Source organism: Anser cygnoides, chromosome 1 (genome assembly GCF_040182565.1).
Source record: "Anser cygnoides isolate HZ-2024a breed goose chromosome 1, Taihu_goose_T2T_genome, whole genome shotgun sequence".
Taxonomy (NCBI): Eukaryota; Metazoa; Chordata; class Aves; order Anseriformes; family Anatidae; genus Anser; species Anser cygnoides.
Window position 1 is genome coordinate 93,488,487 of NC_089873.1, and position 144,179 is coordinate 93,632,665.

General features: G+C 39.3%; 1 long non-coding RNA gene across 1 annotated transcript; it reads right to left on the bottom strand.

Moving 5' to 3' along the window:
* Positions 1-47,984: 47,984 nt before the first annotated feature.
* LOC136791487 (uncharacterized) lies at positions 47,985-116,009 on the bottom strand. Its single transcript, XR_010833733.1, has 3 exons — positions 115,582-116,009; positions 49,117-49,243; positions 47,985-48,414 (listed from the first exon to the last, which is right to left on the bottom strand). It is a non-coding gene; the product is annotated as an uncharacterized lncRNA (long non-coding RNA).
* Between the last annotated feature and the right edge of the window lie 28,170 nt (positions 116,010-144,179).

The window sequence follows — 144,179 nt, forward strand, 5'->3', positions numbered from 1 at the left end:
AGGTGCTTCATGGAAAACAGAACATTTCCGTTCCATTTCAAGGCTACTGTCCTAAAAGCACTTGTAGAAAGGTGATTCAGGTTGCACCCAGTTCTTTAATGATCTGTTTTTTTACTGTTGGAAGGGCAAATCTTTCAGTTTATGCTTTGTTCTGTTAGTTTTCTGAAGAGTGGCTCAAAGTATTAAGACTGTTCCTCAAATATTTAAAAAAGAAAATCAGATGGTCTCTTTTTACAGATTGATATAAATCCAAGTGTATGAGATACTCCAGGACACAGTGTCATGGTAGCCTTTTAATGTTGTTTTTCTCCATAATAGCTTAAAAATCTGTTGGAGGATTCTTCCTGCCTGGCAATTCAATGTGAACTTATCAGGTTGGGTATTTCCATGCTCATTCTTGCACAGGCCTTTGAGAAGTGAAATTACACTTTGCAGTCTGGCTGCAACCATAGCTCAACACAGCAAGATGGGGTGCAGAGGAGAAGGGGGAAGCCTGAGGTGAGGAATAGGGCCACCGGTGTGGCTTCTGCAACTGGTGGCCCAGGTGGTGCCCCAGGGATGAAGCTACTCAACACGGTGGAAAGGAGCTCATCATCAACCTGACTGTCCTCGGGGAAGCCATGGTGTGAGTCACTTCTCAGAAAGGACTCAGGTAGCATGCAAAATAACAACATCGTTTAGGTGTGCTAATGACCCTGTCCCTGCCAGCTCTGTCCTGAATACGTTTAGCTAGCTACCTTTCGGAAATGGTGCAATAATACTAGAGCACCAGGAACCTTATTAAATATCCACAGTCCAGCTGAGCATGTTTTAGCTGAGTTTTTATTGCAAACCACTGTATGTCCTTGTCATTAAACAGGCTGCTAATTCATTATTTTGGACATTAACAGAATGCAGAAAGTATCTTAAAATAACATCTTAATTTATATTTTTAACATCTTGGCACCTCTAATCTTTATTTTATAAGCTCCATTAATGCTTAATGTCTGCTGCTGCATGGCAGCACAGCTACACTGACAGCTATTGCTTCAAGTCTTTCATCTTTGATCCTTCCAATTGGTCAAACAATTAATTTAGTACAATTTCTTTGAGTCAGAGATATTCTTACTCTTATTGTTCCTTCTGTGATAGGGGAAGTTTTCTTTATAATGTTCCATCTGAAGCATAAACCAACATACTTCTTTTAATACATATGTGAAACAGTTTTCTCCACATGGCAAAATTTTAGAGGACAATCTGTCCTCTCCCAGGATACCAGTATTTCATATGTGTAAATGCAGGTGCGGCAAAACAATTATTTTTAACATTACCAAATTATTACTCAGCTGATAATACATTTGAAGTTTGGATGAAAACCAACCAAACAATCAGAAAAAAAAAATCCCCACAACCCTCCAAAGAAATAAAAATAAACTGTTTAGAGTGAAAAGGAAGAATAATCTATTCTGACCCTTCATCAGTTACCTTACTCTACTGCTCAAAACAATGTTACTCATGATTTATACACACATCATATTTTTCTGTGCTGAAGGAGTTTTGAAAAATGGACATCCCCTGTAAGGTCTCAAATACAGTCACCATACAGTAGGCTTGCAATCTTCTCACAGCTTAATGGAAACGTATGGGACATTGTAAATAACTGCACATGTATAGGAATTTTTAAGCTTTAAAATCCATTAAAGAGTTTCTAAACCCAGTTTTAATTGTAAACCAGACTGTAAACATTTTTAATGAGTCGAGCTGAGCCTAATTACTATATCTGAATCTGAACTTTCTTTTTCTTCCACAAGCCTCTTGTTCTGTAACACAACTTGATCTGCCAGCATCAAGTATTTTCTGTCTTATATGTGGCCTTCATTAGGATTCACTCCCAGGTCTCCAGAAAGGTAAAAAGGAAGGAACTTGAGGAAATGCCATGTGTTACATTACTGAAGCTAGAAACACGTATACCTTAACAACTATCCTCTGCACTCAGGCAGTGTGGATTCCCACTGGTGAACTTTCATTAAACACTAGACTCCTTACGTCTGCAAGGCAGCAAGACAGTTTCCTTAGCAGCCAAGGAATTTTCTACCAAAATAAACCAATGATCCATATATTGTATTATCCTCCCTTTATACCAGTTAATGTTAAACGGTTCAGAGGAAAGTATAAACAATGATCTCAATTTAGCAAAATAACACGTGCTTTGCCTTAAACATGCTTAAGACCCCCTTGGCTTCAGCCTTCATTATAAGAAAATCACAACTTCAGTAGCAGTTAAAACTTCTGTTTAACACAGCAATTCTTGGTTACACTTCAGCCTATTTTTACCCTGCATGCAAAATGTTTCAAAAGGACTGAACCCTATGCCTAAAGCTAAGTAGGAATTTAAGTGCTTCCCTGGTTAGGCATAAATAAGACCACATAATTAAGTGCATTGGTCAATCAGGTTGTGTTGATACTGCCAAATAAAAGGCCAAGAACTCATCTTGGGCCCCAAGACCAGAGAGTGCCCTTTCTGTGACAGGTTTGCTTTGGAAACAAATAGTTGGAATAGTTCAAAGCAGAGCCAAGGACAGCTTGTTCACAATGCAGTGGGGACAACGGGGAGAGGGGGGGCTCTCCCTGCCCACAAGCAGAGTATAGATGCAGCATTGTAGATAGAGCCTCAGGATCCCATATCACTGCTGTCTTATCTATTTTCTATTCAGGTAACTCCATAGATTTCACTTCAGTTATTTCTTCCTGCACCACTGCACATCCCTTGAAGGCACCAGTGATTTTCTTATTTATGCAATCCTAAATCACAGGGAGAGATTTTTTAGGGGTGGGGGGCAAAACACTAACGTTGATTGCATATCTTGGGAATGTAAGGCTTCTTTACTGCTGATGTGTCCATATCTGTTAATCCACCTCTTCCATCAGCATCTAGGACTACTGAGTTCTACTTGACATATATTATGGAAATGCCAGTCATATAATTCGATTTGTTCTGAGATGATGAAAACAGACTTATGCAAAACTTTCCTTGGGAACAAGAGCAAATCAGAACACTTTTAACTGGACCTTCATAAAAGTATGATATGCTACTTCCAGTTATCTCACTGATTTGATCAATCCAATTCACCTCAAGGGGCAATCACTACCCAAAAGGTCACAGACTTCGTATACCATTTTGAAGCTCCAGAAATATTTCCTCCACTAATGATTTTTCTTTTGGCACAGCCGGAATGCTGCTGTAAAAAGCCTGGCTATAAACTGCTGGATATTAAAGCAAACATCAGCATTCTTTAAGCCAGGCTCCAACTGTTTGAGCTTGGCAGGTTTGTCTCTAAAATTTTTTTATTTACTTTAACATTTCTGGCTGCTGCAACCAGTAGATGAAACAACAGCTAGAAAAACAGAAGCAGTGGTGAAAAGTAGCACTTTTTGTATCTCTAAGTACCATGTTTATTTTCTCCACATACATTTCTAGTTTATAGATTGAAGAATCATGAGTTGATTTGTTTCCATCAGGTGGTATGAGTATTTCAAATAATGCAGCTTCATCAACATCCTTTTACTTGATATTTCATAAAAGACATCAGATCTCAAATGCAAAAGAAGAAAAGTAAAAGGAAACATAATAGCAGGCTATTCAAAAGTACAGCAGGAACATTGCAAAAAAGTTGTTTTCATTCTGCTTGTAAATATAAATCAGGAAGTGACCCCGTTCCCAAAATTAGGGAACATGCAGATCCTTTTTATATAGCAGCGGGTTAATCAGCATTTTTTAATCAATATTTTTACTGCTTTTGCTGAATGAGAGAAACACAAGGCTGAGCTATGGAATAAAGCATAATTTACAATTTATCATTTAAACATTCAAATGTCTATGGGAAAAAGACTGGAACATGTGGGAGAAAGAAGGTTTAATTATATATTACATTTCAGAAGTCCTTTCAGCCCATACCTCAACAGTTCCTCGCTACTCAGTCAGTCACTTATTTTTAGATCTAAATTTCTCTCTATCACACATGAACCTGCTATCTAATTTATAAGGCACTCCATCAAAACTTCCAATTCTTAACCAAGAGGTAACAGAAAGCATCAAACATGTTAACCAAAGGACCTGCCAGAAAATTTTAAGGTCCTTTGTTTCTAGTATTCTGCCTACTTATTCTGCTCCCTTCTCTTTGCATCTTTACAATAATCTTGCTTCTGTCATGGGACAGAGTCTGAGCAACGCATCTAACCAACTTTCATTTAAGATTAAACAGGAAAAAAAAAAAGGGGGGGGGAAGAATGAATACTCATGACTCCATGTGAGACAGCATGGGGTGCAGAAGTCACCTGGCAGCAGCAGCCCCTTTACCCAGATCTGCTCAGCAGAAACCACCTTGGACACTTCAGCATATGTGGAAAAGAGCAAGAAGCACTGCACAGCCAGCATTTGGCCAGGAACTGGCCAAAAAGCATTGCTGCTGCTGGGGACAGCCCCAGTATTCAGCATCACCTCCATTCCGGGCAGCTGCCAAACCCACCATTCTCTTCACCGGGAACAGCTCCCACCTGCTGCTGCTTTTTTGGGGCACCCTTTGGGAAGGGTGAAGGGCTCTTGCAAGAGTCCCTCGCCCCTTTTATGCCACCATAGCTGCTTTGCAGCTAGTGCAGAAAATGGCAAACACGCAGTCCTTCCTCATGCTAAAAAAATTATCCGGAGATTTTACTTTCCTGCATACTGCAGTTGCCACTAAGATGTCACCAGACTGGAATCTGCTCTAGTAAAACATGCCTCTCTGGTGCACCCCCTGGAGAAGTTTTAAAGCCCTTGGACGAGCGCCAGTTCTCTGACAGAAGACAATCTCGCCTTTGCTTTACATGAACTGAGAACAATATACTAGGTGGTGTGATCCAGAGTTGATAATTATGGTCTTAAATCTAATGCTATGGCCAGTATGCACGTAGAATATTTAATGCCTTTAACAAAAATAGAAAGGCAAATGCTTCTCTCCAAAGTCAAGGCATGTGCGTCCTATTTCGCAATTCTAATAACTTTCCCCAACAGATCTGTTTTCATCCCTTAAAGCTCTTTAAAATAACACAGGAATACCCATTACAATATTGTAAATAGTATTGCTCAACTGGCTTTTTCAGCACAGGGAATAAAAGATCCCACCTTGTAAAAATGGTGCTTCTTATCACTGTATTTCCTTTGTCACTTTTCACTCATTAATTATCTTTAAACATAGAAAAAGGGTGTTCGCTCTTGTAAAATCAGTGAAGCGTTTAAGCAATGCCGTCATCTTCTACTTCCTTTACACGCCCTGTAAAAAATATGCAAGCTTTCCTTGCTTGCTTCAGGTGGTAGACCCTGACCTGGCCCTTCACGCTTAACTAGAGTAACGTAGCTGCAAGCTAAAAGGATTTACAAAGCAGCCTTTTATGAAGGAATTCTCCCCCTTATGCAACAAAATAACTTTCAGGCTAGTCAGTAACTCTAAGAGATGCAGTGTAGGGAATAACTTTTATTTATTCATTCCCTGGGCAAACTGAGAAGTCACCACAAGCTTCATTTTTTACGGTGAATTAAAAAACTAATGTCACAAGGAGAAAATACCACTTATACGTGACCAGAAACAAACAAAAATAGTTCACTTTATATTTTCATTTTTTTATTTTATTTTATTTTTCCAAGTCCTGTTTCCTGGAAATTTTCTCAGTTAAAGTAAAACTCAAATGTGAAGTGTGAGCTGAAAATGCAACCTTTTTGATTCCTTATTTATTTTCCTCCTTCCCCAAGGACTGTTTTGCCCAGCTGTACCCAGCAGCACCAGCATCTCCCCCTGATCTCTGCAATCTGAACCTGCAGCACAACAATCTCCCCCTTGGCGTTACATGGGACCAGCACATTGCGTCTCCTCCGTGCTGGCAGGGACAACTGGTATAAACCAGAGCAACGCTCCTTGAGCACAAAAGTTTCCATGCAATCCCTTTTCAAGGGGCTCCACCTCCAGTCTAATGACTGCCACCGGGGTCTCAGCAAACACAGCAGCTGGGACAGCACTGGCCCTGCATGTTTGGGGAAATGAAAGGGCGCACCTCACCCCAGGTGCAGGCTGCTTCTGATTTCTGTGTGAGATGGGATGTGGAGGTGGAAGAAAGGGCAAAGGAGGGAGGGGGAGGGAGAGGAAGTTCTATGATTTTTACCATTGTAATTAACTTCAGGGACTTTTTACTACCTAAAATGAGAGCATGTCATGCTTCTAGCATAGCTGTCAGTTCCTCTTAGTTGGTTTTTGTTTAGGAGGAAACTCAGCATCAGCAGATGTTCTTTGAACCAGCATCAGCTGATGTACTTTCTGTTTGAGTTTGCATCCTGCACTAAACAGCAGAAATGAGCTCATGGGTTTCCTATGCCTCTCTCCACTTACCAGCTTTTATTATAAGGAGGGAGGAATCAACTTTTAACATTCTCCTGTACTACTTCCCAAAGTAGCAATGCTGAATTGGTGGAAAATCCTTAGAAATGGCAGGCAGGAAGGCTGAGAGATGCAAACAGAGGTCTGGCTCACAAGCTTTCTGCACCAGAGATGTTTCAGCATCAGCACCAGGCTAGTCCCCATGGGGAAGCGGCTCTTCCCAAAGGGCAAAAATGAGCCCCTCCACAGGTTCCAGGGCACAACAGCTTCACAAGGACATCAACAGCACCCGCAGCCTTTATACTGACAAAAGGGAAGCAGTGGAAAGGCCTCCCAGGCACAGAAACTCCAGCAGGAGCCACGATGCTCAGCAGCAGTAGCACTGCTCCTTCCCTGGAACTCCAACCACCTGCTATTAACTGGGGCTTCAACAGGCGCATTTTCCTCCAGAGGGCTGTATCTATTTAGTCATCTTCATCACTGAAGAACAGGTGCTGACCCTGGCCTCACCAGCCAGCCACCCCTGCGCAGCATTCCTCAGCAATGCTTGTCCACAGAGTGAATAAATCGTTCCGACTGAAAGCTGGTGACTACACCATCACATGCTCCTTCTTCTGCACTAAGGACCTGGTGTGGGTGGTGTGAACAGCAGGTTGCTCTTTTCCCCCATCTTGGGAGGGCTGTAATTCCCTTGGTGACTAAAATGGATACCTAGTGGTCTTTTTGCATTTTACTTATGCACCACTTAAATTCCTTCAAAATCCAATATGTTAATTTGGGCACATGAACAAGCAGATAAGTTCATCAAGCAGACGACAGTGACATTTTCCACGTGGAGGACTGAGCAACAATAACAAGCAAAGGTACCTATACTGCTGTAAGTCAAAATCTTAAAAGCAGCTTCCAATGCCACCATCTCTTGGTACCCAATAAACAGTTCATGAGAATGTCATTGAAGCTATCAAAAGGGGTTTTAAAACTAGAGTGGCTCACAGGAGTCAAACACACAGCTTGCACTCAAAGCACCTCTCCCATCTCACAGATGGATAAGATGCACAAGGCAGCTGGGGACACAGACGAACAGAAAAGGTACGTGAGAGGTACCAAGCATGCCTGGGAGAGAAGCAATGGAAGAAGGGATGGTTTTGGGTGTTACAAAGCACTGGCAAGGCAGCAGCTCTGCAGTTGATGGCAGTGTTCCCGCTCTGCTCCCCTTAAATAAGTGACTCCCTGCTCTGCTGAAGAACCCTTTCCACCAGGCACCACTTTGGTATGTGAAATGTCCTCTCTATGAGCTCTCTTAGAAGCACTGCCAATGTGATGTTCCCTTACCAAGAGCAGAAACCTCCAGCAGGTAGCAGGGCTCCTCTGCCCATTTGCGAAGTATCTCCATCCCTAACTTTCCAGTTAGATGCAGGATCTAACTGGGATCTTTCCAGGGAGATGCAGGATCATCCCATGGGAGGCACAGAGAGCAAAGCCTGCTTCATCCCTCAGAGTTTTGCACTTGTGCATCGACAGAGACCTGCTAGCAGGAAAAGAGCTATACCACTGTAAGATGATGGTATGATTAATTTTATTGACGTGTGGGTTAGCAGAAATGAATTGGTGCTAAGTGCTTTTGAGACAAAACACTACAATGTGTTTGAAAAGGGAACCTGGGAAAATAAACTTTACAAAACAACAGGCGAGGTTAATATGAATTGGGAGTTGGAAGCTGAAGACAGCACTCAGTGCTTTGGTATTTGAATCAAGCCCTAACTTTGATCATCACATCGATCAGCTGATTAAAACTAGTCACCTGAAACCTAGTATTATGTGCTGTGCAGAATGCGAGGAGATATCGTTTAAGCCAAGCAGCATAAAAGGTTATTGCACCTCAAATCTTCATCCCATGCTTAAGCTGTGGTGATGCCATTTATAAAGATAGCAGGAATGCCATATTTGAACAGAGCAAGTGTTACGTATGACTGCAAATGTTGTTGACTTATTCTGGGTCATTGGAGATTAACATTTTGGAAACTGCAGACGTGTAGAAGATACAGTGTATGTTATACAGAGTCAGAGAACAAGCCTGTTCTTGCAAGATTTCAAACTCAATTATGCAGACACAAGAAGTTTAGATAAACTTTCCAGATTATATCAAATGAACTTTTGGTTGCTTATCTGAACTGACCCTCCAAAGACACTTGGGATTATTCTGAATGCTGTTGTTGTTGCTGGAAATAACAGCAGGTTAAGAATTTAGTTCTAACTTCTGCATTTCTCAAGCCTGGTGTGTAAGGAAGGGGAGAGCTTCCAAAGTCTGCCTATTTTCACAAACATTTCAGTATATCTTGCTGACCACAGTGAATAGTTGCTCTCAATGCAAACAAATTTCAATATGACCCTAGAGTTACATCAGAAGTTTTGTGAATATAACTATAAAAGACTTGGCTTGCTTTTTCATGAAAATATATTAAGAAAAGAAACACCCAGCTCCCCACACCTTCCTTTCAGGTAGTTATAGTGAGCACTAAGGTCTCCCCTGAGCCTCCTCTTCTCCAGACTAAACAATCCCAGCTCCCTCAACCGCTCCTCACAGGACTTCTGTTCCAGGCCCTTCACCAGCTTCGTAGCTCTTCTCTGGGGATGTTCCAGGGCCTCGATGTCCTTCCTGTAGTGAGGGGCCCAAAGCTGAACACAGCACTCGAGGTGCAGGCTCACCAGAGCAGAGTACAGGGGGACGATCACCTCCCTGGTCCTGCTGGCTGCACTCTTCCTGACACAAGCCATGATGCTGTTGGCCTTCTTGGCCACCTGGGCACACTGCCGGCTCATGTTCAGGCAAGTGTCAACCAACACCCCCAGATCCTTTTCCTCTGCGCAGCTTTCTAGGCACTCTGCCCCAAGCCTGTCGCGCTGCATGGGGTTGTTGTGGCCAAAGTGCAGGACCCATCACTCAGCCGTGTTGAACCTCATCCCATTGGCCTCTGCCCATCGACCCACCCTGTCCAGGTCCCTCTGCAGGGCCTTCCTGCCTGCCAGCAGATCGACACTTCCCCCCAACTCAGTGTTGTCTGCAAACTTACTGAGGGTGCACTCAATTCACTATGCACTATAAGTGAATAGCATCTGTTCACTAAAGGAAAGCATCAAGTAAAGATGGACTTTCCATTCAGAAACTCCACCTCCTAACGCAGATCCACCACTGTAAGGTTACTCTCTGCTTACTGAACCACATGTAGAGGTGGGGCTTTTTGTGAGAGTGGGGAAGGTTGCTGGATTTCCTCTTTCTCCAGGACACTTCCCCTTCTCCGTGCTTCCAGCCTTGCATGAGTGGGAGGGCACTGTGGGGCTGGGGACAACAGCGACACTGGGCACCCCTCAGCGCGACGCTGAGGGCCTCTGAGGCGAGCTGCAAGCTCAGGGCTGCAGGGAGAGCAGGGAGCACCAAAGAGGAGGGTGAGAGCAATAGGGAATGGGCAGGGTGAGGGAGGGCTGCCACAGAAAGGCATAGGAAAGCTGCTGAGACAGCAGAGCAAGCTGAGGCCACTCCCTGGAAAGTGGAGGTTTGCGCACAGTAAAGTAGGGGGCCACCTTCTTATTCAACTGATGGCTTTTGTTCAGGCTACTGGGAAGGACCACACATACACAGCTAACAGGCACACATCCTTTTTGTCTGTTTTGAGAAATACAGTACTTTTGGGACCAGTACTGTGCTGCTATGGCTATGCTGTACTCAAGCACAGGGTCTCGATATGGTATTGCCCTGCAGCTCCTGTGGAGCTTAGTGGTCTGGATGGAAACTTGCTTTCTGAAGAGCTCAGGCTACATTTTACAGCTACTTGTTAGCTGGTAAAAAGAAGGCCCTACCATCAGAAGCTTGATCCTGAAGCAATTCTTAGTACTTAAATAGTCAGGGATTTATAGCCTTACACCATAGAGGATCTTTCTCAGCTTCACCCCTCAACAAGATTCACTACAGCCCTTTCTCACTTGGATGGCTGGGCTGTTTGTTCTCCTGCTGAATGGTAAAGAACAGCTGCTCAACTGTACTGAAGTTTTCCAAAAGAGGGAAGGAAGTACTGCCTGGCACTGAGATCATACCTCAAAAAAGAAAAAAAAAATCTCTCTAGCAAAGGAAGTTACAGGGCACCAATAAGTAAATGACTGAATTATACAGGTACTGTACAATACAGTAAGCTGTAAGCTACATAACAGAACATATGGCTGAATTTACCACATCAGTGCTAAATACCCATTCAAACGACAAAACCTCTCCAATGTTGAGATTCAAACAAGTAACCAAATTTCTTGGGGAGGCCTATGTGTAATACACATACTAACACACACTTATGTGATGACTTTCTATGGGGTGGTAACTAACCATCAGCATGACTGCTGTTCATTTGGCTGTCTCAATAACAACTTAGTATGGCTTAGTTATTGTGCTTGAAATATAGATTGGAAATGCAGAAAAGCTCAGCCTTGGGAAGGTCACAATTATCTAAAACCTCCTATTTAACCACAGGAACAGTCTTTCGGCCTCCAGAAGCCAACACATGTAGAAATCTGCTTGCCGTTCATTTCAGAAAAGGTCTCAGGAAATAAATATTTGCATTTTAGCACCTAAAAATTTGAGTAGAGGCATGCAACATTTAGAAATGTCTGTACTCTTAACACTCTGCAGTGTGCAAATGCCACCTTGTTCATAGTGTTCACAGATTGAGGTGTCAGCAACTAAACCTAAACCTTACATATGATACTGTGTTATTTACAGTAACCAGTGCTGCACCAAAAATCTTGGCCCACAGCTGCAATTACACCTGTCACTCATTTGAATAAAAATTACATCTTGTCATTACTACCTGACAAAACGAAAATTTAGAAAAAGAAAAAAAAGAAGAAAAGTAAAACATGTTTTTCTTAAGAGAAAGGAAAAACAAAAAAGTAGTCTCACAGCAGAATACAGTTTATTTCTGTGGGCTTGGTTCCTGAAGTTTAACAAGTTCTCATGTTAGCTGTTGATTTCTGTGTGCCTGTGCAGTTTGTGCCAGGTAGCCCTCCTTCAGAAGGAGAAACTTCCCAGCACAGCAGGGCAGCATTGTAGTAAAGTGCTGTAGACAACACTGGACACAGGGGGTAGGAGGCTGCTGGTAAAAGAGGATCTCCACAGGCAGCTACCACTTGTATTTCTCTAATATCGATACATGCAGGGTGCAGGGTTGGCTAATATCAGTACATTTAAGAATGTAAATTCTCCCCCTGACTTGTGACTGTAAAGAGGAATTCCCATCAGTACCTCAAGCTGAGAATCATTCATTTGTGAACAGCCAGTAAATCACTGCGCAGACAAGTAAAATAAACCAGGATGTTTCCCAGAAATCTGCAGAAATTGTATTTGTTTTTATGGTAAAACACACAAAATCAAATTAATTCCGACTAACATGTTTGTCCTTCTCTGTAAAAATCCTGATATTGTTGAAAACTCAGAAATGGAAACATATCAAGACTGTCATTGCCTTTCAAAGAAAAGAAGCAGGGGCTGACACAAAGATTACCAGATTGGCTAGTAACAAGGAGAAGTGAATATATGGGTCTTGTCCCCTCAGCCCCCTTGAGTGCCTGGGATATCCTGAAAACAGTGAGAAACTTCCCCTTCATTTAACTGGACAGAAGAGATCTTTGGAGGTTGCAAAGCATGTGTCACAGGGACATAGTGGAAGCATTTTGGATGGCTGAAGGATATTTTGCTCTCCTAATCCTCTTGCAGTGTGGTTGCCTCTCTGTGTTGACCTCTGACAGGGACAGCTAAAGTAACTGTACAAACTGTCCTCCTTCTATCCCCTCCCTTCTTCCTGATTGCAGAAGAGAAAAGCGTGTGGGAAACAAAGGCTGGGGAGCGTGCCTCTGCTCTCCTTCCACCAGCAAACACTGGGGAGGTGGTGGAGCCCATTGCTTTCAACCCATATATAGAGGAGCAATGAAAATTACCTCTCCTTCTCTTTGGGAAGCCTTATACCTGAAGACACCTTTGCCTCTTTTACTGGCTTCAGGTGCAGATGTTTGCAACCCTCAGTGAGAGCATCTCGCAGCCAGAAGTTTTATTTTTATCAAATCCTGCTGAAGCCCACTGGAACTACCTGGAGCTTTGTGAAAAGACTCCTGTCACAAGGTGCAGGACACTCACAACAGCAGCTGCCCGACACCAAAGTTGGGTTTTCAGGGCAGCAACTATGGGATGACCTAAAGCATTCAGCCTGACCTCAGTGTGTAACCAACAACTGAGAATAACCTTGCAGGCTTAAGAAACCACCTTGTTGTGGTCTAGCTTAACCTAGGTGGTAAGGTCTGGCTTACCCAACTAAAGTGGTGCCTCAGCTAGGCAGCTAAGCTACTGGCTCCTCTTTACTATGCTGTAGCTACTGTTCCATGCAATTTCAAGCAGTACACAGCCTTAAAGCCCAACTGGAGCTGAAATGGCAGGGAACTCTGCAAGCCGGGGTACCCGCTGACTTAGGAGACCAGCCAAAAGAAAGAATGCCAGGAAGTGCCTTAATTTCTGACAATAGCAGGTTCTGAAGCACTTAGAGTTCTTAAGAGATTCCAATTAACTCAGGGGTAGCTGACAGTGAAACTATAATGCAGGAATTTTAGGCACTTTGCATGAAAGTGAACATGGTAAGGTTGAAAATAAGCAGATACGAGGGGAAAGGGGAGAGACCAAAGAGCTCAAAACTGTCCTAAGGATGAAGAGCTCAGGGTTGCTAGCATGACTGGCAACCTTTCTGAGCACTGCTTGCTGTGTTGGGCCTAAGGGCCCAAACCATCCTCTTGTGTCGCTCTTGGGACTACGAGCCAGTTCACAGGCAGAGGTGAGGGCTGGCTTGGATGGGAAGGACTCCTGCATGCAGTATCCCCATACAAAGGCTGATTTTATAGCCCGGAATTGACTTTCAGCATCTTCCTGTCCAGAAAGACGATCTAATATGGCCTGAGGCCAGTGAACAACACCGTGACATTACCAAGTATCCCATACTAAAGATAAGGAGTGAGCAGCAGCAAATGTGCAAAATTAAAGGCAGATTCCACAATAAACAGAACACGAATTTGCAGACTCTATGGCAAACAGCAACAGCCATATCTGTGCTCAGGATTTAGAAGACGAAATAAGACAAAGATGTAAAGCAAATCAAGTGAAAACGATCTGTCTGGTGGTTAAGCAAAACTGTCCTCTGGATCAAACCAGGCAGAGCTTTACTTGTTCTGGTGGAGGCACCTGCCCCTTGCTGTTATTTTCATTGTGAAGAGAAAACATTACTTGAAGATGCTGAGACAAAAACAGAGATTGAGAATACCTATGTTCTCCAGATGTCATATCCTCAATGTAGTAATAGCCAATGATATGCCTACATTTAATAAATACATATTTTTAACAGTAAAAAGAAAAATAAAAGTCTCAATATCAGCCATCTAAGTGATTGGTAGAAAACAATGTCAAGCAATGCTGAACACCGCATTGGACTCATATGCATTTGATGTTGCTGTGGAACAACACTGATAAAGGCAGCTTGTCATCTCTTTTGCTCAGTGAAAAGCAGAAAGCTAAACTGGCTACACTGTTGGAGCTGGTGTCAGAGTAACTGGGGGGACACAGATAAATAGAGACAGGCAGAACAAAACCAATTAATGTGAGAGTCAGCACTGACCACGCCAAATGAGGCAGTTTCCCTCTATTTGGAAATAAACAGACGTGAACAGCGATACTGCCAGGAGATTAGAGGAGGCTCCCCCTCCCCATCAGACACAGAGAACATCTGTATCCCTGCAAGTTATTTCACCTCAAATAGCTTGGACAGGTTAAACCATAGCAAATTTAGATATCTGGGCCCTACAACATGATGATAGGCTCAAATTCAGTAGGTATGAATTTGAGCAGTGAAGTATAAGTTCAGATGCTCATATCCAGAACTAATCCACTTATCTCTACCTGACCATAGTGATGCTGATACCTGGGGGGACTCAATAAATTACAGGCACTTAGGGATTATTTGAGCATTGCTGCTTACACGTATTTGAAGTGGAATTTTATGATATGCTCAGGCTGATGGGCTGTTCTTATTTCTGACTGTACCTTTAAAAAGTTGTCTCTCCGAACAAACTGAGCCTGTTTACTGTATTACACAGAAATTCATATTGCACTGACACAATTGGTTATAATCCAGGCACAGAAAGAAACCAGTCTCTTAACCAGAGCTGCTGCTGAACTGCGTGCACGCCGACCTTGTAACCGCATGCTAGTCTGGCGTGGAAGGCGGTAGCACTGCTGATGACCCCGCTCCCCACCACAGCACAGCCCTTTTAGGCTGCAGGGGGGCCCGCTGCACCCTGCAACCCCCAACAGTTCCACGCCTGAAGCCGTGCCTACCCCTGCCAACGCAGCTGGTGTTTCTGCAGCTGCAGTCTGGTTCTGGGTGGGGAGGAGAAGGAAGAGATAGCGAGAAATAATCTCAGTGATTATATGAGACAGAGAATACATTCCCTTAAATAACCTCCTCCGCCTGCTGAAGTTATCAGAGCATGCCTTTCTAATGCTGGCTAATGCCAGGTTAAGTTCAGTAGTTCACAGCTGCGTATTTTGTTTGAGATTTGTCCCTAATTGAACAGCAAGCTCAGGGACTGCAGCTACACGTAATATCTGCTAGGAAAACACATCCATCTCAAGTGACATTTTTCAAAGAGGCACATGCAATCTTGTTAAAAGTATGAGCCCTAATGGCCATTTGCTCCATCATACAGCAGTAGCAGGTACGGCAGGAAAGGGAACAGCTGCTTGGTTGCTTCTGTGATCTATTTTGTCTAGATGTTTGCATGTTTGGGAGAGTGGTCTGGCCCTTTGCTGTTCTCAGATGAATCACTCTGCTAATGGACTAGCAAGTGCATGGATAACATTATCAGCGATGCAGACCATGGTTCCTATATTGCCTTAATATGCCTCCAAACCAATCTGGTAAATTACTTCCATTATAGGATTTAGATAGTATCCCATTACAGATCAAGCTTTTGGTTAAACGTCATTTCTTTGAAAGACATATTCGGTGTCAAGGTCCACTTGGTAGTTTCAGAAGAGAATGAGCAGAGCCCCAGATTTCCTTATTTACTACTAGGAGCAGCCCCTCTAAGAAACACTCCACGGGTGGAGCCAGGACAGCCAGGAGACTTGGAGAGAACTCCTTTCGTCGACAGAGGAAGGCAAGCTAGATAGTTTTCCACTAAGGTCTGTCCTCAGAGTACGGTAAGCATGCAAGTCTCCTGGTCACATACTGAAAATTGTTTCTAGGCTGTGTTGGGTCATTTAAAGTCGAAGGGACTATATACCGTTAAATTACTACACTAGAAAAATACATCCCATATATATGGGCTGCTGTTGAAGAAACTGGCTTTCCCCTCCCTTTCCAGTGGTATACTCATGACCCTTCAGTGAAACTACAGAGCCCATCCTAGCTGTCAACGTGCAGCCAGTCTTTGGTGCATTTATTATTGCACAGTTCCATTCCTTGCTCTGAAAGCAGTTCTAAATAAAATAATTTTCCAGTTGCACTTGAAAAAAAAAAACCACCCTAGATAAAACAAGTCATGAAAATGCTTCTATTTGTTTCAGAAAATATAAATGTTCTTTCTCTGTTTTAAACAAAATGAAAACATTTGTGTCCAGCCTATGCTTCATTCCAGCATTTCTATTAAATATTTTTACTTTATAGTTAATAAAAAAAGGCATTTAATTTTAGCAGAGTCCTGGCTTATTAAAACTAAACTGATGTGGCATATTAGAGGGACTTGCCAGTATTAAATATCTTTACATGATAATTTATTCCATATTTAGTGTTCAATGTTTGCAGTATTTAATACAGCTAAAGCATATGGTGCTGTTTTATTCAAATGGTAAACTATGTGATCATTAAAAATATATGGAAATGTAAACATCATGGCAGAGTTCAGTGTATCAGAAAGGAGCTGTTAATCCTTGCAAACAGTTTCATTATAATAAGAAGCCCAATCAATTACTGATTTTGTTTCCTTATGTATTTACTTGGTATTACGTATCAATTTAGGGTAATTAATTTTATTATATTCTAAGTTTATATGTATATTTACATTTCTATATTATTATAAAGGAAAGTGTCATTTTTATTTTGATTTGATAAGAAACAAAGACTGGCAAAATCTGTTTAACCACTAAGCTGGGAGCTGAGATCAATCTCCATTTCACTTGAGGTTTGAAAGCAAAAAAGCTTCTGGCTCTACAGCAGCTTTGTCAGCCTTGGCAATTTGCATTATGTTACCCATGATAGTATGCACAAGGATCCATTGCCACGAATGCAATTTAAGAAAACACTTTCAGTTCTTTTTACTCCTCAGTATTTTCAGGCAGCTGGAGTGCCTTTCTTTTTTCTTCCTTGCTGTAGAGAGATTACTTATTACCTGTATTTAACTGAATAATAAAAAACAAAAACAACATCTTGAAAGGTAATAAATAAGTTAAGTTCCTCAGAGAAACTTTTCAGGGCTTTTCACACCCAGGCAGAAAGCAAGAGGGATTTTGATAGATGGTGGTAGACGCACCGTTTTGGAGACAGAGCCTCTGCTGAGCAGAGGAACAGGGAAAGCTGGGGGGAGTGCTGTGGGAGCACTTCACACAGCGCCCTGCATGCTCCTTCCTGCCAGCCTGCCGCTGCTGCACCTCCTCTAAGTACAGCCTGGCTACTGAGGCTCTGTAATTTTTCAGTTACGAATCTTGCAGGCAGATATAGACATTTGGTGCTGGTTGTTGTACTTGTTAGCATACACGGCTGGGTATTTTTCACTCTTAGGCAAAAAAGTGTCTCTGACTTTACTGAGGTTAGGGTTTCATCCACAGAGCCTGACAGTTCACTACAAGACAAGCACAAGACCTAGGCAACGCTCAGCGTGGCTGTCTCCCCACTAACCAAGCACTGCTCTTGATACAGGACCTTTTAACTCTTTCATCAGAATGACTCACTCTTTAATGCTTGCAGGTATCTCCCTCTAAATCTGACTTTCATTTCCTTACTGCCTGCGTGCCCATATAGTTCCTGCAACTCAGCCTGACCGCTGGCCGCAAAGGCAAAATGCTCTAAATACTGCTGCTGTGTAGACAGGGAGCAACTGAGGAGAACAGACAAGCCTTATCTATCGTCTTTAGGCAGAAGGACACCAATAGTGGTACACGCAGGGTTTTTCTCCAAGGCATAAAGAGAACCACGAATTAACTCGCAACATAGCCAGTGCTTGCAAAGCTATCTCGCATTTCAACATCGCTCTGCTCTCCACACACAGACAAGAGAGTCACACTCCCTAAAAAGTCCATGCTCAAAGGAGTTGGTGGAACTGGTGGTCTTTATAGGAAGGCACAGACATTCTGCTTTGATCCAAACAGAAAACATAACACTGGGGTGACTAGGTGACTGTCTAAACCTGAAGAGAAGTTACAACCAACTTATAAGTCATGACTGTGTTACCTGCTTGAAAGGGTGAAAGCACGTTCAACAAGTCAGGCACAGCGATTTAACAATCTTCCAACTTTAAAATGTCTGACACCGGGGATGTGATGGCCTATTTTGTTGTCAATTGTTTGTCCTCAAGACTATGCAAATTCAGCTTGAAAATTTCTTTCTTACAGCCATTTAATTTACACCATCCATTACCCCTGCCTGCATGATTGACATTTACCATATGATGTCTGGTTAGTAGCACTGGCAGCTGGGAGCCAGGAGACCTGGTATCTATATCTGATGTTACTATCTTTGGTAAGTCGCTTCATCTCTTCTATTGCATTCAGTTAATCACGGTCATCATCTGCAATTGAGCAGTTTGAAGGGACTCTATTATTACAGCTGTTACACCCAATACAACAAGGCTTGAATTATGTTCAGGGGACACAGCAGTACAAGACTGAATTATTAGGTAGTGAGTCTAACCTAAAGCATCAGGCAAATACAGTCACAGAGTTGAATGTCACAGTCCAGGCCTTTTTTTTTGTTTGTTTTGTTTCATTTTTCCCCACTCAGTCAACAGTCTAGATAAGCAAAACATTTGTTACCTATACAAAAAAAAAAAAAAAAGTGCCTCACCCACCTTGCTGCAGAAATGGAGGTGATTCATTTTGCCCCTTCTTTGATCATTATCCAGAGTATGGCATTTTCATGGGCCTGATCCAAAGTCTGGTGAGGCTATCTGGGGGCTTTTCCTTCTTGTGGATTCCTTTCCATGTAGCAAAGCATTCTTTGCATTCTTCTAGGGTTCTCCCAGCTCACTGTTGAAGCTGTTGGAAAACAAGTAGCAAAGTTATAAGGTAAATATCCTGGACCATCATTTTCCCTCTTGATACCTCCAAAAGGTATCCAGCGATACCTATGGTGTTCCTAAGAAAAATTAAGATGCTGATTTAATAAGGATAAAGAAACTAATTCAGGAAACATGAAAAGTATCCCATGCAGTTTCTCTTGTGTGGAATAGCCAGAACTTTATTACAGCATGAAATGGTTAAACAGAAGTTTTACATCCTTCAGCCATTAGCACAAAAAGTCCTAAGAGAAACTATAGGAAATCTTACAGGATTGTTTGTATCAGAGGCATCAGATATGTTTCTAGCTCTCTTTTTACTGTTCAAGTTTTAGAGATGTTTTGGATAGTAACATCCTAACATTTGAAACTGAAATGAAACTTGATGTATTCGTGGCATCACTGAATTTATTTGAGAGGGGCAGAGGAGAGAAAAAATAAGGTAGAAAAATATTCCAGGTCCTCTAAATCCTTGTGCATTTTGGTTGCTAATCCAAATGCACTGTTCCTCCATTGCCCTGGTCCCAGGATTACTGATGTGCAAGTGGTCTCTAAAGTCTCTGTCTCATGTGTGTAAATACACTGCCCAAAGTGACGAGCCATCACGGTGAGGAGATGCTGGGCTACCCCACCTCCCTGGACCAAGGACGCTCTCACCTCACCCTGGCTTTTAGCAGTCCTGAAGCAAATGCACTCTGCAGTCCCTCATTTGCCTTCCAGTTCTCAAAGCACAGTGCGCTTTCAGAGAACTTGGTGTTGCAGAAGGTGGGTATACATCACTGAAAGGAACCTCATTTCACAGCTATTTTCTTGCAACCTTAATGCTAAATTCTCAGACGATTTTGGCCTGTTGTATTTCTGTAGCAAGCATAACTTAATTATTTGGCCAATTACAGTATCAGGGAGTGTAACAACCATTACATGAATGGGTGTTGAATCAGCACATTTTCCACTCCACAGTAATCAACAGGAAAGAGAGGGGAAAATGTATTAACTGAGAAAAATCTAATAAACATAATGCTACCTACAGATATGTGCTATTTAATCCCATGAATGGATTTTAGGATTCTGCTCACGTGGTAATATCAGATACCATCTTACTGAGGGAAACAGTGACTTCAATGTGCGAGTCCAACATCAGGAAAATATTTAATGTCTGTATGCAAACAAAATGTCGTCCTTGGTGATTCTCAAATGCTGAGCAAAATAATATTCAGGCACTGACACATTTTAGGCTAGATCCAAGAGGAAAATGCTGCTATTGACTTCAGTGTGAGCTTTCCAGCCAAGTCTGTGAGCAGGACACAACACATCATCTGTCTGTAGAGACCTCCCTCAGGAGGGGCTAGATCTGGAGTAGGATGCTAGCCACGAAGAGAATAAGGATCTCATTTCATGAGTTTAATTAAAACGTATCTGCCACACTTATTCTGCTTGACAAGTCCAAGGGCTGATAATGTGCCAAATAAATACATACATACATAAATAAAAAATCACATGTTTCAGTTCAGAGAAGCATGAATAATGAATTAGTCAGGAACTGTGCTGGAACACAAGAGGAGGTAAAATAACATGGCAGGTTTGATTTTCCTCCATATGCCTCACTTTTTTTCTGGGTAGGGACAGACCAGGGGATACTTAAGCTTTTAGAAAATAAATTAATAAACTAAAAAAATAAAAATAAAAAAAGTCAAAACCACTAAGCTTCTGTTCAAGTGGCAAATATTTGTACTGAATCTGAAGGAATAGTGCTCCACAAGTGTTAAATGTCTTTCCATTATTATCAGTTGTTACAGCTACATGCGATATTGATTATGTTAATAATCAGGATAACATTTTGAAGAGGAAGTATTAGATTTTCTAATAGTGATTAGTACATTGACTTTGATTGGCTATATAATTACAAGTTAAGGTGGTATTTGATTCTTTAACATGGCATTTTATAAGTCAATGACCACTTAGGAAATCGTCTGGCCCAAGTTTGAACATTCACACTTGTAAAGTACACATTTTTGAAACACAAAATTCTGTTATTAACATTTATGAAATAGGATCCTCAAGAAGAACGTTTCTGCACACCTGTTATTGGAACCGAGGGCCACAGCATGCATTCAAGTCTAAACACTTCTTAAAACGATAACCACATTTATTGTGACCTCCTCTAACATCTGAATACATATTTAAGCTGAATTTATTATTATTGTGCCTTCAATACGGGAAAAGATACCTTAAGAGCCATGTATCATGTAGTCCTTATCCAGAGCCTACTGAAGTAAGTGGAAAGAGTCCTTTTATTCAGGTACTTAATGCAAATCCTAAATTGAACACTTTGAAAAGTTAAATTTTAAATCATTTTGGGTTAGCTCCTCATCTTAACATCAGCAATTCAAAATAAGAGCTGACTAGAGTATTAATCAGAGATTTTTACTGCTGCTGGAAGTATCCACCTGTACAAGATAACATTAGATATAGTCGGGCTATAAATTCTGACATTTTTGTGAACTACACCTGGATTGCACACTTGTTTTTCTCATGAAAAATGGCTGACGCAAGTAAGATTTCAAGATATATCAACTTCAGGAATTTATATTTAGCACTGATAAACCAGTGGAGCCCTGTTTTTGGTGTTTATAAAAGACAAGAAAAATAAAGATCAGCTGTCACAATGCATGCACCACCTATTTCACATACCTGCAGCTAGCTCTGTAGGGGCAGGTTGAACAAGATTTTTGTCTCTTTTATACATAGATACATCAGACATCCCAGGAAGTATAAGACGACTTAAAAAAAAAAAATCTAACCATATTTTCAAAACAATAACTGTATGACGCTAACTCACTGAGACTCCTCATTATAAACTAAAAGATGGCTATGCCGAATGCATCTCACTTTTTCACAATGCACTGTTGTGTTCTACCTGCAGTTACTCCATCCTCTCAACCCCATTTAGCAGGAAGACAACTGTTTTCATAGCCCAGATTCACACCATGAAGTTTTAACAACTGGTGTAGGGGCCCCAACAGACAAATTTAAGGGAATGGTAAAATTTCTCTTCTCAACCTGATTATATCTCCTTCCTTTAACAGCACAAGGCCTGAGGAAGCACACGGTTATCAATACAACACTGTGTAGATGCTGTACTCTGTCCTAGGAGCCCTCTACAAAGAGTCACATGGAGCATTTGTATCCATGACGGTGACAAAGCCAAACAGGATTTTTAACTCCTCGATTCCAGTGACTCAGACTACAGACACCCACACACATTTCCTGAGTCTTTTGGAAATGCCTCCTGCTTTGGTGGTGGCTAATTATCCACAGAGACCAACTCTTCAGCTCTATGCTCTTGGATAAATGCAAGGTCTATGTGGACAAGAGGCTGTTTCAGCTCCCCTTCCAAGGCCATCCAGGGGAGCAAGGACATCATTTCTGGTGTTGTAAGGAGCATAGACACCAGCAGCTATGAGGGAGAGGAAGGTGGGACCTTGGTGAAATGGAACTACACAACTTCTGGAGACCATCAATAACCACCCTGATTTGGGAGCGGTTCCTCCTCTTTGGTGTCATCTCCCCCTTCATGCTGAGTAGCATTACAAATGTGGGAGTAGGATGGAAGAGTCTCTGGTGAACAGGAAGCAAAGAGGAAACTGAAATACACTGGGCTGAAACTTGCCAGCAAATGAGGACGGGGAAGGCACTTAGGTAAAATCCTACACTTTTAACATCTTTTCCCATATACGACATATAAATTTGTCCTCTCTCATATCCTCTTTAAAAACAGCACTCCTTTGTGCAGTTGAGAAATAAAGGCAAGAAGATTGGAGTACATATTTTATTTGAAAAACTTATACTGCTAGAGCCTGAGCAAGACATCTAGAGCTTTCACTGTTGTAAAACAGTAATATACAAGGAATGTTTTTTATAAATTAATAAAATAATGATCTAGGTCCCTGAGCAGAACAAAATAAATGATAGAAGGACATAAAGGTATATATTTCTTGAAAAACTCACTAGTGACTTTAGCCTGAGATCTTGCTTTCTACTTTTTTTTTTTTTGAAAGTCCCCAGTACTCATGTCTGAAAAACACAAAACTAAGTTCAAGACTAACAACCCACATCCCTCCTCCAAACAGACCACACTGTTGCAGAGGATATTAAGGGGAATGCTTATGAGATAAACTTATTTCATAAAGAATTACTTTTGTCTGATATGCTTTCTTAGCAAAAAAAGAAGAACCTTCTCTCCTTGTACAGCATTTCTGGATCACTGCAACATCATCTCTTTCTAAGCTGGTCTTAACAGGGTTTGCCAGGAGATACTCATCAGTCTTTAGCTGCTCCATTGCACGTCAATAAAAACATAACCATGACCACATGTAAACAAACTGGCTCAGCGGGCAGCTTGCACTTCTCCAGTGGTGCAAGAGCAGCTAATGGGCAACTCTCAAACCCATAGATTCTCTTCTTTGCTAGGATTGACTTTTTTTTTAAAGATTTTTTTTTCACATGTTAAAAATGTGTGATAAAGTTCAGCATAAACGCATGAGAACCAGTAGATATTTTGTACCACCTTTTTCCTTCCTTTTGACATGACCAACACCATCCTAAATATTTGAGGTATGTACGCAATACAAGTACTAAAAATAAGCAGCAGTCAAGCACATGTTAAGGCAGAGTAGTAAAGTGATATTTTCCTCAGCTTCAGCACTCCTCAGTGACTCTGCTTGGTGCTTTCCTGTTGAAAACCAACAGATGACTCTTTGTTTCACTCTCCCATCACCTTAGTTACACCAAATACTCTGTAATACATGGCAAGAAGTAATACCACGAGAACTGCTGGCCTCAGAGAGGACCAGACAAGTCAATCTGCTGACAGTGTACAGGAACAATCCCGGGCTTCAGACAGCCCTATTGCTCTGCGAGGAGCCCCAGGCTCACAGCAGGGCAGCTGGCTCCTGCTTCAGGGGGACAGCGTGGACATGGAGCACACCAAGCCTGGCTTTCCCTGCTCAGCACTGGCCTACAGAGGCTCTTGAGCCCTCTCTCTCACACCCTGCTGTCACCAAATACTCACTGCTGGCCTTCCTCTGTAACAACCACCACGCTGAAACACAGTCCTCTCACTACAACATGTACCTCACAGTGGAAGACATAAGAGAAAAAGAACTAAATTATGCCTCAAGACTGCAGAAGTACCACACAGCAGCGGCCTGCTCTGGAGGGCTGGGGAAAACTCCCTACTGTCCATCCTCCTGGTTGCTGCCAGGTCTTCCACATGGTTTTGGTTTACATCACAGTGTGCTTTCACACTTTATTTATCAGACTTAGAGGTGCTGCTTTGTGCTAGAGGGCTTGTCAGGGAGCTGGCTCCATCACCTCTACCACCCATAAGATGCTCTCATGCAACATCTACTTTCTCTTCTGGAAAAATCCCATCAGGTCCACTGCAACAGAATTAGTGATTAAATTACTCTAGCTCCAGGAAAATTATGTAGCATAGTTATAAACAGACCCCAGACATGAGAAGTATCTGCTACGTGCTGGAGTTTTTAAGTAGCAATGGAAACAAAATGCAGAAAGCTGTTCCCACCAACCCATGCTGTTCTCTGGTGCCTCACAGTAAAACCACAGAAAAGCACGTCCTGCAGGACACAATGCAGGGGAGAAGTTTGGGGAACGCTTGTGCTGTAGGACCACAGCTCACCAACTAGCCAGGTGACTGCACGAAGTAAGACAGCGCATCAGTTCAAGCTGCAAAATTTGTGTTTTCTGAGCACATGGCGGAGTCAGCTGTTGCACACTGATAAAATTTGCAAGAGCAATCTTTCTAGTGTAAACATAACCTCACTCACACTCATGTAATCGGTCCCACAGCCCTCCTCTCTGCTGGATGGAAAAGCCATCACTGTGAAGTGGGAAAACATGACAAGAGTCAGACAAAATGTGTGAGCATTTACTAATAAAATGATAGAGGAATTGGATAACTCATAAGCATGGTAACCCATTTACTCAGTTTGGCCGAAGCCCTGCTAATGTTTGGGATTTTATCTCACAAAAATGTATACAACTCATATCAAGAATTTCCCTCCCAGACCTCTTTTGACTAAACAGGGTTTTTCAAAAGCATTTTCTGGCACTGCACTAAGCTCTACTTCCATCAGAACCACTGGAACACTGATATGAGGAAAGCTGGGCCAAAATACCACCCACAAAGTTTTATTTACTAAGTGCAGGGTGCTAACACTGGTATCCGCAGCCCTGTGAAATCGCAGCTCCTGTGGTGTGTCCCTGGAACAGCGAACTCAGGACTTTCCAGCATTACAGAGCCTCAGATAGGAAGGAGTCTGTTCCAACTCAGCACAAATTCTCTTTATACGAATGACTTCTCATCAAATCCTACAACTAAATGCTTAGGTAAGGGTATCAATATTACACTAATGCATTAGGGAACCAAAAGTAAAGGAATCAGAGAAATCAAACACCAGCAAAAAAAATAAAATAAAAGAACAATAAAGCCTGGACATGCTTCGCATTCTTTTCTGAATATGAAGCATTTTCTGTTCCAGCAGCAGCCAGCTCTGCAGCTCAGCGTGCAAGTCCTCTTTGTGAAATCTCGGTGAGACAGGACTATCAGAATCAAGGAGGAGAGATAACACATAAAAATGGAATTCAGCAAACAAATAAAAACCTAAAGGACTAAACTTAGTTCAGCCCAGCAGACCTTACTAACGAGGCACATCTTATCTCTATAGTATTAATAAAAGCACAGAAAGACAACTTATTCCTTTGCAGCACACGCTGAAATCACTCAAAATGAACTGTGGTTTGGTAGGAGATAGATCTATTGTGGGCCATAATTACACACGAAGAAAATGGATATATCTAACATGAAAGCTTTCTACACTGAACTAAAATGCAATAGCAAAGATAATTACTTTGATCCTTAAGTCTTCTCCACAAAGACAAAATCTTGCCAAGCTGGAAGTTGATTCTGCAATTTTTAAGGTCTTAAGATAGCTTATTTTCTTCTGCTACCCCCCACCAGCAGATTGAGACAAAATATGTCCCAGATTTTTAAAACAAATTACTTAAGGGTAGATGTCCATTCAAAAATAACACTTTATTTTATTTTTCTCTTTTCCTTTTCTCTCTTCTTCACTGCTGATGTTACAAGTAACACTTGTTAGATAGAATTGGAAAATAGTAGAGGAGAAAAACACAACAACACATTTCTGTGTTCCCCCAAGTTATGTTTACCTTTGTTAAGATCTTGTACAATTAATTGCCAGAGGTTTTTCATCATGGGCATTTTAATATGATTGAAATTGAATAAAATAATAAAAACAGTAATAGTCTTTTTCTTTGTTTCCTATACTGAAATCAATTAGTTATTTTCTTCTGTTGGATATAGGAAGCTCTGGTGCTGCAGCAAAGGAAAAGAGTTTTTTATTTAATTTAGTGGTCAACAAGGGCTGATTTTGAATAGTGCACATGGGGCCAGCCCAGGTCTGGGAACCAAGGCATTTTCTGAGCGCCCTGAAGCTCTGAAGAGACAGTGCTTACCAGTTCTTCACCCACACCAAGTCACATACTAGGTGATTAGATGCATTTCCTGAAATGTACAGCCAGGAAGCAACTCACGCTTGAGAACACAGGCATAAATTACTCCAGGTAAGCCACACACAGTATGTCAGCAACTCCACAGGGTTTCCCTTCACGCATCTTCCACCCTGCCACAACCCACGGCAAAGGTTCATTTATCCTTTTGTCCCTGCAATTTATGAAGCACATATGCTTCAAGGGCTGTCCCTGGAATGACATCCACAGACCTGGCAGAAATATTGTCATGCATAACGTCCTTTCTCCTCAATATTATGGGCTTTCACATAGGACTTACTTTCTTAGCACTCACCTAATACAGGCTTTTATTGTCAGGAATTAATGCATTGGCAGGGAAGAGAAGAATAACTTCAGCTCTATATGTTTCTTTATTTACATCCATTTCTTTAGCAAGAACACAATATTCCCATTTGAAAGCAACAAGAAAGAAGGTTTTGAGGTAATGACTTCTTCAAGTATAATATTTTGAAAGCATTGCAGAAGTACCCAGCAGTTCTAAGGAGATATGAGTAATATTCTGACTGTCCTACACTCACATGTTTCATTAGTGAGCTGCTGCAGCATGATCATGACAAACAAAGGCTTCTGCCCCATTTTATGGACAGATAAGCAAAGACAAAGCAAAGAACAGGATGCAGGTCTTCAAATTCAAGTTTGCACTTCAATGCTAAAAGTGAAGCGTGCTTTCCTTTAATGACACACAGCAATAAAACGTGGCTCTTAATTGCAGGCGTGTTGTCCCAGACCCAAAGACTTTGACTGTTAAAGATTATGTTAAAATCATACATAACAACTTCAAGGGAATCATCTCTCTGATATTTCTTCTGCTTAGGGAACGCCTAGAGATAAAGAAGTCTCAAAAGTTTTGCTCTTTTATTATACCAAAGTTGCAACCAACTCAGTGTTTAACACCAATTTTATGGTTCTAAATCGCTGGTTTACATTTCTCAAATAAAGTGAGATTCCATTTTATATTTCTGCAGATGAGTCAAGAATCAGTCCCAGACAATATTTTTGAGCATCTGAAATAGTTATGTTGAGAGCTGGTCAAACGTTTTTTGTTTGTTCGTTTGTTTGTTTTTTTCTTCTTCTTATTTTTTAGGGTTTTTTTGTAAGTTTTCCATTGCTTGTTTTAATAAGATGATTTTTTTTTAACTATTTCTTTCTTTATGTGCCTAAAAAGGGTATTTTTTTTTTCCACAAAGAATCTGTTTTTATCTACTTTTAATTGCTGTCCTGTTAGAAACATACATTTGTTTGCAAGAAATGCAAACTTCTTCAGCTTATGGAATATATACAGAGGCAGTTCCTACCATGATAGAGTCCTGAAGTCAACTGGATTATACTTTAATAGAAACAATGAAAAACAGCACTGCCACAACAGTCAAATCTCAGCCTAAGAGGGACAGACACTGTAAGTTTTTATTGCCTTTTTCTTGTTATTCCATCCATTTCATTCAGACTACGTTACTGAGTCCAGTCATAACAAGTAAATGATGGAGGTCTTTTGTAGGATTTTTTTACTTTTTCCCTAGCTGCTGGCCTCACAGGACCCTGTGATGCCCTTTTTTTTTTTTTTTTTTGGCTTTTCCCCTGTAACACCATGTATCCTGTCACTTTTGATTCAAACTGGCCTATAGTAATAGCATTAGTTCAAACATAGGTTGCTTGGCACGAGTCAATGCTTTACATCATCTTGCACAGAAATTTCATTGCAAGTGCAATGCAACATTCATTGCTACAGAAACAAACAAATAACAATGTTTAATCACCAGGGCAAGTCACTTAACAGCAGGGACTTTCGGAAGAACAGGAGTGTTTTGTGAACTGGAAGTGGCCGTGCAGAAATGGCATTAGCAGAGCGAAGTTTAATGGGAAATATGGCAGCTCAGGATTAAAGGGCGGGCAAAGGTGAAACTACTTCAGCATGAGCTTCTGCTTTTTGCTCAGCAGATTTGACTAGGCAAGCCTGAACTGTTTGCAAATACCTGTTGTCCTGCATCCAGCAAAACAGATTAATTTTATTTCCCAATATTTTATTTTGCCCACAAATACATCACTTCTTCCTGTACCCCTGGAGTCTAAAATGAAACCCCCCAGCAGCTGTCTGGGGACTGCTGCTCTCCACCTTCACCAGGGGTTATGACATTGCCTTTAAAAAAAAAACACACCAACATATTGATTATTTCAGCATTGGCACAGTGAAGGGTGCTCCTGCAAATTTTAAGTAACTAATTAACACTCAAGGGAAAAGGAATATAGGGTGACAAGGAACAGAAGTCTATGAGCATGCTTCTTACTGAATGGGAAGTTTTAATCAGCCATTTTCTCCCCATGGTCCACATTCGGTACAGACATTCACAAATCCCCACTTCCACCTGTCTGCTGGCTAGTTCCTCTTTGTTGAGCTTCAACGTTTATGTTCCCACAGTGCTACAGAAATGGATGTTCCTCCATCCAGCTCTAGATCTCTGTCTGCCTCTCAAGCTTTCTTCTGAAAAAACAAACCACCGCTCCTCATATTGTGAAGTCAGATAGGCTGAAGAGGATGAAACACGTCTAGCAGTCCTATTCTGATCCTTTCTGCTTGCCAGAAAATAAATAAATAAATAAAATAATAACAGTTTCACTGGGGAATATTTGACCATATGCTACTTAACTGCGAGCTGCTACTAGAGCACCATAATGGGCCCAAAGACTGAAGCAATCTTCCTGCTCTCATTATAGTTTCTGCACATGGTTAGGGACACACGAGGAACCTGGGAGAGGAAAGCAAAGGCGCCACTCTCCAGGGATGTCAATCAGCTCTTAAATTTGAAATTGCAAAACATTCCTTTGAGCCAGACAGTAATAACGCTTACCCCACACTCAAAATTGCAGACAAACCTGTCCATAATCAGATAACATAAAGACTCTGGCAGATGGCTGGTGACGTCTGTACCTGTCTCCTTCCCCCGTACGTGGCCAATTCATTGTGGTTTACAAGTGTCTGGGAAGGCAGCCCCCGGGAAGCAGATCTGCTTGGCACCCCCGGGCCAGCTGTACACCTTGCAGCAGCAAGCAAGACCCACGGGGTAAAGCGCAGAAGCGATTATTGGAAGAGCCAGGATGCTGCTCCTTGCCACACAGATCACTCACGTGCACTGCACAACTTGACAGGTGCTGGTTGTGTAAGTTAATACTTCAGGGATTTTTTTTTTTTTTTAATCTTACTGAAAACCTTGTATTTTTAACTTTTCTTTTTCCCTGGGTTGGTGAATAAAGAAGGTTCTGCAATGGAAATAACTCTGACAACCTTGCTGCAATTATACTGAAATTACTGAAACAAATAAAACCTCTGCAAATCTTTTCTCACTTTCAAAGGCCAGAAAACATACTGATATTTATAGGTGTTGTCAAGGAACTACAATTCGTGCCGGTACACTGAACACGAATAAAACCCGATGTTAACAAGCAGCGTCTGTCCATCTGATTTGTTCTAGTGGCCACGTTAAAGCAGCAGTGCATTTGAGCTGGTGAGGTTATTAATTGGAAATGAGTAGAAATACACAGCTTAAAACACTTTTGACTAATACAAACCTGGATAAATCTGAGTTGGCACATTTATTAATGCCCAGAATCATACTATGACTCAAAGAATGATTACCCAGGGCCTTTGACAGGTCGAAGACAGATGAGCTGATATGGCAGCCTATTGCTGCATCTGTCGAGAGATAACTTCAGTTTGGCGGGTGTTTGTTTAATGCTTGTGTAAATTTCCAGACTGATAGCCCTGAAATATGAAGCTTCATCTTCAAAACTGGGCACAGCTTGGGTCCATTTTCACAACATGCCTTAAACAAGTCTCAGGGCTTAGCGCTAAGAACAGGACAGGGAAGTGTCTCACTACTTATTCAGTCATCTGTCTACTGAGTTATTTCTTTGCAATGTAAAAGGTAGAAAAATACCCAGGACATGCTTCACATGTTATATTTGCTGTGTTTATGTTATATTCAATACACAAAACTGGTAACTTAGAAAGTATCTTACAACCTTTACAAGCAGCACACCTGTATTTGGTTTACATTGTACTTGGCCCTGAAGAATTAAGTACCCCTAGAGGGATATCTCAGTGAAAATTTTCAGGAGAAAGGGCAAAAAGCAAACTCTCCAAAAAAGAGAGAAGTGGTTGTTTCTCCCCCTTCTTTCTTCCCTCCTTGCAAAGGGAATTAGTGTGCAACTAGCTTCAAATTGAAGTAAGCTTTGCAAATTCACATTTGAGCACTAGCCTGATCCAGGAAAGTCTAAATTAACTGATTAAGCCTATTTTTTGAACTAGAGCAAACCAGATCTGGACACTTTTATATCCCTTCGTCTTTTTAAGACTATCATTTCTCCCTCATCTTCTATATAATCCTAATCTTATTTTTTTATTCAGCCAGAGAGCATACTTGTCTTGTTCAAACTGCATCTGCAGGAGAAGCTCCCTTGGTTCATTGGGGAACAACTCATCATGAAACACCACCATTTTCAGACGACCTGAAAACTCTTTCTATGCCCAAGAGATGAGTCTTTAAAATGTAATAGCAAGCTATGAGTATTGACGTGTCAAAAAAGGCCACAAAGGAATGAACCCTGCAGACCTCCATGCTGCAGAGAACTTTCTCCTTTGCCCATTCTCAGCACAGCTTGGAGTGGCGGATCAATTAAATCAACCAGACAGCCAAACAGCGACCTGTGTGCTGAGCAAGAGCTACGTTACTGACTTTTAACAACTCTCTGCCTGCCAGGGCTCCTTTCTGTTCACAGCAGTGAGAACTGGCTCAGGGCTGCGCTGATCGAGCCGCCACTTGCTGCATTTTTACTGAAGGGAAGGAATCAGAGCATCCTGAGGGAAGGGAAATTTGGCTTTTTGTAGAAACAGAGAGTAAAAGAGGAAAAAGGAAAAAGCTATATGACAAAAGGGCCTTGAAAATTCCAGCCAGCATCTGAATTTTGCATACCATCCTCCAGCTTAAGAAGCATGTGTGACTCAACCATAAGTAAGAGAACTGCAGCTGAGCTCTTGACAGAGCCGTAATAGAAAGAGAAACATAGCACGGACAGGGGGCATTAATGAATATGTTCTTATATTATTCACTGCTTTCTTGAATTCTTATTAGGAAATTAATAAACACATATGGTTTGCAGAACAAATCCAGGCACTAGGAACTTTCCAGAGTACTTTTATTTTTTATGTGTATATATATATATATATATTATTTATTACTAATGGTAATTATGCCTACAGGTGAAGTAACAGCTGAGTGACTCAAGTTACCCTGCTGTTTAATTTAATCAAAAGAGTCGTGAATTCTGTGAATTCTTTAACAAGGTCTTTTAGAAAAAGGACTAAGATAATTTCCCCTATTATTGGGATACAAAGAACACAATGAATTCATTTCATAACACTTAATATATAGCAAGAGTTTTTGAGGAGAAAAAGAGTAAAGGAGAGGGAATGAATAAAGCCACTTGAAGGTATGTTGATTTTCTGTCTGGAAATCTGTGGCATGTTCTCAAATCAGTGCCACAATCTACAGGGCTTATAGATGTTACAAATTAGTCAAAACAATTGTGATTGAATTTAACAGAAAAAAAAAAACCACACTTGATTGCTACTTGTTTCTAAAGCACAGAATAAACATCAGGAGGGGTCAAAACCACAGCTACCAACATGAAATCATAAGAAGCTAGGCTCAGATTACATTATTTTTGCTGTTCCAAAGCCTGAGGCTTGCGGAACACATATTTGCAAAACGTGGGAATCAGAAGAAGCAGGGAGATCTATCGATCTTTAGTGTATTCTCTGTCTTCTCTGATTTCCCAAAGTATGGGAAATTTGAGACTAGATAATGATTTGAGAGCTTAGACCAAACCTGGTATTTAATAAACTCTGGCAGCTTTCAAGCACCTTACTTCTTGAGCAATGATGTGCCTAAAGATAATGGTCTAGAATAATCCATGTTTAATCGATTAAACAACTCAATGCTACTACCAGGTTCTTTGATTTATGAAAATATTGAGAGTTAACATACCAGATCCACTCTCAGACCAGGAGTAGCAACCCCTCCTGACCATAACGAATCTCTTCACTGTTTGTTTTCTCATCATCCACTGCTCAGGACTTAAGGTTAATGGAGAAAATATAAGGAAAGAGACAAACAAAAACAGTCTTCAGCCTGTCTCCTGCAGTGAGCAGCACAAAGCAATAATCTTCGCAACCCACAGAAACGCTCTCGGATGATTGATGACTCTCTCTATTATAGAGGAGCCTGGGGGAATCCCCAGTTTCTGGCAGCACTGTACATAGGAGCATGGCCTATCTCTCACTCAGCATGAGCGCAGCCACTCCTCCTGATGCTGGCTATTTTAGACATGGTGGAGAAGTCAGCATCTATGCATAACCTACAAAATAACCCCTCTGCCTTGGTACTTGGTTGCACAACAGCTCAAATGCATGCTATATGGCTCTGGTTCCCTCACTGCCCAAACCTGAGCTGTTCAGGGATCCTGCCCTACATTCAGCTGCGTTCTTGGAGAGAGGCACGACAGAAAGGCAAAGACTACCTGCCTACAGTCACACAGCAGGTCAGTAGCACACATTAAAAATAGAATCATTGTATACACGAGACCTTTCCTTCAGAGTCAAGCCCAACCTAGAAAATTAAAGAATTAACATGTGTGAGACCTTTTGACTCAAGAGATCACATTTGGAAATTTGTTACGTTAAGGGCTAATTAAGGTCAATCGCACAATACCCTGTGTACAGAGGTCCATTAAGTCATTCACCCTCAGAAGGCGCGGGGTTGGTTCCCACAGGACACTTGCCAGTATTTTGTCCAAAGCACTTTCAGAAGTCACAAGCAATATGAAGGTTTTAGCAGTTCCTTTGCAGATGCTTCAGGTTCTTTCCACCTGAAAACTTTTTTTTTTTTAATCTAAACCTATTTCCATTTAAGTTTCATCTGCCCATGCCTTTTGAACATGCTTGGGTGCACTGAACTAAATTTCTTTCATTCTTACATTTGCACACAGCAAACATTTATAGTCCATTGCAATGTCTTTTCTCCTTAGTCATTAAATAATCTAATGTATCACCAGGCAGTCATTCTACTGTTTTCTCTGATTTCTTTCCTTCCAGTCCCAATATTTGCTGCTTCCTACTGAAATCCCTCCCACCATTTGTTTCTCTCTTTGGTAACACAATGACCTAAATGAATTCAAAAGGCAAAATTCAGTACTCAGTGTGAAACGCACTATTACTTTTTCCTTTCCCTCCTTCTCCCCATTTTTACACCCTTCTGAAAGATCAGCTCACTTTTAGGCATCTTAGTAAAATAACAAGGTGTGTTTAGCATCCAGTCTAACCCTTAACACTTACACAAGATTGAAAGGGCTGAGTTCCCAGGAAAAAATAAAGAAATCTGGCCCTTCATTTATGCACCTGAGGATAAAGTTGGGCTCTTTTGAAAAACCTGAACCACCACCATGGGACCTGGGCAGTGGGCAGCACAGCGCCAGTGGAAGCAATCTGAGGTCCAGCATCCATTGTCACCTTTGTTCTGAGCAGTAACAGGGGTTATGTTGCTGCAAGGAACCCACAAGCTATTGGGGTGCAAGGAAGCTAGATGTACTGCTTTTTCCATTATCAGGTGAAACTAAAATGACAACGTTGGCCAGAACGTGCCAGGGGTGTTGGGAGCATCATCCCTTCCTCCTTCCTTTCCACTCAAGGAAAGCTTCTGCAACTCAACCTGCTGCTGGTTGATGTGCTAATGGTGCCAGCTACTGCCTGCCCCTTTTCAGATGGGACATGAAGTGGGGTTTCAGCAGGGGGACCTCACTCCCTCCTGGCACAAAGCACAGTTTGTAGGCCACGCACGCTAAACACGCAGGAGTATAGCATCTGCTATATTTCTGCAGACAGGAAATATATACTTCGGGAATCAAAGTATCAAGACAGCATTTACAAAAAAGCTATTAAACAAAAGCTCAGGGTCTGCTGATTCCCCCATGCTCCTGCTAGACAAAAAGCAACATCCTCCACAAGGCAGAACCCATTGGGGGTCCCTTGGTCCTGCAAAAACAACAGCTACTCAGAGGCACGTCTGCAAGCCTCACCCGTGGGAAGGACCCGAGGGAGCTTCTCTTCCAAAACCAATGTTAAGGGGGGGGGGGGGGGGGGGGTGAAACTCTCTTTCAAGTGTCATGGTGTTAATTTTGCTCTTTTGAGTATGGAGACGGGTCTGTCTGGTTCTGTCTTCAGGAGTGTCTGAAATGAAGCTTGACATAACTGCTCACTGCATCTTGCATCTGTATAACCTTGTTTTAAAATACCAGTACTTTCCAAAGGAAAGGAAAACATCCTTTGCTGCTTGGAATTTTCCATGGTTACACTTTGCCCAGAGGTGATATGTCCCTCGGAAGAAACTTTCATCATTATATAATACTTTCAAATTCTGTTGTTTGTATCTACCAAGGCAGACAAATAAATGGAGAGACAAATAAATGAAAGAATAGCCTGAGATTTTTATCAGTGTGTACAGCCAGGATGACTCAATGATCAAGACAACTGCTCTGGAAAGTTTTAGACTTCTGTTAATTGAGCATTGCTGAAATTCCAGGATGACTGGGGGGTCATCCTCAAATCTTTCTCACTAAGGAAAAATCTAATTTTATTAAGAGGGTGTGAATGGAAATACCTATAGGGAATGTCATGTCTAAATTTATATCCTGTCAAATTGTGCTTTCCAAAAGAGCTAAGTGTTTGAATAACCTCTTGAGAATATGATTTCTGTCAACATTAAAAAATATGCACAAATATTAGTAGTTTAAAATCCACGACTTTGAATCACACTGTTAATCTTTAAATACAATACAATGTAGTTGTAAACCACTGTTATCCAGATTGCCACTTCACTGAATACTTGAATCCCTAAGACCCACGCACCTTTTTTTGAAAGTATGCTTACTCATCCCAGAAGCAGCTCGAAACTCAGTCTCCTCACTGCTATAAAATCTTGGACATCAAGTGTTTTTAGTGTTATTGCATAATTCCTGCATACATGGATATAATAGCATAATTTATGATACAAACAAGAACTCGTATCTGCACTGAACCTACATGTACACATAGCCTTTAAAGAGTTGGGGGTCTGGTTCATCAAGATTAACAAGACAGTCTTGTCATAAACGTATTTTTATTGTGAGGCAGTTTGTGTGTAGACTAATTAATTATTGGCTTAAGCAATAAAATTCCCACAACAGTAAAGACTGGCCCAACCAACCCATTTGTCACTTGATTAACCTGCTGAAACTCAAGACACCTGTTCCAAACTAACAGACTTTTAAAGAATAAGTATCAGAGGACTTGACACCGTGCCACCATCTTGGCATCATATTTCACTTAAGACAACCTTCCCCCCTTCCCCTCCACCCCCCCCCCCAAAAATGCCTTTCATTTTGTGTGACAGATATATTTGCCTGAAGCTGTTAACAAGAAGAATGTAGAACACCTTTTCAGAAGGCAAAATTTCTACTAAAGATATGATCTCAGGAAAAAGAAAAAATGTAGAAAGTGTACTGATTATCCATATCCAGAGGCTAAGAGGATAAATCCCTTTGTTATTGATCTGCTTAGGTTAGGAATTCAGGAATTGCACGTGTGCCTTTGCATGTCTGTGCTTTGCTAGTTTATATTGAGCTTCTTTTGTGACACAGATGAAAAGGTAAGTTTTAAGGGTCTGTCTTAAATTTATTTTTTTAATCTTACTGTTGCAGATGCCCAAGAGTTGTGACAACTGAGGTGTCAACAGTCTGCAAGCATCTTCCAAAGCATGACTGTTAGTTTTGGTTTTGTAGTTTCAAAAATAATATTATAAGCCTGTGTCACAGGATTTAGAGCATTACCCATCTGCTCTGGTGGTTCAGCTTGCTTATCTACTGAGATCAAATTCTTAACTGAGGAAATTTCAAATAAAATTAACCTTCTCATTCTCTGGTATACCAGTTAGCAATCACTTTTCTCCCCACCAGCTTGGGAGAACTTGTGATGTGTTGTTATCATACAGGGCTTGCTCCGCGCTGCCTACAAAGTAGAAATTGTAGGAAGAAAAATGCAGGAAGACATCTGCACAAGCCCTTCAGCAGCAGTGTTCTAGCAGATCTGCTGCAAGTAAAGAGACATTCTGAATTACAAAGGAGCAATGCTTTATGCTACTACATTAATAATTCTACGTAAATTATGTAATAAAAATCCTTGTTTATACACCAACGGATGATCATCTCTGAGCCTGGTAGCAGCAGGTACAGCTTAAAAGTAATCCTGAAGAGCTCACACCAAAAGGGAACACAAAACAACTGGCTCCAAGACTAGGCACTCTGCACTGCACTCCTCCACAGGTAGATATCCCAACATCACTCACTGATTTCTTACTTCTGGCATGCAGTGTTTGCACCTGACTTTTCCTCAAAGGAAATTCAGCTTTCATGACAGCATGTTGACAGGCAGTGAGATGAAACTCCTCTGTTTAGCCATGCAGAGGTGCATCATGGATAACCCCACACATGGTTACATACATCATCCCAACTTCAAGGAAATACCTACCAGGCTGCAAAGATAACTGCCTCCAACATTCAGCCCCTTGTTTACCTGTAAGCACTGAGTAAAACCTCACTGAAGCCAACATCTCCCACAGTGTGAGAGCCTGGTAGCACAACTGCCGGTGATGGTATTGCTTATCTTCTAAACTGGGCTGGCCACAAGTAGGCTTAGAACCAAAAATCACATTTTCACTGTGCCTAACCTTGGACTTTTTCAGGTATTGAAATGCCATCACGAATTATAATTCCCACCTGACACTACTACACAATTCACATTTTCAAGAACAAATCTGTCCTTTGGTTACAAAATTCTCTTTAAGCAAAGAGAATGTTCCAACATGATCCCGTGTCTGGCACTGGTGCAAGTAAACCAAACCCAGCATCCAAGATGCTAAAATGTTCAGCTGTCCATCGCTGCTATGCCGAAGTACCCAGTCCCTCCAGGTGTAAAGCACAATTAACACTGTGTGTGAATGAGTCATTGAATGATTTCAGCTCTCCGAAGGAATCACTATTTCCTGCATTTTCCTTCAGATGTTCCACATCCCTCAGAGACACCTAAGGTTACAGTATGTATTATGTCTTGTTCCTAAGGGTCAGTATATCATATCAACAGAAGAAATACAGCTTGTTAACTTTCTGCACGCATCATTTGCAATTCCATTCCATGGGCACTTGCTGACTGAAGTAATCTCAATAATAAAGGTAAAAATATGTATTCCTAGAAGACTATTATATGGAATGACATAGGATGTAATGCCCTGTAGTCACAGAGAAAGGATGATTTTAAATGAATGAAACCAATGCTGCTTATGTGGTGGTAGGAAGATACTGCCTTTTTAAAAATATATATAACTGCGATGAAAGCTAAGCTGTTATTATGTGTAAAGCAGCTGCAGAGAAAGCGATAGCGTTAAAGGCATTAGAACAAAGATTATCTGTTCTCTGTAATTAAATCCTTTCCCTGCTTTATACCAGATGACTCCTCAGGTCACATGAGTCCAGTTCAAGCATCACCCTTGAAACTATCCTGAAGAGGTTGCAGCCAGACACTGGAAACCCCCCAGCCCACAGGGATTTAATTGTTCTGTGGTTTCCGTCCTGCCTTCTCTCCACAGGAGTGGAGAGCTGTGACACCCACTGCAAACAGTATCCAGGAACAGGCCGGTCTCTGCACAGCTTCCCCTTTCCGCATACCTTTTGCTAGTGACCTCTCGTAGGTTTGGCATGGCAACACATAAACATCACTTCCATGCCAGAGCAGACAGATTATTCATATCCTTATTCTAATGGCAGTATGATATAAAAATACAGAGTACTTCCATTTCAGAGACGAGGAGAGTGTATCCGGCTCCCAGAGAGTGAGCCTGGTGCCAGGCCATTCTCTGCATGGGTGGGGGACAGAGGATGGCGTCAGCACATCGTGGAAACACAGACACTCCTCAATGGCCTTTTATCAGCCTGTCAGTCTGGCCAGCCTATGGAATTAGCTCCATTGTCTCCCATACAGCTTTCCGCCTCATCTGACACCACCTCACCTATTGCTTTTCTGCTGGAAGCAGTTACACAGGTTTAAAAACAAATAAAGGTTTTGCACGATCCATGAAAAGGGGCAGAGGGACTGCTGCTAGTTCAAACTCTGATCCACATCACTGACGATGAAAGAAAGGAAGAAAAGTCACTGCTGTTTGGTGAGTTGCCGGTCTCAATCCAGTTATGAGGGGAATATCTATCCACACGGATGCCCTCAGACTGGTGAGAGATGCTCAACAGCTGGAGGGCAGGACGCCTGAACTTACTTTTCCTCCACCTAGGGTCACTCTGGGCCAGAAGTAAAAAGAAGACAATGACAGAGTCAGGCCTGAATCATAATGCATCCCTTTACAGCCTGAAAATCAAAGGCTGACCCAGGCAAGTGTCCTTCCACTCCAACCATCCTCTTGGACAATGTAGCTTCATTGTGGTGCAGTTTCAAGGAAAGCAAGCTCTAACATTTACAACCTGTTTCCCTTTATAATGACACTTATTTTTTCAGCTTGCAAGGCAAGGTTCTGCCTTCTTAAACAACATACAAAGAAGAAAGAAAACTGGAGAAAGCTTTTTTTTTTTTTGAATTAAAAAAGTATGAATAAAATAATAATAAAATATGAATAAACTTCTTACTTTACGGATACTGGTCCATTTAACCCCTGTTAAAGTAGACGTTTAAATCCAGACAAGGAAGTTATCTCAGTTAGACACACAGAAGAAGCCGTTTTACATTTTCTACAGCAAACTACTTCCAATAGTATTTAACTGTTTTGTTTCTTACCCTGATAGGTTTCTAGTGGAGTGCATTTTTCTCTGCTTTTCTCGCCAGCTTACCTACTGCCCTCTGATCTCCTGCTCGATGCCTTCTGGTTTTCCATGTGATAGATGTTTCTACCCTATAATACCTATATACATTGTCTCTAACCCCCACTCACAGTATTGTGCTCTATCTTCATTAGTATCCTACTTTCTCTTCCTAATAATCTTCCTCTTCGTTTCTCATTGACATTTTCCTTTTCCTTTATCAACTTTTTCCCCCTTACATATATACATTTTATTTCCTTTCTATTCTGATTAAAATTTCATTTGAATACAAATTTTATAGCAAAATATTGCTACACCCAGATGCTACATGCACACTCATACTTGTACAAGACCATGACAATTCTCATCCCTTACCTTCTGTTCTAGGTTTTCCCAGTTGCTGTGATAGTTTCTTTCTCCAGATTAGTCTCTCTTTTCTATTTTGATGCTGTGTTTGCTAATATCACAACTGCTTTTTCTCTGGAGGTAGATTAAACACTATTTTCTTTACTAATACAATTTGAATGATGTTGACCTTCTTTTCCCACCATTTTCCTTGAGTGCCTTTATTTCATCAACATTTTTAAGAATAGTCCTCAGAGCTAACGCTAGAGGCTGCTCCTCTCACAAGGCCATATAGTATTATCTCCTTCATTAGTGCAAACACCAAAACCAGTAATAGTGCACACCTGCAAGATAGATTACATAAGTTTTTGTTTCTTTGTTTTACTGGAGGCACTTCTAGGGTCTGTGCTGTCACTAATTTGAATCTTAATTATGCAAAAGAACAGATAAGCAGGTTTAATTAATTGCAATTTAGGGCCACTTAGCAGTGTGAATCCAGAGATCTGCCTTCCTTTTCCCTCAGCCATTCCCCAAATGAGGCTAAGTAGAATGCTACAAGTCCCCTTTCTAATGGAGTCTACAGCCCTGTAGTCAATTCATTGAAAAATTACGTCGGTGACCTTTCATTCTGGCATGAACAGCCACCAAACTCCATTTTCCATGAAGTATTGTCAAACAACGATGTTTTATCGACTTAACTTTGAAAACTGAAAATTAGAAGCACTGGAATTTAAATAACACCCTGATAAATTTTGAGATTGGTAAAATGATAGTTTTGCTTATTCAACCACAAGCTGGGACCAGATCTTGCATATGCAGAAATATGTGATTAGCTCTGGGAAGCAAGTGAAGTTAAAAGACCTACAAAAAGTTGTTTCTATAGAATAAAGAGGGTATGGAAGATTTAAACTAATAGTTCTGCTCTTGATAGTAATTGCTTCAGGCCTAGCAATTCCTCACAGACAATTCAATTAAATGCTGACAGAAACACAAATAGAGCTCACACGGTCTTCTAGTTCTTGCAGCATTGCACTGATGTCATCTTGTCTGGAAGTTACTGCAAAAGTCTTTCCTTACTTAACACATAACTACTAAATAACATAGAGGTGTCTGAAGCAATTAGAAAAACAATATCCCTATGTTTCAAAACTCAAGTTTCCCATTTTCCAGAACTGACCTTATTGTACCTGGGAATTTCAAATTGGATGACGAATAGTCTTAGGTTCCAAACACTTGATGGGTTTTGTATTTCTCCTTTTGGTTTTATGTTTGCATTCCTGAAGAGTCTCTGGTGGTAACTGAGGTAGTATTCACTTGTTATTGTACTGAGACTAGCAGCAATGAATCAGCTGCATTGGATTTTTTTTCAGAGTATAAGTAGTTTACTTTTTCTAATCTCCTGTTACTGCACAGATATTTGCCTTTCTTTATTTAATCTTGACAATGAATATCATTCAGTTACCACTTGTCTTTACTGACTTAATGATAGAGTAGGGTATTATATATACACATATAAATAAAATATCAATCACAGTTTTGAAATATCAATGCTTTTGGTAGCAATTGTTTGCAAAAACAAGGCAGAACAGCACTGTAGAGACAAAAAAATAGTCAAATAAAAAGATCAAGTTAATTTATAATGAATTGACACAGCATGAAATTTGGGCTAGTTTTAAGTTTGTGATAAAGAATTCCAAAGCAAGTATACCTATGATTAATTTTCAAATAAGACAGACTGAAAACTTACAAACTACACTAGGATGGAGGAAAATTTTAAAGTATTTATAGCAATATTAATAGCAAGCAACTTACTTCAATCATATCAGAATGGAGCCTTATAAAATGAGGTTAAGCTTAAAAAAATCTCAAAAGCTGTTAACATATGGAAGTGCCCATTTAAGCCTCTCAAACAGCTTTAATTCTGACTGCCAGTGATATCGTTGCAGAACAGTATTCAATAACCTTCTGACACACTTAATGCATGTTTGTATTTTTCATCTCAGACTAGGAAAATGTGGCTTTCACATACCCATTAGAAATATACACACATGCATAGTGTCACCACACAGAAAAATGTGTATGTGGGTACAGCTCTTGTTCATTGCCCAGTTGCACTCAATGAGTATTTATGATGTAAAATAATGGGCAGCAATACCTGAGGCTGGTTAAGCATTTAGACGTAAAGCAGTTTAAATGTTTTAAAACGTAAGAAATCCATGCCCACATCTTCTTAAGTTCCGGGGCCAAGCTGCTTACTACCTATGACGTATTTGTGACTGATTCAGATACCAGTTATTAATGCATGGCCAATAAGTACAGAAATAGGCAAACTGCTGCCTATCACAACTGACTTTTTGTCTTGAATCAAAAATTTTCATATGCATAACCCCATTGAAGCTTTACCATCAGATTCTGCAGTATCACAAAAATATTTAATGAACTAAACTCCAGCAAGTGCTGGCCATAAAAACAGCTCACATCCAGTTTATTCCAACCTTACTTATATTGAATAATATCCACAAGTCAAACAAGCAAAATAAGTGGTATTATAATAGTGGTAATATAATAATCTGCCTATAAGTTTCACTAAAATTTCTTGATATACTTGTAGTCCAGCCATTTCTTGGAGTTCTTTCATAAGAATGCTGTCCTCAGATCACCGCCTTGTCATTACCTGATGCTTTTTACACTCTTCCTTTCATAACTAAGACCATATCTAGCGATGCTTACTCTTCCCAGTGTTTCACTTGCTTAAAAAGAAAGAAAGAAAAAAAAACAGCAATCCAAGCTGGTTTTATTTTTGTATCTCTCAGCAAGTTCTAATAAAGTAAATTGAGCAATATTCTCAGTTTATTGTATTGATAAACAGACTGTAAAGTGTTTTATGATATGGTACTTCCCGTATGAAAGACACTAGACTAACATAAATTGCAATTGTAACTGTAAAGTACTAAAATATATTTTCCCTCTAGGGCTCTCTAGTATATTTGGCTGAAAAAAATAAAATAAAATAAAATAAAATAGACTTGTTTATTGTATATATTTTTTGTAGTGTAATTAAATGTCTCTATGGTTTCCACTCAGAAACAAAGTCGTCTTTCCCAACTCAAAGCAGTCTAAAGGCACACAAATAACTGTACAGAGCTGTCTTGTTCCATACTGGGGGTGAATAAGCACTTTCTTTTTCTCCTTCTCCAAACTGTCACCAGAGGAACAGACCTTTCAGCACACACAGCCCTATCACTTCCAGGCCATGCAAAAAGTCTTTAGACTCCGAGTCAATCTTTAGTACTGTCCCAGCAACACTGGCCTTCTGTGATCTGTACCAATGCAAAATTTTCCATTCTCCACCCAAACCAGAGTTAGGGGGATTTCTTGTGGTGATTACTTTGGATCTCATCCAAAGTGAGTTCCACGTAAGAAGGTATCTTCCCTAGGATTAGGAGTTGTCAATGTGACAGCTCCTGTACCCCAGAGGATGTAAAACAGGCAGAGGGGCTCTGCCCCCCTACTGGTGATTGCCAGAGGCAGCCGTCTGGACCAGTGAAGGCACAGAGGAGCACTGCATCTCTGGTGAGGTCCTGCAGCCCAGGCACAGGTCCTGTGGTCCTGGCTCACACGAACATAATTGCAGCTCTGCAACATCCACAGTGAAACTGAAGACAGACTTGGTCCTCAATGGTTTTGTTTCACTAGAGATAAAACAGAAACTTGCAGGGATATGGTAATGTAGCTACACAGTCCAGAGAGGCTTCACTTTGCACACAACAGCTATATTTTGAAGCCCAGCTCTTCAAAGACACTTGGACCAACTGTGAGCCCTCTCACAATGCTTACCAGCAGTAAAACTACTGAAGTCTCAGGAACTGTTGAAGGGTGGGGAGAGGGAACAGTGGGAATCGGAGCAATATCCAGACCCAAGGGTCTTTGTTCAGTAAATACGATCCCTCCAGTTTCATACAACCTTGCTTTAACAGCACTTCCCACCCAGACTTCCCATTAAGAAAGAAGTGCTAATGGAGCTGTTGCAATCCTTCTTCAAACAAAAGACAGCAGTTGAAATAATGGCTAACTGGGGAAAGAATACTCACAGAAAAGTCAGAAGATAGGTAATGTATCTTTGAAATAAAGGTGGAGGTGAGATACTTAGAAAATTAACCTCCTCTTCTCTTTTGGTCTTCCTTTAATAAAATGGTAATAAATCCATTATCTGTTTTAAGGTTCAGAGCAGCTGCATAATGAATCTGCCGGAATACACAGGAAAGTGCAAATTCGCCATTACACTTCAATAGTTTGTGTTCCACTCTGAATGAGATGGAGGATTATACAAGCACAAAAACACTCCCTGGAGTAGTTGAACAGAGCTGGTAGACTAAAGGCTGAAACAGACACAATTAACTCCCCATACATGTTTAAGGACAAAATGTTAAGCTTTTCTTTTGACACAGACTTTCATAAACCCTGGCTATCCTTAGAGAAAAAATCAGATGGGGCTTCTTTGGCAACTCAACAGCACACCTAAAAAAGTAAACAAAATAACAAAACAACAACAAAACAACCCACCCTCCTAGTCACAAATGAAGGGTCTTCCCCATTGCTCTTTCTGGATCCTAAAACTCTCACAATTCAGGATTCATTTTGATGCTTGGAGAAGTAGTCTTTCCTAAATCTCTAGTGAGCAACAGTCTATCTTGGATTTGAACCTGCTATTTTAATTTGAAAACATTTTGGTATCGTATGTGTTCTCCACTTCTTACTCTCGCCTAAGCCTTCATTAACTGTTTTTCAACCATTTATTTTTCTAATTCTGTGAATATTTTATAACAGGTAGAAACCTCAGTGTTCAAAGATAGACAACACAAAATACTCATCCTATGCTCTTTGATTCATTCTTCAACCAGAGAACCATTGATAATGGCTTGGGCATCCATGAGGCAGAATATGTTGTGAACCCATATCTCTTTGTACCCATCTTTACACTATAATGTCTCAAAATAGCCAACCTATTCTGTCCTGGACTCTCTGAAAAGGTCATGTCTTATGATAAAGCGAAGTATGAGAAGAACACAGAATATGAGATTTGTAAAACTGGGTCTACACTTCTGTGACAAAGCTGGAATAGCAGCACTAATGTTAGCAGTAGTGAATACTTTTCTCCCCGCAAACTCTGGGGAATGTCTGAAAAAGAGGAAAACAAACAAACAAAACCAAGGAAACACATGTAACAGGAATTTACAAAATCGCAGACAATGAAAAATTTCAGTCTTAATTAATTCGTATATAACTAGTCCAAGTCATAAGTTGGACCCGAGCAGCAGAGCCCCCCTTGGTCAGGAGAGTGTGCCAACTCTACTGAGGTTGCTTTTAGGTGACAGCCAGCTTTTGACAAGTAACATTTTCACCACTACCCTGAAGGAAGGAGGAACAGGCACTTGAGTTGACACATTTCCTCAACATCTTAGCAGTAGCTGGTGCATGCACCAGGTTTTGCACTTTGCAGGATCCCAGTGAAAGAAAACAGGGGAAAATGAAGGCAGGTCTCCAGACAACTCCACTTCTCTTTCTCCTCACATCAGACATTTAAGGGAGAATGACTGGAGGAAAGATACCCTATCACAGTATGTTTTGTGATAGCATGAAGCAATCAGAATTCATCCGCATTCCTACTGACTTAAGACCATTTTATATAATGGACTCTGTCAAAGAACTCTTTTTTAGAAAGAGTGTTTTTCTTTAAGGTTTCTTGATAAATCTGTTGACTAATACACACAAAATCCATCTGTTCCCTGAAGATTGCCTCCAGAGCACAGAGAACTGCCTTTAATAATGCACATCCTTCTTGTTGTGTGTTTTCCTCTTTTCTTTGGATGTGTACTGAGTGGTTTTGATGTTTCTTCTCTATAATCATGATGAAGGATGCATCAACCTTTAAAGTAAACATGTTGCAGGTGGGAAACAAGCATCCCCCCAAAAGAGACCTTAGGTACACTTTTTGATGTTTGAACACCCTCCTCCTATCACCATTTCATCATCTGTAGAATGCTACATTCCAAAAGCAAGCTGATAGCTAGTCTACAACGAGCTGAAAAAACAAGTGGTTCCTCTGTACACAGCAGAACTAATGATGCCTGGTTTGCTCTCTGTGCAGATTTCCAGGTTTCTAATAAAGAATCAGCTTTTGAGTTGGATCCTCAGTGCGAGACCTTAATAGGACCTCTCTTCTCTACGCAGCCACGTACTTGCATAGAATTTACAGAATACTAACAGCTCCAAGGTAATTCCTTTTCTATGAAACTGAATTGAAATTGGTCACTGGGTTTGCAGATTACTTGGAGGGGAGAAGAAGAGGACTAAAGTGCAATCGAGTATGCTCATTCCCATAGAAGACCAGGCTAAAAATCCCATTTAACTGGGGAGAGGTAGAGGAAGGGTTATATACAAGGGGTGAGAAACATCAACAAAAATGAAGGAAAAACAGCATCAAGACAAAGTAAAGAGAGGAACCAAAAGGACAGTAAAGCACACTGAGCAAATCTTTGCTGAGAAACCTTTTATTCCTTTATTTCCAAATTCTACTTTGCAAGGCTCACTTGAATAACCAACGTTTCTCCGGGTTGGCATGAAAATGCAAATGTTGTCTTTTTTATCATAATATAAATAATATTTTCATGTCATAGGAAACAATTCTTTATCAGTAAATAAGTGCCTTCATTTAGTGGCTATTAATACTTTGCTAAGAAAGAATCATTCTGATTTTTTTCCCCAATGGCTATAATTTTATGACAAGTCTGTCATATCCTACTAGTATCTAGGGACTGAATCTGTCCTGTTGGTGCCTTCTCCTTCCACCCTTTCCTATTGAAAGTAAAACAGCTGTTCAGTCAGGAAACATTTCAACAAAAGGCCTGCAGGTTTTTCTGATGTCTACTCATAGTCCAACAGAGGTTGTGCATTGCTACTTCTGCTGTAGCTTCCGGGGAAATGGTGTGGAAAGAAAGAGGGTGAATATTTGCAGAAAAAGGAAGGAGGATCTCATATAGATCTGCTATAGGTCACAGCCTACTATATTGTCCTACATCTGTAGTATCTGGACTCCCGATTAACAAGCTCTTTAGATATGCTCTTATTCTAGTACCTTCAGTAGGAAACTAGTTTCTAGCTGGAATTTTAGGAATGTGCCTGTATCTATAGAGACCTACTTATTTGATGTGGGATGGATTATGAAAATGTTATGTTATGTTAATGTTATGTTAATGTTAATATAAAGATCTCTATGCAGAAATGCTTTACTTCTTGCTACATCTGGAAGCATCTGTTAGGGATGATCAGAATGCAAATGTGTTGAACCACTATGAGTTACTGAACTACAGATCAAGTCGGGAAGGTAGGATACTTCACAGGAAAGAAGGGTCAGAACAGAGAAAGATTTGGGTTTAGTCCTTTTTATTTTAATACTTCTCACCCAGTACATATGAGTTCTCTTTGTTAAAAGTTCCCTCTAGTCTAGTCCCTCTAGTTCCCCCTTCTCTGTCCCAAATCTCAAATTAAACAGGCTCTGCAGAAATTATGAAACTGCTTTAGCAAATTGTTGATTGTATATGAAGCCTGCATCAGCGGTGACATTATCTTCTCTCTTTTCTTTTTTTTTTCCAACATTGCTGTTAACTGAACAAATAAAAGTAATAAAGCACCAGTAGAATATGGTGAATACAAATGTTACTTGGATTGATTCAAAACATCTGTATGTTTAAAAGGTGAATTGCAAAGCTTAGATAAAAATGGTATGGCTAGTGTTATCTAACAATTACCTTCACTAACCAGACTCTGTATAGCATTACTTTTATTTAACTTTAACCTGTGTTTAATTTAATATTGAACGAAATAATAATAAAGTATTACTTGAAGCAGAAAATCTACTGAAGTACTCTCAATTTCCAGATTGCTTAATGAATCTAATCTTCTGTGTAAAATTCTAAGAAGGATTTTTTTATTATTATTATTTTTTTGTCCTGCAGAGCATTTTGATAATGAAATTATCATTGCAATATTCTAAGGAAAGCTTGCTTGCTGTTAGTGTAATGATCAAGTAAATGAAACCAACAATTCCATCGACATAAGGGGATACTAGAAGGATTATATGGGGGGTATATATTCTAATAACCTTACTGCTTCAGGACTGGACACTGGGAAAACAGAATGTGGGTAGGCTCATGTTCTGTCCCTAAATAACATCATCTTTTTCCCACGCTGTGAGACACAGGGGATTGGCAAGAGATTGCCAGGGACTGGCAAGACAGACCACTGGTCTGATCTAATAGGTTCTTTCTTACATTCTTATCTTTATATATGTACATATTGCCATTCTTACTCTGTATGCAGTCATGAAGATATCCTCACTTTCTTTCAGATGCATACTCCATTTCAAAGCTTTGTTCTCACACCTTCTGTACATACATGACTATTGTATTAGGAGTACAAGTGTTGTCAGAGAATGACATGTTTGAAGTATGTTAATAAAATGTGAAGCATCATAGGACTTCACCAGAGAAAAAAGGAAGCATTCTTAGCATTGATTTAGGAAAGCTTGCACCACCTAACAGTTCCAAAATGCTATGCATAGCTGAAAAGACATTTGGATAATCATGCTTTACTAACAGAATGAGACTTGCATGTAGACTGGAAAAATAAAACTCGTCATCCAGGTTCAAGGCAACAATGGAGAAGTTAAGAATCAGAGCCAAAATGTTCACTGGAATGTTGGCTCTCCCTGGAAATAGAAGAAACCCACATTTTGCATTTAAAGGGGAGAAAAGACAGGGGATATAAATCTAGTTTGGCTTCTTTTACTGTTATTATTTATTTTCTGCAATGAAAAACACCTCAAATAGCTCTATTTTCGATTTCATGCCACCAATATTACAACAGGAAAACTGTTAGCCAGGTCACCTGTTTATTCCAGTGTAATAATAACAATATTAAATGTTTTCTCTTATTATAAAAGGTCACATATTTAGCATGATTCATTGGTGTGTTTTCAGCCTTAGCTACCGTAAAGACGAGGATAAAATGCAACTGAATAGCTCTGAACAGCTTCTGAAATAGGTACTTCCACCTAGCATGTGTTTACCTGGTGTCTCCTATTATTTTCTCAAATTTAAGTAGAACAGAGCAAGTTCATTAACAACATTCTCCAAAACGGGCAGGGTCTATATGTAGAAAGTAGAGCATTTTCTGAAATACTACCAACCCTCCATAACACTCTTACCCTTCTCCCTAGCATTGCGTATGTTACTACCCATGGTGACTGTGTTAATCTAATCCTCACTCTACCTTCCATTCTGTTTTTGTTGTTGTTTTATTTTTCCCCCTCCTTATCTTTCTCTTTGGTTTGCTTGAAAAGTTGCAGGTGAGTGGGACAGTCAGGTGAACTCTCTATTAATGTACAAGGCAACTTGCTGTGCATATTTACCCTCTGCCTCTTGTGATCCTGTTGCAAAGCTCCTTGTAGATTTGTCCGAAGATGCACACTCCCTGCCTGCCTGCCTCTTTGTCCCTTGAGGTTAGAGTACGTTGCAAAGGAAAGAGCTGAGGAAGGCCTAAGACAAGAAAAAAAAGAGTAGAAAAAAATATAGGAAGGACACAATGATGCGCCCAGCTATTCCCTCTCTCGCTCTGTTTCTCAAGGGCTTCTGTGGATTGGCTTCCTGCTGAGCAGTCAAAAGGAGAAACTGGGCTAAGGTAAATCTAAGGTAAATGTGCTCTTGGAGGAACGCTGTCAGTTCTCTTTTTTTAGTGTAAATCAACGCCTCACTCCTCTTGCCAGTACACCAGGCCTCTGCTACGTAGTTGGTACCTGACTCCCAATATCTCCCTGCAGTTCTGTTAAGCACAGTCTCCTTCACTTTCTCAAACAATTGGTGTACAAATGAGAAGCCAAATTTTCTTTTCAGCAGTTTTGGGTCATTAGGCCTTCTATACTACTTACCTGTCTAATCATCCAATCCTTCATCTCTGGGGAGTTTAAAATAATGCCCAAATCACAAGAAATGAAAATGAGCTTCCTTCCTAATCTAACACCTTGTCTGCAATCCTTCACAACATATAATGCTGTCCTTATGATCCTGATGAGAAATAAAAGCTGGTTCTCCCAACCTTATCTTCTTTCCCTTGGTTATCTCTACATCAAGCTGAAAAGATGGAATTTAGGACTGTAAAAAAGGTACAGTTAGCGTAGGATAAAACTACATATAACTTAAATAAACATATAACTTAAATTTGTGATCATTCCCCTTAAGCATGAGAGTTATCATGTAATGTAAAAACAAATACTGCACATTTTATGTATTGACTTCAATCCTAACCACGTTTGGAAAACAATATTGGGTCTGGGTACTAAGCATATACTGGCCACATAAACAGTGGTGTAGAAATAAGAAGTGGGATCTTCCATACATCAGAGCAATGTGAGTAAGGTTATAAAAATGGCAGAGAGGAAAAACTTCCTAAAATTCCAAGGAATCAGGGTACTTCATTTTAGGTAGTTACCTATTTGGAGGAAGGAATGATTCTTCAAAAACTCGCTGTCTTCAACTACCATGATAACTCTCAGTGAACCTTTCCACCAAGAAAAGTGCTACCAGATGTGAAACATCCTGTCTGGTCAATTTTTATATTCTCTGCCCCAACCTCAGAATCAAGACAAAACACAGCCCACACTATGCCTTATTGGGAATGGAAACTACTATTCCTCCATACTTCCTTGCACAGAGGGTCTGTCAAGGCTCAGATAAACCATGACGTCAGCTCAAATCACCTATGACAACAAATACTGAAGCAATCCTTATGTCTCAGAACAGTAGTGAAACAGGTGTTTAATTTAACATCTGCTTAAGGCTAATATTTTTATTCCAGTTCAGATTAAAATATGTTTTACTGAGGTCTATCTCCTTCAAAGTTGCCTTTCCACTTTAGGCTGCAAGTACTGATATGAGATTTTGGAACTGGAATGGCTGACTCTCCCACTTTTGGAGCCAAGGTCAAACACTACCCCATGATCAAAAATCAAACCTCAGTCTTCTTTGTACGAGTCATATATATATATATATACATATGTATATATATATACATATGTATATGTATATATATATATATACATATGTATATATATATATTTTTTTAACAGCAGAACAACTTTGAATATACAAACCAAAGAGAGGGAAGACACCAAACACCTGTACATGATGGGGGCCACCCAGCTGGAAAGCAACTCTGCAAAAAAAGGACCTAGAAGTCCTGGTAGACACCAAGTTGAACACAAATCAGCAATGTGCCATTGCTGCTGTGAAGGCTAATGGTATTCTTCATTGCATAAGGCAAAGTGTCACCAGCAAGTCAAGAGAGGTGAGCCTTCCCCTCTACTCAGTGTTGGTGAGGCTGCACCTGGAGTACTGTGCCCATTTCTGGGTCCCCCAGTACAAGAGAGACATGGACATGCTGGATAGAGTCCAGTGGAGGGATATGAAGATGATCAAGGGACCGGAGCACCTCTCCTATGAGGAGAGGCTGAGAGAGTCATGACTGTTTAGCCTGGAGAAGAGGATGCTCGGGGGGATCTCATCAATGTGCATAAATACCTGAAGGGAAGGTTCAAAGAGGACAGAGCTCAGCTCTTTTCAGTGGTGCCCAGTGCCAGCCAGGACAAGAAGCAATGGGAACAAATTGGAACACAGAGATTCTGTCGAAACATCAGGAAGTACTTCTTCACTATACAGTTGATGGAACACTGGAACAGGTTGCCAGAGAAGTTGTGGAGTCTCCCTTCTTGGAAATATTCAACAGCCACCTGGACATGGGCCTGGGCAACCTGCTCTAGGGGTCCCTGCTTGGGCAGTGTGTTGGACCAGACGACTTCCAGAGGACCCTGCCAACCTCAAGCATTCTGTGATTCTGTGAAGATCCATTAGCAACCGAGAAAGCCTATTCATTCGGAATTCCCAAAATCTATTGTTATTTCAACAACAAAATAAAGGCTGTATATCTACAAAATCAGTCTTTAATTTTTAAAATTCTAGGCTTAAAAAACCTAAACAGACAAATGATGCTCTATGCCAAACCAATGGAAAAGCATATTCTTAATTTATTTTTTACAGACTTAGGTGAGATACATTCTCTTTTCAAGTGGCTGTATTTTCTGCTAACTGGCCCAATATGTTATAATCTCTTCATTTCAACATTGTATAAGTTTGCCAAATGATAAACACTGTTTACAACTGAGCAGAAAATAATATATACAATATCATTAACGCTTTAATGCTCCACAAGATTATGGAACTTAGGGATCTGGGCTTCTTATTTACTGTTCTAAACTTGACAGGGGCACTCACTTTCAAACTTCTGTCACAACTCCATATTTAGGAATGCCAGCACTTTTAGCTCAGGACTGAAAGGTTTTCACTCTCTTTCTCTACGCGCCTATTTCCACAGGACCTGCAACACTTTTTGCATGAAATGACAAGAGGAATCAAGATAAGGGAAAATGTCAGCAGAATATTATCTCTCTCTACATATACTTGCACTTTCTGACTGACAATAGGAAGCCCCATTATACCTTGCTTTTTTCTACTGTGTTATGCCTACCATTTGAATGCAATAAGAATGGAGAAGGATAGCATTGCTTGATGCCTTTTCATAATTACGAAGTCTTTAAAGTCATTTCTTTCAGATAAATATAGGTAGACAATGACTAGCATTCAGTGAAATTGATGAATACTACATTGAATGCAAAATGTATATAGAGTAACAAAGAGAAAAATGTGATGTTTCACACTGAAACCTTCATACGTCTTCAGGGCTTTGTATGACTTTGTCTTCATCACTGAATCTACATAACTTTCCAAAGAAAAGGTAAATTCAAAAAAACGCCAAAAAGGTAATTCACATTTTTATAAAAGAAGAGAAAAAAATGTTTAATTCTAGCGTTAAATGTATTCACCTCCACCCCTAGCACTCAACCTTTTCTTTACGTAAATGATTTTTTGGGAATGTATATTTTGATTTGAACTGCCAAATTTTGCTTGGTTTGAGTCAAAACTAATTACTAAGGTTGCTAGCCACGTGTGGAAACAGAGGGGAAAAGACCTGAATATAACCATACCATTACACCTGTTAAGGTTTTATCTCACTGAATTTGACAGGAAAGATCTCTGTAGTTACTATTATTATATTTTTTTATTATCCGATACCAGAACTTTAATTGCACCCATAACTTCTCTTATCAGCACATCTGTATCCAATTGTGCTAACACTTTGCTCACCTTCAACTTTTTTTTTGTTTGTTTTAGGAACATTTATTCGTGGTTCTAAACAACATAAATTTGGTTTCCTCATCAAGAAGCTCATTTAGCTACAGCTTGATTGCAAGTAATTTGCCCTAACTGTTTCTGTCTTTTAATTGTTTGTGCCTTTTTCTAATCTATAAACTGTAACTTCAGGCAGGCCATTTTTGTCTTACCATTTCCTCTTTGGAAAGGCATATCTAATAACCCACCTCATATCCTGTGGCTTTAGGCATCTGAAATCATATGAACAGAAGGGATAGACCATCGATTCAACTCCAAGTTCATTTAAAAAAAAATACTTCCATAAAATCTCCTTTTTAAGAAATAGGAAAATAAAACTTCATCCATGAAATTCAGTTTGGTGGAAAATAAATATGCATCACCATTGGTACAGAACTGACTCCCTCTTCTGTTTCCACAGTATTTCCTTATGACCTCCAAGAGACATGAAATTCTAAGTGCCAATTTGGGTACTGCTACAATGCTAGAGTTAATCAGAGTCCAATGAATTTTATTCCCACAGTTCTGAATTGGCACCATTTACCCTACTGGAGACAGAATACATGATCTCATTAGAGTCTCTGGACTTAGTCAAGCCTATACACAAAGCAGACTTATTTTTTCTTTTTTTTTTGTAATCTCATTCGAAGTTCTACCAAATATGGTATCCATATCAAATCTCTTTAATTCCTCCCACATAATCTCCTTTGCCCCCAAAATGTAATGTAACTGTATTAGTCAGATTAGCAGCACACTCAGGAGTAATCTCTTCCAAAACAAGAGAACTATATGCGTTTTTTTTTTCTGATCCCCAAATTTTTGTTTGTGTTAATTATTCTAAAGCTAGCTGACAGCATGAATAACGCTCTTCCCTCCCTCCATCTGAATAACAATTAAAGATTTTGCATTTGTTTCTTCTTTTTGTTAGGACGTAAGATCTTTCCTCCACATTTTTTGTTCTGAGTGAGCGCCTGCTCTGACTTGGGCTGAAGTCTTTGGCCAAGCTCCCAAGTGAATATTTTCAGCTGTGTCTTATTTTATGGCACCTGCATAAAGCACAAAATACACACAGGAGTACAGCAGCCTTGGGTGAAAGATTGGTGAAAGAATGCCAAGCACAGTAGGATTTCTTTATCTTAAAGAATGAAGATTCTTTAAGATAAGGTATTTTCTCACAAGACCTCAAGACCGTGGTTAGCTATCACACTTGCCTGATGGGGAGCAGAAATTCCACCCAGAGGAGTATTTCTAGAAAATAAGAATGAAAAGCATTTTCTGTCTGCGGTAATAAAAGTTTAGAAAGCTTTAACCCTGCCTTGAGAAATTTTCCTTTTCCAGTATTTAAACTACTGAAAATATTGAGACTACATTATGAAACGAAGACCACCTTCATGTAGCTGATCTTCAAACAAATGTCAATCAAAAACTTTTTAACCAATAGATTCTGGAAGCTTTATGTGAGGCAAGGAGAAGTGTGCATGTAGACTCTGAGAAACATGCACTGGACATGCACATATGTATTGTCTCTTCAGAGCTTTCTTGTCCATGTAACATATTTTCTCGATGGATAAATAAAATGAAGCAATGTGACTAGACAGCCTGCACAGTTTATTGGCAATGCCAATAAAAAGCTATTTTGAGAAAAAGATGCATTGGCTGAGAAGTTCTATTTTATAAGTTAAGTAGCTCATGTCTGCTCGTATAAGCCTGCAAATTACTGAAGTGCTTCTGAAGCTCTTCTGGTTTTCTTAAAAGACCTTTGAAATCATACTGGTAGCCTTATGAGTTGATTATACTGTAGGATCTCACATGTAGAGTCTGGGGAGCCTTCTGTCAGGCAAAGACAGACTGGCATGAAAAAACATCAGGACCCCTCAAAAATAATATAATGAATTACTTAAAGATAATATTAAAAAGAAGGTATGAAAATACTTTACATTATGAAAAATAAATCAATTTTGTGTGAAAGCTCTGATTTCCCCTTCCTTTCCCCCAACACATACTTTAAACAAGGCAGCAATTGCTAATTTCTAGATTCCAGTCAGGCAAAGAATCTTCAGCTCATTTATGGACACAAACTGCTGTTGCCTAAAAGATTCAGTATGCGAAGTCCCATTTCCAAATGTGATATAAGTTCTTGGAAACCTAAAGAACACAGGAGTTAACACAACTGAACTGCTAAAACACTTCTGAAAATGAACTGTTAGCATAATGTTTCTGAAAGTCCCTTGGGGCCAAAGTATCACACACAGTATCACAGTATCACAGATTTCTAGGTTGGAAGAGACCTCAAGATCATCAAGTTCAACCTCCGACCTAACACTAAGTACTCCACTAAACCGTATCACTAAGCTCTACATCTAAACGTCTTTTAAAGACCTCCAGGGATGGTGACTCCACCACCTCCCTGGGCAGCCCGTTCCAATGCTTAATAACCCTTTCGGTAAAGAAGTACTTCCTAACATCCAACCTAAAACTCCCCTGTCGCAACTTTCGCCCATTCCCCCTCGTCCTGTCACCAGGCACGTGGGAGAACAGACCAACCCCCACCTCTCTACAGCCTCCATTAAGGTACCTGTAGAGAGCGATAAGGTCGCCCCTGAGCCTCCTCTTCTCCAGGCTGAACAAGCCCAGCTCCCTCAGCCGCTCCTCGTAAGACTTGTTCTCCAGACCCCTCACCAGCTTGGTCGCCCTTCTCTGGACTCTCTCGAGCACCTCCACGTCCTTCCTGTAGCGAGGGGCCCAAAACTGAACACAGTACTCGAGGTGCGGCCTCACCAGAGCCGAGTACAGGGGCACAATCGCTTCCCTAGACCTGCTGGCCACACTGCTTCTTATACAGGCCAGGATGCTGTTGGCCTTCTTGGCCACCTGGGCACACTGCTGGCTCATATTCAGCCGACTATCAACCAATACTCCCAGGTCCTTTTCTGCCAGGCAGCTTTCCAGCCACTCATCTCCCAGCCTGTAGCTCTGCTTGGGGTTGTTGCGCCCCAGGTGCAGGACCCGGCACTTGGCCTTGTTGAACTTCATGCAGTTGACCTCAGCCCATCGCTCCAGCCTATCCAGATCCTCCTGCAGAGCCTTCCTGCCCTCGAGCAGATCGACACACGCACTTAGCTTGGTGTCATCTGCAAACTTACTGAGGGTGCACTGGACGCCCTCATCCAGATCATCGATAAAGATATTAAAGAGGACCGGCCCCAGTACCGAGCCCTGGGGGACACCACTAGTAACCGGCCTCCAACCGGATTTGACTCCATTCACCACAACTCTCTGGGCCCGGCCATCCAGCCAGTTTCTAACCCAGCGAAGCGTACGCCAGTCCAAGCCCCGAGCAGCCAGTTTCTTGAGGAGAATGTTGTGGGGAACGGTGTCAAAAGCCTTACTGAGGTCAAGGTAAACCACATCCACAGCCTTTAAGTAGTGTAACTCCCACTTGGAAACATTATGATAGACTCCCAGATCTCATTTGCAGAGGGTCCCGGGCTCTCCCATCAAGTGAAAATTCTGTATCACTTACAAAAACTCCTCTGGGCTCCTTTATTCCCTATTCCCATGTCAGGTAGTGAAAGACTGGGCAGAATGAGACTAAGAATGTCGAGTAATTTATTTAGGACGCTAAAAAAATTAATTCTACAAGTATTGAGTCTTCGGCTGAATGAAGCAGATATGGGTAATAACAGGAGACACCAACAAAATGCCACTAGCATGCTGAGTGGGAATAATATAATACACCATGACCATATGGATTCAAGAGAGTAATTACATATGAGTAACCCATCTGATCTTTCATGTTGCCAGGCTTTTATCTCAGATAGTCATTTTTCTCTGCTATTACCAGCCTTTTGTTCTAATGAAGAACATCCTCCCCTTTCACCATCCTTATTATATCTAAGTAATCATTATACACTGATATAGAAGAAGGTGAATTCCTCTAAGCAGATGCATGCCGAGAAACGGTAAAAATTCCTTTCCACAAGGCCAGAACTAGCTATATACGCTCATTTGGTACCAGCCAATAATTCAAATTTAACTGGTTTTAGTGGGCATTCCCACAGATTTGAACACAATTCACACAGCGAAGAGATCACAGTTTAAGGAAGAAAAAGAATAGGGAAAAGGAGGGAAAAGAAAGAAAGAAAGAAAAAAAGTTTTTTTTTTTTCTTCTAGAGTGGCATCTTCTATTAAAACAATACAGAAATATTATATCCCAGAGTGAAGTAATAATATATTGGACTTCTCCACAAGCATGAATTCTTCTGTCTTTACACCTGCATTGAAAAACTAAAAAAATTGCTTTCCATGTGAAATGAATGCATAGCCCTTAAACAGATTTTCCACAAGAGGCAGAGGCAAGAACAGAATAGTAGAGCTATGATCTTAAACACATAATTGGGATTGGAGAGTAAGAAAGTAGATTAAGTTTTCCAGGAGAAAATGACAGAACTTTACTTTTTCCAGCTTTATTGAAACTCATAAAAATGCCCGTACAGTAATTCTAGCTAACGTTAGTTTCTGGCAGTCCCTTTGTTCATGCTGTTTTAGAAGGGGTGAGGGAGAAAGGGCCAGGTAAAAATGGGGGGACATTTAAATAAGTGAACAGATACACTTCTTCATCTCCAATGGGGACAAACCAGGAATAATTCTAGATAGATCTGAATCAGAAATTTCCCTTCTACAGAAAGGGATTAGAAACAGTTGTCACTACAGTCTATAATAGCTCTCTTTCAGTTAGCTTATTTTTTAACATGCAGGGGAGCTATTCAGACCCACCAAAGCCCTTTCTAATGGGTGCTGCAGAAACTTGAAGGATTACGCTTTCATACCACTTGCAATACCAAAACATACCTTCCTGAGAGACTTCACAACCTAAAAGAAACTCAAGCTGTGTATGATAAAGAATTCAACACACCTCGAAGTAGCATATGGTTCTGTTGGTTACTGGCTGTAGATGTAGAACATAAGAGCTCACAGGAATGTATTTCATGCCAATTTATAAGCTCATTACACCATGCTGACACCAAAACGCTTAAGACAATTTGTTCAATCCCTGTAAGGCAATGATTTTACTCACTTTCTCGTGGCTGATTGTGAATGTTTTCTTAACCCATATGCAGAGATCATTTGGACATAGTAAATCTGATCAAAAGAAATTTTCACTAAAATACTAGCAAGGGAGATCCAGCTGTCCAGCCAGATCTCTGACAAGCTCCTCTCTGTGGCTCCGAGAAGAGATATTTGCTTAGGTTCAAGGCAAAATGGGCAAAATTCCACAGTGTGGCCCAAAGCATATTTTTTCACAAATTTGCATGAGATGAAAGTTCTCTATGCTTTTAGGGAAGGAAAAAATGTCAATGGTTTGACTAAAAAATGAGCTCTTTGCAGCAAGTGTTCATTCCTTTATTTTATTTTTTTTCCCTATATAGGAAAATTCCTTTCCTCTATACAGAAGAAAGGGCATTAAGAAAATGCATTTTTTTTCTTCCTCTGAAGTTGTGAATTCCCCACTGATGACAGTTTTTCCCTCTAGATTTTTGAAGGCTTGGAAGTTTTTTTTCCCCTCCATTTGGCAGCATGTAGTCACATTAACCCCATTAAAATCTCTTGTTCAGCTCTGAATTGACACTGGAATATCTCTGACCAACAAAGACTAGTGCATGCACCTGAGGATTTGTTCCATTTACCCGGTGCAGCAGCAAAATCTCTTGTTTTCTTGGGAAGGTTTGAGACAATCTTCTGATGTGTTATAAAGTTATTAATGCTGCTTGATATTTGCTTTGACATCTGCTCTGTATCCTCTTTAATCATCTTCATCATGGTTCACAGCTCTTTTTCCCCTTCATTTCGTTTTTGCCTATGCTTCTGAGGGAGAATGGTGCAACACACAAGTTGATAAACCTTTCAGCCTTTCACGTATTTCCCCCCTTTATCTTTACTTCCAAAGTTTCACTATTTGGCTTTTTTTCCTGCTGCTCAATAAGGGAACATAAATGTTCCAGATGCAAATGCCATTGGAGAATAGTATTTCTAAAATATTCAGACTCTCATGGGAGAAAATTAGTTTGCAGCACACATCCATTCAACATGTAATTTGGTTATGCATTAAAAGGGCTCCTTTGGTACTTGAGAAAACTTTTAAAAATCACATTATGAGCATTAGCTGCCTGCCTTTATTATATTTGGATGCCTTCCCTTTGAAGTTATTGATAATGCTTAGAGGAGCTACTTCTGCTACATAAGAGCTTTCTGCTCTCGTGACGTTTTTTTGGAATGACATCATATTTTGTCACCTGCCTTCCATTTCCTGGCACAAACTGTTCCCTGTGAAGCTATGTTCTTCTTGTCTGCTGTCAGGCAGGCTCCTGTATCTGCCCAACAGCACGCAATGCAGGAGCACACATTCTGTAAGCAATACCACTGTCATCCACACTCCCCCAACAGTCTTATTCCATCGGTTGTCCTAAGAGCAGGATACTGCCTGGCTTGGTCCCACACACTCCAGGATTAAGATTTTAGGTCAGATCAGTTCACCAATAGGGAATGGCAAATATTTTAGGATATGGGCTTGCTCCCTGCAATATACAAATTCCACAAAGTGGTCAGCAACTGGTAGTTGGGGATGTGAGAGGACTGCAATCCTGCAAGTGAAAAAGGAGCGATTCTCAACCAACTAAAATGGTGGGGAAGCCTCACAGAGGACCACCTCTTCAGTCTGCCTGCAGTATGCAGCTGCAGAGACAGTCCACAAAATTCATTATTTCGAAGCTGTCTTCCAGGCCTGATAACCTACTTCTCATGTCACAGAACAGTGTCTGTACTCCATGAGGGTCCCTGTTGAGTCAAATTCCTACATTTACACATTCTTGTGCAGTTCTACAGACAGATTTGCAAAACCTAGCAATACTGACTCTGGTTGGTATTGCGAGAAGATTAATGAACAGCCAAGCTTTGACCTCTTTGGCCATAGTGCAGTTCAGAGATTGAGGAAGCCTGCACTGCTCTGGGGGATACAAGCAAACAAACAAAAACACTAGAAACAAAACCTAAAACAATTCAAAAAGGGAAAGAAATTCTCTGATCACCTGTCAGGCACATGAAAAACACTGTTGTACCTCAAGTTTCACAAACAGGAGCCCTGACTTCAAATTCTTGGGATCAAACTTCTGTTTCTCTCAATCATATTAAATGCATTCTTTTCATGTCAGTAGATTGCATACATCACAGAAAAGAAATGGCTCTTGATATCTGCCAGTTTCAGAGTCAGCTGATTATGATCAAAGTTTAGCATCTCAGTGCCTTACAGGGAAAATCCATTTAGAAATATGATGGGGGAAGCAAGAGCAGAGCTACTCCACTTTGATTTTTAGCCAGGGTGTATCTAGGAACTGAAAACACAAAGGTATGATCTTTTCCTTGTTCTTTGTGCACTGTGGTATTCATAACAATGTCTCAGGGTGGCTGCTTCCCCCTTACACATACCTTTTATGTCTTAGCTCACAGGAAAAAACATTTAGCAGGGTGGAAATCCAGAGCTTTTATAAGGTGACTTTCTCCCTTTCAGAAAAATCTTTATGTCCAGCTATACCCAGCCACACAAGACAACAGTCTCCAGCTCAGCTGCTGCAACATCAAAACCCACCTGAAACACCGCAGTCCTCCTAAACATCACTCCATATCACAGCATCTGACTCTTTCTAATTAATTTCCTTTGTTGTGCAGAGAGCATCCAGGAGCTAATTGTTCTGATGAGACAGATAAAACATCAAAGGATGTTCTAAAATGTGTTTAAAAATGTGGCACTTTTACAGCACTGCGGTCTGAAGCCCACCAGCATCCAACCAGCTGCCGCTGGTCCTGAGGGCCTCATCGGGGTGCTGGAGCACTGCTGTGACAGCCCACCTTTGCAGCAGAGAGGAGTTTGGCCTATTCGGCCTCTGTATTTTTGCTTCCTGAGCTGGGGTTGCTAGCAAGGATGGCATTCTTGGTCGTAGGGGAAGGTGCTGCATGTGACAGAAGACGATCTGCTCTTTTACCTCCCCCCTTGTAAAGCCCCTCCATCCCTCCCACACTCGCCCCCACCAATTTCAAGTAAGCCCTGAGAGGCCATCAGACAGTAATGAGTTTTTGCAGTTGACGAACTGGATGGATTTGAACTAATGAACCAAGAATTAAAATGCTCCATTATCCGTGCATTCAGCAATTTGTCTGTGTCTCACTAAGAGCACAGCAAATAGTTTGGATTTCTGACCAGATCCTTCCACATGTCACACAAATAAAAGTACCTCAGCTGGAAACGGCATGCTCTCAAGTCCCATCACTACTTGATGTATGAGGTTCTACATTAACAGACCAAAAGAGCAATGTAAACATCTGTTAGCCCAATTCTAGGCACTGTAACAAGTTTTCCCCTTAACAAGATTGTTCACATAATGAACAATAAATGTTAAGGGAAAAAAAGAAAAAAGGAAAAACTAAGGACAACTTGAGATAAAGACCCTGATACAGTAAATAGGCACACACTCACCTGGCTTTGTGGGTTTAATGTGCATGCACAAGCAGTTATGAACAGGACTGCCTCTCTGAAATAAGGCTTTGGAAAAGAGGGAAGCGGAGACAATAAAGAAAATATGGGAGTCCTTTAAACTAACTGAAAGGGAATCAGAGAAGAGGAAAAATGGCTGAAAGAAACAATGCAAACAAGGAACAAATAAGCCATGCTCAGGATGTTCCAAAAGAAAAAAACAAGGTCCACAGCATGAGGGGCACCGCACGGGGAACATCAAGCTATACAGGCTATATAAGGGGGGGTGGGAACCACACCACAGGTGAGACAGAGCAGCCTGGCAGAAAGCAGGAGCCCTCACTCTGCAAAATGGCACATCCCTTTCCCTTCTCCTGGGCTCCTAACACTGAGGGACTCATTCCAGCTCTCAACAGCGTTGCAGGAAGGAGGGGTGGAAAAAAAAGTATAAAAATGCTTCTGGACCCTGCTGAATTGACAGCAAAGATCAGGACAAAATTCTCGCCTGTCCCTGGGCTGTCAGCAATTTTTCAGGATGGAGGTTGGTGGTACTGTTTTGATAACAAAGCTTGTTGATACGGGTACAAAGGAGGCTCTCTGAGGTCAAACAGCACCCTTGGAAATGGAGTGACGAGTTTAACAGACTTGCTATGATGTTTTTTGGTATTTGACCTTAAACAACACATGAAGCTTGCAGGATAAAAGAAAAACAAAGCTATAAACATAAACTGAAACAAGTTTTTCAGAGTTCTACTTAAAACACAAACAATAAAAGGAAACAGAGAGAAAATAATCACATATGAATAGAAAAAATAACAAAGCCAAAAAGCTGCTATTTGAACTGCAAGGGGAGAAGTATTCAGAGCAGATAAATCTCCTGTCACTTGGTATTTTTATGATTCAGGCAGAGTAACTGAAAGGAGCAGCCAGTCCAATCCAACTATTTTCCTGTGTCAGATCTCAGGCTTTGTTTTAGGTTATTTTCAGTGTTGCTGATGGAATGAGATGAAAAGATTAAGTTTCGCCTACACCGCACTAAGGAGATGTGAACAGAATTTATCTTTGGACAAACCCGAGCACGGGCCCAGGCCCTCAGGTGCTGCGGCGCAGGGCACAGTGCCCTCGGTGGCGGTCCCAAGGGCTTGAGGCGTGCTCAGCACCTCTCAGCATCCGACCTAATGTGCAGAGCTTCAAAAATAACTTTTGGCTGGCTGGTTCTCTCCCAAGGACAGATAGTGTTGCACCAAAAACAATGCCACACAACGTGTGGCATTACACTCCTAACATGTTCTGTTATCCTGTTTTCTTTTTCAGACATCTCTGCAGTGAAACAAACACCACATGCCGGAAATATAAAGACCTAAGAGAGACAGACTGAGAACCATTATGGGGGGAAGAAAGGATATCTGAGGAGTTTTTGAGAACAAGATTTTCTGACCTGAGATCTGATTATATTTTTTCCTTTTTATACAAGAACAGAAAGTCAGTATTTTCCTTTGAAAACTTTCCAATCCAACGTCGGCTCAGTAATAGTTATTTTCAATATAAAATTTCAAAGTGCATCTCAGAAGTGAAAAGCCATTGTGAAGTAAAGCTTCAAGTTTCTCATTTGTAAAAACATCTTCAAACAATAAGAAATAACATAACTTTACTACCTTTAGGTTATTCAAAATGTAAAGCTATTCTTGAAGAAAGTTTTGCAGCTGACCATAACATTCATGGTAATTTTGACATAACGAAACCCACCAACACTGATCATGCAACCTTAGCCTGGTAACAACACAGGACATCCATCAGGATTTCCTCTCCAGCAGGGAAATGGAGCTGCTAAAAGCCAGGTTTAGGATTATCATCTCCATCTTACCACAGGGTGAGGGGGTTTGGCCAAGGACAAGGAGGCAGCCAGAGCTGCAGGTGGGCTTTGACCTACATTGTGACTGCTAATTGTGCATTCAGACCATGGTTTGCCTTTATGGGGAGCAGTGGGAAGAGAAGGAACCATCAGTTCATACAACTCAGAAGGAACTTGAAAGTCTCATTACAAGGGTGGCAGTTTCACAAGGGGCATATTTCACAAAACTGGCACGCAGCCTGGCTGCGATTGGGATAAATTCCCTGTGCAGGAGCCCTCTGCAGCTGGGTATACAGGCACACTAAATGGTGGAATTAAACTTAGGACCATGAGACTGGAAGGAAGAACCAGGACGAAAAACAGGACTAATTGCTGACCTGTTTTTAATCGTTTTCCTGTGGTTGACACAAATTATATATCACCATCCTAATGGTTAAAAAGGATGTAAGTACTATTTAGTTCTTTCCCCTGCACCCTTCTTCAAACTGGGAAATGTATTTCATGGCTATGTCCTCACAACCCTACTCTGTAGTCTTCTGTTTATATCATAATGGTGAAATATTGCCTTTTTCACAAGCTGGAAGCCAGATTTCTCTTCCATTCATCCATTATAGAGTGAGAAAAAGAAAATGAATACTCTTATATCCATTATATATATCAAGAGACTGAATCTACCTTTTTTATTCCAAGAGCTAGAGATGACTGCATAGCTCATGAATTACAAAGCAATTTTGAGACACAACAGTGGCAGAAAAAGTAGTAGCATTTGGCACAATGTACCACACAGATGCGGTACCCAGAGATTGAAAAGTAAAGGGAATTTCTATCTATTTATCCATCCGTCTCGTTACTGTGTGGCTTTTACATCCAATGTGGGAAAATAAAATCTTTTTTTACATACCATTTTCTCCATGCATGCTCAACTTAAACGCTGTTGATTTATGCAGCCTATATCAGTGGCATAAAATATAACTATGTCACAGAATTTGGAGAGGTATGTTGAGACAAATATGCTAGAATACCTGAATCTGAGAATTAAGATGCACAGTATAAAAATAATAAATATATTGTTACCATAAATTAAAGCTGTAAAGATTTTTTTTCCTTACTTGTTGGCAAAAGTAACGATCTCTCCAGTGTCAGGATTGAACTGCAGGGCACTAATAAAACATGACACAAATAACAAATAAATTTCCTCTGTATTGAATGGTTTGAGATTTATTGAGGTCTCTTATACCAAGATCTATTGGGAGTTGTATAATCTAATGTATAAAATTTATAACTAGGAGATAAAATGTGGATAAAATAACCATTACCTTAGAATATTATTTCAACTCTTGCATCTAATTTGAATATTGTTTAATACAAAACATGCAGCTTCAGTGGAGAAAGGCATTTACACCGAGGAAAAGTCATGACAGTATTTTGAAACTGAATTACGAAAAGTAGAGAGAGGGCATTTAGTTTTCCTGAAGTTTTGCAAGTACATAGATTTACATATAAAACAGTGAACAACACTCTTTAAGCTACATAAGGTTTCCAGTTATTTGTGCATATATATATATATATTATTTTTTTTTCCTTTCCCCCCTTCCTCCCCTTAGTTCTCAATAGATTTCTACCCATTTTAGAAAATAGTTTAGGTATCTTAATTTCGCTAATCTAAACTTCCTGGGCCAGCTCAGCTCAGCTGGAGACACAGCACAGAGATACACAGATTTACACCATCATAAAATCTGGCCAAGTTCAACTCTGCAAATAAATACCAACTAACCAGACTGTATGGGTATTGTAGAGATAGTGGAAGTGGGTACAGACTGTAGTGCTGATTCTGTTTTCATTCCTGGTAGTGTCAGTTCAAATATAAAAGAAAGACTTCCATGTCAATTTGAATGTAAGCCAGCATGAGAATAAACAATTGTGGTTTTGGACCTAATTTCAACTCTGCTTGATTCTATGCTGGTGAAACTGCACTGACATAAAAGTGTGATCACTCCCTATTTATACCAGTTTGCACAGAAACAGAAATGACTTCATATTTTATTTTTGTTCAATCTGCAGATCTTGCCAGGGCAAACACATTATATTTTTCAAAACTTCATTATCCTTTGATATTGTGAATTTAACTGAAAAAATAAACAAGTCCTTGTTGAATAAGCAAAACTTAATCTCTCAAAAAATTTCCCATATGGAAAATTTGGATACAGAAGACTTATACCTGCAAATCTGAGTAATTTATAATGAAAGACGTTCAAGAAAGCCTGAGACAGAACAGTTCCTGCAAACAGTTCCTGGTGGGTCACCCCATTTTCTGATTTTCAACTACCCTTTTTTAAAGAGGTCCTGAAAAACAGTGTCACACAGTGAGGAGATCAATCCACTCTTTTCTGTGACATACAAGCTTTTTGAAAAGAATTCCATATTCAAGTAAGGTACTCTGGAAATCCATGTCTTCCCTGGAGTTTGGATATTTGCAGTGATGGGGCAATGCCCCTCTTTACTATTGGATCACCACTCCATCACAGTGTTCTCACCTTCTGGAAACCAATGCTGAAACAAATTCATAAATTTCACAAGTTCCCTGTCTTTTCTGCCCAGATGATCAGTTACGGTTAATAGCATTAAACAGGGTTTAAGGAGATGTTTATTTACCAGAAAGTTGACATCTACTCAAGATAGCTTGTTTAACAAAGATCTACCAGCAGTTGTTAGAGGTAATGGTGTGTTTAGTGTTTATCTTAAAGCCAGATGCAATCACTGACCTTGAGGTGAAAGGACAGTAACCTCTTCCTAGTCCTTTTAGCCCTTCTTATTTTGGAGTTCAGGTAAGAAATATCCTGCTGGGCTTCTTTATAGAAACTGCTCCAAAGATTTAGCTTTTAATGCTTTCTCTGACTGTTTTCACTTATCTAACCCTACTCTGAAAGGCCCAGGGAGCCCTCTGCTCCGTTGTCCTGAGTGCTACTAATTAGTATAAAATCTCCCTTCTCTTAAGTTCAGGCACCTACTTTTAGTTTGTGAGTTAGTCTGTTGCTCAGCAGAGACATGATCCTATACCTACCGAAATAGCGGATTGAGCTGTTTCTCCTGCTTTTTCTGCCCCAAAACCTTGCCTGGCATTCAGGCTGTTCTAGCCCAGCTACATACAACAAATTTACCCCCAAAGTCTGGGGAGGTCAGAAGAACACGGTCTCTTTGGCCCAAAGATTGCACATTAGGGCTTTGGTAATGATCTAATGTAATACTTTAGCGTTTATGTTCCTGCCAAAGACTGCCGTTTGTAACTATTTGGTGCCTGCTCTCATCTGCTTGGTATTTGACAGCCCCATGCTCAGAATGGTGCAGGGACACTTTGACAAATAACCTACCCCAAAACCAAGCCTCAGCTTGTGGATGACGTGGTTTGCTCATTGTGGGAGAGCCTAAACAGACCGCCACATGCCAGGAGTAAGCTTTTGGACTTGCAGGGCAACAGTTTGGGCTGTGACACAATAGAGACCATAATGGCTAATGAAAGTTAATGGTTTGGGCAACAGGGGTGCCTCCTGTCATTCTGATATTGCATTTTGCTGTCTCCGTTTTGTTTTACCTTTTATTTTTTGTGTATGTGAAGAGGGCTTGGTACTTATGCTTACCTGTCTGTAAGGAGCAGTGTTTAGAGCTAATGAATACAAGTTTTTTGAACTCCCTGGATGAAAGAAACTGTGTAAGTGCAAATTATCCTCTTGTCTATCCTCTCTGAAGTCTAACCCACTTTGATGTGATTGTGATCTATGTCAGTTATAGTGTGTATTTTAGGAAGGATTCTCACAGCAATGAATGTAAGTAAACCTTTGAGTAACGCAAAGTAACCGATGAATGTGGAAGTTCAAACACAGGATGGAAATTACTATTTTAGGCAAAGTTCCAGGATTTGGTTAAAGTATCTTTAGTTTTTAAATTACTTGCTCTCCATTTTTTGATATATGCTAGCTTTCATATCCTCCTTGAATCATTAGAGGCCAGCCCCTCAGGCTGGTATAAATTGTCAGTACTTTACTGATACCAGTAGATCTGTCCTGGTTTGTACTTAGCTGAGCACCGGTCCAGTGAGGCGTATTCAGAAAATGCAGTCAGAACATTGCAATGGTCAGTAAAAGTAAGTAAAAAAGTAAAATTAATGCGAATAAAGACTGCCAAATAGGAAAGCTGAAAATACTTATATTTTACGGTCTCACTATAGAGTAACTACATAGGTTAAGTAAACCATCTCTAGATTCAACCCACCTTTGATTTTAGACCTAAGAATGCTATATGGAACTGTTAACAATTCCTTAAAAATATATTAATATAAATATCAATATTAATCTCTGTTTCTCTGCTGTAAGCCCAAGAAGGGCTGAGAATTAATTTGAGAAGTAATTCCTATTGCCTTGTCTTTGCAGGTGACCCAATCTGAGTTAGTCATGCAAGCAGGTGAGCAGGGTTGCTCACACAGGGCTGTGTGGATTCCCTTGCTGCACTCTGTCTGTTCAGTTAGCACCGGAACACCACATTGCTATGGGCTCCTCTCTGCAGGAATAATATTGATTTCTGCTGAAGGTTTTCTCCTAGGAGAAAATAAATGTAAAGCTTCCATTTTTCTAGTCGTACAGTGAAAAGTTAATGAAGAACAGAGTTTATAGCAGGGGAAAAAGAAGGAAAAAAAAAGAGAGGAAAGAATTGAAGAGGGAGAGAAAAATGGAGAAAATTTAAAGGATGCATGGGGAGAAGGATGGATGTCAAAAGGTTATATGTCAGAAAAAGTTTCTCAGTTCTGTCTCTCCTGAAAAGTTCACTGGCTTGGAAAAGCTGAGGTCCCAGAAAACTACTACCACAGAGCTTTCCCAGGTAATATGCAGGATTTCCATTTATTTATTTATTATCAAATCTCTCTAAACTCAATTCAACCTCCACAAACTTCTTCACGAGCACATAGTATTCCTACAGACAATATTTTACATGCACTTTCCCGCAAGGTCAATACTACAGATGTGAGAACAGAGGAAGCAAGAGGAGGAGAATGGCAGCTGGAACTAGAAGACCAAAGACAATCCAGCAACTGAGCTGGTTTCTGTGCAGTGTCTCATTCACTACAACAGTTCTGCCCAATGCTGTCTTTCTGTAATTATTTTTTCAAAAAAGTTTCTCAAAGAGCTTTCCCTTGATGGAAATCACAGGGAAGCAAAATATGCCTACAGATTCAGGCATTTGCCCTATTTACTTCTCTTCCTTTTCACCTACCTTTTTTCCACATTTATTGTAAATAAAAGGGACTTACACTTTATCCAGGTAACCTATGGAGTAGTAAACCATAACTGGCTTCAAAAGGAACAAAGGCTTCCAATCATAACAGAATCCTGATGATACTTAATATTTTATTAAACGTGTATTTTTTCCACCCCAGGAAGCAGCACCCCCCAGCCTTTTATTGTTCCACCGCATTACTAATATTATCTGTTTAATCTGCAATTAAACAGTCTTAAACATGTAACTTCTCTCCCTTGACGATATATCTACTTTTAAGACTGATTCTTTTCACTACTAAAACATTTTAATGAAAAAAAAAATCATTGGCATCATCATTACATTTAGCTTAAGCTTGTACAAAAAGCACAGCAGCATCTCCTTCCAAAATCTGCTTTTAAGGAAAATAAGACTCAGCCAATAATAACAATGATTTTTTTTTTTTCTTCAAAGCATTTCACAAGGGGAGGAGGGGTAATTTTCCAGCATGCTCTCAATTCTGATTACCAGAAGATGCATTTGAATTGTTCGTTCAGCCCTTCGGTCTCAATGCATGCTCTAATGGGGCATTTAGGTGCAGACCCTGAAATATCAAGCTTATGAAATGAAAAAATAATGTCCTGGCATGTAGAAGCACTCCAAATGAGAAGTAAAAGAATCTGAAGCCTGGCTAACACCAGTTCCGCCTTCACTGATACCCATTCCCTGGATGTGTAAGTGGAGGCTGGGTAGGATCATAATAGGTAACAAGCACGAGGCTGTTCTGCAGGAGGCATCATTCTGTGAGTGCTTTGTTCATACACTACTCCATTCCTGGCCCTTTTTAGGGACAGAACCCAGCTGGGCTATCAGGACCTTTAGTCTAATTCATATACTCCTTAGAGCCATCTCACAGCAAGAAAATAGCAGTGATACAAAGTTGCCTTGTGCGGGGAATTGAGAGTGTTTGATGCTTCTAAAAATCATGCCACTTGTTCACATACTGATAAAGACCAAAGAAGCAGTTAAAGTCTGGATGTGTAAGACCCTGTCTGCTCCACATTGCTTCATTACCTTCTGCAATGCGGATACAGGGTGCAGTTAAAGTCCCAAAGTTTCCAGAAGAAAAAGGTGAGTGTACTTGACGGGCCTAAGCCCCCTCTTGCTGAAATGATACCACTGACTTCATTAGACAGCAGGATTAGGCTTGCATTGCTCTGCATGGGCACATTTCAAATCTGTGCTAGCCAGCAGAGTTCTCAGACAAGCGATTAATAGCACTAACCATTTTGGTTAATATCAGGGCAAAGAGACACTCCTTTTGATATGCCATTTAGGTTAAATACATTCTCCTTCTGTTCAACTTGCCTGATACTGCAATGTTAAGCCAAGAACTTATCTAAGTAAAAAGATTAAACGTATCTCTGAGGAATGCACAACATCATTACAGTTGAATCATGAGGTTAAAGTGTTGCACTGAGGTTGCAAAATATCAGATAGAGAAGTGAGACTGAAAGGATAAATCCTTACTCATTTAGCATAGTTGCCCTATTCCACCTGCTAATGAAATCAGTATGTAAAGTGCATTGGAAAGGGGATCTGCACATTGGACGTTTCACTACAAGTTACACTGCAGCCTGCTATGGAAAATGATGGCTTATTGTAATCATTTTTTAGGCTTGTTTTTCACTGGGGATCAGAGGAATGTAATTCAAACATAAAGAGAGTTGCCAATAATTCATTCTTGAAGAGCCCTATAAAGATATGTGGCCAATACTGTGGCCTCTTTCAGGAAAAATAATGGTCAGACATTTTGCATGAAATTATCATTTCATTAATGTACCGATCGTTCCAAATGCTTTCAGACTTAAGTATGAATTAAACAATATCATATTCATCTTAGAGCTGTAGATACAAGCCTCATCAACTGCCATAGCATTATATTTTACTCGCCTCTGGAAGCAGACTTGTGTTTATATATTTGATCATTAAAAAACCCAATGTAGGAAAGCACTTCACCACATGCTTAAGCAGTTTAGTGGAACAGGGTCTAGGGTGGGTGCTAACCCTCTTCACTGGTAAGCATTTCAAAATCAAGCAGATTAATTTTAAAACAATTAAGAAGACATCGTAAGGTGAGACTGCATCATAGTAATTAGAGTGCACTGTAACTGGATATTATTAGGGACCCGGGGATATTTTCCAGACCTTCCCATCAAAATACACACATAATCTAAATGTAATATTCCTTTAAAGCACCACATTTTGCAGATGGGAAATAAAGCCCAACATTGCTTTACACATTTTTTCGATTGTTAGGAAATTAGGGTTTCTGCTACATTTTGTGTTATGCAAGCTGAATATACCAATACTTATGTTTTAAGCTGCTAGAGGCATCCCAAAGTGGGTGTTTAGCCAGCAGTCAGACCAAAGGTGTACTGGAAACGTATCACCAAAATAATCTAATATGGGCATTAAGTACATGATTTAAGTGCTGTCCAAACAAAATTCTCATGTCCTTATGTTGTGGCCTTTCCTTCTCTTAGGAGAGGATGAAGATTTCAGTGAAAGAGTTGATAGCTGTCTCAGAAAACTGACTATAAGACATAGGACATAAGGACTACATTTTCCATGAAGGCTGAGCTTCTGATCTCATGCTACTCTACTGGGATTGTGATTCCCAGGTTCATTTGCCTTAAACAGGCTCTAAACACAGCCAAGAGAGGCAGTAGCCTAAATTCTTCCAGCAGTTAGTCCTTTTTCTGCCAATCCCTGAAAAACAAGTAGTTTCCTACACACCAAGATTAATGAGCCTCATTTCCTGTAAATTTATGGGTCATAGCTAATTGGCTTTGTCTTTTGGGAAGGTAAAAGAACCACCTTAAGTTTTCCTTGCAGTTGTAGCTCCTACATGGGCTTTTTTTTTTTTCTTCTCTGAGCAGATGTCTAATAAGGATTCAACTCTTCCTGTTTCCTCTTCCTCATTTTTCAAGGCATTTTGTGCGCTCATCCACATATTATTTTCATGTAATTTTTAGCAATGCTGTTCTTATATTCTACCCCACAAATTGATTGAATTGTACGAGATGACAGTATATCAGCAGTGTGAGTACAGATGATGCAAGAACAGAAGTTTTGTTTCCACAAACAAACAAACAAGCAAACAAAACACAACAGATTTTGGAGAGCATTCTAGGTCTGCAGATCAAACTGAATCTCCTGCTCCAGAAAGGAGGAGTCAGGAGTTCAGAAAACATGAAAGTGAAGATTAGGCACCACAAAAAGAGCTAAGAACTGGAACCCACATCTGCAGTATAACTAAAGATACTGGAACGTGGATTTCTGCCTGAAAAGATAACATTTTCTCAACATCCATAACCAGCAGTCTTCAAAAACATTTAGTTTACGGTGCATTCTTATAATGCTGTTTATTACCTAGAGAATGTGTTTGATTAAACAGAAATCACCAGTAGCACCTGGAAACCAGAAGAGTGGCAAGAGACCATCATCATCACCTTGTACCACTCAGGGATCTTCAGAGAGCTGCTGGTGTGATCTTCCATTCCCCTCTCATCCTCTAGCCCTCCAAAACTTATGCTTCTCAAGTCAGCTCCTGAGCCACCTCCTCCTCCCCCCTTTGCCCCCTGTGAATTATTTAACCTTCCCATGTCTTAGGTTCCTCTTCTGCACAATGAAGTCAGTGTTATGCTAACGCAAACACCACCTGCAGCTATCTTGATGGATACTCGAAAACTCTGGGGTGTGTTATTAGCTGTAGTTTATAGATGGAAAAATCAAGATTGAGAGAATTTAAGTGCCTTGGCCTGACAGGAATCATGGTCCATTGACTTCACATCAGCCTTACACGACAGCACACACCAAAATACAAGGGTTTATGTAACTGGGTTATAGAAAAGCAACAGCGACTTCTGTTGGTAGGGCTGTCACTTGCTCAACAGGCTAGTCTAATTCTGAAATAACCTCCCTATTTCAATTCCTTCAGCAACCTGTTTACTGTGATCTGGCAAGTCCAACAGCTTACTGCTAGTTTGCAGAATGCTTTGGGAGTGTGGTTTAAGCTTTAAGATTGCTGACAGTCTTCTAAGGGCTTTTATGTGCCTTGATGGATGAGGAAAGAGGCAGCAGAGAAAAAGAGAAGAACATGAGATCCTTCTAAAAAATGGCTTTGGAATTTTCAGAGTACAGAGAAGAAAGGTTTGAAGATTTCCAAAGGTTTTTCCCACAAAGAAAACTGGAGGTAAATCAAACATATCCCTTCAGTCATTTTTAAGGAAGAAAGCTACCATGCAGAAACATCCATGAAAAGGAACAAATGAATAAATGCAAGCAAAGAGTTCCTAAGCCAGAGCAACTCCTGAAATATCTGTTTAATATGCTCCATATCTGAAATATTTACATGCATTCAGCCTCAGCTGAAATTTTACAGTGGTTGTCTTATGTAACCACAAGGTTGCACTAACAAGTCTGAAGGTGACAAAAGCATGAATGAATGTGGTAAGCTCTTTATGCATGAAAGAAACAAGGCCAACAAAGACCTAAAAAAAATAGCTTCAGTTTGTTTTTCAGGCACCTAAGGCAATGGACTACCTAATAGCATTTTTTTTTTTTTTTTTTTTTGGTGCTGGGTTTGCATTACTGCAAACCTTTACAGCCTTATATTGAATTCTAAAAGTGAATCAGAGACTTGCCTCTTTGCGTTTTGCAGACATAATTCAAGAGGCAGAGAAAGAATTATTTAACAGAGAAAATGAAAATATTATTTTATTAGGATTATAGTTACAAGCTATAACATGGGAAACAAAGCAATTAAAGTAGGAAATATGGATATTTTGTAGAAAATAAAACACATCAAAGATGATAGAAGCCACAGCAACTTAATGCGGACCACCTATATGCTTAATAATTTAAGTATGGGTATAAGTTTATAAACAAACACAAACTGGAGGGGTGTAAGTATATAGAGACACACTGATTTAAACAGATTTGTACAACTTTTCTTGTTTCGTTATTATTAGTTGTTAATGGTTTGGGGGAGAGAGGATCCTGCTTAACACACTTTCTTGTTTATACTCTTCATAACATTAAGAGACAGAGGAAAGTTTAGCCAAAGCTGAAATGAATGCAACAATTTCTTTGAGGGCATTTACAATTAGTGAGTTTAGCTTAAACAGGACTAGAGGACCCAGGACTAGAAAACATGCTGCAAGTTCCTGAGGCCAGTCTCCCCTCCACTGCATTCAGCCATGTCATGTAATCCCATTCATGACATCTACTGAAATTTCCCACATGCGGATTCAGCCCTTGTCTTGCAATACTCTCATTCCTGTGCTGGATGGAAACCTGATTTTTAGTCTAAACTGTGATTCATGGCCAAATTACGCCACTTCATCTTTTATCAACATAGTCTTTTCACTTTTACAGCTTGCACTTTCCTTCATGATTATGAAGAGCAACCAGATCCTTCTCAGATTCTCTTCTGCTAGGCTAAGCACACCAAGCTTTTTCAGCCTCCTTGTGAGGCAACTCTTCAGTCTTTCAGTAATCTAAACTATTTTTTTTTCCCTTTTACATAGCCCATCTTCAGTTCTTCTTCTTGAATAAGACACTTACTACATAAGAGGCATTTGCTTTGTCAGTGACCTGTTCCTTGAACAATGGCTCTGACACATTCCCTGCCACTTCCACTGCTAACATCCTCCCAACGCACCTGTGCATCAATCAGGCCTGCCTTCCTCATGGTTGGAAAGCATGAGGTTATCATCACCATCTGTGGGTCAGTTGCTGCATATAGATCTTCCCCTTTTTTCCAAGTGCTAATACCACGGATGATGGCACCTATATCATCATTTACTACAATACGGTGTCTCAGCCCATGTCTTGTGGGTCAACAATGGCAGGCAGAAAAGCACCACACATCCACTCGCACACTCCCTGCCAGTGGAATGGGGGAGAGAATCAGAAACATAAAAAGTGAGAAAACTCGCAGGTTGAGATAAAGACAGATAAAGCAAAAGCTGTGCACACAAGCAAAGCAAAACAAGGCATTCACTACTTCCCGTTGGCAGGCAGGTGTTCAGCCACTTCCAGGAGGGCAGGGCTCATCATGCGTAACGGTTTCTTGGGAGGACAAATGTTCTAACTCCGAATATCCCCCTTCCTTCTTCTTTTCCCAAGGTTTTATTACTGGGCACGACATCATGAGGTATGGAAATCCCTTTGCTCAATGGGGTCAGCTGTTCTGTGTCCCCTCCCAGCATCTGGTGCACCCTCAGCCTCCTTGTGACAGGGCAGCACAAGAAGCAGAAAAGACCTTGTCTCTCCGTAACCACTGCTCTGCAACAACTAAAACACTGATGTGATATCAACATTGTTTTGGTCACGAATCTAAAACACAAGACCATAGTAGCTACTATGGAGCAGATTATCTCAGCCAAAACCAGTGCACCACAATACTCGGATACAGAGAAATAGAGGGAAAATTACTATCTACTATTCACACTGTAATATGAAATATTCAACTCATCATGCCCATGAGTTATTAAAGGAAGTACGAATAGGCAGCTTTGGATATAAAATTGGTCTCCAATTAGCATTTTCTCTTCTATTTTTTTTCACATCAGGGACCAGCAGGAAACCAATGAATGGCAGCTAAACAATAAGAGAAATAAAAGTATTTGAAAGTAAAAATCATCAAGTCAATAATAATACCATTCCTATTATTGAGGGAAAACATAAGTGTTGTACAAATAAGCCTTGTGGTTTTGTATGCCAATCCATAAATATGTAGTTCTGCAGACAGAAATCAAAACTAACTGATTCATTGCAACAGATATAATTAGAGAACAAGTCTGGAAATAATTTGTTACTCCCTCCTTGACAAAAATTTTCTCCTTTATACGTAAGTGATTCTTGTCACATCAGAGAACTTTCAGAGGGGCAAATACGAATCCTTGGAGTTACAACAATGAAATACGCAAAAAGGAGAAGAAGAACAGAAGATGACTTCACAATGTTGATCATACTAATTCTTTCTGAACCTAAAAGCAGGAGTGGAAATAATTCAACGTGTAATTATCAAGTTAGAAATTGATGTACACCTCTTAGGAGCTTGGGAAAAGAGGGAGAACAGGAGTAAAAAAAATCAAAGGATACCCAAGAGACTACCTAATACATAAGAACAGCATGCATTTAAATATGAAATGGATCAGCTTCCTTTTCATGCAAAATTGGAAAATGTCTCCTGAATATCTTGGAAAAAAAAAAAACCACAACTAACAGCACACCACTAATATTCACCAGTGAACACTAGACTTTCAGGAGAAAAATCATACCTAATATATGCAAACAATCTATGCACACACATGCCTTGCTCTAAGGCTCACTAAAGCTGCTACTGGGATATTCTGTATCAACTTGGAAGGACTTTGGATAGGTCGCAGTATGTATGTAAGGTAAGGCAGACTTGCAAAAAATATCAACAGTTCAAGCATATGCATCTTTCCAAGAATGTTAGCTAAGATGGGGATTCAGATACTAAAGATGCAGGAAATTCAATACTGAGGTCATTGTTTTTCAAAAGACACTTAAGACATTTATCCCCTTTTCTGGTAAAAGTTTGAAAATATCTGCAACAAAACAATCATCTCCCCACTAGCCAAAGGCATGACTGAAGTTCTAGAGAATTACTTGTATTTTCTTCCCTCTAATACCTTTTATCAGATGGGTAAATCTCACTACTGCAAGGCAGATTCACAGGGTGTCCTCTAAACACGGGTGGAAAGGATGAAAGCTCCACAACATGTAGGAAGGTTAGTGGCCTCCTCACACATTTTGGGCTATTCCATGGACTGAGTTCTTGCTATCTAAAAAGAGCTTAACAGCCCTTTAAGTTTTTATGTTGCATTTTTTTTCCATTCTTCCATTTCAACTAAAAAGTCTCTATAGCAACAGTTTTGCATCCTGATGCATCTGAAAAATGGGGACAAAAGTGATGCAGTTTATTTCAAGAGATGCTTTCATTTCACTTCTTAAACAGCATGTACACAAGGTACGTATATACTTTGTATGTACTAGAACATCCAGAATTCACCCAGATTCCAGTGACGCCCCCCCAGATGCTATGACTAAACGCCTTATCTGAGATTCGTGATGGGATCTGACTCAACAAGTGCTGTTCTCCCACCCTCTGGAAAGCTGATCCCTGGAGTTTGGTCCCAAAATTTTTCGAATGAATAGCCACATTCACCCTTCAAATTGCGCTTTACACAGGAAAATGCTGGAAACATGCTCAAGCCTTTAGCCCATGGTTTCTCAGAAAAAAAAAAATTCTTTTCCATGTGGTAGCCTTGCATGAATGTCTTTACCTTTCATTGCCCACAATAAGAAGTGAAGATAGCAAGCAACTTTGAAGTGAATATACTGTTACAAGAACTCTGTTATTGAAAGTATTTAATTCAAAAGTATCTTCTATCTAGTTTACAATGAAAAATATTCAGATGAAAAGATTTCTCCCTTATGAAAATGTTGTTTCCCAAAAGCTGCCACTTTGCCCTTACCTTGACAAGGTTTACTTTTCAGCTGCAGTTCTGAAAATTAGCAAGTGCATGCCTTTTGCCTTTCGGGCTAATTTAATTAAAAGCAGTACTAGATCATATTATACCTCCTTAAAATACTGTTGTAAGAAACAGCCTGGGGAACCACTCCCCAGCTGCTTTAGAACAATGCATTATTCTGTTTAACTTCCCAAGTAGTGAACAATGCTGGTTCATAACTACTTGGAAGGTTGCCATGCCACAACTTAACACTTTTCTTTATTAATGAAATTTCTTACCTCTTAAACTCAGAGGATGGATACCCAATGGACTGGGGAGAATATTTTGTGTGATTCTGATACCTTTGAGAAAACTAAGCTTCTCTGTTTTCTTGTCATTCATTGAACATAGTAAAACCCAGGAAATACATACACATTCCAATAATTGTGCAGTGCATTTGGTTGTAAGCATCTGTAATAATATAGCTTCAAAATAGTTACTGGGAAGGTGCTGTGAACAGACAAAGTATGGTGTGTGCAGCTAAAACTCTATGTATTGTAGGCCTACAAGTGTATACGTAATCTCACACACACAAGGAAGATACTATTTGTTGAATTCAACATTTATAATCACATACTTCAGAGCTTCAAAATTCCACGTAGAATTTATCTACAGAAGTAACTTACAAAGAGTATAAACTTCAGGATGAATAAGTATAGGTCTAACTAGCAATAAAACACCTCATGATATTTATTTCATGAAAATGCATGAAAATGCAGTGCAGTGCATGTCATAACAGTCACAAAGCTTTTTTTTTTTTTTTTTTTTTGACAGCACTGTTAACACTGAATTCATGATGAGGAAAAGCACCTGATTTCTCTGGGGTGGTGATTGTAGGAAATGTCTCAGCAATGTCAAGACTGATTTCCACTGCCAGACAGAAACGCATGGCTAGATAGGCTGGCCAGCAACACATTTGACCCACAGGTTAAGAAGCTTTTACCTCAACAGAAGCAGAAAAGAATGAGTTCACTAGGTATTCAGATGTTAGAGGAATGGGGAAAGGTGCACACCTCCTTGCCTCTCTTAAGAAACAAGGATTCTCAGACTAAGAGAAACAATAATAAAGTAGATGAAAGATTTCTTTTGGCAGAACAGAACATCCACAGTTTAAAGAATTCTTTTATTTTTGTAGATTCATTTTGGTATTTGAATACCAGAAGGGTTTTTTTTTCTTTTTTTTCCCCATCCTAATTTTACAATAGTATCATTGTTGACAATGTAATACTGTGGATTTAGAGAAACACAAAAATGAAGTAGGTTTCTTGTTTTTTCCTTTGTGCTCTATGTAGTCATTTATCTGTGTAAGTGACCAAATCTACAGGAGAATCAGATTCAGGTACTTCTGTCCATTTAAATTAATTAAAAAAATAAAATAGAAATAACCCAAAGATGATGAGCACCATTGTATTTGACGAAAATTCTTTTGCCATCTACAAACAATGGCCACAAATTCCTGTGATCCCCACTAACCTTTACTCACACACACACACAAAAATCCTATTAAAACCAATAGGATCTCTATCTAATAAAAGACAGAAAGCTCTTTCACCAGAACATAGATAAAATAAAGTTTCAAAACCCTACACCTATAATAAGGTCATCCAGAAATACTTATAGAATAACCATTTTATTATTTTCTGTAATAGTATAGCAAAAAATATTTACATAAATGGAGACATGAATCAGGATAAAATTACCCTCAAGTTGACTTTAATATTCTGGAATCAATATTTTAGCTTAGAAATTAATTAAGCTAAATGAATTTAATTAATTAATCCAAACATTTAGCTTATACTTGAGAAGAACCAAAAGAAGGGAACCATTAGCAGGTGAGGCTTGCCTGCTCTTCAGACTTCCTATCATCTTTTTCTGTGTTTTTAAATTACTAGAGAGCTTGTCATGACAGAAACTCTCCAGTCTTCCTGTATTGCTACTGGGATATACCTAATAGTTACCAAAAAGATTCAATTACAAGTTTTTTCTTCACCTCAGTGATTTCTTATATAACCTTCAGTAATTTCCTTAATCTCAGTTTATGTACTTGTTTAAAAATGGAAGAGTTACACCATCAACAAGAATCCAATCTCATAATAGGTGCTGCAAAATGTAATTAACTTTTAAAATTATTCAGTGATTCTCAGGTTGACAGAGAGTCCGAGTACAGTGTGACTGTTATGCTGTGGACTGTTGCACAGCTATAAAAAGAAAACTCCTTGTGTAGCACAACTGATAAATTAGTCTGAGAAAGGCGCAGAGACGTAGCTCAGAATCCATTCAATTGCTATAGCTGGGCTCTAAAGACCTTTGTACGTTCATGTGTATGCACTCAAGCACCAAGCTATATACTGCAGTTACCCTTATTTATCCCATGTATTTTTCTTTTACTAAGCAGCTTCCAGCAATCAGATGGATTAATGATATGTTGCTTCATAACAAGAAGTCAAGTGTTCCTTCTCATGAAAAGATAAAATAAAATAAAGCACTTCGCTAACAAGATTCATTAAAAAAGAAAGCAGCCTGATTCAAACCACGATCCAGCCCAGCGCACCTGCCGCACAGCCTGCCTTCCAGCTCCAGCTGTGGGTGATGAGGAGGGATAAAGAGCTGGATGCAATCCAGCGGTGCTTGCCCACACACAATGCGCTATCCTTTGGAGATCATGACAGGATGCAGAACAAATCCCCATAAAAGACTTTACGCAATTTCCATGTTAACTTTTATTTCCTAAATCACAATAGAAGGTCTTGCTGTCAAGAAAATGTAAAATTAATAAATGTGTTTTTCAGACCTTCCGACGTTGCCGTTTCTCACCTCCTCTCTCATCCTCCAACACAAGCTGCTAGAAGCAGTAAAAGCACAAACTGCAGAAACACTAAGCTAAAGATCTGAGCCTGCTAAATGATAAGAATCCTCAAGCCAAATCACTTAACCCTGGGGATGCTCAACTGCTCACTCAAACCTTCAGCAGCTCCTAGACTCAGCCTCCAAAATACCATCAGTTGCTAGCCTCTTTTAGCCAACCTACCATGATGCTATATTTTTAGCATCTGTAGGGTATTACTGTTGCATCATTAACAACTGTCCTTCCCACACAAACCTTTACCATGGTCACCAGTGGTGACAGGAAAATCATGGGAAATGACTTCAGAAAGCTATGGTAGACACAAAAAAAAAAGTGGCACAGATGTTTTCCTTTTTTTTCTTCTTTTTTTTTTATTTCTTCCCCTAAAGCAACACATGCAAATCCACTACAGTGCCTACTGTTTGTGTTTCCTTTCTGTTTGTCTTGTAATATTGCTATTTGCACTGTTTCTGTCAGAGGCTGCAATACAGGCAACTGAATGTCATGATCCTATTGAAACTGCAGCAGCTTTGATTTCTCTGAGCCTGGATTTATGTACCTTGCCTCCTCTTTGTATTTTGTTATCCTACTGATTTCAGTTCTGAGCTGATGCATTTCCAGATGCCATGGTATGCTTTGTACTGCCAAAGTGAATAAAGCAGCATGCAGTGGCAGGTGGGGTAACTAACACCCATCCAATGCCACAAGTGTTGGTTATTTTTCCGTGCTCTGTTTCTCACTAGAGATCTCTCTGATGGTTTTTAGCAAGCAGTCAGGCTGAAATCTTCGACTATGTCAAGTCGTTAGTCTTAGAAATGATAAATCAGGAAGTCCAAAACAAAAAAGTTTGGAGAAAGGGTAAGGGATCTTCCTAAGCCCACCAGATTCATCTGCCTTGGAGCATCTCAGTAGATAAAAGGTACACTGTTTTCAGGGCCAGGCTTTTGAAGTTCTCCTAAAAAGCATCATCATTGCTGCTTTATGCTTTAAGGACAGAGTCTGGGCTTCTTAATCACAAATCCAATACTCCAAGTATCCCTCTTAAATCACTTGCAGAGCAATAGAAAATGCTTTGTGAATGCCACATGTAATAAGGTAGTGAGACCTTTTGCAAGGCAAGATGAAGAAATAACAGCTCATTTCCAGCCCAACTTGCTACCTAATGTTTGAGCTGAGCAGTCACATCTTCAGATGTCACAGGAGGATGAAAGGCATTTGGCGTACATGAAGGGAGAAGCTGGTCCCACCAGGAGGCAGAGTACCACAGGTGGGACTAGGGGACAAATAAAGCAGTCAGCTGGGAAGGGAAGGCAAACTGGTGTGAAAGGGAGGGGTGGGAGAAGCTCTGGGGAAGAGAGGAGGGAGCAGGCTGCGGCTGCTCTAAGTGAAAAGTCTGTGGGCACCTCATACCCCCCAGAAAATAATTTTCAGGAGGAATGACAGAAATAAGCATCCAATGCACAAGCAATTCACACACAGCTAGGACCCTGGGCCCAGCTTCATTTAAATTATTATTTTCCCTTCAGCCCACACATTTGTGTGCTGTTGCTGAAGATTTCTTCTCCATTACATCATAGCAGGCCTCAGCCTAAATAATACTAGGACTGCACCCACGACCTTTAAAGCTGGGCTGTCAGGCAGGCAGGGCCGCAAGAATGCAAAGCAGCACTAAAGCCCAAGCAGCAGGGTACAATAGCCCCATTATCCCATTTGCTTGTGCTCATCTGACACCGGGTAAAATCCCCTAAACGATGTCAAGACCTTCCAAATGTCAGGTCTTCCTGTCTCTGGGCACTTGTGCCTGGAAGCTCCTAAAAGAGCAGTGGGGTTTGAGCTGCAAAGTGCAATTTCAGACTTTTTAATGGTGGAAAGGGAGCAGGGGCAAACGAAGACAAGAAAAACATGCCTAGGAAAAGAGATTTTTGTAGCAATCTGTGAGATTTGCTTGGTAATTAGTTTAGGAATGATGCAACTGTTGCAAAACAGTTGACATGAACCTGCCCTTGGGGTTGAAAGCTATTTTTTATATTTATTTATTTACTAGCTACTGTGGAAGAGACATAGCAGAGTGAATGTAGTGGTACTGAGGAGTATTTATTAACAAATCACTTCTAAAGTTGAGGGCAAATAGCCAATGAAATCTGGCTTGTGAATTTAATGTTTTTGTCAGCATATGGTACCACTCAGGGGACATGAAGGAGGCAATCGTGTAATACATGCTTGTGTGACTGGCAACACAGCCATAATGAGAAGACTGAAGAAAAAATAGATGTTTCTTGTAAATACATTTGAGCAGGGTAAATGAAGCAACACAAGCCTGTTCAACATGTCCATTAGTAATAATAATACTCCTTGTGAGCTTTTGATCTGCACCTTACTGGATGAATGTTTTGAATTACCTGTAGCAAAAATGGGGATACACAAACAAGCAAGCAAATTCCTGAATAGAATTTCTTGTTGAAGATGCTCCAACAGTTTCATCACAATCTTGTACCTGGGTTGTTTAAAGCACTCACATGGGAGACAGTTTTCAGGCTGAATTGTTTGTAAAGTCACTCATGCAAAATTATTAGCCATAATTCAAGCTTTTTGAAAAATCACCTAAAATAGAATTGATATGGATGGACTCAGCCCATGTCTATGTTCCACAACTCCCACAGACTTCACAGTGTGCCTGCCCCCAATCTGTTCTATCTGCTTTTGCTCTCCAATCAGAGTCCACTATTTTAACAACTTAGCTGAAAGCCATACACACATCATGAGCTGCAAATGGAGAAGAGGAGAAAAAAAAAATCCCATGTGAACTTGGAAATGTTCCTAGGGTTCCCAGTCTACTCTTGGAAACATTTCAGTGGACTTTGTCACAGTCCCTTCAAGCTCAATGCTGTGAACATGGGGAAAGAACTAGGTGCAATAGGAATTTTCATTTTTGCACTGATTCCCTAAAAGAATATAACACTTCAAAAGTAAGTAGAAGATCCTTGTACTAGGTGGTTTACCTTTGGTAACTGCACTAACTTCCTTGCAGACAAGTCCTTGATCCTTCATTTAATATCCACCACAGGCTTCCTGCACCTACACTGGTTTGGTGGAGTATAGCACTGTCATGACTGCTGCAGAGTGCCTGCCTGGGCTAGATATTTGTAGAAGTGATCAGGGATTATTCCTGTTCTGATAAACCTTGTACTGCTGGATGAACCGTCCAAAAATGTCACATCTGAACCCATGACACATGCAGCTAAAATGATACAGCTATCTCCTGCAGTCACATTTTTCTTTGCTCCTTATATCTGTTGTGAACTCACATGGAACAGGAATGGATTCAGGATTTTTTTTTTTTAAATACGGAATAGAACTCATAACACACTTGAGAGAAAAATTACAACAATATGAAGTCGAACACAACAGAAGTACTTCACGGTCTGATACTTTTCAATCTTGAACCAAAGTTGAAAAGGTAAAGGGAAAGAAAGCTAGGACCAATGATTCTTCCATGTGACCTGCTACCTCATTTTTTAGTTATTTGCCTCCCAAAACCAGCCACAGCATCTGACCAGAAATTTATGCGAAAGAAAGTAGCAGCACCAGAAGTCAAAACTCATTAATTACTGTTTAGAAAAAATTTCTATCGTAAACCTGTTTTCACATACTCAGAACATTCTGAATAACTAAAGAAATAAAAGAAAGAATAAAGCGATCCTTGGGCAGAATTTCTTTAAATAGTCCTGTGCCCAACAGGGACTTCTCTTAATAATTCACTTCAGCACTTTTAGACGTTCTAAGTAAGTCTTACAAGTCATACATATGGCCTTATTTATATTTTATTATTTTGTTCTCTTTAATGAAATTCAGAAGTAAATCCAGACTCTGATGCGACTACCAGTGACCTTTAGCTTATGGTTCCTTCTCTTTGTCCTTACTTGGTCTATTCATTTATCAAATATTGCTACATTTGATGATCAAATATTTGAGTAGGATCACTATCCATTATTTTGCAGCTTTGTGGCTGACATTCACTTAAAAAAAATACAGGGCTGAAGACAGAAGTGTAATTTTTTTTTTTTCCCCAGAGCTCCCAGCAAATAGACGTTAATCTAGTTTGAAGATCTCATTATTTAAGCCACGATCTACTTTTAGGTCCAGGCACATAAACACAAAATTTTCGCAACAACATCTGATGATTCTTGTAGAACGTCCACAAAGGCGGCATGAGTATCCTAAAAAATTATTCATTATTCACAAGTATACACTGAGATTCATCACCTGTCTGTAACATTACCTGCGCACAATTTATTGTACAAAGCTAAGATTTGAATTTCCAATTGCTTTTACTAAGCACAAGTCATAGGGTTCGCTTCAGTTTCTTGTTTGGCCAAGTATAACCGGTGAAAGAATCGGTTTGAACAAACTCTAATGACAGGAGGCCACTTCCAGTGGTCACTATGCAATACAGATGCGACACTCACTACTGTGAAGAAAATTCCTGTTTAGTAGATAGCATACATACCACACACACACACACAAAAGAGACACCAACACAGTAAAAAAGAATTTGCTTAAAAATCATAGTAAACACTAACAGACTGTCGGTTTTGTGTGTAATGACCCAGCTGTCATTATTACCATGGTTGCAAATTCTGCTTGCCTGCTGGGCTGCAGAATGATGTTGTATCGGTTGGATATCAAGAGCCTGATATTGCTGTTAATCAGTGTGGCTAGGAGCATGCTGAATAGAGCAGAGGGTGGCTACCCCATCCAGCTGGACTCTAACTCGGCCCAGAGCAGAGCTGCAAACGTGGCAGAAGGAGGAGAAGCATCTTTCTGCAGGAAGACAAATGCATCGTGAAGGTTTGGGGTCTCCTCAACTCCCAACACACAGACCTTCCCCCTCACTGGGAATCCACATCTGAAACCACTGTGTGAGTAGCTCAAGAAGTGGTGGGAGGAGGAAGCAGAGCACCCAAATCCTAACACCCACTACGCTGCTGCTCACAGGTCTCCTTCTTCCAAAAACATCTGTAGCCTGCATGCTTATTCTGGAGGCATGCAATGGCAGCACTAGTCTAACAAGTGTTGCCAGTGTGAAAACCTGTTGTGACCAAGAATTCAGGACAAACAATAATATCCCTGTCTCATCCTCTTCTCTTCTCCTCCTTTTTTTCTGTTTCAACATAGCATTTTCTTTTTAATGCAATTGAAACTTGCAGATAGAGTTAGGCAGAAGCTATTTCACTACAGCAGCAGCCTTAAATTTCAAACAAATATATTAAAAAAAAAACCAAAACACTATCTCTAGTCTTTGAGAAAACTAATTTAAAAAAAATTAAAGAAAGTTATTTAGGTACTGCATACCAGCCTGATAGGATAGTGAGCAAAATTGCCTTGTTTGTAGTGATGGTGAAAACACTCCACAAATAAGTGCACCATAGACAACTGTACTCCCACTCCATCCACTTACATAATACTGCTCTGAGAAAAAGAACATCCACTGATATTATAGCCTTTTAAAGAATTAGCTTCTGCTAATTAACATTAACAAGACTTGGCCAGATCTACCTTTAATATCAGCAGGCGAGGATTCCACTGTTTCTGACATTTCCTGTCCAAAAAATAATAAAAAAGAGTTCTTAGAAAGCATCTTTGAAGTTGTGCATGTTCAATACCTGCTGACAGAAGATTTTAAATTCCCACTGGCAAAACTATGGACCCTAAGTGCTTGCTTGTCCATCCAATTAGCAGGAGAGGAGAAAAGAAAAAAAAAAGAAAAGGAGGAAGGAAAGAATGCTGAGTTCTGAACAATCACAACCTAATAACCCTGCTTGACGCTACAATATTTGTAATCAGTCTATACAGTGAAAACAAAAAGTATTTTTCATTGAACACATTTGAATAATAGATAAATTTAAGGAAATTGTAATCTGTTTTGCTGAGCAAAATAGCAGGCTAAATTAATTGAATAAATTATTCATTGTAAATTATGGGCTCAAGTCTGCTACTGTCTCCATATATATACATTCATTTTCTGGCATCTCTGCTGAGCTTGCTAACGAGGATACCAATTAGTAACAATGGTGCTGGTAGTTTTATTTTAGATTTACTTATCTTTGCATTTCCTGGTTTTGTCTTGTACCAAAAGCTGATATAATAAAAGAACATAGATTCTTCCATTTCAACCAGAACCTGAAAACAATGGAAGTCTAAAAAAATAATAGCAAATAAATAACTTGTCTGGGCTTTACATCTTGATCCCTCAGTCACAAATTTAAATTCATTTCAGCAAGCGCCTGGGCTTTGGTATAGGTATTTGGAATAAGTCTTCCAGTGCTCAGAGTTTTTGCTTCTCTCTAGTTACGAAGCAGCAAAATAGATATCTGCCTCCAGTAACAAACAGATCTCCAACTCAGGGTATGTGTAATAAAGTGCATTCTGTAACAAGTACTTATACTTGCACAGTGACTTGGAAAGATACACACTACACACCTGACTCAGAAAAATCAAATACAGTCAAAGAAAAATCCAGTTGAGGTTTCACAAGAAACCCAGTTTATTGAGGACTTAAGCTGCTTCTCAGACAGACAGCACAACATGAAAAGTTCAGCAAAGCCCTGAGTTTTTTTCTTTTTTTAATTGAATTCAAGTCTTTTAAAAGTTTGAGAAAACGTTGGACTAGGAACTGAAAGATGGAATAATTTGACCTGATTTCACGTATCTACAGTATAGGCATCTGTCAGAGACTGTCATCCATGGCTGCTTTTATAACAGGGCTTTCATTGCATTCTTCCTCTTACTTAAGAGCTTGCTTAGGTTGATATGAATTGCTGGACTTTCTCTCTGTGGACTCCAAAGTAAAGTTAGGGTGACTAGCTAAGACAAAGTCAAGCACAGAGTAGATATCTGGCTGAGTGGAGCCCCTTGTGCCACAGGAGCAAGTTAGAGATAGACTAGGAACATGGCAGTGCCTGTGAACAGGCACTAATTAATATCGTGTGTTTTCCAGTTATGGAAAGTGCTGTCCACAGTATTCAGGAAAGTAACCAAATGCAAAAAGAACAGGTAAGATCCTTAATGTCTCACTACATACTGACTTCCTCTAAAATTGAAGTTTATCAATCAACTAGAATGTAAAAGCACTAAAGTACAGAAAAAGATGACACACTGTTTTCCAGCTTACAGCCTTTGTACTGGCTTTTGTGCCTGTTTCACCTTCCTTGTTCAGTGGGTACAGTTAAGATAACCAAAGCAGAAAGGTTTGTCTTCAATAATAAGTGAAATTGCCTTACTACACCTATTCAATGAGGTAAAAATAAAATAACAAGCACCACATCAAGGGTAAAACTGGAAACTCCCAAGCTTTATACAGCTACATCTCCAGCTAGAATTCATGGACTTGCTTTATTACACACACATATCCTATGTAAGTAAGCTGGCAGGTCCCCAGTACCTTTATTGATTGCTGTTTTTATACTGACTGGGAAAGGTATACGTTATAATATTCCTGTTCCAAAAATGAAACTGTGTCCTTTTCTTTGGAAAAGGCATATAAACACAGCTTCTGTTAAGTGATTTCAAAAAGCTAGTGAAAAAAACGTGGATTTACAGTTTCTCTTCTAAAACCCTCTCAACAATTTCATTTAATTTATTTGAAAAAAATTAATTCATATGTCAATTTGCAGTTACCATTTCCATGGCATTCTTAGGATGTTTTGTTTTTATTTATTTTTTTTAATAAGCTTACTTTATCTGCTCAGCTAATTGTTGACTATTGTCTGTGCACTGTTTTGTTTTTTCTTCATATATTTTCGTCTCACTCTCAGTGTGTATTTGATCTTCCATGGAGCAGTCATGAACAAGCAGCCAGCTACTGCAAAGACTGATACATCTTTTAATGCTAAGACTAGGGACAGATCTCTTGCCATGCGATGCAAGGTTTTGAGATGACTAAATTCAGCATAAACTGGCAGGATATAGCATTGCAGACACTACCTAGCCAAATAATTACCTTGTTTCTAACCACTACAGTTAATCCAGGTAATGCATTGAGCATGAATATATGGCTGCCTTCATTTGCTCTCTTTCACAACCTCTCACTTCCATGCTATATATCTCTTTTCAGTCAGCTAGCACAGCATCTCTGGAAAACTCAGAACTTCTGAAGGACGATGAAACTTTTTGTTAAGGAATAGTATAGGAACAAAGTAGCACTATGAAACCAAAACAAAGCTTCCTAAAAATGATACTGTTGATTGTCAAAACAACAGACGTACAAGGAATTATTCTCATTTGGCTCCTAGTCCTTTGACTTTTATCAAGGTTGCTCTAGAAATCCCTCATTGACTCTCTCTTTAGATACACGGGGACTCAAAGATATGTTAGCAATGTGCATTCTGTTCATTCTCAGGTAGCTGTCAGCATAACTTGAGGGTTCACCTGGTAACACTAGTTTTGAAAGAAAAATCGTGATGTCACACTAGAATAAGGTTGAAGATTTGGATGTGGCCAATGCTGGCACTGCTGTCTTCTCCTGAAGGTCACTGCTCTGACCTCCTGGGCTCAGCTTTCTCCAGGAATTTTCTATCAAGCCATGCTGTCTATCACAATATTCTTCTTGGATTAATTGCTATATACTTTTTTGCATAATCCTGGGGAATCACACTGACAGAGGATAGTTTGAAGGGGAATGGCAGGAAAAATGACCTTGGAGTTTCTTTCTGTCAACTGCTCTGCACAGATGAACACACTCATCAGAGGTGTTGACTGGGATGGCAACAGGCTATCCCAAGAACCTGCAGAGGCAGAAGGAGATGGCTTTATTTTCCATATTGCACAACCTGTGATTTGCTATTCAGTGAGGTTTCTCTTACTAACAAATGATAGAGACCCAATAAAGGGCGAATACCAAGCTGTATTTATTCCTGCTTACAGAGTTTCTTAGTTCCTTACTATTTGTCCCAACCCCCAGTGACAGCAGAGTTGACTTAGACATGTTCTATACCACTATAGGCAAGTTGTTATGAGCCAAAAGAAAGCCAATTCTTTCCTACATTAGTGTTTATTTTCAGTATAATTAATCCCAATGGTCCAAATGGTATGGGAGTGGACACTGTTGCTTCTTTTTAAACATACCAGCTATCCTTGCTGAAACAGCATGGTTGCCTTTTATTTTGCAATCCAATAAATTGAGAAGATGGCATTCTGCATACACTGTGCTTCATCATTCATCCCTATAAATCTTTTTCTCAAAAATATTAAACATCATGCTTTTACTATATGAACAATAATAAATAGCACAAAGCCAGAGGACTGAGATTCTGATTATCTGATGCAAAATAAACTCACTTTGTCCACTTCTAATTATTCTTTCAGATATTTAAAAATTACCCATCTTTTCACCCATCTGACTCATATATGCTCAAGTCACTGGCAAGTAACTAGCATGAATTAATACTTATATATTTAGCTAATTATAACTACAAGGGAGGGGGAGAGGGAGAAAGAAAGCGAGGACAGTAATTAAGTGACAACGAGATCTATGAAGGACTTTAAGGACAATGAAGAGGAACAATGCTTACAAATCAATCAGTAAGTGGAACTCCGCATTTACAAGTTTTTCCCCTTTTCATAACCAAAAAGAAACATAGCTGATTTTCCCACTGAAATAGGAAAGTGACAGGCCTCTAATTCTGAAAAACTAAGTGAGAAATTGTTTTTTTTTGAAACCCAAAATATTAATTTAGCCCACAAGCATTAAAAGTGCTAAAAACACTGCCTTTTATTGAATTTGAGCTGAAAGATGATTTTTCAAAATGTAATTTTGGTAGAAGGTGCCTTATTAACTTCAGCTAAAAATTTTAACTTGCAGGATTATCTGAGCTAACCTACAGAGAAACATGCTCAAAGGCCAGACAATAAGGAAGCAATCAGCTACAGCAGAGAAGAATTACTTGTGTGAACTACAGAGTTGCTGGATCAGTTCAGCGTTATGCTTGATGCAGGTGGCTAAAAGAAAGTAACAAATATGGTCCAATCTGAGGGGTTAAAAGCATTCTACAAAATCTACTCTCCCATTAAGAACACGAAATAAATGTGTCCTCTTATAGCAAGGAAGAAGAAATTGAACTATTGTCAACAGGAGGCACTCAGCACCTTTGGAAAGAAAAGCACTTTAATTCTGGTGCCTAAGAACATATTTGTGAGCCTGAACTGGGTTTCAATTATCTGTCCAGGATGTATGGAAACACAAACAAGGCTTCTAACACTGCCCATATAAAGTTTACAGTCTCTGACCTGTGAAGGTCTCCATAAATTGCATTTACTTGTTACTTCTGAGTTGCAATTGATTGGCCTTGTTTGGGAGGTGTATGAAGCGGTATTGTCCTTTGCTAACCAGTTGCATTGAAGAGTTCTATCCTGAAAATAATTTATGTTTCTTTTGTGTCCATTCACCGGAGCACATGAGAGCAAGAAGCAGAGTTTGTAAAACACGACCCGACACTACTGGAAACTGCACAGTACACTAAATCCTACCATTTCGACCCCAGAGACCTGATTCAAAAAGGTATTTATGCACCTTTATTCACAGTAGTTGCACTGAATTCAGTACAAGTGTTTAAACATTAATTCCGTAGATATTGAAAACTGCTAGGAGCAACTAGGCCGTGATTTCCATCACACAAGAAAGCCTACTATAAGAAGTCTGCACATGAGATTATCACAGCCCACTTCAACACAACTACAGCTGCTCTGCAGAGTTTCACACAGAAAGAAACTCCCACTGCAGGGAACCAGCATATCAAGCCACATTACCACCTCAGAGTATATGTCTGATAATGATCCTAGCCGAGCATTGCCTACACAGTCCTTTACGTTGTTTCAATCAGCAGCAGACAGCAAAGAATATTTGTTCCAGCAGTAATGAAATGAAACAAAACCAAATTTCACAATATAAACATGGCCTTTAATTTTGCTTACAGATTACTTATCCCCTGCTAACCTCACTTTAAAAAAAAAAAAGAAGTATCAATTTCTAAGCAAAATCATCTACATTCTCTTATTTTCCTCGGCTAGAAAATATTTTGATTTTAGGATGTATGGATATAATGCTTTGTTCAGGACAAAATACTACCAGAAAAATAACATCAGTACCACTGACGATCTAGCCATCGCTGCTTTCTTCATTTACACTCTACAGGCATCCATACAGATTTTCAAAAATATCACAGCATTCACAGAATGACATGCTGAACATGGGTGGGCAGAAAAAATAGTTCTAGAAGGATTCGGTGCCAGGCAAAGCACTCCCTGATTCATGCCCACTGTATTTTCTAACACTTGTATGTACCTTAGTATCACATTTTGAAATATAACACTACAGCTTTGATCCAATTGCTAGTGTCTTGCAAACTGCAAAAATCTTTCCCTCTTTTGAATCAAAAAAGCTAGGTTATCAGAAATGCAGGTAACCTAGGACCAAATTTAAGATACAGATCAGAAATAGTACATAAGGCCAAAACTTGAACAGTCAGACATTGCTCACATTTTCTTCTCTCCAAGTCATTGCACAAATTCTAGTGGAGAAAATAAAAAATAAATAAACAAAATCTAGCTAGAAATAAGGGAGGAAAGACACCAAGGAAGGTGAAGATAACATACATTCCTAATTATATTTTTTTTTTTTTGGAAAGCATGACCACTCCAATTAATATTCAGGCAAATGAAAGACTCAGCTTGATATTCAGAAATTCTGGGTATAAATGTGGATCCTTTCTTTTGGTAAAGAGACAGGTCAACACATTAGGAAACTTCTTGCAAGACCACAGAAAGGAAGTTTTTTGCCCCCTCCAACCATTATGGACTCTCCCCACTAGCAGAGCAAATGTTCCTATTTTTGCTATTTATAAGCCTAGTTGTTCCTCATGTGGCTTTAGCACAAGTTTCCTTGACAAATGCAGACAGTGAATTATTCTGAGAAGGGTGTTAGCAGAACCATTGAAGTGTGGCAAATGTATTAAATAAAACCTTTATTGAAATAAATACATGAGGTGAACAGCTACAATAGTACCTACCTCACTGACAGGTTAATAGCTCAGTGTTTAAAGGCAGGAAAACAAGAGTGGGCGAGAACAGCTGATGGGTTGTGAGATGCCACACTTAAACCTTTCTGCATACTGGACTCACATAACTCCTATTTCCAGGCTGTACAAAAATGATGTACTGACTTTTGGAGAAACTGATTTCTCTCCATTTACAATGCATTATCTTGGGCACGTAGTATTTTGAGTCCTATCTACAGCCTTCCAAGTTTACAGGTCTCAACACTAGAAGCAAATCATGTCCTGATTTTACCTTGCTTAAGTTTGGCCTCCACCATTCCAGATGCTTCCTACAGCAATGCTTGCAAGTGGGTCCATGAATTAGTATCCACAGCACTGATGCTGAAGGGAGAGGGGAAAAAAAAAAAAAGAAAAAAAAAAACTACATCCAAACACCTCTCACTTGCTTTGCACACAGCTTTTGAGCTAGTTTATATTTTGGTCTAACATAAAGGCAAGGGGGTTAAGACTGGGAGACATAAATACAGGGGAGGAGATTGTTCTGAATACCAACAAGGAAGAATTTGGGCAAAAACCCTTCAAGAATATTCCAGATGTGTACATTTTGCTCTTATTCAATTCAGGCAAGATCTGACCTAAGTACGAACCATAATAGAAAAGGGATGAGCAAGGTCACTATAATTTTGTCTCAGTTCCTTTCATTTTCCTCTTTTTATTAGAGAAAAATATAATAATAAGAAGTAGTTAATCCTATCACTCGTGACACTCAACAAAAGGCTATGTAGGAGATTCAGGCTCAAATCTTGACTCTAGTGAATTGTGTACAAATACAACTCAAAAGTAAATATTTCAAAGTGGTTAGGGAAGCACTATAGGATGCAGGAGCCAGAGAACAAGAATTTGAATCTGAGTTCCTTACACTGCAAATCCCAGCTCTGATTAGGGTTATTTTAAATTCTCCATAAGTTTTATGGGAGAGGAAAGCAACTTCTGCCCCAGACTTCCACAAAGCTATCACAGTCCCTACACTTGGAACGTTTGTTTGCAGGGGACATGAGAAATCAGAAGGCTCCTACCAGCAATGTCCTTCACAGGTCAGCATGGTTCTGTATCACAGTCTCTGATGGCCTACGTGGCTTCCCTAAACCAATTGCAAAGCTATCCTTCCAGCACCTAATGGGAGTCTATGGGAAAGCTGGGGAGGGACGCTTAATCAGGGAGGGTAGCAATAGGACAATAAGTAATGGCTTTAAACTAAAAAAAAGGGATAGACTTGGATTAGATTTTAGGAGGAAATTCTTCGCTCGGAGGGTGGAGAGGCACAGGAACAGGTTGCCCAAAGACTCTGTGGATACCCCAGCCTTGGAAGTGTTCAAGGCCAGTTTGGATGTGGCTTTGGGCAACTTGGTCTGGTGGAAGGGGGGTTGGAATCAGATGATCTTTAAGGTCACTTCCAACCTAAACCATTCTAGGATTCTATGATTTGTCATTAGGCTGAGAGCTTCAGGAGCTAACACTCCCAAAATGGCATATGGCAAAATTCACAGGACTGCATGAAGCATCTCAGAGATATCCAAACACGACCCAGATTTGCTGATAAAGAAAACATTGCTTTAGCTATTGCCATTAAAAATAGCATTAATAAGAGCTGCATTAATAGCAGCAATGGAATAAAAAGTAGTTAAAGAAAAAACAATGTCAAGAAGACTAAGAACTCAGAAAAATGCCGGACCTTATATTGACAGAGTTGGCATTGATTCTGTAAAATTAATCCACTATTTGAACAGAGGGGAGCTGAGTACCAAGAGACAGACAGACCCGTAAGCAGAATTAAAAAAAAAAAAAAAAAAAAAGTAGCTGAGCTGGGAATTTCCCCACTGAACTTCTTTCCCAATAGTAACAGCATCAAAATAAATAAATAATGCAGCTTTCCAGAGCACCAAACACATTGTTAATTAGCAGTATAATTTGAGCTGCCTTTAATGATGGCTTATTCTGTTTTGGCTGTCAGGAGAAGAAAACAGAAAGGGCATTTGGAAGCCTTATGAAAAATAACCACAGTTTTAGGGCATTTGGGCTTGAAAAATGTACAGCTGTTGATGGATTAAAACACACACACACACACCGCTCCCGTAAACATTCAAAGAATAATAGATGGAAGGAAAATAGGTAATAAGAGAGTGAAAGATTTTGTTTATAGACATGACTGGTTGACTAGGGTATAATTATGGGACCTACTTCCAATCCATCCTATGTAAAATAATTGGTGTGTACAGGAGAAGGATTTGCTTATAATAAATGGATCTCTTCACGATGGAACAGAATGATGTCGGTGTGAATATACTAGAATGACAGCATAATTTAACAGGAGTGATGCTGGAGGGTGGACATTATTAGCTTCAGCATTTCTGAAGGCATGTTATACTTGCGGGCACATCTTACTTTTGCACAAAAGGTGCGCAAGGTAAAAGAAGTGGCAGTTTTATAGATCAGAAGTTTTAATGGAGTTAATTAGATTGCACTCATCTTTCAGCTGTACCACGGTCAAGCTGTACTAGGAGCTACAGAAAAGAAGATGGTCAGCCTTGCTTCAGGCAAAACTGCTCATATCTGTTTGGTGAGAAGCAAATAAGGAAAACAAAGTCAGCCCTGTGACCTGACTGTTCTCCCAGAACTGAGCCAACCAAAGCAAATGAGAATAACAGAGGTTGCAAGCACATGCCTCCCCACACCGCACCAAAAAAATAATAATAAAAAAAAATAAAATCCCAGGACTGTTCCATGTAGTGCCATGGGCTATCAGACTCAGAGAGCTACTCTGCTCCTTTCTAGTGTTCTTCAAGTTCATGTGGCTGCTCCTAGCACTGAGGAGCTAGGTTTGGCCATGGAAGGGGGATCATAGTTGATTTTAGGCCTTGAGTAAAAGGATCTTCACCCAACCCATGGCCCAGAGGGAGCTTTAAAATCCCCTTTATAATTCTGAAGGCTTGAAATGTGTTCAACACACATGCTGCTATCAGTGTTGACCTTACATTTATGAACTATCTTTGATGACACAGTACCAACACATTTTAAAAGAAATGCAAAAGTTAACTGTTCTGCAGTGTACAATAAATAGCACCACTATTACTACTAGTGACAATTAGTTGCAGAGCAGAGAGTTGCAAAGAGTTACTTCAGGGGAATATAATGTCATTGACACCTATATTCTGTGGAAAGAAATAACAGGGTATCTCTGTGGAAAAGCCATTTAAAATATATATACTGTGCACGAGAAAATGTTGCGAATGACTTAGGTAGCACACCAAGGATATAAAATGCATAGGCATTATATATATATATATATATATTATTAAACACCTGTTAATTTGATTTTGTAGGTCTTCATCCCCTACTTTCAATGCTAGGTTGACAAATTCTCCAAAGGTTCACATAGATCAAAGCTATAACTTATATTTTAGTTATCTGCACTCCAAGATACTTGTCCAATTTGAATTTATTAAGAATAATTAAAAGTGTATGTCAGAAGGGAAAGGACATAAAACACCACAGCTAAGTCACAAGCCTTGCCAAATGTTTAAAAACATTCTCTTCCACCAAGTTTGCATGGAAGAGGAGCCAAATCTCTCTCTGGAGTAACTCCACTGAAGTCAATAGAATGGCACAGGGAATACACTTGGACAGTGCAACCTGGCATATGGCCTTCTAGGAAGCATTATGATTTATTTAAAGTTGGCGACATTACTGTCCAGTCTCTCAAGTGCATCATATCTATTGCACAAGATACATTTCTCCGCTGCACTATCCCACCCACAGTAACAGAAAACCATCAAAGAATGACTGACCACAAAGCACTGCGGTAGGTATTGCCAGATTTTAGTCGGGTGATTTGCCTTTTTGCCTGCATCTCACTGGTTTTATTTCCTTGTCTGGAAAAGCCAAAATTTTCATTGTCATGGCTGCTAGTTTCAGGTAAAGCCTAGGCTCTGGTCAATAAGCAAAAACAGGTATGCATGTTGGCATGTCACATAGCAGTCCCGTTCTTGCTGCACAGATGTCAGAACTACTCATGCTACAGCTCCTGAGTCATGGTAGTTTACAGCACGACATGTTAGGACAATATATTCAGTGGTTGTTCATTGGGCTGACAACAATAGCTCAAGTAACACAGAACTACCAGTGCAACAAAGGAGATTTCGAAGCCAACACTTCCTTTTTCAGAGCTGTTTTGCCTGCATTGCTAACATAAGTATCACCTCCTGCCTGAAGAGTGACACCCAGGTCATGTCCTTCTTATTTATTTGTCTTAATATGGGTGCTGCATTGTGATCTTCTGGAGGAGGTCCACATCACCAGAACATTTTCAGGAATGGCCATGAGCAAGAATGCTCCACCTCATACCCATTTGCTCACAGTGGCTATAGGCAGCCAAGCTGCCTAATGTTTGCAGCTACAACTGACAAGAAAATCTTGTCTCAAGGATAGTATAAGTCTTACTTATAACATATTGGCTATCCATTGGAAAAAAAAAAAAAAAAACAACAAAACAATCACACCTCTCTGGAGTTTACTCTCCTTTTAGTCACTCAATAGGAACAAACAGTGAACGTAGGATGGCAGTACCTAAAGCCATTTTTGTTTGTTTGTTTGTTTTAATTATTTTAAAATAATAGTCATCATCAGGCCATCACAAGTCAGGACTTGTGTCATGGAATTTCTTTCTTCTAGGAGCTGGTGTGGCCAAAAATCCAAGCAATAAAGTAAACACACAGTTCAGAAAGGCCACTCTTTTGTAACAACAGCCTTAAAGAATGGCCCCAGGAACAAATTCTAAGGAAACCATTTAGAAACAAACTGATGCTGAAATTAAATCTGAACAGTATCTTAAACAAACAAACAAACAAACAAGTACATATCAAGTCTAAGGAGAAGAATAGTGTAACAGAGCAGAAAAAAACTAAGAGCACTTCAGATTTTTTTTTCTGCTGCTGTTGACATATAAACACTACACAAAATGTGAACTAGGAAAGTGTTCTACTAATTCAGATAAAATAAGTGGTTCAGAAATAGTTTGCAGGTGGCACAAGGTGGCTTCTACCCTGCAGAGGCTTATGCACATTATGCCCTACTTCTTAAAATCTCGACAATAAAAAAATCATTAGTTAAACAGTGCTTTCCTTTCCATTGCAGACCAGGCTTCCAAAACAGATAAACACCCATGATACATGAGTAAACTCTTAGTTACTTGAAAATTGTGCTTAGCTGTGTTTGAGTCACATGAATGTGGGTGTGAGAGAAGAGAACATATGTTCTGAAAATCCTCAAAGAATGAAACTTGAAGTTGAAAGCCTACATATTAGCCTTTACTGAGGATGAGAACAGCAAGATCAAGACAAAGAAAATTAGGTAGGCATCTAAAAATGAAGGCTGCAGTAAATTAAAAGTGTAAAATTGGATATTAAACTATTTTTCCTATTGGTGGTTCTCTTCCTCTACTCAATATTATCTGTAGTTGACCTTGGAGTAGTCTGCAACGTTGAAAAACAACTTCACAAATGATGTTTACAGTGAGGATGCCCACAGATTCCTCCTGAAAAGCTGCCTATATAGAAGTTGCCATTGATATTTTTTCTCATTTTTTCCCCCACCATCTTTATTCCCAGAAAATAAAATGGAAAGAATTACAGAAAAATGAGAAACCTAGATCAACAGATAAATACGACAGGAAATGCAAAGAGATAGCAGCTGACTCTCCACTGCTTCATAATCTATATACTCATTTAGGTCTATGCAACATGATCTAAAAATCCCGCTGTGCTCTTTCAATTACACTGTCATCAATAATAAAAATTCTGCATTCAGAATTTATCTCACAGTTTTGTTGCCGATACAGGCAAAACAAGCTGTACACTGCTGTTTCATATCAAACATATATTTTATGCAAAATCTGAAGCACAGGCTCAAAGAAGAGATATTTGTCAAATTAAGAACACCTTTTTATACAACTTTTAAAAACTAGAACTTTTTTTTTTTTAATGTCTTTCTTGTGGTTTGATTTTTTAGATAAGCTAAAAAGACAAAGGGCTATAACAATCATTGTATAACACTAAAAGTAAAGAAAGTCCATGAGTATGCTGTATGCACAAAACCAGCTGTAACAGTGGAAGGAATTGTTACTACTCCTCCTCAAATTTTTTTATTAAACATGAAGCAAATTTCTCACAAAAATATTAACAGAGTTCTGCAGAATAAATTCTCAAATGGCGTAGCTCGAACAAAGGGCTAACGAGAATGTGCTAACAGGTAGGAACATGGGAAGAGACAACTGCCTGCAAATATACCAAGGTACAGAGAATGACTCGGGAAAGAAATGAACCCGCAGCGTGACTCAGATGAAATTGGCTGTGTGTGACAGATACAGCCCAGAAAAGAAACATCTAGTAGAAAGTACTGAGAGCCGTGTTATTTGCTCAGCCAGCTAAGTAGGTTGAGCAAATACCAGTTGTGTCAAGTGCCATGGAGCTGAGACCAAAGAGACAATGGCAGGATCAACTTCTGCTTATAAAGAGCAGGAGGACAGAGGCTAGGGCAGGGAAAACACAAGTGAACGCAAATCAGTTACACTGATCTACCTGTAAACATATGTCCTGGACAGGTCACGGACCTGCTGAATCCTGTCCCACAAGAGTGGGCTGTGCTATTGCTGGTGTCATGCTCTAGTGCACCTCCGTTACCTAGAATCACAGGTTTTGACTGCTGTATGTATGAACAAGGGAGGGTTGATCGCATTCACTTCCAGTCCTTGGCACAGGACTGTGCAGGGGATGTTCTACGCTAACAGGTTACATGCTGAGGAGAAGGTGGGGGGCTTCACTCTGTTATGCAACATGGGCGGCCTACAAGATTCCAGTGCAGCCTTGCAGTTCCTCTCCAGCTTTGGTTTAATGACACAATATCATCCAGATATAAATGCCTTTCTCTGTCCATGGCTGAAAGAACTGCATAATTATTATCATGACTACTGGTTTTGAAATTTTTCATAGTACTACTCAATCATGGCAGGTCATTAACCAGCATCTCGGCCAGGTCCCAGTTTAGAGCAGGTGTCTTTTTTTTTTTTTTTTTGGTTTATTTCTGTCCCCTTTATAAATTCCTTCTGCAGTTGCAGATATATGCTGTGCTCTACTTTTACCTGCATGGCACCAGCCAGCTGAGACACTCTGTTATTATTCTTTCATTGGTGGGTGGAATGACCTCTAAAAGCCAGTTATTATTACTTATAACTGCTATTAGGCATCCTTCACCAAAGATAGTGACAGTAAATCACCTAATGATCATAAAGGGATTAAGAGATATTTGAAAGGAGAGATGTAATAGACGTGCAAAGTATTGAATTGAAAAGGAAAAGCTGAAATAATCATAATGATATTTGTTTTGAAGGGAGACACCATTTCAATCACAGGGATTGAACAGTGGATTTCAAGAGAATTAATCTCCTACATGTTAGTCAGCCTGATTGAATCATGCCGTAATATTCCACTTTAGCTTATAATATTCAACATTGCAAGAGCATCCGGAAATTTTCAATCAAGAAAGTTGTTTGGCAGCCCACATACTAGCTGAAATGCTAAATATAAATATATTATAAACCAATGAATGGAAAGACACTTTAAAATCCATTTAATAGCTCTTTTTTGAGCACTATAAATATCCTGTGGTTCTCTGTTGGGAATTTTAAAAACAGTCAATCCATGATTTACAGAGCTGTACCATCAGTTGCTCAGAAGCACAAATTCATTTGATGTTTCCTCTCAAAATAAACTTGTTTGACAGTAAAAGTTAACAGGTTGGGAACCTTGTAAACAAAGGAGTTTACTGAAATTCCTGCTTCTGCGTGTTTCAAGATTAAGTAAAAAACTCTGCTTAAGATAACACTGGATATTATACCAGATTATACAGAAAACAGAGATGGTAGAGATGGGTGATGCTTGTAGAAAGATCAGGGCTTTGTCAGTCTTTGTCTTTATCAAAATTCTGGAAGTTGTCATGGAGTCTTGAAAGGGATATGCCAAACCCATTCTTTTTCCTTTTGTGCAATTTCTGAGATACTTCAAAAAGAAAGTTTCCCCAGTATAGCTTAATAACTAGAGAATAACAAACTAGCACAGAAATTTCCAGATAATTTAGGCATTATAGATCATGCAGGCGAGGCAGAATGCTCCCAGGGTAGCTTATTCTTGTAGATTTAGAAATGTAATTTGCAGGCAAGTTTTAAAAATATAAGTTGTAAGTAAAATAAGCATCCCAGACATGGGGGAGAATGCAAGCCCTGGTACTTTTCTCTGAAACTATTATCTAAAGGGGAAGAAGGCCCAGGATATTCCCTCTTCGTGAGCAGGGGTATTTATCTTGTGCAGTTTTCCAAACTGTTTCTTCAGACTTATGCCTATAACTTCCCCTCCCCAGTGAGCCACATATAAACTCTTCAGGTAACTTTTTTGCAAATGCTTCAGCTGAATCTTCACTGCTCCAGGAGTGGGCACTGACACAGAGTCAGACAGCGTGGACGGGCAACAGCAGCTTCCCACTTCTCACCCACACCCCCCAACCCCAAATCCAGGTGATCTTCGGCAGTGCAAAGCAGATAGCACTGCACTGGGAGTTACACACACTGGTGATGGAAAAGCATTTCTCTCTCTATCCCTATTTTCCATTACTTATGTCTTTAAATCTCTTTGCTAGGTTGGGCCCATCCCAAGGTATGCTAAGGCACCACCAAGGCCTCAGGCACCAAGCTGTGGTATGGTACCACTGGTGTGGACAGAGAAGGTTAGGACGCCCATGTTCCCATCTCACCTGTGCCACTGGCTTATTGTCTGGCCTCAGGCCAGCCAGACCAGCTCTACACATGCATAAAATGCAGCTGCTGTTGAGACATACACCTCTCATAGGGGTGCTGCAATGGGCACTTGGAGAGCATTTTGGGAAACTTGGATGTAACCTGCTCCGTAAAGCTAAAATTTGGGGAGTTTATTTTGCTTTCCAGACTCTTTCAGATTCATTTCCCTTCACTATTACATGCAGCTGTACCCAAAACATGAGCCCTAAGTTAGAGAAGACTCAGTTTAGCAGACCCAGCTATTGAGTTCTTAACAAGACACCACCACTTCTGTTTGTCAAGCAGCAGCATGTGTCAGCTACATCTCACAGTCATGCTTTTGTTGTCAGTGGTTGGTTGCTTTTTAATATACTGAGATTTTATGAAGGTAGAAAAACAGATGACTTATCAGCTACTTATAAATCTTACAGAGATGTAGGCAAAATACATTGGTACAGCTAAGTAAATTGAGGCATATCTAAAAAGATGGTATGAAGAGGAAAAAAAATAAAAGGAAAGAAAAAGGAAAAGAAAAACTTCACAACCCTTGAATATCAATCCTTTTCACAGAATAGCCTACTGCATTATCATTACTGCGCCTTCTTCACAGGTAAGAAAGGAGACCTTTGAGTGAGATGCATTGACCATGAACTCTCCACAGACAATCAGTAAAAAGTTATTTAGCACAGATGTCGCTGTAATTGTGAGACACAGGAAAAATCAATGTTTAATGGCAGACTCCCAACTCCATCCTGGCAATGCTCTTGAGTTGAAATCACCAGGCTAGAATTTAAAACATGTAGAACAAAATTGGCTGAAATAAGTCCTCTAAAGTTATCATCACTCACAATATCCCATGTGTTTTTGATCCCTGAGTCACCCAGAGATAAATAGATTGTGATTTATACCTCTGTACTTCCAACCTTTATTATCTACTGCTAGTACAGGGACCATGCTTTTGTGAAGTGCTGTACATTCTTTGGGTAGGAACCATCTATCTGTTTTGTTCAAACAGTATGCATCACAGTGCACACAGGTTCAATATAAGGAATTATCCTAAATTTTGAGAATCTCAGTCAGCTATTATAAATGAAACACAATCAGTTCTTCAGAGAAAAGTGAGTAGAGAAGCAAATGCAGAGAAATAAGTGGTATAAAATCTGATAAAATACTGACAGCATAGCATCCTTCTTGTACTAATTCTGCGTAAAGAAAGATGAAGATGATGATGGCACAGGTGACATAATTCATTGTTTCATTTAATGAGAACATCCTAAATGCAATTCAATAACTTCTGTTTCACATCTTACTCTTGTACATGATGTCGCTCTCTTTCTCTCGAAGAATATACGCGTAGGAGATTTATACAGGAAATATATTTTTATAAGCTTACTGACATTCCTACATGGCATACCAGAGCCTTACCAACAATTCACAGATGTACACGCTATGCAAAGGGGGTAAAATGTAATTTGTAGGGATGACTGACTGATCCATATCCATCTGTATATTCATCCCAGGATAAGCATTCCATCTGCTGCAGATGCTAGCTACAGGGGTTTTGCAGTATCAGCTTTCAAGGCTGGGAGGCATCTACAGTATACCTAAAGGACTGGCTAAGACAGAGAGTTACAAGGGTAGTTGAGCTGCACAGAAGGGCTTTAAGTGGGTCAGCCATCCAGCTGTAGAACTGCATGATGTATTCCATCTGAATTAACAACACTTAAAACCTGCATAATCAGCGAGATCACAGAGAGTAGATGTCCCCTGCAAAGGTTTCCTTTTCTTTGCTGTTCACATTCAGGAGCATTTCTGTTTATAATAGAACAGGGACTAGGATCCTGATCTCTTTGTTGCTTTATCCCCTTGCATTCTCTGCATAGAAGTGCTTATGCATGTGACCTGTCTGTCAGACATTAATTCTACTGATTTTTATTTGCTCCGTTTTGCTCCCCTTGTCCTGTGAATTAAAGAGCACACTGGCTAAAACACTGAGGCTATTGACCAGGATTCCTATCTGCTAGCTTGAAGGCCTGTCTTCTATAGCAAAGGTGGTCTCTGCTTTCACCATATATAAGTAGTTACTCAGAGCAAAGAGGAGAAAAGAAGGACAGAACTGAAATAGCATTCCAACTATCAAAAAAGCAGCTACAGTTCTGAACCACACAACAACCCAGTCTACAGAGTACAGAATAGCATTTTTACAACCTAGAATTTGAGTACCCTCCAACACACTACAACACAAAGTGACTAATGTCTGCCGTGTGGTTTGCATTTTCTCTCTTTCACACCCACACCCACGCGCACATGTACAAACTGTGTGACTTAAGGGGAAAAAAAACAAGCTGTCAATGCAATATGTCTGAAAACTGAGGGTGGAAAAAAAAGAAGCAGATCTTGATCTATGACCAGAGCTTATGGATTAATGAAAGAATCCATCTCAACTGCATAGCCACAGAGTGTTTTGCACATTTCTTTTGAGGGATAAGGTGGGGGAGAGTGACTTCTAAAGGTACGGCAGAGCTCCAGGTTATTTCTGTCATGGGAAGAGTTGCATTCTTCAGTAGATGCAGTCACATGAATAAAAAAAACTTATCAGGAGAACGTATACACTTTGTGTATAGAACCTATTCCCACAATTAGCATTGTATTCCAAAAGCTACCTCACAGACTTTTGGGGAGTATTCAGGAACTAAATGTATTTCAGTGGGCACAGTATCATTACAATCTAGCTGTCACAAATATTTGGACAGAGCCAGGCAAAAGAGTGATTAGGAAATTGCTAATTGCTGACCATTTCCTCTATGGAACCATTCATATGGTGAGATATAACTTTCTTATCCATTTTAGGAACAAATTGATTAACTTAGTGACATTATACCTCTGATGCCGTTTCCAAAAATAAAAATTAAAAGAAAAAAAAACAACATCCAACCTTGCCAGTATTTCTTCTCTAAAAAATAAATGGCTCACAATAATCAAAAACTCTGGAAGAAAAGATAAGATTTTGCTCAGTAATTTTCCTTCATCAAAACTAGACTTCAGTGGGACAGGTTCACAGAAAGTTCTTTAAATGTTTTAGGATGCCCACGTTCACTAGGATTCAAAAGAGGGATAAAATTATTTCCAAATCAGTGAAAAGAAGAAACACTTTGGGTTTTTTAGTTGCACTCACACACTGAGCAGTACGTTACCAGCTGCTAGGATCAAAGCTTAGCAGGAGTTCCTAAAGGGACAAGTGACTACATAGTGTGACTGCTGATTACACCTTCTCCAGACAGCCTCGAAATGGGAACATTATTAAAATAGGATTATTTTAAGGCTGTGTTCTCAGTGTCTCCATCAGGTTGCGTTCACATAGTAAAAGCTGTAGTTAACCGTGCAAGTAAACCACAGGCTGAGGTATGCCTGACATAGGCTCCATCCATACCCTTGATCAGAAAAATTTTAGCCTGAATGTTTAGTTTGGAAATATGAATGCATATTACAGGACACACGCAGGTATTCTGTATGAATTTCCTTTCTGCATTTGGCTTGATGTATAGATTGCACACATGCTGCTTAGCAAGCTTATCAATATCAGTGGCTAAACTAGCACGCTGGTGAAGATCATCACAATTCTCACTGGTTGTCTTGCTGATGTCTATGGTTGTGTTACACGACATCTGCTAGTGCCTGACGTGTAGCACAAGCAATTGAAGAAACCTGATTTAACTGTGTCCTGATCAAAATACACTGAACATATCTTGTCTGACTAAAATAACCATGCTACCACTTCTGCTCCCTCAGTAAAACTCACCTTCCTTACAGGATAAGGGTGAATCCTCTAAGAGCAAATTTTAAGAAGTTTGTGTTTTCTCTGAGAAACCTAAAAATTAAAGTGTTTCTTCCCCCTTTCTTCTCTGATATTCTTGTCCTTCTTGGACCTACAAATATGAGATACAACACTTTAGAACTGGAATTTTCCTACTTACCCAGGAATACTGCAAAGAACAACAAGCTTTTAAGATTTTTTTTTGCTCCCCTACTGCCCTAAGCAGAACTAAAAGTTTGAGGGGAAGAAACTAGAAAGAAAGAGGAAAACGTCCTAATATTTCCCCAAAATGCAGAAAGAAATCTTTGGGTATGGGGGAGAACAACCCATGGACACGTGCCAAATCCCATCAGACAAGATGATACTGTCAACTTACTCAAGATGGTGGGTATGACTGTGACGGTACTTTTTCCTATTGTTAAGCAGTATTTTGGAAAGCTGCCTCCCCATCTACTGATTCCAAGGGAAAAAAAAAAAATCTCCCATAGAACTCTGAAATTTCATTAAAGGACTCCTACTTGAGTGCAAGTTCTGGCATAGTTCGAATGTGCTTATCTTTCAAGACCTGATAAGAGTACATACTGAGATTCATAGAAATACTGAATCTATGCGTGGCAAAGACCTCTTACCTTTTCTTAGTGTGCAGAAATATACTGTATGTCTAACACTTCTCAAGTCTAGTTTTAAATATTTCAGCTGATACTTTCCACAACTTCCCTGGGATATTATTAGCCTTGTAGATCTCAGTGTCAGGGAGATTTTCTAAGAGGTACTTCCTAAATTTCCACTTGACTCCATTCCATTACTTCTCTTATTATGCTAAGTAATTCTCTACTTCATGAGTACACTCTTCCAATGTCTGTAGACTCACCCACACACAAGTCTGTCATTGTTTAAGCAAACTGCAGCTTCTCACCGTAATTTTCTATTATAAATCAATCATCCTAGTCCCCTAACCTTTCTCACCACTTTCTCCCCCTCCTCCCTTTAAAAAATATTTTCCTGTTATTGGTGTGCACCGGAGGTTGTATGACTTTCAGTCTGTAGCCATTTTGAACAAAATACCAGTCTCCACAATTACAGCATAGGATTTCAGAATTTAACTCTCCTCCAAAGATAAACAAACTGACATTTTTTCCCTACTGCATAAGCTTCAGAATCATTTTTAATTTTATTAACGCTTGCAAATATTAGTGACAAGCCAGATCAAGTACTCTTCCTTTTTTTTTTTTTTGTCATCATTTTTCTTTCTCCACTGCTCCATTTGCTGGCACAAATTATTTTAGTAACTTTCATAGTGTGAAACCTGGAACTCCTCACTACTAATGTGACTGAGCTCAGACTGAGTGGTTCAGAAAGTCATTTCTATCATCGGGGACTTCTGTGATATTCTCTATGCTAAGGAGCAAAGCAACCATTACAATTTCATGCCTGCACTGTGCACTCTTCCGATAGGAGCAAACTGTGCTTCTTGACCAATAACCAAAGTCATCTCAAAAACACCTCCCAAGCATACGCAGCTATACGTTCATTTTGATGTTTGATCTTAAAACAGAACATACCCAGTCTGAAACAAATGATTGCTTTGCCTCAAACCCATAAAGTTGCTTTTCCATTTCTGAAGCAATGCTAGATATCCCTTTCCACTATTAAATTCAGGTGCAGCAACACAGTTCAGTATGTTATGTGGGAGTGCAGATAGCGTGAGGCTTTATCAAGCTCAAATACATACAAAGTCAAAATGAAATAGAATTCATTTATGAAATGAAATTAGTGAAATTAAATGTATGAGGACACTCCCGTAAAAGCTATTTTCATACCTGCTTGTCAATACCATGAACCACACCTTTGACCTTTTTCAAATCTATACAATTTTCAAAGAAAATGAAAGCACTTGGTGTAGTACAACCATACCAGTTAATTTGGAGATGAAAAATAGAACTCTCCAGAATCTTGAAAATTCAAAGCAAGAATGGAAAGCTCAGTCAACTACTCATTTTATTCAAAGACTGGTCCAGAAGCAGGTTGAAGGTTTCCATACACACATTCCAATGAACAAAACACTTATTTCTTTGGCCTGCTTTTATTATCACATAGTTCTCTATTAGAAAGGGCCAACTATCAGACCAGCTCTTCCAAATCCAGTCACATCATCCTTAACATAATTTCATAATAAGAGGTACTCTCCTCTTTGCTAAAAGCAGCTATGATATTGGTGATACTGCTGATCTTGATGAGGAAGGTTAGCCTGGGAAGCAAATGATATAATGAATAACCATATCTACAATGCTGAAAAGAGGGATAGGAGAAAAAATGTCCTTAAAGAAAAATCAAAAATCAAAAGCAGCTTGCCTGAATTTTAACAGAACATCGCATTCCTGTCATAGGTTGAATCCATTTATGCTTTGCTAGCCTATCCTTGAAACCCCATGTCATACATCACTATTAATTAGTTACTTAATAATTCTTCCTTGTATTTGAAATTACCCTGCTCACCTAAACTCAATATCAGTCACAGATTCAGATAAGCTTTGAAACACAGAGTCTTAGCCAAAATCCAGAAGGACATCTGAACACCTTTCCTCCCAATATATCTGTTATTTCCAGCTTTCTAGTACTCAAGTAAAATTTGCCTTGACACAGTTAGGATTTCCAAAGGCATAAGCCTGAGTTAGTTGAAACTCAGGCAACATACATTTTAATCCTCCTCCAGGCACATACTTGGATACTTTTTCCATATCAAATCTAAGCATCTCCCTGGAATGTTTATTTAATGACCTTAGTGTTAACATCAAGAGCTTAATCAGTCAACTATAAATAACTCTAGACTGTCCCTGAGAGTTCAAATTTTGTGCGAGAATCTAACTATAATGAACAATAGAGAACTGTGGTTCCTATGCTGAGGGCCACTTTAAAAAAAAAAAAAGCTAATAACAAATGTAACCAGCTACATTCATTTTGTCACTTCAGCATCTCATTTAGCGTCTACCTGATAGATATTTCAGTCATTATTTCCTGTCTTCTCATCCAAACAGCAAGATGGCTAATTCACTTTAGAAGAGCCTTTATTTATGACTCTCTCCCACCCCACTTTAATTTCAGAGGGTGGGACCGGTAATGTTTCTTTTATAGGTTTCTTTTAATGGACTACGGGATGTTATTGTAAGGTCACTGACCACAATGACAGGAGAGAACTGACTGTGAATCTGTATTATTTTCAGGTCACTAACTGAGTGACCAGGAGAGAATGGGCTATGACCGGGTAGTGCTGGCTTTCATTTTTCTGCATAGTTCCGGGTGACCTTTCATTTCCACCACCCTTCCCCTCATCTGCTGTGAGAGCCTCCTCTATTTTCAATTTTTCTCTGTAGTATTCATTTTCAGTTGTAAGCTTCTTATTCTAATGAGGAATCCTGACAGGAATCTGAAGTTTGAGGCTGGTTTTGTCCCGAGCCTCTCCCCAGTTCAGTTCCCAAACCCTTCTCTATAACTGTCATGCATAATTTATACTGTAGGGTTGCAACAGACTGCAGTTTCAGCCTGTGGCAAACAACCATATGGCTCAAGTTAACCCCGGGTGAACAACTATTTCTCCTGCAGTTGCCTCAAAGTGCCATGTTAACTAACACATGGAAGTATAACCTGTTTTCCAAATAATATGGTTTCTCCAGGACATTCAACTATTGTGAAGTTTGTTTTTTATTAAAACAGTTGTGCCTATGACTGCTCTGCCTGAAATAGAGAATGATTTAGCAGCAACAACACAAAAAACTGTGGTCTGGGCTAGAAGACAGTAATATGTGGGAGATGATGTTCTGCCTCTGGGCTTACAGAAAACACCCTACTTCTACTTTTTATCCATCACTACAGTTCTGCAACATCTGCCCTTTCTGTAGTACTGCCAGTCTGCACAGGACAGGTGTCATAAATCATATTACTACATCATCTGATAAATAACTGAGATAGAAAAATTGGAAAGTTTTAGACAATGAAAGAATCAGAGTAACAGAGGACTGGATGGCATGTGAAGCAGAACAGAAGAGAATGGCAGGAGAGGTAACTGGGGAAGTGAAGGGGGGACAGGTGGTGAGAATAAATGGTTTATCAAAATGTTCTTGCAACAATATTTTCATTTTTATCCTATTCATTCAGTGTATTCTTCTCTCAACTCCACTATCAGTAATTCTTCTTCCCAAACCAGAGGTATGTCAGAAAACAAGATAGTAAGAGTTCCCAATTCAAAGAATTCTGAAGCTTTAAAAAATAAAAGAGATATCCAGAACCACAGTAGTTTAAAGAATATGAAGGAGAATAAGTAATTTACTTACAAATAATTGAACACAGAATTTAGCACCCACCCTACTAAACTTGGGAAACCTTAGAAAAGAGACAATGGGTGAGGTGGATCAAAGGTCTAGGTCTTAAAAAAAAAATAAAGAAGTATTGGTCAGAGGAAAAAAAACAAAACTCAAGATCAAGGCTCTCAGTCTGTTCTCAATCGACAGTGTTCTCAGCCCCCAACACTTTCTGCAATATAACATCTACCTTACCATCATTCCTTTCAAATAAAAAAGTGAGGCATCTCTATACTCCGCTCAACAAGTTCCTGAAAACCTGTTCCTTCTGAAACATGCATGCTGTTCTTACTAACTTGTGCCCTTAGAGGGGAAGAAGGGTATTTGGTCTATATAGGTGAAAGACAGTGCACCAGAAAATTTTGGCTTTTGTTACATATGAGATGTTTAGGACAGCTGAAAGAGATCAAGTGCCAAGCATAAATAGCCTGGCAAGCACAGGACTTACAGCAGCAAATATCAACAGGACCACGGCTTTTGAGCAAAAGGTAAGACAGGGTAATTATCCAGAGGATGAGTCGATAGAGAGTATAAGGACTCACATCACAAAGTTTTATTATTGAAAATCACTGATTTTCAACAATCACTCACACACGATGCTATTTACTTTCATTCCACATGTTCATTACCACATCTGTCACTGGTGAATTGGCTCATGTTTCTAAGATGCTCACATATTACATTATAGCTACTCCATTTCACACTAACAGTAATACTACATAATTCATCAATGTCACTTCAGGCAGTGTTCTGTAGCTGTCTTGACCTGTAAAAAGAAAGGCAATAAAGATGTAGAGCAGTGTGGGTCTTTGAAATCTAGTGTGTCAAGCCCCCTGGCAACATACTTTCAGTGCTGAGTTTCTTTAACAAACTCCAGCTCAGGATGATCCTTCAGTGAAAGGCAGAGGAAAAGGTGAAGTTTCTAATCCCTATTCTCAATCATTAAAATCACCAATCTGTTAGGAAGTGTTACACAGACGGATAGGTAATTCCTAGACAGAGAGCTCCACAGTTTTAAAAAAAGTTATGAATTCTGCACAGTTCAGAGGCACATGACCTTCTGCATCCACCAGGTAGGGTCTGTTTTAATGGATGCATGTATTTGCCTACACAAGGTGAAATTAGAAAGGACTGAACATCAGATATCCATCTGTACACACAGAGTCTGACAGCCTGCAAAGTAATCACATTTTCAAGAGCAGCTACCAGGATCCAAACCACTGTAATGCTAGTACAGTCATTATAGCAGATCAGGGTGTTATTCAGGAACTTTTTACTTCTACATCCAGGTAAAGTCAGACTGCATGAATCAATGTAAATCCATGAAAAGATAATGTGAGAAAGACTGCAGGTAAGGAAAATACTATTGTGTGTTAAGCAACAGAATACAGAATAAAGTAAATTCTCAAACAAGTGAGAGAGATGGCTAGAGTACTTGCACCCATTTCCTTATCACATTGCTCTTTTATGTGATTGCTCTTTGCCTCCAGAAATAAGAGGCACTATGTTTAAGTATGTTTAAGCTCAACACAGACACAAAAGGAGTTCACCAGAATATATTAAAGATTCTTTTTGGTATCTTGCATGACAGTTGCTATTAATATTGAAGCAATGAGGAACCAATGATGTGGAAAAAGTACAGATATACACAGCCTAACTTAAACTCAGCCACATTTTAGGTAAATCACACCAACTAAAATAATGTCCATTGAGGTTTTTAGGTATAAATGCAAGACAGGAGACAATCCTTTTTTTGTCCTTGACCTCACCCATTTAAAACACAACAAAACATCACCACTAACAACAAAAAACAAAAGTAAAAAAAAAAAACTTTTAATGACTCTAGACATAGATGTCCCAGTCAGCCAATACTATAACTCACAGAAAAAAAGAAAATCATTCTCTGTTGGAAGACACAAAGCAAAGCATCTGATAAAATCTCCTGCTAAGGTACAGTCCACAGTCCTTCTGTCCTGAATGTTAGAATGAAATGAAAATAAATAAAATTACATTTGCAGCCCAGGAAATGAAAATTTGGTCACCAAAGGCTGAGGTTAGGGGACCAACCCCAACATGGTTTGCTCCCATAGCTTGACACCCAAAAAGAAGCATTACTACTTCCTAGAATGAGAGAGGATGCTGGAAGTTTGGCAGATGAACATCAAGACCAGTGGCTTGAGAATGTCTCTCTGGTACAGGTAAATTATGCCTACTGCTTGGAGTTCAACACTGTAGCTGGGCAGAATCTAGCAATTTTCAAACAAGCTTGAATGACCTAATGACGAGTAACAACATCTGATAACCCCTGCCTTAACTTCAACATATTTCATTATTTGTTCAGTTAGGAAATCAGGACTGCAGAAAGAAAAATAAAGTTTCCGTGGGCAGAGAAATATTGTGATCCCTCATTCCTGTCAATTAGATACTAAAAAACAAAACAAACAAACAAAAAACATTAACTGCCAGGACCTAAACCTTAAAAACCATCCCATTCCCTTGGGTGATATTCAACATGTTAATTCCTATGCTGGAAAGAGTAAGCAGCTAATTTAGTTGCCATCATGACTATTCCAACACTGCATGGCTGACAAAGACGTCACCCAGACTCAATGAATGGAGAAATAATTGTCCAGTATTGACTTTCCATGTGTATTTACATTTAATCTCCAAGACCTAATCTTTTCATGCATTCTACCAAAACCATGTCCATGCATTCACTTCTACCCAGAGTGCATAAGACTAATAACTTGCAGTGACAATTAATGGAAAGGATGCTACAGCTAATAAAATTTTAGTATCAAAAAACCAAACAGACAGACAAAACAAACAACATCAGATGCTTTATTCCCAAGATCTTCTAAAGCATTAGTTTGTTTGTTTAATTTTATTTTTATTTTTTGCCCCCTTTTTTTTTTTTTGCTTTCCTTTGCATAAAATTAACCTCATTGGAGAAAAGTGAATCATGGGAAAAGTTCTCTAATAGCAAAAGTAGTTTGATTCCATTTTATTTCTGATGCTCAAATTCTATTCCTTCTCTGGCCTTAACATCTGGTCACCATGGCAACAGAAGTGCCGAAAAATCCTCTGCCTATTTGATAATCATTTAATCACTTAACAAAAGAAACTGGGAATTGGAGAGTTGAGTAATAGGAAATACCAAAAAGAAAATAAACTCTGGCATCAAAACAAAAACTCAACTAATAAAAAAGAAGGAAAAGGACCAGGAGTAAAGGGAAACATACTACAGGACCTCTGCATCCACACAGAGGGTTGGACATTCTGCTCCCTTTATCATTGTGCATTTTCCAGGGGAGACTGCCTGAAACATCCTTCAAATTACTGAAAATATCCTGAGGAAAAACTCAGAGGATCCGTGTTAAAAATCCAGAAGATGAACAAGGAGGTAAGGATTCTCCTAATCAATAAAAGGCAAATTTTGCAGGTTCTTTTATGTCTTGCCTCATGTAAAAAGAGGAAGACTGGGCCTACAAGGGTATTCTCAATAAGAAATCTCTGAAATGGTCAATGTAATGGTAAATCCTACAAAAAGTGACATCTCTGTCACCTTTAAGCAGAGGGGCTCCCTGATGATCACAGTGCTGTTGTTCAGCAGCTGGTAGCCTGGATCAAGATGCATTCCCTCTCCCAGAAAGATAACACTATGACAGACAACTTCACATCTGCCAAGCAGGTATGTTTCATGCAGCATGTCCTTACCCCTGATACCCATGTAAGATTAAGTCCAGTTCATCTCTGAATACAGTGGCTGTTACCAATTCTGTCCCCACTAAATCTTTGCCTGGGATGGAGCTGCAGGATAGATGAGATATGGAAGTGGGGATATTAAAAGTGGTTTTCCACAACTAGACCGTGCACTAGTTTGGCTACCACAACATCGCAGCTACGTGATAAAGGCATAACATTGGATCTCATCTCCAGCACACTCCTCAATATCTAAACACAGGATGTGTTGCTCTTGCTTTTATCGATACTGCAGCTGTAAGTAAAATAAAGAATTCAGCATTTGGTTTCAACAGTCTTATAATATCCATACTCCCCCCTTCCCTTCCCTTTCCCCCAAGAAAACATACATGAAGGACAGTCCATTGATCAGAACATTCTGGGCAGCTTACTAGCCATCTACACAGATATTGACTTGGAAGCTATCAAGGTAGTAAATCACTTCACAGACATTTTCCTCTCATGCTGCAATGGTAAACTGCGTCTATCAACAATATTTCATTAAACAATGGTGTATTTGTTCAAGTTAACTCAATGGGAATGGAAATTATTTTTAAACCTTGATGCTAGAAGTCAACGACTCCTGTGTCCTGGTAGTCCATTTGATCTGAGAAACTGCAAATGACCAAATGCTCTTGATGTACCCTTGACAAAGTGTTGCATTCCAAAGAAGGTGGTGAGGAGAGGGAAGACATTTGTGTGAAAACCACGGCTACTCATGCCTGCCAGAGAAGAGCAGCTTCGCTCTTTAATGGATAATATTGCAAATACCTTATGAAAAATATCTTCTGAATATGCCTCTAGCAGGGGGAAGGTGGAGATTTTTTACATGGCATTGAACCGATAAGCTCTTTTTAAATAATTGCTAGTTCTCAGTTAAGAATAATAGATCTTCTGGCTTTTTAAGTTATTCACACTGATTTCTCTGAGGTGTCACATCACTGTGGCATCTCAGCATTGAATGCAATTTTCTGAACAGCCCTATTAGTTAGGAAAATCTACATCATTCCCACTGCAAAGAAAGGGAACTGCTCACTACAAATTTGTCCTTCAAAACCAACATGTAGAAAGGTCATTAGTACTGCATGGAATAGAGGCCTGAGTCTTCACTCCTTTTTGCAATGCCTTCACCACAAAACTCACCTTTCTTGTGTAATGAAGGAATGATGAGAATTCATCATCCTCAAGAGCTTATCCCAGAAGGATCTTTTTCGTTTGTGCTTTCTCTTTAATTCAGGAAAGTTTGAGTGTGGATCTATATCCACTGACAAGGGCCATTGCCCAATGAAATAAAATACCAAATAAGAAAACTCCAGAACTAGGAATCCTTGGCCTCAACCCCCAACCAGTAAAAAAGAGAAGACTTGTTTTTGTAGATGCTTCTAGATTTGCCTTGTTTCACAAATACACTGCAGTTTCTTTTCTTTCCTTTTTTTTTTTTCTTTTTTTTTTTTTTTTTCCACCAAAGGATGCTTCAAATCTAAATTCTTATCACAGACATTGAGGTTAACACAATGGCAGACACAGAGCCATGGGAATTTTCAAGCTGATCTGCAGTCCTTACTCACTCTTGTATTCATGTAACATTGATGTGTATAAGGGTTACTAAGACTTTTCTTATCCCTAACCTGAAGCACAGAGCTCCAGCACCAGTTTAGACAGATGAGCCATATTGTACCAGAAAGGCAAGTAACTTTCCCCTGCAAACCCCCGTGTCTTTCATGTGTCCGAACCTCACAGAAGAATTTCAGCCATACTTTGTCTCAGTTCTTCTAAAACCCCAGGATAATAATACAAAATCTTTAATATTCTTTTTTTTTTCTGCTATTCTGAACCAAGATCTAATTGATAACTTCCCAAGGTACGCAAATAAATTGCAATGTGAGATTGGCAGATTCTTATTAAAGTCCGCTTTACATTTCCCTTAGTGATAGGTAACCAAATGATGGTACAGATAAAACAGATAAGGTGAGAAGGATCAGGCTGAGCTTTAAAATTTTTATAACACCATTTCAGTGTAGTAATTTAGGCTGGGGTCACCAATGCCAACAAGAGAACACATGCATGAAATTAAGATGCAATTTGTACAAATCAAGGCCCCATAACCAAATCATAACATTACCCTCCACATGCCTGTGCTGCAGAGCAGTGCAGAAACACATCATTCAAGCCTTAGCTAACTCATTTAACTTTTTAGCAGGGTAAATTATCACATGATGACCTCCATGTTATGTAGTCTAAACTATTACTGATAACCTGAGCTAGACTGTTGTGATTTTACATCTTTCTGTACACTGTACAGAATTCCTTGCCTTACCTTACACATATGCAGATATCTATTTAGTCATTAAAATCTCTGTTCTACTTTTTTCTTTTATTTTTCTACCTTTCACTCCTCACTTTGGATTTTCTGAAAGATATTCCCACTACTCTTTGGCAGTTTTTTTCCATTCATTCTCCGCTGGTTCACATATGTGAGAGGGAAGAGGCAGAATCCAGAAAGGAAAATATACTTCTGTTGCAACAAATACTCATAAGGTTAGCAAAGAAAAAGACAGATCTTACCTTTTTATTTACCTTCTGGGATTTGCACCTTAAAAGCACACCTAGATTGGAGTTCAAAGATTTTCTACCTGTAATTCCATGCCAAAGAAAATTACTATAACGCATAAGTTTCCTTACCTAGTTATTTGAGTCCAGAAACCAAAGCTATCGTCAGGTTGCCACATCTCACAGCTCTTCAGCTAAAGTCACAAGAAAAAGTCAATATTCAAGTCAAGTACTAATATTCCACAGCTGATTCTGTAGCACGGGAGGAAGAGTGTAATATGAGGGTAATGAGAGAATCTGAAGCACATGGTTAAAACGAAATACTTAATTCTTTCACCTTTCATTTGTCTCTTCCTTCCAACTGTGTTATGGAGCAGACAGAGTATGAAAATCAAGGATAGACAATAGGGCACTAACCCTCATTCAAAGACACAAATACACTTACTTATGAACTCTGTCTCTATGCATTAGAAGTATTTTCTTGTGATCCCTGATAAGCACAAAATATTGGGCTATTCAGGCATCTCACCTAACTGGTTCCATATTGGGTCATACATACGTTGTTGTTATATACGGTCTTACAAACCTACATGGACTCCAGATTGCTATTACAATGATTTTACTAAGCATTTATCATGTGCACATTCAGCTAACTACTACAAAGAAAAAGAAAAAAATGATTTAGACTTGAAAGAACTGTGCTCTCTAGTTAGGGTCTGGTTCCACTTTTCTTTTTTTCTAACTTAAAGTTGGTAAAAAGTAGCTTATTTGTAGTGTAGGCAAAAGTCATCTTCAGTGTACTGAGTGAAATTTTCCAAGTTAAATGTAGACAGAAGGGGACAGTATCCCTTTCCCATATACATAAATCCCAACATATCTTTTGTTCTTCTAAGGCAGAATTCACCATTAAATCCCACTGGGGAGCGGTGTGCCATCGTTTCTTATGCAGGTAAACTTTGTATGATCCAGAAAGTGTCAAAAAAAAAAGTTTGGTTTTATATCCAACACGCTTATTTTTCTTTGAAAAGTTCATCAGTTCCAATATTACACTTATATGATTATCTTCTGTTCTCTAAGACATCTGATTTAAATACTCACAAATTCAGGAATTTAACAGTTAGCACACTGGAGCATCTTTATAACTGAAGAGGAGCTGGCTGTATTGTAACACAGCTGCTTGTTGCTCCAGTGGGAAAAAACAAAATAATTAAGAGCAAAGATGTCTGATATTTAACTGTATTTAAGTAACTCACTATTGCTATTTTGTAGTAAGACAATTGTCTACAAAAATATAAGCACTTATTTCAAGTAAATAGTATCTTTCCTACTTATAATTAAACATTATTCTTCAACATTTAAACACTACCTTTATTTCAGAAGGATTCCCAAATGCTCTAAAAACTAATTTGTTGTAAAACCCTTACATTTATATTTACCCACACAGAAATGTAGCTACTTCTACATGAGATCCATCCCATAATGGGTCATGCTATGGAACAGGCAGCTGGAGAGAAAATATAAGTTTATTCATTTGAAACTACAAGACAAATTTAATTGGTGCAAAACCACATTCTTTTAAGCAGGAGTCCCTCCAAGACACTGAACCGACACTGAAAATTCTTTAAGCAAATGGAAAACTACAATGTTGATTTTGTTAATAGACATGCAATTAATCATTTGCTTTTTAAATAACATTAAACTAATTAGATATTAAGTCGGCTCACATAGGTGGGGAACAGAGCTCAAGTATTTATATTCACATCTTTTTATTTTCAGAGGCATTTTTATTTAAAACCAGTTGCAACAAATTTCACAGTATTTGATCTCTTACTATATAAAGAAATCCAACACCTGTATATGTTAATGTCAGAGACATTTAGAAATAAAAGATGAAGGTGAAAAATGCACTTTGTTCTCATTCCTTTTCAGCTAGGCAAGTCTTCAGTAGAGAAAAGTTTTCCAGTTTTATGGATCATGGCTGTGACAGATGAAATGTCTGTGCAGCACAGAATTTATCTTTCTAGCAGAAATAATGTTCTACCAGTTGTGCCAGGAGATGGCAAGTTTTATGTGCTTATTTCAATTGAAAACATCTGCACTAGATAATGTAAGCCGCTGGGTCACATGTTAAATAACACTATTATATGTGACTGCATATAACGGCTGTTTTACATCTCCTTTATAATGGTTTGTAGCTAAGCAGAATTGCCTTGGATAATTAATTGAAGTTGCTGTAATATTAACCCTTAATGTATTTATACCTCTATTTTTTCCAATTAATTAAGGCCTGATTCAGTAAATATAAGACATTTCCACACATATAACTGAGGCACCTACATCTTAACTCAATTACAGAAGGCACTCTCAAAGCACCTGATGATACTTAAAATCTCAGATCCCCACAAATTTTTAAACAAGAATTTTCAAACTATCCAGTTTTCTGTTTCTGAATACATAAGTGCTAAAGCACATAAACTGTATGCATCTCCTTAGAACTGGAGGGTTTTCTAACCAGGTTTTGCAAACCTGAATTGCAAAAGCAGCCTAGATTCTTGATGAAACCTGCTAGAGTGGTAAAACACTGATATAATGCAGGCCTATTTCCAACAGCACCAGCAAGACCACTTGTATCTTTTCAGGTAGGCAAATGCTTGAGCATCTCACTGGTACCTAGGTAACTGTGGTTATCCTACCAGGTTTTTCAATGATTGACTTGAAACCTGCCGTGTGAAAATCATGGTAGTTGGTCTTAATTATACTAATACATGTGGAAACACTAAAGAAGAAGTAGCATGCACCTGATCACATTAAGACTATGATGTAAGTGATAGACAAAGAAAGTGTGGAATAGGAGGGGATGTTTCATGACCTTTTCATTCTAAGATTTCTAAAAGTTCACAATTAAATTCTAGTTACACCAATCAGTGGCTTGTTGAAAGCTGTATCTCTTTGGCTTCTTGATTCTCCCTCACTTAAGATGCAAATCTGGAACAGTTTTTTCTAGTTAAGGGTTACATCAGTGTAAGACTAGTGTGTTCGGCCATGTTCCCAAATATTTACAACTCTGGAAATGAACAGATTCCATCACATGATAACAGATTAATGAGTTGAGAAAAAATGAAAACTGCTTAGAAAGCAGTGTGCCTTCTATGAGCACTTGGCTGTAACACGTGAGAGCAGGTTTCAAAAAGATGGATATGATCTTATTCAACCCATACTGTTAACCAAGAATCATGGTATATGTACAACTGATTTTCTTCTGCTAAATGAAGACACTGATGATCTGGTCCTCAATGACACACTTTCCTGGAAGTCTATATTGGAACGGATAAAGGCTAATGATTGGAAGTTATTTCAGATAGCCCTACCCGACTTCTCTGCAGGGCTGCTAGGAGCAGAAATAATAGATCGTCTTGTGCTTCATTGGTCTAGATCAGTTCTATTCTAACAATTACTGCACAGAAATGAAAGGTGTGAAACAATGAAACCAGGCATATTAGTGTACCAGCACGTCCATTTTAGAACATTTCACATGCAACTCTGGAATAAGCCGTGGATCTGGTATCCACTAAATGCATTTGCAGACCATACCGATAGTTTTAATTCAGCTTCCTTACTTCGGTCAGGACTGCAGAACTGACACATTTATGTGTGTTGCTTGCTTTCAGGATTTAATCTCATTTGTTTAACAGCATTATAACTTCCACTGGCAAGACTTTATTCATTTATTTTGACATTCATATGGACTACCATTATAATTGTTTCACTATCTCAATATCCATCATAATGGAATCTCAGCAGGGTTTATTCTCTTGGTAATATCTCTTTATAATTAGGGGTATCATATCCAGACTTCTAATCAAACTGGAAGAAGTATAGTGGCTGCATGTAAAGCATTTTATGTGAGTCCCAAGCTAGCAACCTGTGCAGCCCCGATCCAACAAATGCTCGAATGTATTTGCAATCAATGAACTACCGCAAGTAACTTCATTGTATCTATTAGATATGGTTATCTGATCCTATGCCAAAAGCAAGTCTTCCCTGCATCTAAGTGACAAAAAAGGTTTTGTTTACAACTCACAAAATGATTCTCCAGTTCCTCCACTCCTCCCCAGTCACTTTGCAAAAAACAATATTGACTTTCTCCTGAACGTGATACTATGTAACCAATGAGCCAAAACATAACCTGTCATCACCTAATGGGAAATACTGGAAAACATTTCCAAAAACTCATTTTCTTTCAGGTTGGCTACTTGCTGCTGATTGAGGTGGATCCTAATTCCAAGCTAAGTTTGGGCAGCACATATAAATAATTCTGGCTTCACCATGACAGCCCTCCCCAAAACGGATAGTGCACTGTCAGATCCCCACGAGATTATGGAGCCATCTATTGCCAGGATTTTTGTTTAATGCATTCCTTATAGTGAAAGAATGCGCATGCATTATGTTTTCTTTCTTCTGTCCCCTTCCTTCTTATCACTTGATCCAACAAGAAATACCAGAGTCCTGTGAACAGGGCTATAAAGCAATGTTCTGTGTTTATGCTACTCAGGAATGAGGTTTTTTGTAACATTTGCACACTCCCTGAAAAGAACTAAATATGCAGAGATTTGCAGCCAGGCCCAGAGACAGCTAAATGATATTGATTTAATCAGTGCTATTACACAGATTGAGAGGTCTCTCCGATGATGGTAAGGAGAGGTTCTCAGTGTATTTAACACAGCTGCCTTCTAAATTCTGAAATGCCATAGAATAACTAGGGATGAGGAAAAGGTTGATATCTGGCTCTGGGAGGAACAAACAAGCTGTCATAACAAAGCATGGAGTCAGCAAGGATGTTGTCTAAACTATCATGGGCTAAACCATGACAAAGAAAGGACTACAGGATTTATTGGGAATCAAATATTTTTTTACTAACAAAATTTTGGCACTGAGCATGGTCCTTTTACCACATCGCACTGATTTAAAGGAAATAAATTGTGCCACCCAATTAGAAAGAATACAGATAATACAAAAGGACAGAGGCAGGGTTAAAGCTGACACTGGAGAGCTGTAATTTGCAACAAAAATCTGGAAATCAAAAGCCTGCTAGCAAGGCATCCACTGAAGTGAATGAGGTGACAGATACATGTGCTGTCAAGAGGGCGCCTTTACATCAGCTAGTGTTAGTCTACTATTTTATTCAAAAAGTTTTCAGGGTTATGAACAGCCAGTGTTCCAAAATGAAACTTTGTTGTTCTTGTTGTTGATTCATCAAAATTAAAACTCTTTGTGGGCAAAGGTTTCAGTGTCTACAAGTATCCCCACTTATAACTTTTTATATTTTTATTTTAAGTGTTGAGGTATTCTAGTTCAAAAGGACAGCTTTGAAACACAGAACCATTTGGAAGTTCAAGCTGAAAAGCACACAGCACTCTGAATTTCTATTAAATTAATGCCAAAATTCTGTTCATCCAATCTTTTCCCCTCCAGCTTAGGTTATTCATTTAGAAGCATTTTTGAGACCTTCACTGTTACATCCATGTTCAGAAGAGGAGCTAGTCTGAAACCTTTCAAGATAGTAAGCCAAAGTTTTATTTTGTTTTACTAAGGATCTTCTACTGTTGCCAGAGAGTCTGTCTTTACAAACTGGTGTTTTCTTCACAGCCTGCGAGTGAGAAGTTTGCCCACACATCGACAGGAGGCAGCTCTGTCAGAGTGGGTTTTGTAACAGGACCATCTGATTAAAGCTGCTGTTATCACTTCAGATCAGAATAGAAATTAGTTTTCTTGTCCACATTTAAGGGTTCTCTCTTTTCCTTTTTTTTTTTTTTTTTCTTTAAAGGAGAAAGCCAAGCTTAAACAAGCCAAACATACAGGAGAGGATGAGGAGAGAAGCCAGGTACAGAAGATAAGAAACAGATTCTGCTCCATCTTGCCATGTTGAATCTCTCTCCTAATGTTTAGGTCCAAGACAACACCACCTGTGGAAGGCTTTCTTAGAATAGCCATCGAATCAATGAGCAAAGGGCTGTAAAGGACCTAAAAAGGTGATCTGGTGACCTGCCTTTCTCCAGGAGGATCAGCTCTATCTACGGATATCCCATGGCAGCCTGCTCCCACTCTGCAGCAATTGTGAAGCTTTCCTAGACTAAACAACCCATTCCTCTCAGTATTTCATGATTAATAGTTTTTTTCTTTGCTTTTCTCTAGATTCTCTTCTGATCCAAATTTTCCTGAACTGCAACACCCAGACCAAATATTTTAGTCATTGTCTTACCATTTCTGAGGAGAATGGGAGAACTACACTATGTACCTTAAAAATAATCATTCTTGCTTACATATCTCCTGTATGGTGTTCATCTCTTTTTACAATAGAGTGACACTGTTGACATAGTCATTCTGCCATTAACTACAGCCCTGTTTCTTTTCCCTCATAACACGACAGTGATAGCTGGTACAACTAAGAGACAGAATCTGACTCCCCAAAACTTTTATCGATGGTGCCTGTGAGAAAAATAAATAAATAAATAAATAAAAAATAAAGGAAAAGGAAATTAAAGGATTATCTTTCACATCTCTGGTATAAAACCAACACATTCTTCTCTTGAAATGGAACAAGTGAGTTACAAAGTCACTGAGTTGCACTGAAATGGAAAACCCCAAGACACCATTTTTGGAAAACCACTTTTCAGAGAATAACCGTGAGGCAAGAGAATTTATAGTTCTAGTAATTTTGCCCTTGGTAGCATAATTGCTGTTACTATTCAGAATCCTAGAGGGTCTGATTTTACAGAGGTGCTGAGCAGGTGCTGTTTCCATTGATTTCCAGTGGAACTGCAAATGATCAAGACTTTTGAAAAATCCATACCCACTGTGATCCAATCCTTACAAAAATGCTGCTCTATTTCATATTATCTGAAAGTTATTTATTTCCCTCCATAGGTATTTTCAATACAGTTCTTCAATAAATAATAAATCACACAAAGAACATCTTTCAAAACATCTGATTTCTAGCAAATGCTTTGCATGTCTAGAAAGCGCCTCGTTCTTTAATGTTTTGGAGAGTTGTTTTTTAGTATCAGTCAAAGATTTGTTTTAGGATGCAAACTCTCTCTGTATAGGCTTGGCAGATAACAGTGCATGATCTGAACTGGCTACAGCACTCAAAATTTATAAAAATAACTGGCTCAGTGGTCAGCAGACCATGCAATACAGTGAAGCAGATACTGTATGCAACGGGTATTTCCTGTTTACTTGCATTTTAGAAACTGAAGTTTGGATTTAAACAGCTGCTGACTTTGTTTTGTGTTTGGAGGAGCAAGAAGAGGACAGGAAAGTGGATTTCTGATGTAGGGAAATGAAACATGCTTAAATTCTTCATTGGCAAATCTGTCATGGTGTTGTTAAGTGTAAAGGAAGGAAGAGAAGCAGGAATGAAAGCAATAGGTCATCATTTGAATAGTATACATCTTGAATGAATAATAGGAAGCAAGCAACAGGAGAAAGCAAATGTAAACACCAAAGGAGACCTCAGTGGAGTACTAAATCAACACTATCATACAAAAGAGAGTGCATTAATAGAATTATAAACACACATTTACATATTTTACATTCTCTCATTAAATAAAATCTACTGTGAATGTATAGCTGATTTATAACAATTTATTTGATCAATGAGATGAGATTTTGTTTGTGACAAAATAACTAAATCCTTACAGAAAAAGTTGTAAGGCCAGATGCTTGCTCCGTGAACCATTCTGCAAATAACTATACCGGACTGAAACATTTTATCAAATTAAATTCTAATTATTTTGCTGTGTTTTGTTTTATTTCATAATTAAAATACACCGGTCTTCCAGCCAAATTGCTTAAGTCATCTGCCTAATAGTTCAACATACATAATGAACAATCTCAAGGCAAACAGTCCTCAAAAACAAACAAACAAATAAACCACACATGTAAGTTATTAATCGAAACTACCCAGAGACTATTGACAAATAAAAATGACATTCACAGATATCGGGACCAATTCATGAAAGATTTACAAACACAAGAAACAGCTGGATCCATAATTATTATTCTTTACTTCAATAGTTCAACCAACCAACAAACGAACAAACTACCTTAAATGAATGAAAAGTAATAACCTGGGTTGCTTACCGAGTAACCACAGGACACTAGATAATGTTCCATAGTATCTCAGTGAAAAATAAGAATAACCACATGACAAGACACATTATGAACAGTAATCTGTCTAGTGAGTAACTTGATCCATATGCCGTTTCACCACACTAAATCATTCTAGATCTGGATTCTGTGCATTGTTTGCTGACAAAACCTCAAAAACATGCTTTTTAAAGAAGATGTGGAAATGAAACAGAGTAAGACTGACTAGATTTGTGGGAATATGAAGGAAATCCTTTTCAACAACTTCTTCAAAATGTTCCCAAATGTTCTATATCATTGACTTTTCCTAAAATTGAAGAATACATCTCTTAAAATAAATTTTACATATATGTATTATTCATTAAAAGGAAGATAGGTTTAAATCAAAAATAATCTTCAGAACATTTTCCTTTATAAAAAAAAATCAAAATGTTGGTGTTTTAATCATGTTAAAAAAAAAATCTGTAAGCTTAGAATTTTTTTTCAGGTTAGAACTGTTCTTACAAGATCCACTTCTAACTACATAACGGTCAACAAAAATGTCATATAATTTACCTTGCAGAAGAGTATACAATTTATGAATTCTTTATGGTTTTAATTTAATTGAAATTGTCAACTGGAAAGAAATAGCCAAACTTGTTATTTTGACTGATATTTTCAGAACAGAAAAAAAAGAAAAAAAGTACCTATTCTAATGAATATTTGAGTTTAAAAAAAAAAAAAGATTTTTTTTTTTTTGATAAGAAAAAAACACTAAATCGTCATCATCAAACCACCAAATTTCATCATCGATTTCCCTGGTTTGAATTCCATCTTTTCTGCTATGGTCACTACTACCTGACCTAATATTACCAAAGCTGTCCAACAACATTTTTCTTCCTACCTGCATCATTCTACAATGCAAATACTTATTTCATTTAAGTACTCATCTCTACATCCAGAATCACCTACTAAAAACCCAATAACACAATGGTCTGCATTCCCTAAAACCCGATAAACTCTACTGTAATGCCTGGAGAGACTGCCAAACTTGCCTGGGTTGACAACAATATTTTCAAGGGAAATGAAAAGAAGGCATTTTATAGGAGGTATTTTAATTTTGAAAAGGTATGGTTAATACCAAAAGCTGTGTCTTCCCTTCCAGGCCAAATACTGGAGGGCCTGAAAAGCTAAGGGATTTCACAATTTTGATTTTTATGTGAATTGTTTACAGCAGCTCAGTCTTTGAATTATCACTTTTTAAAATTATTATTATTTTTTGCATGTCTTAATATTCCTTATGTCCATCTCTTCCATCCATAAAAGTTTATACCAAGATCTAGTTGTTTTGGAGACACAGAAGAAAAAGCATAACCATAATAGACCTGGTATTGCCATGAGCTTGAGTCTTTTATGATAATGAATTTGAAAATAGGAACTGAGCAAAATTTAGAGTCAAACTCTCTACAACTTTTGGTTTCATCCTGAAGCAGAATAGAAACATTGAACAAATGCCAAGGAACAAAATACATTCAGAAATTCAGAAGAGAAGGGTCTGGGGAGATCTTATGGAAACCTTGCAATACTTAAAGGGGGCCTACTGGAAGCATAGGGAGGGACTCTTTAACAGGGAGTGTAGCAATAGGACAAGGGGTAAGAGTTCTAAATTAAAAGAGGGGAGATATAGATTAGATAGTAGGAATACATTCTTTACTATAAAGGTGGACCAGAACAAGCTGACTGGAGAAGCTGTGGATGCCCCATCCCTGGAGGTGTTCAAGGCCAGGCTGCATGGGGCTTTGGGCAACCCAGTCTGGTGGGACGTGTCCCTGCCCATGGCAGGGGGATTGGAAGAGGATGGTCTTTGAGGAACCTTCGAACCCAAACTATTCTATGATTCTTTGTTTGTCAGCAAGTTCTATTTTGACATATTCAGTTAAAACAACTGGATTTCATAGAAGTAAATGATTTGATTGTTCAGTTGTATTTCAGTGTTAAACTCCATCTTATTCTCTTAAGCTAGTTTTGCCTCCAGCCTCCGTAACAGGCAGAATGGCCACCATCAAGACCAAAAGGAATTTACCTGCAGCATACACTAGCCAAGAATTGTCTCATGATTCCAAAAAAATCATTAGAGAATACATGCTTGACCAAAAACCCAGCTTGTAAAAGAAATTAAGTTTTATAAAGGTAGAATTTATCTATGTGAGTATGAGAGAGAGGAAAAGAAAAAAAAAAAGAAAGAAAGAAAAAGCCACTTTATTTTATATATATATATTTAATATTGATCTGAAACAAAATAATTTAGATGAGTGTCAAAACACAATCAATAGTCTGATTCAGGTCAACTAACATGAAATAAAATAGCGATTTTAATTTAAATTCTCTGTCAGAAAAATATGACACACAAAAAAATGCTATCATGCTTTTTTTCCCTTTTGAAATTACACTTCACAGTGGAATATCATTTGGGTGAAAAATTCCTAACTACCTCTAGCCAAAATCCATGTTCAGGTACTAAGTATGTTTCCTGACTTTGCAGAGTCAGAATACTCTGTGCTTCCACGAGAATGTATTCATTCATAATACAACCAGAAGGTACATTCCTATTCATTAGTCTGATGTATTATATAGCACAGTCAATAGAGATTCGCTGAATTATGCTCGAATTAGGTAAAATAAATAAATAAATGCAGGGATGAAAAACCCACTATGCTTCTCAGCAAGATTAAGATCTTTGAAAGGTTAAATATCCTCACTGCTAAATATTTGTACCTGTTTTCTAGTCTAAATTTATTCTGTTCCAATTTCTAGACAATAGCTTTTCTTATACATTGATCTGCTAGACTGATGAGCTTTTTCCTTATGACATTACCATTCCCCATGTAGTTACTTACAAACTGTGATTAAATCCTGCCCAATCCTTGTCTTAGAATAAACAGATTGCACAGAGTCTTTGACCATAATGCATATTTCTGAGTACTTTAGTTATTCTTGTGTCTATTCTTTGATGAGAGCATACTGCTGTTAACAGACTGAGTGCAATGCATCCATAATTTGGACACAGTTTTGAACACAATGCCTGCTACAGTGCCCCTGAAGCTTAATGGAAAGCTTCCACTAGGACATGGGCTTGGATCTATACTGCAGAGTACATGCTCTTTTGTGAGAACAGAGTACCAGCTGGGACCCTGGCTGCTCACCTGCTTGCCTTGGTTTCTCCACAGCTCCCAACTAAGAAATTCTCTGCATCCATTTAGACAGCTTGTGTCCCACTGAGACTTTGACCTTAACAGCATGCCCATTAGGTCAAAATAAAAGCAATACAACACATATAAACTGAGCTGTCTCCAATGTGCAGTTTGTGAATGCTCTTTTTATTGTTTGATTTAAGTGGAAGGATTTGGAAATCAGGACTGAAAAATTCTCTTCCCCTATATTCGTTTATGGGGGAACCAATGGGTGTTCATTCTCTAAATGCTTTTGATGATCAAAGGTTAAACATTACTTTGTTGGTGGAACAAAAGCATTCAACATGTTCCTCAGTTACTTAAAAGTCTTTAACATGAGTATGCAGTTTCTGAGAAGCAGCTACCTTTAACGTAACAAAAGATTCACTTATAAAAAAATAACACATGCTTGTGGCACAAACATTTCATCTCCAAGTGAATTTCAGTTTCAGTGACTGGTTCCTTGAAATAAGGACAAAGTTAATTCACATAATTTTCATTCATGATGCTGACTTTGGTTATACTGTTTTCTTTTTGGATTCACAGTGCCTTCTCTACAAAGGACTTCAAAGAAATTGAATTAAGAGACTGCTTGTCACTGAGAAGGGTTGATTTGTTACCAGTCAGGAGACAACCTCACTGGCCAAATGATAACAGCCTGAGTCAGTCTCTCAGTGAAATATCCTCACTTCAGGGAATGACCTACTGGATAGAAAGGAATATTTCATACACTTTTTAGTTTGTGGACCAGCCAGCTTCCTAGACAAATACTATTATGAAAGATTATAAAAAGCCTCTGGTCAAAATATAATATTTTGAACCAAAATCTGGAATAGTATCCTCTCATCAACCAAACAAAAAATGTAGTTAGTGCTTTCTGATTTTTTTTTTTTTTTTTTTGCAATTCTGCCTTTGGAAAATAATTGCTGCAATTTTTGTGCCAAGCATCATAGGGCCAGCACGTGCTGATCTGCCTTAAATCAACAAGCTACCTGAGCTAACCTATTCCTTCTGGCCCCACTCTTTGTAGGAAACTGAATAGTTCTATTTCTTTTCCACAAGTTTCATTTTTATTTTTCTTTTCCATCAGCATTTTTATTTGCTGACAGCTGAAACATGCATTCTGAAGCAAAAGGAGTCTTTATTTAAAGCCCTCCTGTTGTTTGATAGCTCATCATGAAGCAATGTGAGGTCATTTCACCACATTCTTAGTCTAGCACATTAACATGATCTGCTCATCTCTTCACTTGTCTGTGTAACTGCTAGTCAAACAGCTGATCAGAGCTAGTGATCTCACAGGTTTTACGACATTTGATTAAGTTAACCTTGAAGGTGTTCATTTTACTTTCATTTCGCAATGCATCAGACTGAAAGTTGCTTTATCATAAAGCACTACATTCTCACCACTTCATTGTTAGATATTCTTATCGATCACTCTTCTATTTCAAACAAACAGCAGTAACCAATCTCTTTGAAGTGCTCTTTGTGGCCAGGTTGCCTTGGCAATAAAGGTATGTGGAAAGAGGAAATACTACCTCTCAGAAAATTTTTGTATTTTGAAATCTGGTTGCCTTCAGAAGCAAGCCCCATCAGCAAAAAGAAATGGGGCCCTGACTCTCCACGAGTAAGTGAAATAACCCATTGGTTATTCAAAAGCCCTGAAACTGCCAATGCAAAGGCAATTTTTAGCAGACTGCTGAGGAGGAGGACAGAGAAGCTGGCAAGAAACTACTCTTTGCTGAAATGAAACCTTATCTGTGATAGATTTTAACTCCAGCAACTGAGAAAATTCCAACACAAGTTGTTCAGTCATAATTTTGCCAGCTAGCTCAATCTGGCAACTTGTCAAGTTGAAAGGGCACTTTAATGCTTTTAATTTTCTCTGTAGCATTTTAGATTTTAGTCAGCATCCTTACTTCCCCTGCTATACAACAAACAGCATGAGTATTAAATGATATCTGGAAAAAATACTTTAATATTAAGAACTACTAAATACAATGTATATGAGGAAAGAAATCAGATGAGGAAATTCCTTTCTGTCTAAAAAAAACTCCCCCAATTATGTTTAAGCTAAGTAGTCCCCCCCAAAAAAGTTTATTTTGTGAAATTGCAGAAGTGACTCATTGATAAGAATTAAAAATTTAGTCCTTTGGCTAGAGTCTGCAATTCAAAATTCCACTTACGTAGTGGCCCAGAGTGTAAAGATTTTAACACATCCTCCCTGGTTCTAACCTATCTGTGCCATATGGAACGGACACAGCATGCTGGCAGAAAACAGCCTCTGATGTTTTAGCTTCCTTATTCAGAGGAACAGTCCAGCTACCCAGTCAGATGCTGCTACTCAGTTAATGTGTTGCCGTACTTGAGACGACTTTCACTAAATAGCCAGTAGCAGAAGAGGCTTTTGTAATAAAGCAAGAAAGGCATAAGTTACATTACAGTTATGCACATGAACATGTAAATATCAGTACCAATAAATTCTATATAACTTTTCTGTCACACAAAAACAACATTAAAAACCCTTTAAAAGCTTCATATCCGCGAGGAAAACGGAAGGAGAAGGATCTATATTCACCTCAGATGATAATGCCTCAAAATATGCCTATACATGACAATTCAGCTCTCAGAGAAATATATATGTTTTTAATTTGAAATTCTTTGTAGTCAAGACACATGAACATGGAGAACATGATGAATGCTAGGAAAGAGAGCTGCAGACCTGTGTCACTTCTCAGCTGAGCATCACTACTCACAGCAGCTCTTGAGGAAAAAAGCATGTCTAAAATAAGGATATTCTCTTTCTCCTTAAAAGTGCACTGGGTTTAGATTGATGATGGAGTTACTGTAGTTGGGTAAATTGAGTTTCTCATACTCTAGTGTATTGAGCTACTTTGGTGTGATGGTAAAAATCAGCATTCTGTTTATTTCTGGTTTTGGAGAAGGGGATTCATTATTGTCAAGAATTATGCATATCACTTTAACTTGCTAGGGCCTCAGTATTGTATTGTACAGGAACAAGTTTAGATTTATACTTTGTCCAAAAGGGCTTCGTATTTAACTAGACGCAGCTAATGGAATAAAAAACATTTTACATTGGTTTAAGGAAAATAGCAGAAGAAAATCTTCAGCTCACTTGTCCGAAGTCATGCAGAAAGACTGATATAATGAGAAATAAACCCAAGTATTTGAACCCCAGTTTATTCACCAATGCAACAGTCCATCTCTTCTCTCCATTAGTTTTCACTAGTGTTTTTTGCCAAAACATTTTCCCCTCCAAAAACGCTATTCTATGTATTTGTTACCTACCTAAATACTTTCTTCCCAACAGAAAAGTGACTGCATGCATTTTGGTACCAAACCTATTGTTACTAACATCAATTTTGTTATTAAGACAAAGAATTGCCTTTGCTAGTTGGTGAAAAAGAGGTGAAACTTGCACTTTCCCACTAGATGATGCATCTAATGGGACCATGTTCAGTAAGGCTTGTTAAATACTGTAGCTTGCACAGTGTATTTGCTGAAAAAAAGGAAAACATATTAATGAAATAAATAATTAGGGATTCAACCAGAGTCATATATAGTAGGATAACGCCTGATTAAATCTCAGACATTCTAGCATTACTATGTTAGTAAAGGGCTAGAAGTTACTGTTACCTGTTCATTTAGCACATCTTTCTAATTTGTTCATTACATTTTACAACTGTCCAAACAGCTAACTGTAGATATTATTCAAAAAAAAAAAACAAACAAAAAAACACTAATAGAGGCTGCTTCTACACTGTCCAAGCATGATGTGTAGGCAAGGTACAAGCCTGCTGTAGTTGGACTATATGAACAGCTCATAGACTGTAATGGACTCATCGGTGAGACATTACCCCCATTGTCACAGACAGGAAAACAAAGACATGGAGGATGTGGAAAAGGCTCCTACAACAACTAGTTTCAAGGTACTAGTTGACCAATTTTAGTCTCCTTACTTTGCCTCTTTAAAGTCAACGTAGAAAACTGAGCAGCAGGGTTGCAAAAGTACATAGGAAGTGTGCAGCAGAGGAAGACATTGAAGCCAAGTCCCTAAGAACTAAACACATATTGTATATATGCCATAAGTAATCTCTCATCCAAGGTGAACATTTACTTATGGATGGAACTAGGATCAAATTATAGAACTAGAGATAGAAATTAAAATATGTAGACAAAACCAGAGTTGCATTTGCACCATAACCTGAAGCATATGTACTGCTTACTTTTTCCTTCTCCTTGTTCTCACAAATCCTCCTCTGCAGTTGTATAAACTAAAAATGGGACTAGATCCAGGATATTCTCATTCTCAGAGAAGTTTCATCACCACTAATCTGTAGAGTTGATGCTGACTCTCATATTAGCCCAGCAAACTCATAGTTACGTCAAGAAATATGAATCAGCTCCAAAAAGAAAATCTAAGGGCCCCTTTACTTCACAACATATTTGTAAGCTGTGTTAGGGTGGTCTCCTACTACAGATAATATATATTCTTGAATATTGTGTCAGGAAATGAAGGAACAATACAGGCATAGAGCCACAGAGCTATTGGATGACAAGCAGTTGTAGAGGAAGAACATAATACTTTCCCATCTCTGAAAGAAAAGCCCAAATCTTCTGCAGATTTTAGCCTGGTTTACATTGTGCCTGTGGAAATGATCTTAGTCATACTGTGTGCTGGCCTCTCCATTTCCTTCTTCATAACCACTTGAACATGGCCAATTTCTGTCCAATTTGACCAGCCGGCAGTGGCATCAAAGGTATTGAGTCCCTACAGGTTTCATGCAGATAAGCAGCAGCACATTTGTCCTCATTGAGGGAAGGACTGCAGATTAGGCTCATTCTTTGTTGGATACTAAAGAAGCTATACTAATGGGTTCTCCCCCAGAAGAGGCTACCAATGCTCCAGATGTAAGAAAAGTGGCAAAAGAGTAAGCTCGTTTTTAAATGTCAGAGTTTCTGCCAGGAGACACCAAGCTGGGGAAAGAGCCTCTGGCACTTTGCCTGGTGGACTATTTGTTTCACAAAATGGTATTGGTGCTCTGCTCTAGCTCTCACCTCAGGCTCAGAGCTGGGAGCTCCTGGCAAGGGAAGGCACCTGCCCACAGGCAGAGTAAGGCCCCTCCGTCCTGTGTGTGATTTGGCACATGACTTTTCAGGAACGGTTTTTATTAATTTTGCTATAGAGGCAGGTGGCAAGAAAGGAAAGGTAGAAGAAAAGAGGGAAGCAGGTAAATAAATTAGCTCCAGAAAAGCAGTGATGTAATCCCCACTGGACAGGCTATCATAATATGTCATTTAAAACTGCTGGGATGTTTAAGGGAATTAATTAGTTTACAGTTTCTATAAATATATTCTTGAGTGGCAGGTGTTCTGGCATCCATATGCAAAGCTGACTGCCCAAATACAATTGTGAAACCACCCGCCAGGAAAAAAAAACATGTTTATCTGCTGAGAAAATAGATATGTTGTGGCAATCTGTTCTTCTCAGAGCAGCATGCCTGGCAAACCTCTTAACTCTGTCATGTCCATATAATCATGGAGTGAAATGTGGATGAAGAGCTAATACCCTGTGTGACAGATGAGAACATTATTTTTTACATCGGTGTTCTTGGTATTGAATATTTCTTTCTCAAAAAAAAAAAATAGTTATAACTTACTTGCTCATCATAAGACACTGAACAGCAAATTCCACCCTCTACAGTCACTTAGTTTTTAACTGACGTTAGTAAAAAGTGATTCAGCTCCTCAATCAAATGTTTGCAAGTCTTTTCCTGTGTGTAATCTACAGTTCTTCATACTTGTATGCTTCTTTGGTTCAGATACAGTACTCTAAATTTAAACTAATGGAGAGTTTGAAATTCTAGCCTTTAGCATTCAGGCTTTCAAATATTAACAACTAACGTGCAATGCAGAAAACTGCATTCTTTTGTACCATAAGATACTATGTTTACTTGATTACAGAATCACGGAATAATTGAGGTTGGACAAGGTCTTTGGAGATCATCCAGTTCAACTAACCCTGCTCAAGGAGTCAGCCATGGCAAGGAAGCTGCTCAGGGCCATGTCTAGTTGGGTTTTGAACATCTCCATGGAAGGAAGCTCCACAACCTATCTGGGCACCAGTTCCACTGTTCAGCAGAAATATTTTGACTAGGACATTCTTTTTTTTTTTTTTTTTTTCCCCTTCTAGAGTAAAACATAATTGATTTTTTTTTCTATACAAATATTAATTATCAGCAACAAGGACTATAAAGTAGTTCCCACTAACTGTACCTCAAGTATGTTCAGCTGAATGGCTGAAATCATAGATTGACTGCACTATTTTCTGCCTTACAAATAATCTGGTAATAACCCACTAGGAATTTTTGAAAGGTACAAGGATACACATGCACACACAGTACACAAGCTATAATGAGATCTTTCCAACCATCTCACCAACATGTAGGCTACAGGAAGTTCCAAGTGTTTCCCGAGTGATGATATTTGCCGAAGTCAGTAGTTTCCATTTTTTATTATTATTTATCTTAATAACTCGTGCAACACTTTCTGCTGACAACTTGATTTTATACTGTATGTATGTATGTACATAAGGCAATGAAAGGGATTTGGAATAGTACAGAATTGTAACAATGCGAATAAACAAACCTTATCACTTATCACCATGCAAAATAAAAGAATATATGACTATAAGAGGGATGTAACCCTGCCCGGCTTCAGGGCAGCTGAAGGCATACTTCCTTGTCACAGGCTTTGGTTCTCAGGCTTCCCTTAGGATAGGGCTTGCAGGGGTGACATGAATCACTCGTGAAGCCACAGCAATCCAACCCTGTGGCCATATCTTTTGGTGAACAGAAAACCCACCAACTCTGTCTAAAAGATCTTTCTGTGCTGCACCTATGAGAACCTGCCCCTCATTTTCGAAGCAAAGGAAACACATTCTGGCAAATGGTACCCAAACAATCTACTGTCTCAACATGTTCTCTCTGCTTCTTTCACGCTTCTTTCTTTTCCACCCACACAGGGTATCGCCTCATTCTGAATATGGTGCTCTGAGGCCACCTCCCAGGGACAACAGTCTGCTAGGAGTAACTAGGCATTACAGAGCTTTCTTCACAACATGGGTGACCCGTCTCTGCGGCGAGGGCTGATGTGACCCTTTGTGAGGGCAGAAGTTAATCACAGGTAAATAAGATTAAGCTAGGGCAAGGTAATATCCATTTGTCACTCTACAGAAATCAAAATGTATATTTGACAAAAGAGTATTTGTCTTTATAGCGAGATAACAGAAAAACGGTGCTTGGAAATCTGTTACAATCTGTCATCTGCCTGTAGCTGTCGTACTGTAGCTAGGAGGCAGTCTTCTGATGTTTCACCACTTCCCTTACCAATTACACAAACCATTGCAGTGCCTGTAGAAATTAATTGGAATTAAAATAGCAACAACAACAAAAAGTATCTGTGACTCTAGGCCCCTATAGCACCTTCATTAATTAATATAATACAATGAAATACAGCAGCATTAATCTAATCATTTCAGTGGGAATACAACAATGTACAGAAATTACTTCCTTTCCCAAGAGTGCTCTGAGAAGTTGGCTCTCAGCTTTCTCCAAATTCTCTCAAACAACTGAATTTTGCAGCAGCCCGAAAAGGCACCACAGAAAGTCAGTCTTTGACCCTAGGACAGGCAGCAATTTCAGTTTGCTTACAGCCATCTGAGCTGCTCCCCTCTTTCATAATGAGAAAGCTCCTGTTTAAGGATTACAGCTGCTCCAGCATGGCCCAGAGGAGAAGTCTCCCCATGTATCAAGTCCCAGGTCAAAGCCAGCAGCTTGTTTCAGCTCAAAGCACCCGCAGTTTATAGAGCAACAGGATCACATTTGCCTGTACAAAACATTCCCCCTAATGAATAGATGAATTTCTCACTAGCTGCAGTTTCCCAATGATTTAAAGCTTCAGCACTTTTGTAAAGGATGGTGCAAACGTATAACCTTAAAATGACAGATGCTGGTGCAAAGGCCAAATCCAAAAGGAAAGGTCTTCTAGCCAGATGACAATGGTAAGGTGGTAGGCATAAAATGAAAGCAGAAATGGCGACATGCACTGCATGCACTGTAGAAGCACTACTGTAAAGCACTGAGTGCAAGCAGTTAGTGGAAAATGACTACTCTTTAAAATAAACATCAGGCTAAAGAACTTGAGCACAGTGTTTTCTTCCTTTTGTTCAAGGAAAATTAACCTTTGAAAGGCCACTTTAACCAAGTATTATGCAAAGTCCTAAGCTGCATGAGCATTGTCATTTCCATCAGAATATAGGCAATTTTTCGTCCTCATGCCTTCCACTCCTATTGAGGAGATGCATTCCGAATTCCCAAGATGGCTTTTTAAATCCATTTCCCATGGTTTTAAAATTGCAAATACATGTTTTTGGAGCACTCAAAAAGCCCAGGTTCTCTTTCCTGAGTATTTGCATGTAGAGATCCCACCCAAGTGTGCTCAGCTGGGAGAAAAAAGGAATTTGAAGTCCCTTTAATTTGCCAGAATACAAGCCAGGCTGACAGTTGGTTTCTATAGTATTATTAACTTATATTTATTAGCATGGAGTTCAAAGACATTAACTTTCTATAGCATATAGAAAAAATATCCCCTCTTATTATAGCCTTACCACATTGATGCCATGAAGATCATCACTCCAGATATAAGAAAAATAATAACAATAGAAAACCCAAGTACCATAATAGGGTTGTTCTGAGGATGCAGATTCTTCCCTCTTTTGCTGATAATATGATGGAGCTTTACCGAGTAGACTCAGAGAACTTGCTTACAGGCTTTTTCTACACTTGTCGCTTCCTTCTTACATCTAGGTAGGCAACAGCTAGACAGTCACAGGATTCAAACTGTTTCTTTCTGTCCTCAAGGTATACCCTTTCTTTCCCTATTCCCCTCTTTTTTACTTTACCTGTACACCTTTCTAGCTTCTCCTGTGCACCAGCAACTATTTTTGGCAGGTAAGTTACCAAACAGAAGCCATTTTGTCCATAGATAAAGCCTTTTCCAGAATACACAGAACACAAAGGAGGCATCTTTTGGTTAAATGCAGGTCTCACAGCAAAAAAAAATAAATATATGATATCTGCTAAAGGACAGATCAGCCTGACTCTGTGGGAATGATGACAGACAGTGTGTCCATTCACACCATATTGTTTTTTTGTCTACCTATTCTTTTAGTGGTGCTCATTTAAGTTAGCCATCACATCTGCAGTTAAGGAACGAAGGCTTATTCTTCTTCTGTACAGTGATCTCAGCCTGTCTTAGAAAAATATATTTGGGGAAAAAGACATCTTTTTTAGACTTACGGGAGAAAAAAATATTCTCTGGATGTAGTGGTATAAATGGTCAGTAAGCAATGCTTCCATATCTTAACAAAAGAAAATCTTTGGTTAATTTGGAGATGAAAACAAAAAGAACATGTGAATTCTGCCTACTATTCTTATACAGGCCTTCAGCTCATCTATTTCCGCATGGAACAGAAGAGCAGAGAACTTATTCCTGCCTCTCTGCATAACACTGGTGGTACCAAATAACTAGGACCACAGGAGACCCAGCTGCTCTCTGTTGAGTCTTCCAAAGCCACAGGTTGATTTGAACTTCTAGGCAGGGAAACGTAGATGTGTTTCCATCTGTTCACATTTCGGTGAGACTGGCTGTAGTGTACTTCTCCAGCAATCTCCCACCCCATGAAGCCTGACAAATAGGCAATGTGGGGAGGGAGAGACAAAATGGTGAAGAGGAGTAATGCATCATATCCAGACCAGATGGGTATCAAAGCCATCCTCATCCATGCCTGCTCTTTAGTTGCCAGAACGTTACAATGTCCCTGAGGCTACTTCAGCTGATATACTTCGATATGTATGGCTGTGACTATTTAGTGTACAGATTTTATGCAATGGTTGCTGAAACTCAAGACTTCTGAACTTGCTGATTGTTACAGAAGGAAAAGGAATGAAGATGCATAAAGGAGCAAGTCTGGAACAGCAGCTGACTGACAGCACACAAGGGGAACTCTGCAGGGGAAAAGTTTCTACAGAGTTTCTGTCAATGGCCTAGAATAACGCATGGGCTGCACTGGGTTGAAAGACTAATCTATAAATAAGACTAGTTTATTCTGCACTGAGCAGCAGATATAGGCATAGCCAAGGAATTTAAGGTGGATGACGATTCTAGCAACATCAGGAAGAGTAAGGTTTTGCTTTGTTGTTTGTCTAAAAGAATGCAGTGAAGAAATTGTTGAGGAACAAGCAACGCTTGGCAAAATGTTATCACTGAAATGTTGCTAACATCAGTACCTGCATGGGCTTTTTAATCTGTCACTCACAGTTAATATTGGCCACATAAATTAAAGTCATTCAGGAGCTAATTGAACTATCCTTCAGTTTTCTCTTGAAAATTATCTGAGGTTTTTACTCTATTCTTGCTGTTATGCACTGGGAATACCAATACTACCTAAAAACAAACAAACAAACTGATTTTCATGCCCTGTCAATAAAACATGACTGCACTAATGCAGAACCACCAATGGAGGCAGCCACAACATGAAGGAAAAGGAAGTGAAGGAAAAGGAGGAGGAGAAGGGAGATGAAGCTACAGTTTCTCTATCTTGTGACATGGACCTTGAGACTAGGTTTCAACTAGAGTTGCTTCAGGGCATTTAGTGACCTGGTAAATCCACAACTGAGAATCCCCACCTGAAACTAAAAGTGAGTTATTTAAGAGGGCAGGATCTCTTAACATTACACAAGTCTACAATCCCTGTTTCACTGCACAACTGCATCCATGCTGAGAAACTGATGTTGTCTGAGCATTATTTTCCTTAGAAGCATAGTAATATATTATTTTCAGTGCTGTGTATCTCCCAAATGCTATGCAGGGATAACATTACCCACTGCTGTGATGAAACATGGCAGCTGCTAAACAGAAGACAGCTACAGATGAGGTCAGGAAATGAAAATTATACTGGGTCACATTGGGTCTCTGTCACACCTATGAAATACCATAGTAGTTATTCTGTATTAAGACAAATTTAAATAGGAAAGCCTTCAAAGACACTGCATGTGAAATTGCCAAAGGAATTGTAAACAAGTGGAACATAATTATCCATGTTACAAATTGCTCTGTCTGCCTCTTCCTTAATGGATTGATAATGGCCTGCATCTAGCTGATTTTAGGAGACCTTGCATCAAACTTCTCAACTACCTTCCACTGGTAATTGAAGGCTAACAGGTACATGCACAGAAATAATTGTTATGATTTAACATAAAACACAGTGAATGATTTTTCAGTGGAAGAGTCTGTGAAATCCAGAGCTGCTAGCTGTTTGGCACACCATTATTTAATTCAGGGAACCAAACCACAAACAGTGTGTGAACAATACTACTATCCATGGAAATTGCTTCTTACAGTCAGGTTACACATTCTAAAAAGTTGACAATTTCAAAAAAACAATTATAGAAACTCAAAATAAAAATCCAATAAGTACTCTTCAATAAATAAAAAAATAAATGAATACCTCTGCATAGGAACATCTGGCCTAGAGATGGCTGATAACTGGGAGCATATACCAGTGTATACGTTTGTCCTAACCTTCCAGTTTTCCCAGGTATTCACAGTTAATCACTGCCAGAGACAAAATCCTGTGCTAGACTGACCTTTGGTCTGAAGAAGGAAAATTTTGCATTTGCTGTTATTATACATAGCATATTTACTCTGTCTAAGTGATATAGTAGATTGAACATCATGTAAAAGCAGGCACCATTATGGAAAAACAAACAAACAAAAAAACAAGATCGTTAAATCTATATTCACCTCTACAGAACTTAAATTTGCCACAGTATTGTGCAGAAAAGAATGTTGCAGGTCTAGTTCAGCAGTGTTGATTACTGTACTTTAATGATGCACACCATATTTCTACAGTTATTGGTACTTTGTTGCAGTCTAACTAAAATAACACTTAAAAAAACCTTTCAGATATTGATTTCCATTCCTCTCTCCTCTTCTGTACTGAAAAACTCTAAAACAGTGGAAGATTTGAAACCATTGCCTTAACCCAGACAAAGATAGAGATATTTCACACTGCACTGAAGCTTCAGACTTTTTCCCTCCCGGCCTCTGACAATGAGGGATCCAAGGAAATTACAGTTTTGTTTCTTGTCTACCTTTACTGTTAGCAAACACTGTAAACTGAAACTACAGGTTATTTACATACTTTTTATTTTCAATGCATCATGCAAAGATTAATTGTGTATAATGCCTAAGTAATTTTTCTTTTTAATTTTATAATCGTTACTGTTTCATCTACCTAGCATACTAAACAACTTACAAACACAATGGATAGCTCAGTAGTTCCATGATTCAACTTGTGGAAGAAGACCTAACCCCTAATCTTAGTTAATTAAGCATGCAAAGACTTATTCATGCACATAGCCATGCTGCATTTATAAAAATTATGCTGCTTTAGGTGTTAGTCAGTCTGGATCTAACTGGTTAGATGATCAGTGCTTAAACCCACCATTATACAAAGCTAGCAACCTGTGTGTTACATTTCCCATTCTGAGTAAATAACATGAAACCAAAAATTACCTGCACTGAAAAGTTGATAATTGTTTTAACACAGAAGAAAACTTACTCAAAGTAGAAGTCTTTTATCTAGTCCTCTAAAAAAAATAATCAATTTTTATGACTTATGAAAATTGATATGTATTAGTTATGAGTCTTATGTGGTTTCTGCAATTGCTCTGTGTAAAATTTGCCAAGGTTTTTTTTTTTTTTTTTTTTTTTTTTTAACTGAAGCTGTGTATTTTACGTTAAAATTAGAAACTCTTCCTTTGTGGTCTTTTCAACTTAATTATACATCACAATTGTTCCTGATTTTAAAGCTATCACAGATTTAACCTCAAATCTCTCTCTCTTTATTACTAGCTAACTCTTTAGCGTCTAGCATAATAATGAAAATGTTAGGCAAAGAAACAGCAGAGGCAACTCCAAAGTTTCCAGCTCAAAAGCATTAAAGTAGATCTTTTCTTCTTAAAATACCTTGCTAGACCTAGCAGCAGGTTTTATTTGAAGATTAAGATTTTGGCATTGCAACCCCTTTTGAGTCAGAATTGGACATCTAACTAATCGGATACCCTTAGCTGCACCTAATCCTGGTATTGCCTCTATTTATGCAAACCCGGAACAAATCCAGTGAAGTCAAAGTTGTTATATAAAATAAAGCTGGTGTAAGATAGGAGCAATCCCTTCTTGGCCCTCCCTACCTGTGCTATCGTTTTTAGGCTTCACTTGACCCTTTCCCCCTGCAAGGCAGCCTATTGTGCAATTAACAACAGTACTGAGGATTTACCTTACATATCTTTACTTGCTGGTGTTTACCTTATGTATGTTTAACCATGCTATGTTAACCACAGCTATGTCTGAAGAAAGGGGGTGTGTCAACTGAGAGATACATTTCAATAATGTAAATGAATGGCAGATGAAAATATTACCAGACAAACTAATTAGATACAGTCTACCTGCATCCTTTATACCTGCCTGAGACACAAACCCATTGACAGAATTTTTCCTCAAGTGACTGAGGCTGCCGGGGAGTTGCAAGGCGTGCTGGTGTCAGCGTGAGCCTTTATTTTGGATGACAAATGAAAAGTGTTATGTCACTGGAAATTATACAGAATGGCTACAGAAGAACAGTCCTCTTCCATTGTGCCAGAGTACCTGGCCCTTTATCACGTACCAGTTGTGAGCCCTCTCCTGCTTTCTACTGAGTCTATCACTTACTACTACGATTGCCTCCTGGGGAGCTGTAGACAAGAATTTGAATGGATGACTAGACACTGTAGCCTAGTAGAACTCATAAGTTTTCCAGCTGCAACTCAGTTACAGAAAAGACATATATACACCAGGAACATGGTGTTTTGCTTTTATTTATCTGACACTTCTTATTATTATTTATTTTAGGAGAGAGTGCATTTCCTGCATTTTCCTTTCCAAGAGTAATTGTGCGGCATGTCTCTCAGGAAACCAGGCACCACTGTAGTGCCTTCCTGCCTTTCCATAACACCAGAACAGGCTGCCAAACCTTCAATGAGTCTTTTCCACTAACACAAGGCAGCTGCTAAGCAGGACCTGCAGATCATTCTTCTAACACACCTAACAGTAATGGAGCCAAAGCACCAGACTTTGGCCTTCTGATCTTTGCCTAGGTGCTTACATCTAGGCTGGATACACCTGCTCTAATTCTACAGTGACTTCAATGCTGAAGACCAAAATTTTGCCTGAGAGCTTATACGTTGCAAATATTAAAGGTCTTCTGTTAGCTGGCAGCCATCTCAGTAGCATTACCTTGACCCTTCTTAAGCAGAAATTATTGCATACTATTATATTTTAAAATCTCAATGGGATTATAACTCCTAAAATAATGTTTTGCTCCAGCAAGCCCATCAAGGAAAATACATCTGAAATCTTCTTTCTTTTCCCAAACAGGAAGGGATGGCTGACAGGAAGCTCCCTACAAAAAAATCCCAAACACGAAGTAGCCTGGATTTGATAACTTTCTGAAACTGATCCAAACAGCTGATACAATTAGCAAAAACAGATAAGTTTCCAGGTACTCAAACACTTCTTCAGGTCTGGAACGGAAGCTATGGGAGATAATGAAATTTGCCTTCCTCCTGTGTCAGCCAGGTTTCTGTTTGCTCTTTCTTTTCTCCCAATACTACCTGTTGGTAGTCTTTAACCGTGAGCCAGCAGTGTACTCTTGTGGCCAAGAAGGCCAATGATAAGCTGGGGTACATTAGGAAGAGTGTTGCCAGCAGGTCAAGGGAGGTGATCCTCCCCCTCCACTCTGGTGAGGCCAAGCCTAGGGTACTGCATCCAGTTTTGGGCTCCCCAGTACAAGAGAGACCTGGAGCTCCTGAAGAGAGTCCAGTGGAGGTCTACAAAAGTGATTAGGTGACTGGAGCATTTCTCTTATGAGGAAAGGATGAGGGACTTGGGCCTGTTTAGTCTCATGAAGAGGAGGCTGAGAGGGGTATATACCAAGGTATATAAATATTGTAAGGAAGGGTGTCAAGACAATGGGGCCAGACTCTTTTCAGTGGCACCCAGTGACAGGACAAGAAGCAACAGGCACACACTGAAATACAGGAAGTTCCAGTTGAATGAGGAGAAACTTCTCTGCTGTGGGGGTGACAGAAAACAGAGTTGCCCAGAGAGGTTGAGGAGTCTCCTTCTCAAAAACCCAGCTGGCTGTGATCCTGTGCAACGTGCTCTAGGTGACCTTGCTCAAGCAGGGGAGTTGGATTAGATGATCTCCAGGTCTCTTCCAAGCTCAACCAGTCTGTAATTCTGTGGTGTACCAAAAGCTAATATTTTTTACAAACTGTCTCAGGTGCAAAACATTTCTGAGGGTCTCTGTTGAAGACTGTGTGTGTACACTTTAAATACTGAAGGGAAGAAGTGACTGGCTGGACAATTGACATGGATTCTAAAGCTTCTGACACACAATTTAATCTACTGCATGGTTAACCATATTGGGATGCCAAAAATCTAAATAAATAAACATATAATTCACATTACTAAATGCAGTCTAATCTAAGGGAGGTTTAAAGTCAGATTATCCAAGATGAAGCAACAAGTATTTCCTTTCCAGGCTACCTATCTGTTTTGCAAATGACTATAGCTAAGGCATGGTCAGTGATTGATGACCATTCTTGACAGAGCTATTCTTTCTAGCTGGGTCATTCATCTCTCTCCCCTCCCCCTTCCCCTCTGCCCCCCTCCCTTTTTTTTAACAGATAAACTTTTTTTTTTTTTATTGCTGAATTGGCCTACACTTTGACTTAACATTTTGTAGCCTATTGAGGGAATTCACTTTTGATTCATTCAGTTCAGGAAGTTGGGGGGTGGATCTCCTATTTCAAGAGAATCCTCTTGCTACTCTGCTTTTTTAACCTACGTCTGAGTACTCCTCCAGAAAACTGGAGAAAGAAATATTTTTCTTACTGACATACACTTCTGTGAACAATCAACAAACATTTTGTTCTGAGTCTTGGTGATTAATGGTCCCAAGGCGCTCTTCATAACATCAGGGGTTTCCTCCAAATGTCCTTGGGCAAATGGTAGCTCAAATGTCTTTTCACTAATGGTGGTGACATTCAGTTGTTTGGTTGCTAACCACTGCCTGTGAATTAGCTGCTTTTCACTTGTGGTGACCATGCAGAGATTATGAATAATGTCCTCTAGGATAGGAAAGCACTGTAGAAACATCAGATCAACTTTTTTTTTTCTTTTTTTCTGGACTTTAGGCTTTTTTTTTCTTTCTTGTTGTTGTTTTTACAGAAAAATAGCTGAAGAAATCTTGGATCGTGGTTGTATTGTATATTGTAGAGAAAGAAATACATGTCACCTTTGTATTCTCCTGCCAGCTCAATGTCAAACAAGTCAGGTCTGGCTTGAAACAAATAGAGTGCCTGCTGAGATGCTCTGAAGAACTGCTGGGCAGTGGGGACGTCTCTCAGGGAGCTCATACAAATGAGCTCTCCCTCCCCCAACAACTTGACATTAATCTTTCGTTGCTGTCACTGCAAGAGTTACTGCAGTAAAGTTATGCTCTGAGCCTCTCTTGGGAGGATGTCTGAGGCAGAGAAGAACAAATAAACAAAAAACACACAACACGAATATTCCAGGTTACCAATACCAGGTAACTGAAGTTCAAGGGCAACTCTTCTAAGGATTTATGCAACTGTGTATCAGTTCTCTTTCTTCACCTCTCTGGTTTCTAAAACTCTATTTCTCATAATCTCTCTCACAATTTTCTTTCCAGGGAAGCAGGAATCTACTAGTTTCTGCTTTGAACAAATGCAGAATTGAGCTAAGCAACTTTATCAAAAATCAAGTGTCAGCCTTGAGATGGAAGAAGGAACTGAACTTTCGTGTCCAGAATCACAAATTTTCATCCAAACTCCCTGACCATCATTCCTCTACTTACCTTTATGGACTCTGGGTAGATGTTATGGATACTCCATTTCTGAATGGGGTGGAGCCATGTGGTAGCATATCCTCCTGTTCTGCAGTCTCCCACAAGCTTATCAGTAGTGACAAGGTTCAATATCAGGCCAGAAGGCAAGCTAGGTTTTGAAAGTAAGGGGCATTATGTCCTTCTCAACACAACTCCTTTTATCCCAGCTCTGAATTACAGAGCAGAGTACATTGCACCTTCAGCCAACAGTGTTTCATTTTCCTGGCTTCTATGCTGAGAAGGAGTGCGTGACAGGAAAATCAGTTTGGCCCTAAGAAGCC